The sequence below is a fragment of the Raphanus sativus genome, chromosome 7, assembly GCF_000801105.2.
Source record: "Raphanus sativus cultivar WK10039 chromosome 7, ASM80110v3, whole genome shotgun sequence".
NCBI classification, from domain to species: Eukaryota; Viridiplantae; Streptophyta; class Magnoliopsida; order Brassicales; family Brassicaceae; genus Raphanus; species Raphanus sativus.
In genome coordinates this window covers 10,435,871-10,580,049 of record NC_079517.1, presented here as the reverse complement: position 1 = coordinate 10,580,049, position 144,179 = coordinate 10,435,871, and the positions used below count along the sequence as shown (strand labels likewise).

The 144,179-nt window shown below is 30.8% G+C and overlaps 16 protein-coding genes and 4 long non-coding RNA genes across 24 annotated transcripts; 10 read left to right on the top strand and 10 right to left on the bottom strand.

Moving 5' to 3' along the window:
• The first annotated feature begins 6,290 nt into the window (after nt 1-6,290).
• Nucleotides 6,291-7,725, top strand: LOC108816322 (adenylate isopentenyltransferase 1, chloroplastic-like). Its single transcript, XM_018588901.2, has one exon. It carries the CDS (start codon nt 6,644-6,646, stop codon nt 7,673-7,675), a length of 1,032 nt encoding a protein of 343 aa, XP_018444403.2. The 5' UTR covers nt 6,291-6,643; the 3' UTR covers nt 7,676-7,725.
• Nucleotides 7,726-17,224: 9,499 nt separating this feature from the next.
• Nucleotides 17,225-18,504, top strand: LOC130497651 (uncharacterized). The gene is made up of 2 exons (XR_008936649.1): nt 17,225-17,759; nt 17,849-18,504. It is a non-coding gene; the product is annotated as an uncharacterized LOC130497651 (long non-coding RNA).
• An 847-nt stretch (nt 18,505-19,351) lies between these two features.
• LOC108816867 (uncharacterized) lies at nt 19,352-19,999 on the top strand. The gene has a single exon (XM_018589428.2). The coding sequence runs from the start codon at nt 19,473-19,475 to the stop codon at nt 19,896-19,898; it is 426 nt and encodes a 141-aa protein (XP_018444930.1). The 5' UTR covers nt 19,352-19,472; the 3' UTR covers nt 19,899-19,999.
• Nucleotides 20,000-33,496: 13,497 nt separating this feature from the next.
• LOC108816364 (zinc finger protein GIS3-like) lies at nt 33,497-34,638 on the top strand. Its single transcript, XM_018588936.2, has one exon. The coding sequence runs from the start codon at nt 33,515-33,517 to the stop codon at nt 34,238-34,240; it is 726 nt and encodes a 241-aa protein (XP_018444438.1). The 5' UTR covers nt 33,497-33,514; the 3' UTR covers nt 34,241-34,638.
• A 7,614-nt stretch (nt 34,639-42,252) lies between these two features.
• Nucleotides 42,253-42,897, bottom strand: LOC108816742 (uncharacterized). The gene has a single exon (XM_018589310.2). The coding sequence runs from the start codon at nt 42,867-42,869 to the stop codon at nt 42,372-42,374; it is 498 nt and encodes a 165-aa protein (XP_018444812.1). The 5' UTR covers nt 42,870-42,897; the 3' UTR covers nt 42,253-42,371.
• A 1,872-nt stretch (nt 42,898-44,769) lies between these two features.
• LOC108815352 (uncharacterized) lies at nt 44,770-45,912 on the top strand. The gene is made up of 3 exons (XM_018587983.2): nt 44,770-45,423; nt 45,510-45,590; nt 45,706-45,912. The coding sequence occupies exons 1-2, from the start codon at nt 44,881-44,883 to the stop codon at nt 45,561-45,563; spliced, it is 597 nt and encodes a 198-aa protein (XP_018443485.1). The 5' UTR covers nt 44,770-44,880; the 3' UTR covers nt 45,564-45,590; nt 45,706-45,912.
• Nucleotides 45,913-48,428: 2,516 nt separating this feature from the next.
• Nucleotides 48,429-57,226, bottom strand: LOC108816762 (uncharacterized). Of its 3 annotated transcripts, none has more exons than XR_008936641.1 (9): nt 57,034-57,226; nt 56,783-56,851; nt 52,641-52,834; nt 52,513-52,552; nt 52,337-52,429; nt 52,166-52,235; nt 49,060-49,888; nt 48,693-48,835; nt 48,429-48,602 (listed from the first exon to the last, which is right to left on the bottom strand). It is a non-coding gene; the product is annotated as an uncharacterized LOC108816762 (long non-coding RNA). The 3 variants fall into 3 exon arrangements; XR_008936642.1 differs by having other exon boundaries at nt 52,521-52,552; nt 57,034-57,225; XR_008936640.1 differs by lacking the exon at nt 52,513-52,552 and having other exon boundaries at nt 57,034-57,224.
• A 2,946-nt stretch (nt 57,227-60,172) lies between these two features.
• LOC130498006 (uncharacterized) lies at nt 60,173-60,586 on the bottom strand. The gene has a single exon (XM_056991334.1). It carries the CDS (start codon nt 60,584-60,586, stop codon nt 60,173-60,175), a length of 414 nt encoding a protein of 137 aa, XP_056847314.1.
• Nucleotides 60,587-63,245: 2,659 nt separating this feature from the next.
• Nucleotides 63,246-66,030, top strand: LOC130497972 (uncharacterized). The gene is made up of 4 exons (XR_008937011.1): nt 63,246-63,508; nt 63,586-63,677; nt 65,397-65,513; nt 65,588-66,030. It is a non-coding gene; the product is annotated as an uncharacterized LOC130497972 (long non-coding RNA).
• Nucleotides 66,031-66,045: 15 nt separating this feature from the next.
• On the bottom strand, nt 66,046-70,103 carry LOC108836793 (uncharacterized). The gene is made up of 3 exons (XM_056991260.1): nt 69,967-70,103; nt 66,472-68,338; nt 66,046-66,389 (listed from the first exon to the last, which is right to left on the bottom strand). The coding sequence occupies exon 2, from the start codon at nt 67,457-67,459 to the stop codon at nt 66,647-66,649; it is 813 nt and encodes a 270-aa protein (XP_056847240.1). The 5' UTR covers nt 67,460-68,338; nt 69,967-70,103; the 3' UTR covers nt 66,046-66,389; nt 66,472-66,646.
• On the bottom strand, nt 69,904-71,164 carry LOC108814849 (uncharacterized). The gene has a single exon (XM_018587480.2). It carries the CDS (start codon nt 70,971-70,973, stop codon nt 70,173-70,175), a length of 801 nt encoding a protein of 266 aa, XP_018442982.1. The 5' UTR covers nt 70,974-71,164; the 3' UTR covers nt 69,904-70,172.
• A 20,783-nt stretch (nt 71,165-91,947) lies between these two features.
• LOC108816402 (transcription factor MYB62-like) lies at nt 91,948-93,341 on the bottom strand. Its single transcript, XM_018588976.2, has 3 exons — nt 93,090-93,341; nt 92,860-92,989; nt 91,948-92,770 (listed from the first exon to the last, which is right to left on the bottom strand). The coding sequence occupies exons 1-3, from the start codon at nt 93,238-93,240 to the stop codon at nt 92,194-92,196; spliced, it is 858 nt and encodes a 285-aa protein (XP_018444478.1). The 5' UTR covers nt 93,241-93,341; the 3' UTR covers nt 91,948-92,193.
• Nucleotides 93,342-97,329: 3,988 nt separating this feature from the next.
• LOC108816760 (protein AE7-like) lies at nt 97,330-98,947 on the bottom strand. Its single transcript, XM_018589327.2, has 5 exons — nt 98,644-98,947; nt 98,443-98,548; nt 98,256-98,355; nt 97,942-97,987; nt 97,330-97,757 (listed from the first exon to the last, which is right to left on the bottom strand). The coding sequence occupies exons 1-5, from the start codon at nt 98,765-98,767 to the stop codon at nt 97,651-97,653; spliced, it is 483 nt and encodes a 160-aa protein (XP_018444829.1). The 5' UTR covers nt 98,768-98,947; the 3' UTR covers nt 97,330-97,650.
• Nucleotides 98,948-110,275: 11,328 nt separating this feature from the next.
• LOC130498005 (uncharacterized) lies at nt 110,276-111,211 on the top strand. The gene is made up of 2 exons (XM_056991333.1): nt 110,276-110,539; nt 111,125-111,211. The coding sequence occupies exons 1-2, from the start codon at nt 110,276-110,278 to the stop codon at nt 111,209-111,211; spliced, it is 351 nt and encodes a 116-aa protein (XP_056847313.1).
• A 931-nt stretch (nt 111,212-112,142) lies between these two features.
• Nucleotides 112,143-112,789, top strand: LOC130497669 (uncharacterized). Its single transcript, XR_008936678.1, has 2 exons — nt 112,143-112,480; nt 112,575-112,789. It is a non-coding gene; the product is annotated as an uncharacterized LOC130497669 (long non-coding RNA).
• Nucleotides 112,790-113,338: 549 nt separating this feature from the next.
• On the bottom strand, nt 113,339-115,676 carry LOC108816316 (zinc finger CCCH domain-containing protein 15). The gene is made up of 3 exons (XM_018588896.2): nt 115,176-115,676; nt 114,501-115,055; nt 113,339-113,881 (listed from the first exon to the last, which is right to left on the bottom strand). Exons 1-3 carry the CDS (start codon nt 115,326-115,328, stop codon nt 113,534-113,536), a joined length of 1,056 nt encoding a protein of 351 aa, XP_018444398.1. The 5' UTR covers nt 115,329-115,676; the 3' UTR covers nt 113,339-113,533.
• A 132-nt stretch (nt 115,677-115,808) lies between these two features.
• On the bottom strand, nt 115,809-117,674 carry LOC108816763 (putative zinc finger protein At1g68190). 2 transcript variants are annotated; one of them, XM_056991062.1, is made up of 6 exons: nt 117,535-117,674; nt 116,997-117,455; nt 116,662-116,922; nt 116,437-116,595; nt 116,152-116,351; nt 115,809-116,066 (listed from the first exon to the last, which is right to left on the bottom strand). In XM_056991062.1, the coding sequence occupies exons 2-6, from the start codon at nt 117,369-117,371 to the stop codon at nt 116,048-116,050; spliced, it is 1,014 nt and encodes a 337-aa protein (XP_056847042.1). In that variant the 5' UTR covers nt 117,372-117,455; nt 117,535-117,674; the 3' UTR covers nt 115,809-116,047. The 2 variants fall into 2 exon arrangements, with proteins under 2 accessions (XP_056847042.1, XP_018444832.1); XM_018589330.2 differs by having other exon boundaries at nt 116,152-116,357; nt 117,535-117,673.
• A 403-nt stretch (nt 117,675-118,077) lies between these two features.
• LOC108815889 (uncharacterized) lies at nt 118,078-119,877 on the bottom strand. 2 transcript variants are annotated; one of them, XM_018588420.2, is made up of 7 exons: nt 119,738-119,877; nt 119,572-119,647; nt 119,422-119,492; nt 119,193-119,323; nt 118,879-119,095; nt 118,357-118,547; nt 118,078-118,278 (listed from the first exon to the last, which is right to left on the bottom strand). In XM_018588420.2, the coding sequence occupies exons 1-6, from the start codon at nt 119,738-119,740 to the stop codon at nt 118,380-118,382; spliced, it is 666 nt and encodes a 221-aa protein (XP_018443922.1). In that variant the 5' UTR covers nt 119,741-119,877; the 3' UTR covers nt 118,078-118,278; nt 118,357-118,379. The 2 variants fall into 2 exon arrangements, with proteins under 2 accessions (XP_018443922.1, XP_018443921.1); XM_018588419.2 differs by having other exon boundaries at nt 118,372-118,547.
• Nucleotides 119,878-124,600: 4,723 nt separating this feature from the next.
• On the top strand, nt 124,601-125,804 carry LOC108816193 (cytosolic sulfotransferase 1-like). Its single transcript, XM_018588763.2, has one exon. The coding sequence runs from the start codon at nt 124,676-124,678 to the stop codon at nt 125,645-125,647; it is 972 nt and encodes a 323-aa protein (XP_018444265.1). The 5' UTR covers nt 124,601-124,675; the 3' UTR covers nt 125,648-125,804.
• A 15,143-nt stretch (nt 125,805-140,947) lies between these two features.
• Nucleotides 140,948-143,769, top strand: LOC108814368 (uncharacterized). Its single transcript, XM_018586923.2, has 8 exons — nt 140,948-141,760; nt 141,866-141,965; nt 142,251-142,307; nt 142,423-142,513; nt 142,622-142,704; nt 142,793-142,854; nt 142,930-143,026; nt 143,371-143,769. Exons 1-8 carry the CDS (start codon nt 141,474-141,476, stop codon nt 143,431-143,433), a joined length of 840 nt encoding a protein of 279 aa, XP_018442425.1. The 5' UTR covers nt 140,948-141,473; the 3' UTR covers nt 143,434-143,769.
• Nucleotides 143,770-144,179: the final 410 nt, after the last annotated feature.

Here is a 144,179-nt window from a genome sequence, read left to right as displayed (position 1 = left end):
TATTTTTTGCTGTAAGTTTTCTATTCTCCGTAGTTGATTTTTCTTGAATTCAAGAATAATCTATTGATTGATGAGTTGAGATGTATTCAATTCATGAAATATAATATGTATGTGTACTATTTTAGTTTTTAACATTCATGATAATTAGGAATTAGAAGTGTGTGAGAAAATTTGATCCAACAAAGCGAAGCTACTATTGATTTTACTTGTACTTGCGAATAGTTGAATAGTATAAACCGACTAATAGTATGCACAGTGTCGGTCCAGAAAAATGACACGCCTAAAGCAAATTTATAAAAATGATGCCCTTTAGTGGCGTCGAACCCAATACCTCTTAGTGTCATCCTATAATATTTGGCATCCCAAGTCCATACTTTACGGGCTTAACTTCATGGCCGGACCTGAGTATACATAGCTTCAATATGAAACATAATTAACATCTAGCCTAGACTTTTTCTCTTTGCTTAATTTGAAGTAAAATCAAATATTATAAAAGAAGGGATTGAACTAGACCAACTAAGAGCTAAAATCTCAATTCCAGATAAGAGGTTCAAACTAAAAGGCCCAGGCAATTAAAAACATATAAAAGAGGAAGGGACAAGTCTAGACTAGCTCATCTCCACCAGCCTCCTCCATCGATCAAAATCCCAATGCTAGAAAACTCGATACCGGATATCATCAAGCACTTTAGCGACTCGGAGAACCAAATCCAAAAACGGTTGAACCAAAACCAAACGATCGCCTTAGAGGTTGAAATCCAATTGCATCACGAGAAATTAACTTTATATTCATAGATACTACATGCGATGATATAATACATACTCCTTGCGTTTCACTTTACTTATCGTTTAGATTTATGTACATAGATTAAAAAATATTTAATTTTGTATATTTTTGAAATAAAATCATCATTATCTATATGCCTAACCGTATTTCAACTAATAGAAAAATAAATAGAAGAATTTTATTAATAAGTTTTGCATTGAAACCATAAAATGACATTTATTTTGAACAAAATTTTTTTTTCTACAACGATAAGTAATCTGAAACACAGATGGAGTATTTACCAGAAATTGGACTAAATAATATTTTCATGCACAACAATGAATGAGAACGCTATTTCTATTCACATCAGATATGCTTTTTCAATAGAATGAAATAAGGAAAAGAAGAGTGCTGAGAAAAAGAATAAGGCTGTGACTGAAAAGTACTTTTAGAATAACTTTTGTAGAGTAAAAAATAGCTTTCTTCAAGTTACGCCCAATGTAAACCCAAGAGTAAAAAATAGTTTTCTTCAAGTTACGCCAATGTAAACCCAATCAGGATGAAAAATGTTACGCTGACATAAAGTAAATGTTTTGTCTTTTTGTCGTTTTTATAGTTTTTTTTTGTCAACGTCGTTTTTATAGTTAAGTTTTCCTTCTTTTTTTTCCAGAGTAAATGTTTTACGTTGGATCTTTTTCTCTTATTTCTTATTCCACTCAGTTTCACCAATTATTATTTTACCTAGTTGCCCTACTTTTACCCAGTCACAGTTTAAGTGCTGAGATCAGTAGCAGTTCTGTTTTTGTCTGTCACACATGACAATGAAATTCAATGTTGGCTTCGTGTGTGTCTCTCGCACGTGACAATTAAGGATATAAAAGACTGACTATTGAACTGTTGAGTTTCTTTGATCGATACAAAAATGTGAACATTTAGAGAAGAAGAAAATACCATTGCAATGTACTATTCTATTTTATGAAAGCAATATTAAATGAAAAATCAATTTTTTTTCTTTTTTTCATAGCTTGATTTGTATAATATTCTAAAAAATATAATAGAAATATAAGTTTACAATAAATAATCATATGTCAACATTATTTTATATAGAACTCCTCGATAATTTTATTACCATAATTTTTTAATCCGAAAATTTTATATCCACCAAAAATAATATATTTTCGGTAAAGAATAGACAAAAACTTCTATAACAATTGTCTTATATACTAGAACATAATATTTTTCTGGTCACCATATAGAATGTTAAAAATGGTACTTAATTTTCCTTGTGTTTGTTGATATATTGTTGATATAAAGCAGTTATGATATATTATTTATTTAATAAATATGGTATATTGTATACATCTCTTACAAGCGCATTACTGCGCAAAAAAGAACTGTATTATCAAATTTAAGGAAAATTTGACATGCTTCCCAGAAAAATCTTTACTTGATTAGTTTTTTTTCAACTGGTAATGGTTATATAGATAATTCGTCCACAATAAAATCTAATAAGCGGTATAACAAACAAGAAAATAAAAACACAAGCAAATATTTATGGTGGTTTTATTTATTGACTATATTTGTTAATATAATTATGAATCTTTAATATACGATTTTTGTTTCCCCTCCCCAACAACAATATAACAAACTATATATAGTTTTAGAAAATATATCCAAAAATCTAAGAAAAATTAACCAAACGAAATACAATCAAAAGTTATAAATCTGACTTTACATATCTAGAACCAAATAAATTGTGATCTAATTAGTAAAATTAATAAATAAACAAAACCTAATGTAATATGCAAGCTAATAACTAAATCGATTTAAATGATTATCCATAAAATCAAATGTCCATTTAAAATAAAAATATTATTATTATTTATTTCATAAATAACGTCACTTTGTCATTTTCACATAAATTAAGAAAATGATTGATATCTGTTTTTTTGTTATCGATTGAAATTTGTTTATACTTTTAGTAATTACATCTAATTAATTAAATAATTTCGAGATAAATAAAATTATTTATAAAATCATTACATTTTTCAATTAATATTAAACTTAGGTAGAAATCACAATGAAATTATAAAGTGTTATTCTTTGTGTAACAAGCATGATACTTTTATGATACATAAGGACAATATTTAACCTATTTTATTTCATATATATATATATATAATAAGATAATTTACAACTTATTAACAAATAAAACTAAATATTTGTAAATGTTTATGTACTTGCATGAGGACACAAAAATCATCTAGTAATTACTAACTAGTAAACACGATATTTTCGTATAAAAATATTTTTTATATTATTAAAGAAAATTAAAAGAGTAAAAACCTAAAAAAACTATTTTACAGTTATTTTATTTTACATATAAGAATATAAAACTGGACAAACCAACACGAAGTGTCTGTCTTCTTTTCATATACTAAAGGGGATGTATTCAATTTAGCATTTGATGTGATTTGATTTTTAATGGAGTTTTAGATGATTTTAATAAGTTGCAGAGATTTAGGTGATTTTTATTAAACTACTCTAGAATATCACCTAAAACAATGGGATTTGAGTTTTATTTTTTTTAACTAAGAAACTCCACCCAAACACCCTAAAATCACCTCAAAACTTTAAAATCTCACAACTTAAAATATTTTCAATAACAGTGGATTTCAGAGTACTTTACGAAATGTCAAGTTCAATAACAGTGGATTTTAAATGAGTTTTTAAAATTCATTTTTGAATAACAGTGGATTTGTCATTTTAATGCAAATCACCTGAAATTCTCAGTTGAATACACCCCCTAACTGTATATATTAAGCATAGACCATTTAATAAAAAACGTTTGTAGAAATTAAAGTCGATCGTCTTTTCGTGCACTTAGAAATTAAAGTCAGCTACTCAATAAAATTTCCTAATACTTTTTACATTAATTTGCTTAATGGGGTGACTAACTGTTTAGTACAGTATGCAATTATTGGATGTATCTTGTGTCATTATCAAAATTCTTTATTTAAACGAAAGTACAGACAATATAATCTAGTTTTACATAAGAGACATGATCTACGGCACTTAATCATTGATTAGAGCCACTGGTTTAACATTAATTATATACAGGTACAATACAGTCCTGGATGATGAATGCTTAGTAGCGTTTGAGTTGTGCCGAAGCCAGGTGGAGGCTTTGTCCAACTTTTCTTTGTCATTGTCAAATTATTTCTGAAAGTTTTAGAATAATTAATGTTTCGCTGTACAATCACTAATTCATAGTCTGATGCTAAACACACATGTAAATAGGTTTCAAGAAAAAGTACACGTATATGAAACTAACGAAACCTACCCTAGAGCCTAGACATTGCCATTGTCACTGTAGTTTCTTTTTTCACATCCGTCGTGTGTCGTCATTTTAAACTTTAATAATTCACATATAAGACCGTATCAAAAAGAAGAAGATAAGACCGTACTATTTTAGACATCATGTGTGCAAGAGAATATAGACCTTATGTCAGTTCAACAATTGGTTGATCATATTTTTTTTTTTTTATAACCGTAGTGTGATCCCAAAAACTTTATAACCCCAATGACTAATCACCACGAGATCCGCAAGATCCGTGTTTTTTTACCATTTGAGACGCTCTAAGTGGCCAAAAAGAATCGAACACATAACGATACTCACAGATGTGAGTCTTTTACCACTAAGTTAAAAACGATCGGTTGATCATATTCACATTTAGATTTCGCAGAATATATTTTCATATTTAAAAACTATGGTTTTCAATGCTATATAAAAACCATATACAATTTATGTATATGTAAATTACGGATCCATTTGAATCAGTTGACATAAAAAGACCAGTTTGGTATTATTTCATATATACAATTTGTTAGCGATATGAATTTAAAATTTCAGTCTAGTTGGATTAAGGTCTGATAATATCATATAATAGTTGGTGATAATGTGGATTGTAGATGAAGAGGAAGGTTTTAGTTAAGAATATTAATAGAAAACTTGATCAGTGTTCATAAGTATTATTAGAACTTGATCCGTTTGCTTGTGTGGATATTGGTTTTAAAAATTTCATATACTAATATCATAATTAGTATTTTATACTTTAGATGTATCCACATATAATAATGTATTCAAAAAATTCGGACTGGATCAGGTAATATGTTTTTATATAAATATTTGACCTCGTTTCAGATACATTGTTATTTAGATATTTTAGGTTTTTATACATCAAAACCAAACTAATCTATATCCGAAGACAATAAATGGATATGATTAATTGATTCTGTAAACAAATAAAAAACTCTTTATTAACTGTTCTGAATTCTTGTTACGAAAAAATTTATTTAAATCGGTCGAATTATTATGGTTAACATGTAAAATAAATATTATCGAATTATTATGGTAAATATAATTAATGAAATAGTTAAAAAGAGTGAAAAAGAATGTAAAATATATAATTTCCATTTTGTACTTCTCTAACAAATGTTGTCGAATTAAATATTTGAAATAATTTAAAATTCTAAGAAACATTTAAATTAAAAAAAAAATATTTTGTACTAGTGTTCAAAATATATAATTTTCATATTTGATTGACTTTGTGAAAAACACTGGCATGCAGTTTATAAAATAATTAATCTATTTGAAATATTTTAAAACACTGGTATACCTTTTCTCTTTTTCTTTTTGGAATGCCAAGCACTGGTAATACCAAATTTATTATGTTGGTGTTGGATTTTATTTTCATCTTTAACTACAACACAAGTTCTACACCAAAATACAATTTTGTATTAATAATATCTTTTTCTTTTTAAAATAACATATTAATTTTTTGTAATTGGCTAATAATAATTCATGACATTTAGATTTTATTTTTATTTTTCTTAAGTTTGGTAATTTTATATTTTTACAGTTTATTTAATATTTTATTCTGCTACTTTAGTTAATTTATATATTAATTTATGTAGTTTATTAAAATATTAGTTGTAATTTCAGTTTTATATATTTAAACATGAAAAGTACATAATAAATAGTTTGTATTTTGTACAATTTGATGTAATCGATTACACTCATTTTTGTATTAATAATTAAACATATAAATAAAATATTATTTATATGTTTACTAAATTTCAAATCAAAATAAATAACTTGGGTTTTTGTATTAATAATTAAACATACTTTCACATTGTTTCTTCCCATTCTTACTGTAAATTTCACAGTCGCCGATACGTGATACAACGATTCATCCGCAAAAACCCAAGTTATTCCCTTTTGCTATTTGGATGATCTATCAATTTTTACCAAAAATTAAATAGGTTAAGCTTGTCCTTGTATAATAAATAGGTTAAAGCGTTGTTACGAAAAAAGGTTAAAGCTTGTCCATACACTGAAGTAGCCCAAAACAATAAACACAAAATTACTTTCAAATACATTTGTTATCAATACAAAATTAATTCGGTAGTAAAAAGTACCTGATTAAATTTGAATAGTGTAACACGTATATAATTTTTTTTGGGTCTACAGAAACAGAATACAAACTTAGATAGAAAAACTAAATTATAATAATCATGCAACTGTCTTTATTTTTTAAGAAATTTGTTGTAACAGAATTTCATGATATATTTCAAAACCCTCTTGAGGCCCAGAAAGCAGAAAAGAAGAATAACAGAAGTAGTGGTGACGCTTTAGATTTCGAGTCGACCACCTTCATTGAAGTGAAGCTCTCTCTGAGAAATCGAGAAACGTAAAGAGAGAGAGAGAGATTTTAGTGTGGTGCATCGTTACAAGAAAAAAGAAAAAAAAAACATAAAAAAACCGGTACACGAGAAAAACACACAGGTTTTTGTTTTTTGTCCCTTTCCGTGCTTAATGACAGAACTCAACTTCCTCCCAACAATCTCCGACAACTTCACGACGACATCAACGTCACCGTCTTTCTCCCCACATTCTCATCTCCCCTTCACCAAAAGAAGACAAAGAGCCCACCACCCCGTCTCCGTACGCATGGACGACCAATCACGTCCCCAAAACCTTAAAGACAAAATGGTCGTCATCTTAGGAGCAACCGGCGCCGGAAAATCACGCCTCTCCGTCGATCTCGCCACTCGTTTCCCTTCAGAGATCATAAACTCCGACAAAATCCAAGTCTACAAAGGACTAGAGATCACCACGAATCAGATTACGCTCCCCGACCGTCGCGGCGTCCCCCACCACCTCCTCGGTTACCTCCTCCCCGAACACGGCGAACTAACCGCCGGAGATTACCGCGTCGCCGCTTCAGACGCCGTTTCCGATATAACCTCCCGTAAGAAGCTGCCCATTATCGCCGGCGGATCTAACACATTCGTCCACGCGCTTCTCGCCGAGCGATACGATCCGAAGATCGACCCGTTCGGGTCAAGCTCAATCTGTCGGGAGTTACGTTACAACTGCTGTTTCATATGGGTAGACGTGTCGGAGACTGTGCTCTTCGAGTATCTCTTGAAACGGGTCGACGAGATGATGGGCTCGGGTATGTTGGAAGAGCTGTCCGGGTTTTACGACCCGGTGAAAGCGAGTGCGACCCGGTTTGGGATCCGGAAAGCTATTGGTGTACCGGAGTTTGACGGTTACTTCAAAATGTATCCACCGGGGGAGAAGAAGTGGGATCCGGTGAGGAGAGCGGCGTACGATAAGGTGGTGGAGGAGGTCAAAGAGAACACGTTGAGGTTAGCGAGGAGACAGATAGTGAAGATTGAGAAGCTGAGGGATGCTGGTTGGGATATTAAGAGGGTTGATGCAACGGCGTCGTTTAAAGCGGTTATGATGGGAAGTAGAAGAAGAGAGTGGAGAGAGATTTGGAGGGAGCAAGTTTTGGAGCCAAGTGTAAAGATTGTGAATCGGCTGTTGGTGGAAGATTAGGTTATTTTTCAGCTCATATTTTCCGAATCATGTAAAGGAGAAATTTTGTCATTTACGCGTAACTAAGGAAAAAAATTTACTGAATATACAAAAAAGTCCTTTCATTTTCCTGTGTTTTTTCCAAATGTTTTGATCGTTAGAATGTAAAATAGAAAGAAAAAGGTTTTGATCTTTAAAAATTTAGGAGCTTGTTTCTCTAGTGTGCACAAATATGTGTGTGTATGCCGTATGCGGAAGCAATGGCATGGACAGAGGAGCTGAATGTTAGCATCCGAACAAAAATAACCTTTTTGTTGTTTTCTTTTTTTTTCTTATTGCAAAACTCTTACTTTTTTTTTCTCTTCTTTTAAAAACTTCAGTACCAGGATCTATGCGTCATCATTTTCTTTTCTTGACAACAGGTAATATCGCAAAGGAAACTGAAAGAGCCCTTGTACGTGTACCCTGAAGCATTTACAATACCGATGAGTTGATAGTATTGGATGAACCAAAATGCTACTTCTTTTTTTCAACAACCAAAATGCTATTTTTTTTTGTCAACAACCAAAATGCTATTTGCCTATATTGTTAAGTGAAATAAGTCTTTTTAAGTATTAAATTGCAAAATGTTGTTTACTACTCATATCACTTGACCATGTGGATGCGCACAAGTGCTAAGCGACAGTGTCACACACGTATAGGCTGATACCTAGAGGCCCGAACAGCATGAAACGAAAGAGATGGAAAAGATACACTAAATGTTTTAGAGAATGCCATAGAAGTTCTTTGATGTGAATTTTCTGACTTGATTGCCTTGAAAGGGTTAGAGAATTCGATTGATTCAGACATCAAATTTGGTATAGTTACATCATCGATAAAATATCAAAACTGAAATCATTCTACTAAATCTGGTAAGGTAAATAGTGTTATACCAAATTTAGTATAACACTTATTCATCACATCAAATATTAAAAAATATATTTTATTAAGTAATATAGTTTGGTTACTATCTCCAAATCTTAAGACAATCTTAGATAGATCTTATACGACCAGTTTCTAATGATCTCTGTAATGATTTGTTTGGACTTTAAACCCCATTTTGGTCCTAGTCATTATAAAACTCATTTTTCATATTAAATGTCATTTTACAATTGTGCAGAAAAAATCATTTAATTTTATATATTTTTTATATAAAAACATCATTATCTATACATCGATATATATTTCAACAAATAAAAAAACACAATAATAAAAAATAAAATGAATAAATTCTGCTTACTAATGCTATAACGATATTTATTTTGGAACGAAATTTTTTCTCTACAAAAATACTTAATATGAAACGAAAGGAATACTATTTTAACTTCAATTTAATCTTCTTCATAATATACATAATGAGCTGATGGATTCTCACACATCTCGCTCACACGACTTTTTGTTCCACAACTACTTACCCGTGAATCTAAACCCTCGTGACAAGATATTCTTGAGTTTTATAAGTGCATGCACCACGTTACATTTACATATTGAAATAAAAATGATAATTATTCGTGATATTACTTTTTGGGTACTATTCGTGATATTACTTTTGAATAACATTTGCGTAATTGGTCGTAAGAAGAACATTGTGAATGTGTGACCACGTGTGTGGTACGGTTTTGAAACCAAAAACGTAAATTTGTTATATCTTTGGGGTTTGTTTCTAGTATCCTGCCATGTCTTATAACACTGGAATATTTGGTCACTTATTGCAATGTTTGGTACATTTACTCCACACTAAATATCAATATTTTGCTAGATCTCGATCACTCATTATTATTTTCCTTTGTCCACTATATTCTTTGCAGTATTGTAAAAACACCATCATTTGTTAATAGTACTTGATACCAAGAGTTAGTACTGCACATTAGGATATTCGGTTCGGTTTCGAATATATCATTTGTTAATATATCAGATAAATCATTTTATACCTAATATGTACTTTTGAAATTTCGGTTCGGTTCCAGATATACGTTTAATATTGTGAATCATATATATATATTAGTTAACATGTTAATTTCAGTGGTCTAGTGGTTACGCATATTCGTAAATCCAATCAAAATTCGACTCACTAAAGTGTTAATTTTATAAGTATTTATTATATGTTAAATTAAAATACTATATGTATTTATATTATAAGAGAGTAGATAGGAGAAAATGTTGTCTGGTGGTAACAATGTTCTTACTATTCTTGTTGAATCCGGATTCGAATGGATTTGATGATATTTTGCCTTATATCAGAAAACTGAATTTTTTTTGAATATGAAATATAGGAACCGTCGAGTATCTGAGAGTTTCGGTCTAGCTTTGCTTCCAGATATTTCGTTCCAGTTCGGATTTTTTTGCCCAAGGCTACCAAGAGCGATAGAGATCTAGCAAAATACTGGCACGTCACTGTAGACTGCACTGGTTGCTATCAAAACTTATTACCATTGATATAGGTTTGGTCAACAGCGATTTACATACAGTTATTTCTTTCATTCCAATCAAAGAAATGAACACATGTACCTTTCATAGATTCTTCTCCTCATGCGCAATAGATGTTTGATTGTATATTGCCCTAGTTAAAAGTAGAGTAAGTGGTCCATACTCCCATATGTATTGGATTATATATGTATTCATATTTTTTTTCAATTGGCTTATATTATATACGTACGCCAGTTACTTATATCTATATTTGGGATTCAGTGTTTGTCAAGCACAAACTGATGTATATGGTAGTTGAAGTTTGAATATTGTAGATCATGTAATTTATAGTTAATGAAACAAGACAAGTGGTTTTCCACGGGTTTTTTTTTGTCAACGAGATCTATAACACCATACTTAAGGTTTATTGATTATAAGGTCTAATGACACGGAGTGGTTTGCTTCATAACGCTTGATCCGATCTGCGTCTCGCCTTTGATTGGAAAGGAAGCTTCACTTCATCTCCATATTGTCTAAATGCATGTAAACGACAGCTTTACATAAAATGGAAATATAATTATTACCTTCTATCAGATTATTCGATCTTTGTCCATATACAATAAGGTCTACGATCAAAGTACGACTTCTTCGAACCTTATTTTTAATCCCAGTTTCGTGGCTTTCTATTATATATACACACATACGTTCTCTGTACATTTCGACATTATTTAATAATTTCGAACCACTTTGTCAAAAGAACAAAAATAACTTAAAGTCAAAGTTTTAACACATGAGAAACGAATAATTATGTTATGCATGCATAAGCGCTAGCGTATAGTTGCGACATGCGATTATGGTGGATATGTTTTGTATACAAGGGTGTAAATATTAATTTTAATATTAATTTTGTAGCTAAAAATTAATAAATCATTATAATGTATTTAGAAATCTATAATATTATAACAAAATATATTATTATAAGTAAAATAACTAATAACGTAAAACAAAAAAAATGATTTTAAATTCGTAATTACAATCAATAATAATTGTAAATTTGAAATTCCTAATTATAATTAATAACTAGATTCTAACCCGCGCTGGGCAGCGTGGATATTGTTTTATCTTATTTTAAATCAGTTATTAGTAGTACATGATATATTTGTATTGTATTTTTATGATTATTGATGGGTAAATAATAAGTTTTTAAAGATATATTGAATTGTGATGTTGTTACATAATATTTTTTTCTCGTATCCATAGATTTTTAATGTTGTAAATAGTGTTATTTTCCATATAATGTTAGATGTTTTGTTTCTAATATTTGATAAAAATGTGATTGTTAATTTAACTTTTTATAAATATATTTATATCTTATTAAATATATATTATCAACATATTCCATTCAAATATTTTATGGATATATTTTAAGATAATAATTTTTTAAATTAAAAGCTTTCATATATTTTAAGATATAGTTTCATATGTTTTTTAAATTAAAATCTTGCATATATTTTAAGATAATATAGATAACCCACTAATAATTTTTGAATTATTATTTCCATTTAATAATTTTGGTTGGAAATTCTGATAACGATATTTATGTTGGAGTTGGTATCAAACGCTAATATATGATAGATTATGAATGTAGATGGATTACTTAGTATTAGGGAGTTGCGAAAAATAAGGAGGATATTCATTTTGGAAAACAAAATAAACTTTTAAATATATATGAGATCTCGTCTATTTAATTATTATGATTTATTAAAAAAATTGCGCAAATTGTTATTGATTAATTGGTCGCAAGTCAAGTTAGTATAGATTTGATTTTGGAAAAAAATTAACTTTCAAATATATATATATATATAAGATTTCGTCTATCTAATTATGGTGATTTTAAATTAGATTTGCGCAAATTATGGTAATATCTTTTTAAAATTTCTTGTATTTAAGAATGATATATCGAAAATAATTGTTTTAATATTATTTAAATAAATGTAACATGTTCTTTCTAACTTCTACTCTACTTTTTAAAAGAAATTTAGAAATCAATATAAAACCTTGTGCCCAATTGATATTATATGATCTAAGTTTATAAAATGACATATTATGTTCATAATGGCAGGTAGGGGTGGGACGGACGGGGTATCCGAGGTATATCAGGATACTCGAATCCGTAAAACTGATATCCGGATCCGGATTCAAAATTCCAGATATCCGAGGTTCGGATATCCGGATTAAAATCCGAATACCTGCGGATACCCGGATCCGAACTTAAAAAAAATTAAAAACTAAAATTAGCTAATTAACCATTTATTTGGTCTATTTAAAATTATTTTTTTAAATTGAAAAGTTATTGAAATTTAATAAATTAATTTTTTTAGTTATTTTATATATAAACTATATATGATATGCATATATAAATATAATTATATTTTATATATTTTAAATATATAATAGGTCCGGATCCGGGTATCCGAACCTAAAATTTCACTACTGTGATCCGGATCTGGATCCACCAGATCTGTAGAAGCACTATCCAAATCTGGATACATGCTCTCTAGATATCCGTTTTTCAGACTGGATCAGAGCGGATACCGAATCGAGTCACGGATCCGGATTTTAATTCTGAGGCCTAATGACAGGTGTCTACTCTTGTATAACACATAATCAATCAAGGAAGAAACAAGTAAACATATATACAAAACTGGGGTTTATAAGAAAAAATAAGAAGAACCAAACTTATATAGTTTCTGTGTGTTAGATACGATGAAACAAAATTATTTATAAGTGTACGTATACAGTTGGTCTATTTCAATTGTAATAGACCTTAATTCAATACATATTGTGACGTTTTGGTTTAATTAGAGTAGAGTTCATTTCATTGGTTTAATATAAGTGAACCGATATAAATTGAAATGTAGTGTCTATAATATTTATTTGATATGGCCCATAAAATATGTAATACACTAATAAAAATGAAACATTCCAAACTTAAATAAAAACATTTATGGTAGATAAAAATTAGGACTCTATTTTAATAGATTAGATATATGCATAAAAGATATGAAACGTTTTCAATATGGTTCAACATATTACATCTTATTATATATGGTATTCATATGATAAAATACCGAAAATAATATATGTTTAGAACCTATCTAATAAAAAAATAGAGATTTTTATACAACAATTAAAATTGTTTTATATTAAGTAAGCACAAATAAAAATATGAAATCCATTAGAAATATGGTCAAAATAAAAAGTAGATGTTGAGATAGCATCTATTATTTTACGTGAATAGTGGAAGTCAGTTTGATTAGTTGTTTAAACAATTATCTTAATATCAGTTAAAAACAATAATTGAAATATATTTACTTTTAATAAAACATGATTTGAAAATAGCTAATAACTCTAGTAAGATGGAATAGGTCCAAAATTTAAATGAACACTTTTTAAGTAGATAAAAATTAGGACTTTATTTTAATAGATTAGATATGGGAGACACAAACTTTATAGCCAGCTAGAAGTTTTTATTGTCCAGTTTGACACAAACTCTATAGTCCAGCTAAAACTATGTCTCATTAGATCAATTTCTATTGTTTTTAGGCCAAAAAATGAAAATTATGTCTCACTAAATTAATTTTATATACTTTATGTTTCATTAGATTAATTATTTTCGAAATGACAATAACACCCATAAATTTTTAATTTTAAATTCGTAATTACAACTAATAAATCAAAATTTTAATATTAATTTTGTAGCTAAAATTAATAAATCATTACAGTGTATTTAGAAATATTTAATATTATAACAAACTATATTATTATAAGTAAAATAACTAATAATGTAAAACAAAAAAAATATTTTAAATTCGTAATTACAATTAATAATAATTGTAAACTTTAAATTCCTAATTATAATTAATGATATTTTTATTTTTCTGAAATGTCGATTAAAGTTAAAAAAAAAACTGATGCAGTTTCAATACTTGTTGTCAAAAAACTTCTAGCTGCCTATAGAGTTTGGGTCTCCCATAATAAATTTCACTATACTAACCCTTATGAAAGAATATTATGTCGCAAAATTAATGCTAGTACAAAATAATCCAGTCTAAGGGTATTTCCAATGGTGCATCAAAATGAGGAAAAACATAAAAAATGAAGAAAATTCATTTTTAATGGTGCATCATTTAGAGATAAAAATGAGTATATAAATAATAATCACTCAAATTTGAAGAAACACTATTCACAATCTCATTTTGATGTCAAGACTTTTTTTATTTACATAATGGCCATTTACTTTTGACAATCTTTATTTTACGCATAAACAAAACACTAACACTAAACATAACTTTTATAACTTTATATCCAATATGTATATATTGATTAAACTTCTTAAAATAGGATTACCAATAATTAGTTATTAAAATATAATTTATAATTTATGAATTATAATATATAATTAAAATAAAATAAAATAGAAAACAATACCATTGAGATACATAACTAATATAGTAATAGTACTGTTTAAGTAAAATTTTACTACTACTTTGTATGTTGTTATGTATTTTTATTAATGTAATAAATATCTACTTTTTATAATTTAAGGTTTGGTTAAATTGTAGAATTTAAAAATAAGTGAATATAATATAAAATTTTATAGAATAATAGGTTTTATTTGCAATAAATGAAAAATTAAAAAGTAAATATAATAATAATTGAGGAATAAAATAAGGGGAGCCATTTGAACAAATCACAAACTTATTTTGATTTTAGGGGTGGGCGTTCGAGTACCCGTTCGGGTTCTGGTCGGATATTTTGGATTTTGAATATTTTGGTACAGGGGTATAGAACCCGTTAGAGTATTTATGTACTTCGGGTCGGATTCAGGTATTTTTGGTTCGGGTTCAATTATTTCTGGTCGGTTTGGATATTTAGATTTTGAAAGATTTTTTTTAAAGTTTATTGTATTTAAAAATATTGATTTTACTTAACTGATTTTTTAATAGATTGAATGATTAATATATTTGGAGATAATATTTCAAAATAAATAAACATTAATTTGGTTATTATATTTGAATTTTGGATGTAATTTTTGTTAATAGATAAAACAAAAAGCTTTATATGCATTTTAAGTGAATGTGAAATTATTTTCTTCGTAATTATATGTATATTATATGATTTTAAAGTGTATAATATCAATATAAATATTTTAAACAAAATGAAAGATGTAAACTAAAAATATAAAGATAAATATATATATATATATATGTTCGGTTATCTTCAAATATCTAGTTGGATTCAGATATTACTCATTCAGATTCAGATATCCAATCTCTCTTAATCAATGCCCGTTCGGATATTTTGTTATTTCAGTTCGAATTTTGGTTTGGATTTTTCAGATTGGATTCGAATACGGGTTTGGATATCAGATAAAATACCCACTTTTATTTGAGTTTATTTCATTCTAAAAGAAAAAATGAAAGAAAATCTAATATGGTCTAACGAAACAAAATGGTTGACAAAAAGAATTCCAGTCGTATATTGATCACATATATCAGATATATGTATCGCAACTTTTGAAATCTGTTGCAGAATCTTCGTTATTTGAGATGGATTAAATATGAACAGTGATGACGTTTGGAGATGGAAATACGTCACGTTGATTTTTCTTTTTGACATCTACGACCAAGTTCAGTTGCAGCTGAACGGCAACAAAGGATCCAATCACAAAATTTAGCGTTTGATTGTAGATGAAAGAGATTCTGTCATGGAGATTCCATTACATTTCTTTGTGGAAATATTACTTTGTTTCCATTATAAATTAAACCAGCTTAAATAAACGTTTTTCATTAAAAATTGAAAATAAATAAAATGAATAAGGAAATATTCTTTTTGTTTCAAATTATAAAGTATTGGTTAAAGTTCTAAATATTAAGAAAACCATTTTTATCATTATAATTTAATTAAAAATGAACCTAATAATAAATAATATTTCAAAATTTTCTTTGACTTTTCAATCAAAATATTTCTTTGATCCGCGTTTTCAAAAGTGCAAATTTTTTTTTTAAATTTCTGTAATACAAATTATAATTCATAATTCATGTATTTGAAAAAAATATTTATATAATTTTATTTAAATTTGTGTACATTATTTCTTTTAATTATTATTTTAAAAATAATTGTTAGAAAAATTGTAATCACTATTCTATATAGATTCTACTAGTTTAAATATTTTAAAATTTGAAAAAAATAGATGAAAAAATTCATGTTTATTTTTATTATATGCATATAAGTTTAAATTTAAGTTTAAGATTTGTGAAATAAAATGAAAGTGTTAATTTGATATATTACTATATTCATATTTTAGATCTGTGAAGAATAATATTATTAAAAGTTAAAAATATTAATATTTATTTTATTAACTAATCCCAACTCTAACACAATACCATAATTTTAAAAATAATATCTTAGTTTTAGTAGAACAATCATTATAATCTAATATGTTTTTATTGATTTATCGTATTTTATTTTGTGGAATAGCATATGTTTATACAAAAATTTCTTTGTGTTTCAAATATTCTATGGTCGAACTAAAATTTTATATAAATAATATATAAATAATCAAAGATTCAAATAGAATAAATTTTTATTTGATGTGTCTCACATTTATTTTAGTTTATTTTTAACAAATACACAAACTCTCCAGCGAAGCTAATAAGACTAATTCTTAGTATATACTAAAAGTAGATTGAATGCAAGAAGATCTGTGCTCAAGAGAGCTTAATAAGATAGAGAATAAGAGATGAAATGAAATAATTCATAGAAATTTGTTATGCTAGAAATGGAAAATAATACTTTATAATAATATTTAAAGAACAAAATATATTGATTATATAATTCAAAAATTTTTGATGCTGATTTATTATGATATTATAAACTATGAAAAATATTATATATACGACTTTACAAATTTTACAATTGATAATTTAACCAGTATTGTGAGAATTCACGTGTTGCTGCACTACTTTGAATAGCTTTATGAAATTCATCGTAAACTGCCTTATGAGGTCCACCTTGATGGTTATATTTACACTATATTGACGATCTTGTATAAATTGTCGGTTAATATGTATAATTTGTTTTCTACGAAATTGGAAAGCCAAACCTCTAGTGAAAGAAATGATGGACACATATGTCAAGACCAACAAGAATCTACCACTTGCTTCCTAGCAAACTATATGATATTAATTGCATGATAAGACTAGAAACTATTAGAGGCTCTTCTCTCTCTGACTCATCTCTCTCTCAACTCTCTCTAAAAGTCTCTTAACTCAAGTTTTTGTTTCGGCTCCGACGACCCGAGGTGACGCACGTGGTCGCTGGCGTTATCCTACTCTTACTTTCCTCTTTTGATATGCTACGTTTCTCTTTTTTCCTGCTCGCCGTAAAGATGGTTGAATCTGTAGATTGAACTCCGTTATGGGTTTCTCTAGTTTAACTCCGGGATGGACTATATCCGTGTTTGGAATCTTCCTTTCTGGAGATACAATGGGGCAGTGGTAGTCGTAGGTGTGTGGAGTTGAATTTTTAGAGTTTCGTCCGGTGAAATCTGATTTTCCCTTTTCGCTCTTGCTTGTTGAGACGACGGCGCATGGTGGTGAGTGTTTGGTCCTTGTCTGCAGATCTGGTGAGTGGTTGTTCTACTCTCGCTTTGAATTAATGGGTAGAGAGGCTTTTCGGGTTCAGGTTATGTGGCTTCCTTGGCGTCTTGGCGAGTCATCCCTCTCCTCTGAAGCAACTAGGAGTGCTCTGGAGGTTCCCTTTCTCCTCGGGCATGCGCCAGTCAGCGGTTTAACTACTGTGGGGTGGTGCTTCTGGCGTAAGCGTGTGGAACGTGGCGGAGATATGGTTGACGTGGTCGTCTATGGCCTTTAAGCAGTAGCTTTGGTGACTTCCCTCTCTCTCGATGTATCTCTCTGCCAGCTCTTTTCCAGATCCTTTTTTGAAGTTGTATGCTTCAAAGGATGTTTGTTCATATTCTTAAAGGTGGTTGTTCTATTAGTCACCGGCTCAACTTATGAATTTTCGAAGAAATTGTTGTCTGGTTCTCAGACGCGGTGTAAGGCGTGGTTATGGTTGTATCGGGTGATCTTCGATCGCCATTTTGTTTCCACTGTGACTGTTTGCAATGGACTAGCACATCCCAGTGCTGTTGGATGCTCATAGTCTTTGCGGCAGTGTTAGTCGAGTCTATGATTAGTGGTTCTGGTTTGTAGTGTTTGTCCATAATTAGTTTAGTTCGAGTTTTTGTTTCTGTTTAGGATTTTATTTTTTTCTCTACTTCTGGTTATCCACTGTCATCTGTGAAAAAATCTAAAATTTGGTAATAATATCTTTACATTTTTACCAAAAAAAGCTAGAAACAATTCAGACCTAGTTATGTATAGAGTTTATAGAGTGAAAACATTTCAAAAAAAAAATGCTTCTGTAATCAAAGCCAATATGTACACACGGATCTATTTGGAAATTATTGGATGGAGTTCTCAAGATTTTGAGTATCCAATATAAAAGTATTAAGTCTTGGTTTTAATCTTTAGAGAACTCATCTTAAAATACTATGGATGGAAGTGCTGTGTTTGTTTGCTAGTTATTTCTACTAGTCACGGTACTATTGTCTCACTCTAGAAATTTAGAACATCATTAACCCATAATTTTTTTTTAAATCTGAATTAAAAAAAAAATTGAAAAAGAAATTAATCGCAAACCGCTACGTATTAGTGGAACCCGCAAACAATTCAAGCAAAAAACCTATAAAACTGCTTAATTAAGCTTTTTTTTCTTCTTTCTTCTTCTTCTTATTCTTCTTCTTATTCTTCTTTTTTTAATCAAGAAAATGATAAGCACCCATTAAACCACTAGGGTTAATGGTGCTCTTAGTACCAAGACAAGCATTTTAAAAGCTAGGAAGATGAATCTAAGACTAGTACACGTGGCTCCCATTAGCTCTCACATTATTTCTTTTTATTTCTTTTTCTACCAGAATGTGTAAAAACGAGAGAAAACGATTCCTTCTAAGCACATTGAAGAAAGTAAAAGTGCAAACAACATGAGAAAGATAAAAGAACAGAACAAACAAAACCCTTTTTCTTTTTTCAAAATTTCTGCAAAGACCATCAATAATTACACATTTGGAATTTTATTGGAGACTACGTCCTTAAGGTCCACAAAATATCCATTCAATGCACGCACTTTTGAGAAGAGTGACTGCTTCAAAAGAATAAAAAGGACGGTTTGATTCTCACTTGGAAACAGCTACAACAACGAGGCAACATTATTATTAACTCAAAAGTTTTTCAAATTCCATAGTTCCATGGCGACGTTGGAGAGATTCAAGTTCCTACCGACGCAGTGTGAAGTTCAACAGAGCCCGACACGAAGTCCAAGCCCTAGGACAAGTCCTTTGGTACAGTTTCGTCGTAAGAAGACAACCTTAAAGATGCTTCTGAGTCTTATACCGCCGAGCCGTCGAGAGCAGCCGCTGATTCATCAGGCTCGTTCACTAGCAGCTGATAAAGACGTAGCTGGACGCAAACTGAGAGACTTATTCGTTTCTTCGTCTCCTGTAGAGGAAGAAGAAGTGAAGGAGAGGCCGAAGGGGAAAACAAAAGAAGAAGTTCTTGCTGCCAATGCAGCTAAGTTGAACGCAGCTGCTACTTCACAACCCCTTTGGTTGGGAATCAGCAAGCGGCATCTCCAGCGAGCTTGGCGTCCTAAGCTTGGCACTGTTCCTGAGTAATGTATAACCCAATTTTCTCGTCTTTCTTATGTGACGTTGAAAACCAATTTGGAAACCATTAGTTTCCTATATGAACAAAAATTAGTTATGCTTTTATCAAATCTCGTATCTTGGGAACAAATCATTGACAAAGAAAGGTGGAGCTTTTGTGATCTATTTGCTTCCAAAAGGATTTTGAAGCAAATAGATTAAAAAGTCTGAGTTCTTCACGTTTAACGAAACTCTCTGTTTTCTTGGCTTTGGCTTTCCTGGTGCAAACCATAAACCTCAACGTTGATGTTTTTGGCTTTTGTCACTAGATATTTTATCGATCATCATTCATCCATTATAAGCGAATTCTTTCAAAACGTCGAAAGTCACTCATGTCTGTAGTTTCTCAAATTAATTTGAGTCATAACAAACACATCTTATTACAGTCATAACAAGAACAAGTAAATGCTCGTGAAATTTTATTTGAAGTTTCTTAAAGTACAACCAATTAGTTACATTACGAATTTGAATTTATGAAACACGTTAAAGAAAATTACAAGAAGCAAAACTAATGTAAAAATAAATTTGCGTATCGTTTGGTTTGAGATTATTATTTTGAATTTCTGTGTGATATTTGTGTGTTCTCTGTATTTTTTGAGTTTATGTTTTCGTTGCTTTGCTACGCTTGTGTAAAATGTTGGTGCAGTATTTAGTTCGAGATACTATATGTTTCTTATGTTCTACGTTCGTGGAATGTTTTGCAATTTTTTTCCTAAACGTATTTGTGAATCTTTGATACTTGTGATAAAGCACAAAATAACAAAAGAGAAGACTTAGCTCTTTCTAAGATGAAACCAATAGTCTTTTTTATGTAGTAGAAGTTCCAAAATCCCAACTGAAATGGCTTTCTTAATGGGACTGCAAGCTTCAGAGACGATCAACCTAAAGCAACAAGAGACAACATCATATTGAGTAAGACACGGTTGCATAGAAATCGACTGAAAGCAACTTTTTTCACAATCAAAAATCACAACAAACCTAAAAAGCGTGAGATTCACTAACCATCGCTTTACTAAGCTTAACGCAATTATGCTATTCTAATCCTAAAATATACTAATGTCAAGAGAGAATTGATCACCACCATCTCTAGCATTACTACCATATGAAAACATTCACACTAGTCACACCATGTACTAACAGAGCAAATGTATTTTGCGGCATCACAGAGACGTGACATTCCACAATTACACAGTCTCTTCGGGTCAAAGTTCAAGCCGACCACCTAACCACAATCTAGTGAGAAGATAAACATCAAAATCAAGATCAAACCTAGAATCATTGAAATTAAGCAAGAAGAAACAAATCTATAGCACATCGTAGGAGCTAATTTATTATTCCATGATTCAATTGTGAATCTCTTCGCCACACCAACCCTAAACCAAACATCTATTCCATATACCCGATGGTTTTACACGAACGAACCACAAGTAAAACAAAACTCTCCGATCACAATTCCACTACGGTGATTTTAATGGTTTTACATATATTCTTTCAAATTCAAAATGAAGTACAGTTATTTTTATTATAAACTATTTTTAGTCAATTAAACATATATTAGTTTATGTTACTTAATTATTTTATATAATCATCTCAGAAAATAGATAGATATTTTCAAAAACATTTTTATTACTTTGAAAAATATATCTTTTGTACTGTTTAAAATTATGTTTTAAAAGAAATAATATTTATTTTTCAAATATTAAGATTATATGTGTGAAATTTTGTTTTATGAAATCACATTAAATAAAAACGTATATATTTACCTAAGAATATAAATATATATATATAAAGAGATATTTTATTACTTCAAAAGTATATTTTATGTTGCTTAATAATACTTTTAAATGGAATATTTATATTTTGTAAAAAAAATTTAATGAAATCATATTATATAAACATATATTTTCGTTTTCATTTTTTATTAAACTTTATAAATGTTTCTTTTTTATTATATACGTTATTTGGAAATTTTTTAAAGCAAACTAAATAAAAATTCAGTAATAATATTTAAATATCAAATTTTAATTCACTAAATGTATCAGTGTAATCAACTATCGTGAAAACTATCGTGAAAGTTAACGTGAGCGCGACACATAGCAAACCGATTTCTCAAATAATATATAGATATTTAGTCATGCAATAGATGGATATTTATTTATGATATATATTTCATTTTGTTTAACAAGTAATACTTAACATCTATAACTTTAATACTTTGCGAAATTTTATCAGCACTACAAGAAAACAGCATTTTGGCGAGGAAAGTTAACGAGGAAATATAATCCTCGTAAATGTACGAGGAACTTACGAGGAATTTACAACGAAAGAAATAAACCTCGTTATTTTCTCGTAAACTAACGAAGATAACATTTCGTCGTAAAGCCCACGTAACTTTACGTGGTCTTTACGAGGAAATACATTTTCCTCGTCAAAACCACGTAAAGCTTGCATTATCTTTACGAGGAAAACTGGAAATATAATTTCCTCGTTAAATCAACGTAAATTTACGTCACCTTTACGAGGAAATGATATACGTGAACTTAACGAAGAATTTTAAAGCACGTTTTTTTTTGCTACCTACCTTTTCCTCGCAAATTCATCGCAAAACTTCAACTACCAGATTCGAAAATTTTCTATAAATATGGAAGTTTCAACATCATTTTAAACACACCAACAAGAAAAAAAAAGAAAAACGTGAAAGGAAAAAAATGTCAGGCTCTGGGAATGTCTACGAGTTGCGGAGGTGGATGTATATGCATAGAGATGCTAACGGGAGAGTGACGAAAGAATACATTGCGGGACTGGAGACATTTATGCATCAAGCAGATTCCACACCGCTCGCCCTAGAAAGCGGTAAGATGTTCTGTCCATGTCGGAAATGCAACAATTCGAAATTGGCAAATCGTGAAAATGTTTGGAAGCATTTAATAAATAGAGGTTTCACGCCAAATTACTATATCTGGTTTCAACATGGAGAAGGTTATAATAATTATGATCAGAATGAAGCTAGTAGTAGTAATAGCAATTTTCAGGAAGAACCGGTTGCTCTTCATTTGCATAATGAACCTAGTTACCATCAGGAGGAGCAGATGGTAGATTTTGATAGGGTTCATGATATGGTAACTGATGCATTTGTAGCTCATGATGAAGATGAAGAACCTAACATAGATGCAAAAAAGTTTTATGAAATGTTAAATGCGGCGAATCAACCACTTTACAGTGGTTGTAGAGAAGGTCTCCCTAAATTGTCGTTGGCTGCTAGAATGATGAATATTAAAACTGATCACAATCTACCGGAAAGTTGCATGAATGAATGGGCAGACTTGTTCAAAGAGTATTTGCCGGAAGACAATGTGTCTGCTGATTCTTATTATGAGATTCAGAAACTGGTGTATAGTCTTGGGTTGCCTTCGGAGATGATAGATGTTTGCATCGACAACTGCATGATCTACTGGGGAAATGATGAGAAGTTAGAAGAATGTCGATTCTGCAAGAAGCCACGATTCAAGCCGCAAGGACGGGGACGTAATAGGGTACCGTACCAAAGGATGTGGTACCTACCAATTACAGACAGATTGAAAAGATTGTACCAATCAGAGCAGACTGCTGGAAAGATGAGATGGCATGCCGAGCATACTCAGACGGATGGTGAGATGACACATCCATCAGATGCAAGAGCCTGGAAACATTTTAACAAAGTATATCCGGAATTCGCTAGCAATATCCGGAATGTGTATCTCGGATTATGCACAGATGGATTTAGTCCATTCGGAATGTCAGGGAGACAATATTCATTGTGGCCAGTCTTTCTTACGCCATACAACCTGCCACCGGAGATGTGCATGCAACGGGAGTTGCTATTCTTGACCATATTAATACCTGGTCCGAAACATCCTAAAAGGTCGCTGGATGTTTTCCTGCAACCACTGATAAAAGAGTTGAAGGATTTGTGGTCAACAGGGGAGAGGACGTATGACTGCTCAACGAAGACGAATTTCACGATGCGAGCGATGCTTTTGTGGACCATAAGTGACTTTCCTGCCTATGGGATGTTGTCGGGATGGACTACACATGGGAGATTAGCTTGTCCATATTGTAATGGAGCGACAGATGCGTTTCAACTGAAGAATGGGAGGAAGACAAGTTGGTTCGATTGTCATCGTAGATTTCTTCCCATTGGCCATCCGTACCGAAGAAACAAGACATTGTTTAGGCACAAAAGGGTTGTGAGAGACACTCCTCCTCCATATTTAACTGGAGAAGAAACTGAAAAGCAACTCGATTACTATGGAGTTTTGGAAACAGTTCCTCGTGGTGGTAATTGGCATGTTCCCCCTAATATGCCTGATTCTTACGGTGTTCATCACAACTGGCACAAGAAGAGTATATTTTGGGAGTTGCCATATTGGAAGGATCTTCTTCTGCGCCACAACCTCGATGTGATGCATATAGAGAAGAATTTCTTTGAGAACATCATGAATACAATATTGAATGTCCCGGGGAAGACAAAAGACAACATAAAATCAAGGTTAGACTTGCCGGATATTTGCTCAAGAAGCGAGTTACATATAAACAGCAATGGGCAAGTTCCTGTTCCGATATTCAGATTGTCTTCAGAAAAAAAGTCGGTGTTGTTCAACTGGGTAGCATCAGAAGTGAAATTCCCCGATGGGTATGTTTCAAATCTGTCTAGATGCGTTGAAAAGGGTCAAAAGTTCTCTGGGATGAAGAGTCATGACTGTCATGTCTTTATGCAACGACTACTTCCCTTTGCTTTTGCGGAGCTACTTCCTACAAACGTACATGAAGCACTTGCAGGTACTATATTTATTATTGCAGTTATTTTATATATAATGATTTAGTTTGAAATATATATGACTAATATGTGTATAATTGTTTTTGGAATATACAAGGCATTGGAGCATTTTTCAGGGATCTGAGCACCCGCACCCTTAAAGTAGAAGTCGTGGAACAGCTTCAAGAGAACATTCCCATCTTATTGTGCAACTTGGAGAAGATATTTCCTCCTGGGTTTTTTGACGTAATGGAGCATCTAGCTGTCCACCTTCCATATGAGGCATTGCTTCGTGGACCTGTACATTACGGATGGATGTATCAGTATGAGCGAGCCATGAAATATTTGAAGGGAAAAGCAAAGAACCTTGCAAAGGTTGAAGGTTCTATAATTGCTGGAAGTTTGACGGAAGAAACTTCTCACTTCACATCGTACTACTTTGCGTCAAAAGTACGTACTCGGAAAAGAGCTCCAAGGAGATATGATGATGGTGGTGTCGCGCCAACATACGCAGTTGCTGGTGTTCCAGACATCTTTAGCCAGATTGGGCGACTGGGTGGAAAATCAAAAGAGGTTTGGGCGCAAGTTCGCTTGTCGGACACGGTTTGCAACTGGAAGGGTGCCTGGATCGTCAAGGGGTACACCCGTGGCAAACCCGCTGAGCTTACCACGGATGTTTGGGACGGCCTCATCCGTTACTGGAAGGATCCTAACTCCATTAGGATCGCAAACATTTGTGCTGCCGCCCGTAACACGGTAGACGAGCACGGTAACGGCCCGATGCTACACTCTACGGGCCAAAAACCACATGCCGGTGTCCGTTTGAAAATGGTACGTAATTAAATATTTAATTATTATTTTTAATATAATTAAATATATTTCTAACAATTTTCTTAAATGTTTTTAGGCCAAAGAGTTGGGACGTCTCCCGACTCTTCCGGAACTTTACGAGCGGACCCACAAAAACAAGGCGGGCCAGTTTTTAGATGGCAAGTCCGAGCAAATCTACAACAACGTAATTGCTCGGGTTGAGGAGCGCCAGACTCAGCTGACCCAGCAGTCCGGCGACGGATTACCAGTTACCTTATCCACAACTGAAGTGGATAAGATTTACGAGGAGGTAAATTTTTTAACATTATATCTTTTTAATTATTAATTGATTAAATTTCCCTTTTAAATTTAACTAACAAATATAATTTTTTTGTTTTTAAGGTTGTCCCTAAGAAAAAGGGACGTACGTTGGGGATCGGTTCCGTCAATGATGTCCCGAGAGCGACATCATCTTATGCTCAGAGACAGACCGAAGAAGTCACTCAGTTGCGTTCCGAGCTGGGCGCGACCAAAAGCCGTGTGAGTGGACTCGAAGCCTTCATCGACGTTATAGCGTCCACAAATCCGGAATGGGAAGCTTTGTTGAGGAACATGAAACAACAAAATCCCATTCCAGGCGAGTCATCGGGCACACATAACGAGGAGGATGTTACGAGGAGGAGCGAGGAATTCTACGAGGCGATGAACGAGCCTTAGTTTTTTTAGTTTTTTTTCGGTTTATGTATTATAAAATCCAAAACTTAATTATATATAAAATATTTTGTTGCTTGTGAATTTTATTTAAAATTTATTTATAAATCCAATATTTAAATATTTTTATTTTGTTAAATTAATAATTATTATATTTATCAAATAATATTTTATTAATTCGAAAAATGGAAGTCTACGAGTTATTTACGACGAAAATGTTTCCGAGAAATTTACGAAGAAATAGTTTCGAGGTTTTTACGAGGAAAGTCTTTCGAGGTCTTTACGAGGAAAGGCTTTCGAGGTTTTTACGAGGAAAACCTTTCAACGATTCTACATCGATTTTACGAGGAAATCCTTTCAAGGATATTACATCGAATTTACGAGGATATGATTTCAAGGATCTTACGTGTAAGTAACGACGCGAGGTTCACGTGGTTTGTACGAGGAAATTAGGCGAGTGATTTACGAGGAAATGGGGCGTGGAACTTACGACGAAATATTAACTTCGTCTTTACGAGGAAAGAGAAACCTCGCTATACTACGAGGAAATGGCGACGAATCCTTTTTTACGACGGACGAAAAACGACGAAAGGCTTTTCCTCGTTAATTCCTCGTAAACCTCCTTTTACGAGGAATTAACGAGGAAAATGGCCCTCGTTAATTATTTGTTTTCTTGTAGTGCAGTAAAACATTGTTATGTTTAATAATGTTATTTAAATAAATTGTATACATAGTATTTTCATATTATTTCAGTAAATTTTATCAAATATGATATTTTGGATGTTAGGATATTAATTTTCTCTACTGCTGTTTTCTTGATCTACCCAATTAGTCAAGGAAGTTTTTCTGATGGTATGCCTCTAGGAATCTCTGGTACTTTCAACTGATTTTTATTATTAAATCAAGATTTCAAAATATTATATTACTTTTGATTTTTACAATATAATTTGTTTTTTTTTGTGTTACACTGCAAAAATTATATTTTAACATCTATGATTTTAACTTTTATGAAATTTAGAATATAATCATTTTGAATTTTTAATATTAAATTTTAAAAATATATACTTGGTCAATATAAATTTATAAATTTAGAAAATTACATAATTAATTTTTTAGTTTGGAAGATTATATGATATTTTTTTAATTTTTGTTACTAAATTAAATACCATTTTATAAAAATATTTTTGATTTTTGGTAAGATTTTTTATATTTTTCTCAATAGGCTTTGTTATAATTAAAATAAAAAATTATTTATAAGTAAAATTAATTTTTCATTAATATTTTAAATTAATTATTAAAAATTAAATTAATAGTAATTTTTAAAAATAAATATAACTAAACTAAAGTTTTATATACCATTATATTTTGTATATAATTATTTATAGATAATGTATGTTTGTGAGTCTTAAAATAAATAAAATGATAATATATAGTTGTAGATATAATAGTTTAACATATGTTAATAATTTTAGTCTTTTATAAAATATTACATAGTTTACGACTTTTACCTATTTTTTATGATAAATAATAATTTATTCAAATGAAACTAATTTTCAAAAATCAGTCAATCTACCAATTTAATATAATTTTGTAATATTTAATTATAGAGCACATCTATTTTAATATAATATAGATTATAATTACAAAATATATAAAATAGCATATAATTTTTATTTTCTTTTGTTTTATGATAAAATTTAATTATTATTAATTCATCATAAGATTACATTACTAATTATGAAATTATTATGCGTTTTTTTGAAAAAAATGAAATTTTAGTAGGATTTTGCTACATTTTTCTCAATATATTTTGTTATAACTAAAATAAAATTAAAATTCCTAATTAAATTGATTTATTAATAATATTTTTATGATTATTAAGATTTAATGTAAATAATAATATATGTTATATTAATTATTTAATTAAATAGTCGTACGATGACTTGTCAATAGATAAATATAAGAGTCTTAGACTAATAGGTTAGATTATAACCCTATTAGTTGAATTTCGCTGCTAACCAGATTTTGGTGGACCATAATTTTGATCTTGGAGATCTAATGAATAATGATTATAAGTTATAAACATCATTATGTCAAAAATTGATAGACTTTATTTTTTTTTTTGTCACTTAAAGTGATAGACTTGATAAGGATATCTTATGGGTGCTAGACGTGTTGTAAATAAATTGTCAAATAAAATACTTTTGCCGGGACATGCTGTAAATAAATTGAAAGAAGAGACTAAATGCATCATTCCTAAATTAGTGATTGTTAACTTCAGGAGATTAAACATCAATCACTATTATCAGATTGTGAAACTTTTTGGTTATTGTTTGTCATCAATTTTTGGTCAATAACCAGTCAGTAGTTTTGTTAATGCTCATTACTCTTTGATTATAACATGCGGTAAGAGAGATGTATGTCATACTTATATAGGTTTTTACTGATGTTCTATAATCGCATAACTGTGAGTTGTGGAAATTAAAATCGTGGAATGAAATAATACAACCACCAGACATTTTTAAACTTATTTATATGATTTGAAGAATGTTATTTTTTTTTTGTTTTTCCATTAAATTTTATTGTGAAATAGTGGAAGTACATAATGACAACATAAATCACAATTTAAAAATATTATTGATAAAATGCCAGTGATATATTATTTGAATTCTACGTGTTTAAAATGAAAATACGAATTTGATGGTAAATTATTTGAAAGAATTTATTAAATGATCAATGGTCGATTACAAGAAAAAAAGGTAATGAAATCATTTAAGAACAGCGAACTCGACACTAATAGAGTAAATCTATCAAAACTCTAGTTCTTTTGCCAGATTCTTTGTGTTTATGAATGCACTTTTCTTTGTAAATTTTTCTGTATCTATAATCAAATTCACCTGACTTTTTTTCTCTCTCTTAAATCGGCGTAGTTATTACAAAAAAAAAGAAAAATCTGCGTAGCTTTCTTTGGTCACCTCTCTTCTTAATTGGACCGAGTTCAATAACATTGGTAGGTTATGTCAAGGGACTCAGTCGATATCAAACAACACTAAATAACAACAAACTCTCCAACACATTCTGCACTAAAAAGTAAATAATTCCACACATTCTGTATTATGACTAGAAACACTTGGGGACAAGAATCAAGATTCAATGAATATCAGAGAACCTAAGCTAGTTTTCGTCTCAAGAAACGAAAGAGATAAAAAGGTACGATGAAACCAATTATGAAAACTAAATGACTATGTCAAGTGGCCATCAAGCAGATATGGTCCCCCCTCAAGAAAAATACTATGACTTATTTAAACTCTTAGATTAGATTTTGAAATTAATTTTGAGATAGACCAAATCCTTGTTTCTTTAGTCATATGATAAGGGTATCTTTGGACGTTTAGTCATAGAATAGGCTAATCTTTGTTTTACTAGTCATAGGATTGGCCAATCTATGTAGGCTTATGTGTTTTTAAACGATACACACAACATTAGAGTGCTTGAGTTCCATTAAGAAACAAGGAAGGGACATCTTACTCGATGCACAAAATAATATTAACAAAAAGTCAAAAACAGAGTTTCATTGGATCCACAAAAGAAAAGAAACAGAAAGTTAACTGCATGTTGGCTGGCTATTATTTACTGGTTTCAGATCTGTCTAACTTCCTCTAGAGTGGAGTACTTAATGGTAAATTGCAGATTTTTAGCTAGATTGAAAGATTACTCAACAGATGATTAGATGATTCGATCTGTGTACTATTCAAAGCCTCAGCATCTTGGTGTCACATTGCCTCTGCTATCCCTAGTGTTGTCGAGATACGAGGACGTCTTTGCAATGTGGATGCAGCTTGGGACGCCAAGTCTAGGCATTGCGACATTGGAGGCATCTTCTCGGGTGGAATACCATCACACTAACAAATCTTTGTGAGTCTCGCAATCGTGTATCATCAGCATTTATGACTGAAGCCATTGCTGTCTATTTTGCGGTAGTTACTACCGTCTACTCAAACATCCGATCCTTAGAAGTTATCTTTGTTTCTCTATCACTCATCAAGCTATTGAAAAATGGTGGATTTCAGCCGAAATTTTTCAGTATCATATTTGATATCTATCACTACTTGTCTTATTTTGATGTTATATCTTCTATTTTTATTTTTCAAAACTTTAATGCAAAGGCTGACACTGTGGCAAAATCAGCTCTCTCTTTGGTTGTAACCATACCTTTAATTGGGATGTAAACTCTTCTTAACTAATGCATGTTGTTTGATCCCAAGAAAAACTGCATGTTGGACATCATTTTGCTTTTAGTTTTTTCTGATAAGAGATATTTGATGTATAACATGATTATCGCAGAGAAAAAAGCCAACATAGTCTACCTTCATAAATTAATTGTACGCATAAGTAAGTACTGTACATCCATATGACATGTCTATTGCATATGGAGGAGCGTAAAGTTAGGATTCTTAGTAATCAAGCTCTTCTTCACAAAATATTTAACTATCTATGTTTTCAGTCTTAATACTTTTTTCAAAAAATAAGGTATATAATTTACAAAAATCGGAGTATGTAATGCTAATCGATCTAGTGTGAGTTCCGAGTTAAAATCCTTTACTAATTTGGGGTTAATGTGCTAAGCAAAATCAAAGCTTGACAACCTAGACCATATAGCAAAACCAATCAAACTCTGCAAGTTAAGTTAGCTAGGCCGAATTTTCTGATCATGCTCTCATAAAACAAAAGATATCTAATGAATTTCAAAGGAAATGAACACTTAATTTGAATTAGTTTCATAATATAATGTCACCATATGAATCCAAAATCAATTCGACTACGGAGTTATCGTGATTGTGAGTTATTGTTGGTGTGGGGAGAAATTAGAAGAAGATATATGGAAGCAACCAGCGAAAATGAATAATGCAGATTCGCATGGAACTATATAACTAAAAGGGAGACAAGATGGGACCTTTCTCCAGCCCCTAACAAAGACTTTAGATTATAAGGGTTTACATAATTATTACTTTTGTACAAAGAAAAGCCTTAATCAAATCTGAAACCACACAATTAGCTTTTGATTGAATTAGTAAGATTCGCAGATCTGTGAGCCATCTTTATATATGTATATTTATGTAACTATATATGTATATAAGTATGGGTATTCAACTAGAAAGTAAGTGGGGGTGTGTGTCAATATAAACGAAAATCACGAAAACGAATTCGTGAAACAAGGATTCGTCATTTGGCACGTAATTTGTGGGGAACATGTAACATCTGAGACTTTATTCTGGTCGTTCAAACCCAAATTTTAAAGATTGTAAATTGACTTATAAGCATTCACATTACTTACACTTTATCTTCAGATGCCCTTTCCAAAGCCATATTACGTAATCAGATGAATTACGAATCATTTTACCATATGGTTACAAAATCGTCTACTCTACTAAACCAGAACTATATTATAGAATAATTATATTTTACGCGTTATTTACAAAATACGCTATTAAATTTTATAATTTTATTTAAAACAATGTCAAATTAATTCTGATTAACTAATTAAAAAAATAATTCATAAAAGATTTTTATATATTTTAATTTGATGATAAATATTTTATTTTTTTAGTTCCAACAAAGTTTTATTGTATAAAATATTTTTATTCTATGTTTTGTAAACTATAAATACATAAAAAATTTAAATAGAATTTAAATAAATTTTATTTAAATTTAAAATTTGAAATGAATAAGTTAATATAATAATTATTTTTAAAATTATGCATATAAATAACATACAGTTTTGTCTTCAAATAAAATTATTTTTAAAAGTTAAATAGTTGAAAATAAAATATTCAACTAGAATTAATAAATGAGTGAATTGGCTAGATATACAAAAGAAATATAGATATTAAGTAACTGTCCAAAACAGTAAAACTTTGAGGCAAATTGTGATGATGGAGTGAGCAAAACTTTAAGGGAAAGGCACTGTCAATAGTGTACTTAGGTAGATCACTAAATATGGTAAATTGTGTGAGTATGGAGTGCAAATTCTCTTAATATATTAGGGTTTAGAGAAAAGAAAACACTATGATTTGTTGTGTTAGGTTGCTAAACATATAGGACAACCAATTGAAATATATATTTTAATTATTAAGTGGTTAATGAAAATAAGTTTTGACTTTTGAGATTTATATATAACATCGCCATCCCATGATATATTACAATCATGGTGTAGCCACTTCCATAACCAGCCCAAAGATATACTACGTATACGTATAGTGACACTTATATTAGCCATATACAAACATTAAAAAACAAACCCGTCAGTTCCGATTTGTCTTATAAAATTCACGCTGACAGACGCTTAACATCAAATCGTTTATCATGATCCGTCTTAATACCATGATCCTTGAGAGGGATTAAATGATAATAAACAGCCTTTTAGGAAAAACACGAATATGACTGAACTTCAAATCCACAAAGTAACAATTAGTTCAAGATATCCATAAACGATAGAAAAGAATAAAAGCGTTCTGAAAAGACGGTGAATTTTACTACAGCCATGTTTGTTCCTTCTCCAACCATTAAGCTCAATAAGTGCAAGAACTGATGTCGACCTCAGAAAGTCATGAGCATTGAACTTTTTTCTGAAACATGATGAACTGATATGACCAACAGCATACAACGTGCTCGTGAATTATGATTATCTTCCATCTCTTATTCACTGTGTTCAAGCTATATGGTTTTGGAATTAGGGTTTAATCTTTAATGATATGGTTTTTAAAATTATGTTCGTATTCCGAATGAACAATAGAAAGCACTATTTCGGAAAATGTGTAAAGTAACTGAAAATCTGAGAAAACCTGAACCAAAATAAGAGATTGGAATCAAATAAAATAAAAAGTAGGTGGAAACATATGATTTTACTCGAAGAGAACTAGAAATAATAACACACAACGAAGTCTAGCCGAAACTTGAAAACTCCTAAAACTACTCCAAGTGGGTCCTATAATCCAAGTCGTCTTGGTTCGTGTGTTCCTCAAACTCCCAGTTTCGCTGTTCTTTTTCTTTCTTCTTGGGATGTTCGATAGCAAAAACATGCAATTTATACAATAAAGTTTTAACCATAAAAAAAACAATTATATCTTTCACACACTTGCAGTCTTGCACAGTGTCTCCCATGTTACTGTACAAAGTCTACATCTCAGCTTCGCCGACATTTCTTATATATATTTGCATTCACTCATTCAACTCGTCTTATTAAAAACACAACATAATTCTTACGTATTTAATGGAAGATCTTGATTTTAGTTCAAAGACATCTTCTTCTCGTCTAAAGCTATTTGGATTTAGCGTTGAGGGAGAAGAAGATTTCTCCGACCAGTCGGTGAAAGCTAACCAATCATCCTTATCGCCGGAGCCTGGCGAAGTTCCGGCGGCGGGATCCTCCGGAAGAAGTGGTGGTAATGTACAACGCCGAGGAGGAGAAGGAGGAGGAGAACGTAAGTATGAGTGTCAATATTGTTGCAGGGAGTTTGGTAGTTCTCAAGCGTTAGGTGGTCACCAAAACGCTCACAAGAAAGAGCGTCAGCAACTCAAACGCGCTCAGCTTCAAGCTACACGAAACGCTGCCGCTACTTTCTCTAACGTTGGATCTGCATCTCCGTTTATACGGAATCCAATAGTCTCTGCCTTCGGTCATCCACCTCATCTCCTATCATCCGCCATGTCTCCGCCGGGAGGAGGAGGAGGTTCTTGGATGTATCTTCCACGTGTATCACCGTCTCAGCTCCATGTGTCGCATGGTTGCGTGATCCAGGATGGCGCGGGTGGCGGTGTTGGTCCGGTTGACTTCTCCTATGATTCTGGATATAGATATGATGGGTCTCCGTTGAGGCATGTTCAGGCCCATGGGCCAAGACCATCAGTGAATGGGTTTTCAAGAGAAGTGGAACCCACTTTTAATGATGGCTTAGGGTTGGATTTGCATCTGAGTCTTGCGCCAGCTGGTCAATAACGTTGTTTTTTAACTCATAAACAACATTCATTTCACCGGATACAAAGTGCTTGACCACAAGTGTTTACACCACTAATACAATGAAGCAATCTAGTATCTAATTCAGTCACTAACTTGGACGTAATCCTACCTAATTGAAACCCCATTGTATCTTAGACTACTATGAGAATGAAATCACCTCAAGAACCGAAGTGATCCATCTCTTATTCAAACCTCCTAAAATCGATCTTGAAACACGCTAATATTTACTATAACCGAGAATACATGATTAGGCACAATTCTTAAACAAGCAAGTGGTACCAAAAGATTGGCATGATGACCGTGACTCAAATGCAATTTTTTTTGTCACTGTTCAAATGCAATTTTATCAAAGGCGCTTTTTCGAGATAACTGCATACACCCCAGTTGTTCCATGTTTGGTCCTCAGCCATAAACCGGACGTAAAGATATAGCAGGAGGTTAGCTCGTGTACATACTTTCAATGTTTTAATTGATTTTATTTATTTTTAGTGATCATAAGTTTTTTTTTTTTTTTTTTTTTTTTTTTTTTTTTTTTTGTTAAGTATGTGAATTTCATTAACTTAATAACGAGACAAAGAGATACAAAGGACTTCGACTAATCTAATCCTATTGAATCTAAGTCGCTAAGTCAAAAAGACAGAGCAATGGAGCCATAGCAAGCCACAAAAAAAAGTAAAAAGACTCACTAAGACTAATAAGATTCAAACACAGCCATGAGGATGCGAGAAGCTTAGCTAGTTTTTAACAGGTCCTAAGACAACCATTCAGCAAACAGGAGACCAGATAAAAGATCTTGAAGCCGGAACCTGCATCAAAATCACACGGGTCAATAGAGAATTGCAACCGGAGAACGATCTGAGGCACCGCAGACCATCCCGAAGGCGACATCGAAAGAAGGACAGGCGAAGCAGGGTCGGCAAGCCCTGGTCCGGCAATCGCAAGCAATGAAGTCCACTCCAGACGTTGCTATCTCAAGAAACTGTCACGCCATACTCTGAGAATCCTAACTGATATAAAGAACTGGTATATGAAGCAAAGGTGGAGTACTGGCAGGTGCAAGCAGAGGTTTAATGGCTGGACTCTGGTCCCACCATGCCAGCAGAGCACGAAGGATTCCAGTAACAGAACACCAAGAGAGGCAGAGGACAACGACCAACTTCCTTCTGAAGCTTGAAGAACGGAGGAGCCAAAGCTCCTTACAGCAGGTGAAACAGGATGAGAGACCCGTCTGAGAAAGCTAGACAAACAGAGTAACTGCACGAAACTCCAATCTAACCCAAACCGAACAGATCGAAACCCAAGAAACACCAGGTGGTTGTCGAAGAAACCATTACCGAGAAGAAGTCCCCGACGATGAGCCTCAAATCGCCTTTTCAACTTGGAACAAGAAGGGGAAGTTCTTACCAAAGCAACCGCAAGAGGAGACAGAGGAGAGACGGTGGAGGCAGAATACTGACCAGAACGGCAAAGGCAGCGACGCAGAGCCACTCCGGCGAACCCTCCGGGAGAGATCTGACCCAGATCTACTCCAGGCGAAACCCTAGATCTACCAGCTTGACGGCGCCTCCAGTTCAGATCCGGCTCACCACGACCTCGCCATCTCTCCAGGGAAGTTGAAGACACCCACAACTACCGGTTTGAATCGCCTAGTCCGGCCGCAACCCGACGATAAACAGAGGAGATGAAGCAAGGAGGAAGTGGAGGAGGCCGGAGCGTGAAAGGGCAGAGACTAGGAACGGTGACAAAAGGGGTGGCGACCGACGGGTAGAGACTCTCCGTCGGCCACCGGAACTAGAGGCAGTTAAGAGATGTCGAGGCGGAGAGATCTGTGGGGAGAGAAGATAGAGAGAAAAGACTCAAATCTATCATTCCTTGTGCTCCATAGTTTTATGATCATAAGTTCCAGTACGAATCAAAATGCTTAATTAATTCATGAACAAAATTATATAGAGGTGAATGTTTATTGAGACTCCAAGAAGTCAATCCCTCCATATACTTCAGTTTACATAAGTATTCAACGACTATAGTATGTCATACAATCTTTTAGCAAATCTCTTTTGGGGAAAACTCGCGAGTATAATGCGAATGGAAGTATTAAGTTATGCATTAACGTATGTGATATGCGCATATGTAAAACTAACACGGGCGGGAAGATACCAATTTGTAATACTTTTCTGCGACTTTAAATATTAGAAAGTTAAAAAAATATATATTAGAAAGTTCTAACTTCTTATATGACATAAAATAAAGGCTTATGATACAAAATACAAGCACTTATATAGTGGAGTAATCTTATACGCTCAGCTGACATTTAGAAACAAACGGACTATATTTTCATGTGAATATTGATGTGTAACAGTGCTTATATAGTGGAGTAATACCAAAAGAATAACACTTTAAAAAATAATAATAATAATAATAATAACACTTTTTATTACAAAAGGTATGGCGTATTGGCGTTACATTTACATATCACAAGCTAAGGAGAGTCCGCTGATACGGGAATTTAAGCCAATAATAGTATACCATAATGAAATATTAAAATGTAGGAAGGTTTTTTAACATTTACACCAAAAAAAAAATGTAGAAAGGTTGGCTAGCACATTTCGTATTTAAAGATGAAATGGGATCCTAGTCACCATGACCCAATAATTTATATACAGGACAAAGTATCTTGTTGTAGGAGATTTAATAATGCAATAGGCACATATATATTGTATATATGACATGGCTAATGGGAACTGGGGCAGCTGGGCAGTACGTTTTTGTGCTCAAACTTAAAACAAAAATAAGAGTACTTTAGAAGATTGATTAGTTAGAAAATTACTGGACAGAGTTGTTTCATTTTTTAGTTTGGTATCCAAACGTTCCACGTAGATAACACTTTTCTATCACTTGGAAAAAAACCAGGACAGGCTTTAGGGGTGTGCGAGGAGTGCTTAAGCACAAGGTCCTAAATTTTTTTTCTTTAATTTCCTTAAGATTTAGGGTCCAAAAACTTATAAAAATATCATTATATAGCACATGAACTATGGAAGTCTTGAGCTGGGCATGAAAAAATCATTGGCGTTTCCATAGTTTTTCTCACCATGGCGATTCAATACTCTACGTGAATGCAAAAATGAGCTAATGGCCTGATAACTACATGCATGTGCGTATCTGAAAAAGGTGCCATTTTGGAGGGGAAACTTTTTCAGAGTCCCAAAACGTGATCTTTTGCTGCATCATGTGTCCTCTTTAAGGAACCATCAAAGTATTCATCTGCTATCATGCAATGTATATACCCTAATCTACAAGACACGGACACCCTGCTCTTGAGTGTGCGTCTTATTTTGCTTTTGGTTTACCACTCTGACAATTACGCATTGTGCATTGCATATACTCTCATATTCATACAATATTAAGCCTCAACATTGTTTCTTCAGTAATGTATCATGAATGCATATGTGCTTCCCCATTTCCCACTGAACACCAAAATTAAAGTAAAAGAAAACATTGATTTCTACTTTTTTCTACACCAAGGACAGCAGTCTAGGCTTTAAACATAGCAATCCCAAAATCTCAAACAAAAGTGTGTAAAATATTATACATACACAAGAAAGAAAAAAAATATGTATATATATAGCGTTTGGTATAATAGTTTTCATCACACTTGGGCTCCCTAATTTTGTATCGATGGAAGTATTGCGTTTACTAGTTAAACATATCACATTGTAGTATGTTTTTATCATGCATCTTTCAGAAATTAGAAACACAAACACGGAAAGAATTTCAATTCTTTTATTCTTGTTTTTGTTTTGTGTTTCATATATGTTATTTGAAAAACAAATACAGAAAACTTATGTCCTCTTTCATAGATAAACATAAGGGAGAATTAGCTGTATCAACATAGTGATTAAACATAATAGTTAAACATATAATCGTCAAAATAAACTCAAACTAAAAAGTTTATACGTATAATAGTCGATATTAACGATTATATGCATATGATAATAATAATTTTTGTGGTTGATGGCCCTTTGTGTGTGGGTACACGTTCTTTAAATAAGTTTTGTTTTTCCATTCTCTTAGACGCGACTAAAATAGTTAGACTTTAAAAGATGACTTAAGAGCATTTCCAATGCTTATCATTTTTGAAGTTCTTCACATTATTACATTAATAGTTAAGATATATAGTTATATTTTAATATTTTCTTCAAAGTAGATCACTAGTACTTTCTATGTTTCATAAAGAATATCAATTTGATATTTTTTACACAAGAGTAAAAAATTGATTGAAATGCATTTAGTTCTTATTAATTATATATATTTAATCAATAGTATTTGAGATAAATGAAAATATTTATAAAATTTATGTATTTGTAATTAATATTAAGATGAAAGTTATTGTGAAATTCTAAAATGGCTCTTTTTGTAATAAGAAAAAATATTAAAATGATATTTAATATGAAATAGAAGAATTAAAAAGCCAAGTGTCTCTATTGTTTCAGAAGAATTTCTTATAACTAAAAGAAATATTTTTTCCTTTTCTAATATGTTTTTCTTTTGGCTGCTTATCAACCTCTTAGGGCATGTTCATCAATGAAGCTTTGGGTGGGATTCACATCTCTAATTTTTTTCTTTTGACTTTTTTTTTCTTTAAAAAAACTGATCAATAGCAGACCGCTACGTATCATGAGGTCCGCCAAACAGTGATGACACGGATTCATCCCGATGGACCTCTGCGACACGGGTTCAGCATGATCTATTATTATAATAAATTTTTTTTTTTGAAACGTGAGAACTTCTCCTACAAACCTTTGATGCACATGGCCTTAGTAACTAAAATACTCAGAACCTCTTTGGGAAGTGGTCTAATAAGGATATACTAGATCATGACCCGCTCGACCGAGCGGGAGTAAATTTTTTTTATCTTTGTTTTTACTAAATGTTATACATGATCGCAATGTGTATTAATATAAAATTTTGATAAATAACAATGTGTACTAATGTGTTTAAATAAGCAATGTGTTTAATTACTAAATTGATTTTTAAATTTTATGATAACGTAAAGTAATTTTTTCTATATTATTTTAAATATATAGTCCTATATATTTTGTATTTCCAACATTTATCATATAAAACTTACATTGGGATATTATTTATATGAAAATATGTATAACATAATATATTTATATATTATATAAACATATGCACACCCGCACGGGTTTTATTTTTAAAATGTATTCTATATTATTTAGTTTTATGTAGTATCGAGTTTGTATATTCAATTTTGTGTTTAAAGAACAATATCAAAACTGTCTTTCGTATGTAAAAATAACATTTTGCAATCGCGAGTTGTGTCTTTTTATTGTAACACAAAATTTTATATAAAACTTATGTTTTTTTGTACATTACGAAATTTAATTTTTTTTAAATAATTATTACGTAATTTCAAAATGAATTTGATCTCTGAGGTCTAATATATTTTGTGTGTAATGGTTCAAAGCATTTTTGATATATATTATATTTCAGTTTGGTTTGTTTTTAGTATTACTGTATAAATATAATACTATACAATATTACTATATTCTATACAATATATGAAGCTATGTGTTATTTGTTTTAGAAAGTAGATTAGTCCCAACATAGTTATAAGAATAGTCATATCTTTATGTATGTGTCTATGACTTATCTACCTAATGTTATTCGTACTAATAAAATTAATATGGCCAATGAAAATATACTGATCAATTTAAAATAAATTGTATAGGGTAATTATATAACGATTAATATTTTTGGTATTCTTAGTATATATCTTATTTAAATCAACATGTAATAAATGTAAAAATCATATATGGAATATGGACATAAAGAAGAACTATATTTAAGGAAATACATCAATATAAAGTTAGAGTATGGTACGTATTATATATAAAGAATGAGACATTTAATTTAAATATATGAGGTTCATCTTTAAAAATCCACCTAGAACAAGTTGTAATGTTCCTGTTTTAATAAGATAGATACTTAGATGTTATATATGGTTGTTTACTTCGATAAGGTGCAAATTTCTGAACTTGGTATTTTAAAATACTTTCCAGATTTTGACCCCCAAAAAAATACTTTCTTGCAGTTACAATTTGTATTTTATTTTCGTGCATTTAGATGTAAGACAGAGAATTAAACAGAAATTAACGACAACTACGGCATTGTCTTTACATTGTATTATCGTCCTATTGTTACGTTTGAGTTCTTTACAAGTATGCACAATTATAGCTGTGATCACTTCTAATATTTTAGAAGAATATTTGAGATTGCTTCTTTCGTTACATCAACAATAACGTCACCAATATGATCATAATAACGATTATTAGCTCCTATTATTCGAATAAACATCAATTTTTGAGCCATATTATCGTCTGCTACATTCAAATAAGTTTGTGGTTGAATCATTTTGAACTTCTTCTTTTATTGCAAAGAACAATGTAAAAATAAAAAAGAAAAAAGAAAAACTTATAATTTTTTATCCTTAGATGTTATTTTGGTACCCCAGTATAAATATAAGTAATTTTGAAAGTGCGTTGGAGCCTGGAGGTTTTTGTAGGTTAGGGACTAGCACTAAGAAACATGATAGGGAAATGAAAAGGTTACTGTGGAGGTTTGTCGAAGTCCCATTGGTTCTCAGTGAGTTTATAGCTTGCATACTCCGAAGAAAGTTCCTTTCTTTATAATCCTTTTGTAATAAATATATCGATCGATGAGGAATTCAAAGTAGGATAAGAATAAAGTACTAGATCTTGTCGGGATAAGCCTTATTCCCCTTTTATTCAAGATTCTTTATAATTGGAAAACTAGATTAACAGACGAGGAAGTCACATGTACTGTCTTTGAAATCAACCAAAATGGCAGACTTGTTAACTTGTAAACCATGATGTTTGGGCCCTGGGACCCCTAATCAATCTAGGCTTAGGCCTTAAACCGCTATCTCTCTTTGCTTTGTTTTTCTAAACTCTATGACCTTCCGTAGTCAGGGCTTATATCATTTTCATGGATCTAGAAATAATACCCTTTACCACCAAAAAGAGCTTTCTGTTTGAAAAAAAGTTGAAACTTGGATCAGAAGTCACAGTCGGCATTTGCCGTTACAGATCTCTATCCATGGACAATGGGATACCACTAACTTGATAAACGCTTAGCGCAATTGAAGTATATGGATTTGAATAGAGCATTTAATTAAAACTTTAAAAGTGGAAATACTATGGAAATTACCACTTACCTATTGGAATCTAAATATCATATATTTAGAGTAAGACATGAATTGGTTCTAATGCGTCTTGGATTACATTTTGAATGAAAAATGATAAAAACAGAAATATTATCGACCAAAACATGCCCCTTTTTCCGTTCGAGTTTACAATATTGATTGCTTGTATTTAGACACAACCCAAGAAATATATCTATGATTTTCACTCAAATTGGGCGTAAAGTGTTTTAGTTCATTTTTAAGTCGTCGGCCCACAAGAAGACTTGCAATTGAAGTGGCCTGATGAGTGATGACCCAAGAAAACGTAAAACAGAAGTTAGATAACTAGTGCAAGTACGTCTTCGCTGGAAGACACTGAAAGTGAGCTAGCGCACAAGACTGTCCTACCATTTTCAGAACACAATACAACGCAAAAGTGGTTAATAAATATGTAGGATTCTCGTCGATCTCTCATTTGTTGCTTCATCGGCTCTTCCTTTATGTTTACCAACGTCGGCATACGTGTATTACATATCATGTATATATATGGACTATGTGCGAATATGCCACGACTAGAAGTCTACAAGGCCCAATAAAATAGGTAAGAGTAAATTAGCAAAGGGCCATAAAATTTTTGAATTACTCACTAAAGGGCAACACTTAGATAGTCTACAAGGACTATGTGCTAAACCAATTCAGTTTGAGCCATAACTTAGATAGTGAATACCCGAATAGAGCAAAACAAATATTGGTCACATCTGGTTGACAAAAAAAATTGGTGACATCTCAAATATGACGCGGAGAAAATTAATCACACAAATGACGTGGAAAATCAAAATGGCACAAAAATAAGAATTACAAAATTCAAAAAAGTATCTATAGCACTTAACAATTAAATTCCCGCTCTTGCAACCTCATCTCATCGTAGAACTTTTTGATGAATCTCTCTGCTTTCAAGTCAATCGAATCATCTTCACTGGAGTAATCGAATGGTTGCGAAATTTCCCTTGATGGAGAAGAAACTCCGTCTACAAAATGCAGAGACTCCATCTCCATCAAATTGTGTGTTATTGTATCAACAATATGCTCATCACTAGACCGACCGATGCACCGAGAAAGAAACAATAAACTGTAAATTTTTTTAAGACCCAACCTAGATATGGGATTTCGCTTCCTACGGTATGAAATAACAGATGTGCGTAAAGGTGAGAACTGAGACTCTTGAAGAAACTTGTAGTTGTATTGTTGAAGGAGCTTGACCCGCTTGGCTGATCTTCTTTGTTTTATAGGAAGCTTGAGTCTTGGGATGGTTGGTTTTCTCAGGATCGAGACTTTTAGTATATTTGAGACTCTCTGAAAAATGGGCCTTCTTCTTTGGAACATTTTGATTGAAACTTTAAAGATTTTCTTGGTCAATAAAAGGTTTCTTAGAAGGAGCATAAATGTTCAAGATTTATAACAGATGAAAAGTTTTCAGTTCTTAGATCTATTCAAGAGCGCCAATCCAACACGTGAAAAAGTCATGGTCGGTTGTCCTTTTTACAACCTACTTTTTCAGTTATATGTGTTATGTATTAAGTAGCCGTTGGATGAACTTTTGCTATATAGTTTATGTTGTAATTTAAAAATAAATGGTAAACTAATACCTACTTCATATATAAAGTCCCTTTTGCCTTTGCTATAAATATTCTCTTCTCAAGATATGTCTCTGTTGACAAAATTGGTAAACTCATGTCGTTCACAAACACAAAGTTTTCAATTTGGTTTACAAATTTTTGATTGAATCTGTTTTATTGATGACAAAAATTGTGATATCAGAACAATAAAACGTTGACATGTTTTTTGAGTTACATAGAACTCTTTTGGTTAAAGAATAAGAAAAAAAAAAACAGATTACAAGGTTATTAGTCGTTGATGATACAGTGATAAACAAGATATTAGTATTTGCCTCAACTATAAAACTAACCTGCTCATTACCGTATGTACAAAGTTAAGTTTGAACGCGATAATCTATCATCTAATCAATACCATTAAAACATGACCATTCCTAAATTATACCCTTAATGAATATTTTAAATTTTCCCAAAATGTTTTTAATGATATAAACAAACTAAAAAATTCATTAATGGCATTATGGTCTTTCGATTTTGTGGGCATATTTCAACATTTAGATGGACTTGCTAACTAATTAAATGAGTTATGTTTTTATATAATCAAATTCAAATTCCATAAACTCTTTAATATCAATACCACAAATTAAAGTCTGCAATAATTTTAATAAGTTGATATTAGAGATTGAAATTCTACATGAGGATGAGACTTAGTCAAAAATATTATTGGCCAGTTTATATGTTTAGCAATATTTTATATAAATTATAAATCTTTAAAATTATATAATAGCCCAAGTAAATATTTCAGATAAAACCAATGTTTTGAAAACCGACCCGGACACTGAACCGGACGATTTACCGGTTACTGGGTCATTGAGTCGACCGCAGGTAAACCGCGGGTGAACCGCAGATTAATAAATAAATTAGTTTTATATATAATAATATATTAGCTAATAAAATAAAATAAAAATAAAAAATATAAAACTAAAAATTACTACTTTCTAAATATCTTTAAAACATAAAATAATAATTTGGATATGTATATATTTTATGTTTAATAAACATTTAGAATACTTAACTTAACTTTTTATATTTTAATTTTCATTTGATATACAACTAAAAAAAAATTATCTACTGGTTCAACCGGTGGTTCAACCGGTACCGGGTTTTGGGTTTTAGTTGGTTTGAGCGGGTTTTTGCGGGTTTTAAAATTTTGGGTTTTTTACAAAACCCAACCCGAATTTTTTTTCGGTCACCGGGTTTTCCGGTTCAACCGCGGGTCCGGGTCGGATTTCAAAACACTGGATAAAACCATTATTTAATTTATTTACAAACATAAAATGGTTGTGACGCATTTTAAATTTCGTCATACTTTACACACTGTAACAACCCCGCATAATTGAGACTCGATCATGTCACAGTTTATATAATTAAAACGAAGAATTATCAATCTTTATATTGAAAAAACAACAAAAAAAATTCCCGCCCTTTTAAAGGCGGGTCAGAATCTAGTTAACCTTAAAAACCCTAATAAAAAATTAAAATACCACAGTAATAATGCAAGTAAACCCAGAATTAAGTGTAAACGGTGAGGCCCAAGATAAACCCTTCCTTCTCCGTGAGATTATAAGATCTACGGTTCTAATGAAAGTGTCAAACAATCGGACGGTTGATACGCTTTATCACTCGTATATTTATAAAAACTTCCTTCTCCGTTCTCTCTTTGCAGCATCCAAAACAAAAAAAAACATCGAAAGCAAGAGAGAGATATAGAGAGACGATCAATGGTGTTACCTGGTGAGGGAGACAGCACGGCAACGGGACATGAGAGACCGACGAAGAAGAAGGCTCTCCACAATTTCAGGCTCCCTAACTTGAATTGGGGGGTTCAGCAAACTCTGAGGTGCGTGAAGGTCGAACCTCACGGTGGCTCCGGCGACGAGGAAGGGATCGAAGAGTTTAGGGAGAGGATGATGTTGGATATTAGAACGGTGAAGGAGTCCATCTTTAGAGAACATGTGCTTGGTTACGAGGAAGATGATCACACGAACGAGAGAGATGAATCAGAGCAGCCGAGGGAGAGGGAGAGGGAGGTTTCTCCGACAGTGGAGGTTAAGCGGTGGAATTTTAGAAAGAGAAGAGGAGAGTGTGAGGCTATGGAATTAGGGTTTGTGGAGGAGAAAGTGAATACGTCGTCGTTGATGAGGTCCAGGTTCATCTCGACGCTGTCGAAGAAAGAGGTGGAAGATGATATGATGAAGATGACGGGTCAGTTACCACCGCGACGGCCCAAGAAACGTCCCAGAGCCGTTCAGAAAAAGATCAATGTATGTCGAACTCTCTTCTTCTTCTTTGATGCTTTTGTTCGAATTCTGCTTTTTTTTTTAGTTTGGTCTTGTTTGCATGGCTACAGTTTCTGCATCCAGCTTTTTATTTTAGTGAAGAAGTTACTGAAGATATCTACTAGGTCTATTGATGCCGCTGAGATGGGAAGGTTATCATCTTTCACAATCCCGTTATTTGATTTTTTTTTCTTTTGACCTATTTCATATCATCTTTGACGATTTTTCCCTCGGGAATTTCGTTGGATACTTCGTGTTTTCTTGTAGTGATGATGACGATGGATGGTTCTACTTGAGTTTTTTTTTTTTTTGCCAACATGTGGAGTCTAGTTGGAGTGTGATCAGAAAGTTGAAGCCTAAGATGCTTTTCTCAATTTTGTTTCTTTAGCTTTTTTATTTCCTTTAGTTTGGTTTTGGCTGAAATAATCTGCACAAAGATACGGGAGAAGTATGTAAGTTCTGATGTAGTTAGAACATTCTCTTTCTTTCAGTAAATCAGCAACGAACAGCCTAAATCAATAATCAATGAGAGGATTTAACATTTTACCAAATCTTGCCTTTTGTGACTATCTAAGCTCCATAGATTTACACCTTATGTGTGTGTGTTATTTAGACCATTCCTCTATTGTCTGATTATTGATTAATGCTTTCCCTTGAATTACTGTAACCACGCTTGCCTACAACCATGATCGATTCAATTACTTACGTACCTTATTTTTGAATCTTTTCAATGTTTTAAAGCCATTTGAATATTTTTGGATAGTTTACACTTCTTCTTTTATTTCATCCCAAAATATTAGCTTTTTATTTCAAAATTTATAAAATTATTAAAATTACTTAAGTTCATGATTCTTGGTCAAAAACTAGTGAATAACTTTCATTATAAAGTGATAGGTACTTGGAGAAACTAAACATGAACTTCATTGAATCTAACAATGATTTTTGAATTTTTTTTCCAGATCTGTTCGTTAGAAGACTATCTTCAAAAATGAAAAAACTTATACAGAAGTATTCTCGTCAATGCAGAGGTTAATTTTGCAATTGATTTTATGTCTGTTTTTTAGAGACTACTTTTTTCGAAAGTCTTCCAACTTTTCTTTGTTAACAAAAAATATCTTGAAAATATGAGTTAAGACTTACACATAAGTCTTCTAGGATAAACATGTTAGTTTTGCAATTGACCTAATTGTGTCATAAATTTGACTTTTTAGAAGACTTATATAGAAGTCTTCCAACAGAAGACTTCTAGAGAAGTCTTCTCAATTGTCGGTGAAAGTTGTCTCATGTTACTTTTGCAACTGAAAATAAAACTTAAATATTTAATTTTATTTAGACGACTTCAATGTAAGTCTTCCAAGAGAAAAATTACACGGAAGTCTTCTAGAGTTTTATTCCTAGACTATGGTCAAACCTTTCATTATTACATAAGACTTCCGTGTAAGTCTTATGTCGGAAGACTTACATTGAAATCGTCTAGTTAAAATTAAATATTTAAGTTTTTTTTTTCTGGTGGAAGACTTCCATGTACGTCTTCTAGAAAAATTCATTTTTTACACAATTCGGTCAATTAGAAAACTATCATGTTTATCCTAGAAGACTTATCGAAGTGTTCTCTAGTATTTTTTAAAAAAACAAAAAATTAAACTAATAAAACATGTTAGTTTTGCAATTGACCTAATTGTGTCAGAAATTTGACTTTTTAGAAGACATACATAGAAGTCTTCCAACTGTCGACTTCGAAAGAAGTTTTCTCAACTGTCGGTGAAAGTTGTCTCAAGTTATTTTTGCAATTGAAAATAAAACTTAAATATTTAATTTTATTTAGACGACTTCAATGTAAATCTTCCAAGAGAAAAATTACACGGAAGTCTTCCAGAGTTTTATTCCTAGATTATGGTCAAACCTTTCATTATTATATAAGACTTCCGTGTAAGTCTTCTGTCATGGAAGACTTACATGGAAATCGTCTAGTTAAAATTAAATATTTAAGTTTTCTTTTTCTGGTGGAAGACTTCCATGTAAGTCTTCTAGAAAAATTCAAAATTTTGACACAATTCGGTCAATTAGAAAACTATCATGTTTATCCTAGAAGACTTATCGGGAAGTGTTCTCTAGTATTTTAAAAAAAATCAAAAAAATAAGCCAATATTCACAAAGGAAGACTTTCAAAGAAGTCTATTGTTGAGTAGACTTCTCTTGAAGTCTTTATTTGTAAATTTTCAATTGCAAAAATGACTTAAATGGAAGACTCCCTAGAAATCTTTTCGAGGACTTCCGTAGAAGTCTTCTACGTCAAAGTTTATTAAACTTTCATTTTCACGAGAACTATAAAAACTTTTAACATTTTCTTATTAATTCATGTATATTAGTCGGTATTGACTGCTGAATGAAATTCATAATTTAATTGGTTTTAATTGTGAGGTATTAACATTCATGTTTATTAATGTTTCTAGCTAGTTCGAGAAGACTTCTATGGAAGTCTTGTATTTTATTTTTTGTAAACTTGTTAAGTAACTTTAAGATATGTTTTTAACTTTCAAAGTGTTAACTAACTTCAAGAATACAAACTCATATAGTTTAATGTATCTTCTTAGATAATAAGATATACTTTTTTAACTTTTTTGAAATTTGAAATTTCTATTTTCACTTAAAATTTGAGTTTCACGTTTAAATTTTAATTTTTCGCTTACATTTCAATTTCCCGCTTTAAATTATACGTTCGAAATTAAAGTTTTCCGAGAAGTATTCTATGAAATATTCCGATAGGACTTCCCATGAGACTTCTAGTGAAAATGTTATATGTCTGAACTTATGTAATTTTGGTTTGGTTCAGTTCGGATGTCAGTTATGTTCGGTTTTTTATTTAATTTCCGAAAATAACCGAGTTTTTACATTATTCCCCATATAACCGAAGTTTTCGGTTACAATCGGTTATTTTCGGGTTTTCAGGATAATTTTTATTTTTTCGGTTATGAGCTTAAAAATCCATATTTGTCAGCAAAACAAACATATATATTGTTCTTCCTTTCTAAATCATCGAAAAGATAACATTCTAAAATTATGAATCTATGTCAGAACTCATAATGTCCAACAAAGCACAAAGAGTAACCAAATAAAACAATAGAAAAGAAAATTAAAGATCACAGGGACGCTTCAACTCCAACCTGCAACTTATTGAACTCAGAAAATTAGTGAAAGAACAGAACACCAATACACAAAAGAACACAAAGAAGTTAGAGACAGAAGAACATTACCTCTAATTCTAATGATGAAATTCTCATGGAATTTGGAATTTACAGATTCTCTACACATGAAAAATAAAATCGATCTTTTATTTTTAACAGCACTGTTTGTCCTGATTCAATGCAATATTCAAGTAGGACATCATTTTCAGAACCTGATAAGAAGATGGAATAATCAAGTTAGAGAAAGACATAGAGTATTTGACAGACAAACGCAAGACCTAATAATCAACTACACCTTCGACCTGAGCCACCCTAAACGTTTAACCCAAATCGATTTCGACAAAACCCCTAAATCTCAAATCCATCCAAACTCATATTCAACCCAAATTAAACACTAAAAAATAGACAGAACTAGAGAAGAGAGTGAACAATCTACCTCGTGCTCTGAAGGATGTAAGAAACAGACAAAGAAGACGAGATTGATAGGGTTGAGAATCCGACGAAGAAACGGCTCCAGTTTGAGGAAGACGAAGAGAAACTGATTAGGGTTGTTTAGGTTTAAGAGATATATATAGGTAGGTTAAATTTCGATTAACCGATCGGATATAGTGAACCGAACCGAACCGAGGCACTAACAGAATATTTTTTAACAGCTTCCGATCGGTTTTCTCCTGATAACCGAACTTGAACCGAATGTCATAATGCTCGGTTCGGTTCGGACGGGTCGGTTTGGGTCAGAATTCCAGGCCTACTTTTGACGTACTTTTCAGACAGCTTATAAAAGAAGCAAAGAGAAAAATTATAATATGAACTTAATGATTAAAGTAAAAAGGATGTGTTGTTTTGTTTGAGTGAGGAATATTGGGGTCTGGGTGAGTCGGTGAATATTGTCCAGGTAGTCCCAGCGAGAGACAGCTAGAACTGTTAATATGTTCATGCGCGCGAGCGTCCATTTTAAGACCTTTGGTGGTTAAAGGGGTTCAAATCATGTCAAAGGAGAGATGTATGTGTAAGAATCTATACACAAGCAAGTGGTCACCATTTACAATCGCCTTTTTAATGTGGAAACTGTAATTTGACAAGGAACTTGGCTAACTGATATATATTGAGTATCCACTCATGCAAAAAAAAATTCTCCTCAGTCCATTTCAAATTCTCCATAGCAAACTTGAGAGACGGATCGGCTCTGTTCGGGTCCAAACTATTGCTCGAAGAAACAAACATCCTTTTACTGATCAAGGAAGATTTTATCCGCTTGAACTTAACTGCCATGTAACGGTACACAAGCTGACCTAAAGTGGGGTTATTGAAATGGTGACGACTGCCACGATTCTAGGTTCTGGAACTTAAAATGATAATAGGAAAATGACAAATAACTTGAAGAAGGAATAAAATTGGGAAGCTTAGCCAAGGAACTATAGGGTCTCTCTCAGACTTTAGGGTTCCAATTACGATGCCTTGAAATATGCATAGATTATGTGCATCTAGATTGTGAACACATCAAAAGCTTACAGTTTACAATGTGATTTCAAAACCATCATAGTCAAAGCCAGAGGCGGAGGTACCTATGACATATGGGGTCAAGTGACCCTACTAAAATTGGGGAAATTTTTTTTAGTGTAATTTTTTAAAATTTATTATAATATTTAGTTAAAAACTTGGTATTTGACCACACTAATTTATATGAAAATATTAAATGCCCCATTAATTTGAAAAAATAGATTTTTGTTGTTATAATATATAAATTTTTTAATTTAAATATTAAATTTATATATTATAACTCCGGTCAAAAATATTTTGTGCTCCGCCACTGGTCAAAGCCCAATAACTTTCTAAGCAAATACTTTTTTCCAAATATTGGTCCCTTGCTCCGTTTTCGGCCATGTCATTTTTCTTCAGAGCTATGGATTTTACGGTGCTTTAAGTTGAAAGTCTTACAACTTTATACAACTCCTATTATAACGTACATAATTTAAGCTGAGAAGTTTCACCAACCCATCAAGACTGATTACGGTAAATAAATTGAGAACTAGATTCTGACCCGCACGCCCGTGCGGGTGTATATTTTTATAAAATATGTGTGTGTTTTATGTCAATATTAGAGTTGAGAAAAAATCCAAATCTAAAAAATCAAACCGTTCTCAACCCAAAAAGAAGTACAAAATCCGAACCAAAATTAATTAAATATCAAAATTTTGGTATTTACAGAACTGAAACCGAATCCGATCCGAACCAAAGTATTTCAGATACTTGAATGTATTCTAAATAGATTTATATATTTATATATATTATTTTTTAGACTTAATGTATATAAAAACATTCAAAATATATATGGTACTTATAAGTTGGTTTAAATAATTGAAAATATGTATAGAAAGTCAAATGTAAATATCTAAAATAGTTAAAGTATAGTCAAATTACGAAAAATATTTAATATAATTATTGATTCTCTATCCAAATATTTATATCAAACCAATTTATATGTTAAGTTTAGGTATTCTGATATATGTTATTCAAATTTATATGTAATATATTATTTTGTTTATATATTTTGAGAAATTTAAAGTATATAATGAATTTAAATGGGTTATCCGAACATGACCAAACCCACAAAGATATGAATCGAATCCGAACCAAAATTTAGAAATATCCGAATATGACTGAAATCATTGACCAAAATTTAGAAATATCCGAATCCGAACCAATAAAATGTTTTTAAACTGATATTTATGTTTCCAAACAAACCTATTTTTTTAATTACTATCCAAGTTTCTAAACAAACATTTTTTAAAAAATTGTTATCTAAGTCTCCAAATAAACCTAATTTATATTTCGGTTTTAATAATATAGATTTAGTAATCTTATAATTTCATCATTTTACAAATTATACTTTATACTACATTTACAAATTTATATTTTATTTAAACGATTTAACATATTTTACTAAATTCAAACTTTAAATGTATATAGTGTTTAAAAGTTAGTTTGAAAATATGTTGTCCTAAAATAAATTTAAATACCTTTTTTTACTTATTAATCTTATTTTGAAAACTCTGAGTCTTATAGAAACTTTAAACCAATAATAAAATATAAATAAATATAAAAATGGTTATTTTTTAAGATCCTGATGATATCGGTTTGAAAAACTATATATGAGCTACAACACTTATTTTATAAAGTACAAATTTATAAAAATATTATAAACAAAAGTATGGAGTGCTCACGTGAATAAGTGAAAAGACACATATTTGATATCAGTTAAATTTAATTAAAAAAACAGATATGTAGTTAAACCAAAATTTTGCAACAAACAACTCAGACTGAACTAACTAAAATCCTTGCACACAGAAATAAAAAAAATACTTTCATTTGTCCTTGAAATTGCTTCAACCGTTCAACAATGTCAAATTTGTTCATTCTAAATTACTTCATCAAAACAACGACAAAATTCACATTTTATTTAGAAACCATGCAGAAATCGAATATCAGCAAAAGATTTTTTTTTTTTAAGTCAATCAGCATAAGCAAACATAGAGACTGACCTTTTTCCACCCATAACGCAGACACGGTAAGTTCTTGTAGGTGTTTTGACACTTCTGCGTAGTAGCGGAACTGGATATAGAACAGAAGCATATAAACCGTCTATTTCCTCATTATTTGTACTTAGCAGAAGCATAATACCAGCATTTTTACAAAGTTTAAAGCATACTCACATTGACATATAAGCTCTTGGGGCATCCTTCTTCATATTTTTCCTTTTAAATAGAACCAATGTAACTGGTTGCCCCAGGGATTTGAGCCATACACTATATGCATTAAGCAAATATATCATTCGTTTGCAAAAGAAACAGTATCCTTTAAATAAGTAGTTGGTTGAATAAGGCACAACTTTTATACATGGGACACTTTGCTTAAATTCTGAGTAGCAACTGCGAATGAAAACAAATCAAAAGCTTTGGAGAATCTTGCTAATGCACATAATCACAAATGTATAATAGGAAAATATGAGTTGATTACCTCCAGTAATGATCTTAACGTTGAACTTGGGCTCTAAGATAGAGGTGGGTTCATCTTCAGAGTAATGTGTTGCAGTCTAATCGAAGCTAAAGGCCATATATTAGAGAATCTTAAAGCGTCGGTGAGAAACAATGTCTAGAGATAAAAACAAAAGAAGCAATCTCCATGTTCATCGTCCCCATGAGTACCCATCTCTGTTTGATAACCACAGAAAGGAATTGATAAGAAAAAAAAAAGAAAACAACTTTGGTTAACCACATAAGTGTTAAGCTTTAGAGAGACTCGCCGTCAGGGAGGTTTCCTATGCGCATGAGGCTATCATGTTGTCATTTTCCTCCCAGTCGAGACAATGTTTCTCAGAGTAAAAATAATTGTCTATGAAACTGAGAGTACAGAAAACCCAGTTCCAGATTCAAAACCCTAATATGAATAAAGAAATTAATTTTAAGATGAATCTATCTCCATATGGTTGCTCTTCATGTTCACTGGTCATGGAGTTTTGGGTTAAGGTTACGGAGACGGCTACAGCTTTGTGAAAAAAATTGTTTAACCAAAAATGTTTAATACGATAATTAGGTTAAAGTGTGTTAAATGAAATCCCAATGACATTTAAAATTGTCGATTGTAGTTAGTTTAATGATTAGATAAAACTACAGTGTTTAGATCAGTGGCATTAGATTGTAATTATTTAAGAAAAATTAGGTTAATTCTTTTTGTACTTCAGTTTTAATAGATTACTAGATTTTGACCCGCGCTTATTTCACTTTTATGAAAAATATTATTTGTTTGTAATTATTGAATATATTTATCTTATTAAAACTTTTTAATAATAAATTCAACATATTAGAGTGTCTCTGGTAAACTGTGTTTCTCTAACTTTATTTTATTCTCTCTTCAATCAATATATTTATTTGGCTTGTTGTTAAAATAAATGATTTTAGAACATAACTGTACAATAATTTTACATTGATATTTTGTTTAAACAATGTGACATATTCCTATATTAATTAAATATTTACATTGTAATTTGTATACAAATCAACATATTTGTCTAATTTGTTGTTAAAAGAAATGATTTTGAATTACATTATTTTTATATTGTTTTTCTTCAGTTCATATAATTTTTTAAAATATATTTCTTTCAATAGAAGCTATATCAAAAATTACTCAACTAAAGAATCTATAAACAATTATTTACATAGCAATATAACATATTTATATATTAATTCAGTTTACATTTTGACGTGCACGCTTGCACGAGTTTGTATTTTTTTGTATATAAGTTATTTATTACTGCCATATTTAAAATGAAAGTTTATTGATATATTTTTAGGTTTCTACAAACCAATCCAGACCGAAAATGATCCAACTCGAACCTCCTACGACATTTATAATATTCGAATGATATTTATTTAATTTAAAAATCTAGGAAAAAAATATTGTGTATCACGAAAACATATATGATCAATTAGTGGTTTCCTAAAATGTCGGAAGTTTAAATGAATTTGCTGATTTTATTTGGATAGAGATATTTTTTAAATAAAAATACAATCCAAGTTTCCAAACAATTTTTTTAACTACAATCCAAGTTTCCAAACAAATTTATTTTTTATAAATGCTATTCAAGTAACCAAACACTCCAATTTTGTACTTGAGTCTTAGTAATATAGATATACTAGACCTTGACCCGCCCAATCGGGCGGGTATTTACTTTATGATGATTTTAGATTTTGTTTATATTAAATTATATTTGTAATATTTAAATATAATTTTAGATTGAAATTAATCTTTACAGTTATAATAAAAATCTATCTTATTAAAATAGAAGTACACTTTAAAATTAACCCTAAGATTTGCAAAATATTTACAACCTAATGCCACTGAAGTAATTAATAAACCTAATTTTAAGGATTTTGTCTTTTTCTAATTTAATGTATAATTTCCTAGATTGATTCTACAACAAATTCATGATAAATTTGAAATTTAATGCACATTAATACTATAAACAAGTAAATAATTTCTTTCCATAATTATTTCCTATACATGTACAGTATATGTTATACCATTAGTATAAAAGAAAAGTTTAAAATGAAAGCAAATATTATACGGGAAAAAAATATTTATATGGTCACGGGTCAAGCTATAGAAATAAACAACAACAGTATAAAATTATTTTTCTTTAACAAATTTATTTTAATAGAAATTATATTTCAAAATATGTTATATATTTTATGTATTTATAAAATTATTTTTTTTGTTTTAAAAGATGGTAAAATTTTTTAGAATTGGAAAAAATTATGACCCACCCCTATATTATTTTAGTTAGAAAATTTAAAAATTTATATCAGAATATACTATTAAACTTTTAATTTTAATTTTTATTATAACTGTAAAGATTAATTTCAATCTAAAATAATATTTAAATATTACAAATTCAAAAATTTGTACTTGAGTTTTAATAATATAGATATACTAGACCTTGATCCGCCCAATCGGGCGAGTATTTACTTTATGATGATTTTAGATTTTGTTTATATTAAATTATGTATTTGTAATATTTAAATATAATTTTAGATTGAAATTAATCTTTACAGTTATAATAAAAATTAAAATTAAAAGTTTAATAGGATATTCTGATATAAATTTTTAAATTTTCTAACTAAAATAATATAGGGGTGGGTCATAATTTTTTCCAATTCTAAATTTTTTTACCATCTTTTAAAACAAAAAAAATAATTTTATAAATACATAAAATATATAACATATTTTGAAATATAATTTCTATTAAAATAAATTTGTTAAAGAAAAATAATTTTATACTGTTGTTGTTTATTTCTATAGCTTGATCCGTGACCATATAAATATTTTTTCCCCATATAATATTTGCTTTCATTTTAAACTTTTCTTTTATACTAATGGTATAACATATACTGTTCATATATAAGAAATAATTATGGAAAGAAATTATTTACTTGTTTATAGTATTAATGTGCATTAAATTTCAAATTTATCATGAATTTGTTGTAGAATCAATCTAGGAAATTATACATTAAATTAGAAAAAGACAAAATCCTTAAAATTAGGTTTATTAATTACTTCAGTGGCATTAGGTTGTAAATATTTTGCAAATCTTAGGGTTAATTTTAAAGTGTACTTCTATTTTAATAAGATAGATTAAAAGTTTAATAGGATATTCTGATATAAATTTTTAAATTTTCTAACTAAAATAATATAGGGGTGGGTCATAATTTTTTCCAATTCTAAAAAATTTTACCATCTTTTAAAACAAAAAAAATAATTTGATAAATACATAAAATATATAACATATTTTGAAATATAATTTCTATTAAAATAAATTTGTTAAAGAAAAATAATTTTATACTGTTGTTGTTTATTTCTATAGCTTGACCCGTGACCATATAAATATTTTTTTCCGTATAATATTTGCTTTCATTTTAAACTTTTCTTTTATACTAATGGTATAACATATACTGTATATATATAGGAAATAATTATGGAAAGAAATTATTTACTTGTTTATAATATTAATGTGCATTAAATTTCAAATTTATCATGAATTTGTTGTAGAATCAATCTAGGAAATTATACATTAAATTAGAAAAAGACAAAATCTTTAAAATTAGGTTTATTAATTACTTCAGTGGCATTAGGTTGTAAATATTTTGCAAATCTTAGGGTTAATTTTAAAGTGTACTTCTATTTTAACAAGATAGATAGATGGAGGAACACTAAAAAAAGGAAATATTGGAAATATGACATATCCATATTCCTTTTTGTATGTCTACTGCTCCTGTATCGGGTCATATGGTGGCTTACGCAGATGAAGCTGACCCGAATACATATGAGAAAAAAAAACTGATAATATGACACCGACGAGCAGGTATACGGTAAACAATAAAATACGATTTTTATATTAGTATATGTAAATTTCATTAAGTATTTGGAAAAACTGATAATATGACAGCAACAATAACCGTATACCTGAAAGTATATATCCTAGGCTCCTTAAGACACCAAAGAGCACAATGAAGTGCTTATAAAGCGTCCGAAGTATATTCGAAAAATCTGAACTGTAGTCTAAGGCTTAACTGTAACACTCATTGGATAAATCTACTTATTACCTTGCTCTTGGGGTAAACCATAGTGATTCAGAAAAAGCCAGCAGTGAGCATGCGCCACATGATCATCATCTGTAACAAAACGTTAGAGGATTCAGACGAAAAATTAGTTTCAGATTATATATGCACGAATCAATTAGGATGAACACGTGATTTGCAAGTTTGTCAGTTTCCAATGCTGTAAGGTTCATGGTACTTTCACAATCAACAAATACTTTAAACGCAAAAAGAAGATTTAAAGCAAAAAAATTTACCTTTGAGCAAGCATACTTCCTACATTTTATGCAGTCGATGTAGACAATCTGCTTTGAGATGAGCTTTAGAGTATGATGGGTTTCAGCAATGAGAGCATAAAAAAACATATCCATAATATAAATTTTAAAGGTGGGGGGAGTTGGAAAGTATATTAGCTTTAGTTTTCTGCAAAAATATGGTTTTATATGAGTGGTAGTGGTGAGAATGTGAATCGACAGAGACAATAAGAAAATGGTTTTCTCATGAGAAGGAAGAAGAAAAAGTTTTTCTTTTTGCAATAAAATCTGATATAGATTTTAAGATGACATGGCAACTTAGCAACATATGATTGGCTGAATTTATTAGATGATGTGGATGGCCTAGTATTAGAAGATTTTATATATAATGTACTAGGACCGGCCCGCCCTACGGGCGGAATCATAATTTGAAAATAATTTAAATAATTAGAGTAAATAATTTTTTATTTTTCTTTAATAATTTTTATTTTAAAATGTTATATTAATATAAATTAATTTGTTATTAAATGAATTATGATTACTTTCTTTGATTTTATGATAAAAATGACAAAGACATTTTGTAATCAATTATTGATATATATAATACTTTACTTTTATTAATAAAATCAAGAGTTGGCATAATCTTCTTGTTGAAGATTTGTTATAATCAGTGAAATGAAATTATATAGTATTTATAAAGAGTTGAAGGAATTATTATAGCCTTTTCTAGGAAGATGTGTTCCTAACCAATAACCTGATTTAACTGAATAACTATCATTCATATATAGTTTTAAGAAAAATAGGCAGGTAGCATAAAATTTGATATTAGTTTTTTATTGTTTAATATTTACAAATATATGTTAGGTTATATATTTATGTATTATTATCTTTGAGAAAAATATATTCATGCTGTTTTTTTATGTTTCTTCAAACCCACATTAACAAAAATTTGAAAACAATGAATTCTGCAAATTTTTTTACTACCAAAGTTTTGGCTATATAATGTATTGTTGGCTATAAAATTATTTATGGAGCATTCGCTGTATTGTTAATATATGTGGTTCAATATTCAAATGTTAAAAATGTGAATTTTATTATAAATTTTGAGAATTTACACTGATATATCATGTTTTCTTTTCTCTGTTGAGATGGCAGAAAAAAAGTTATTCGAACTTATAGTAGTAACTATTTTATCATGATTAATGATGTAATTAAGTTTTGACTTATCCAATAAATTATTTTCGTATTATATTATTCTTACTACCTTTTCTTACAATTTTTACTATCTATTATATTATCGTTGTTAGAAATTATTTAGTTAGCTTACCACCAATATATAATTATTTTATATTGTCATCAATATTTTTATTTTTGACCTTTTAAAAATGCTAGTCATTGTACTTTTTCATACATTTTTCTGAGTTTTAGATTCATATTTTAGTTTATAATAATTATATTAGGCATTTAGATGTATATATTGTATTTGCATGCATAATTGCATATCACATGGTTTAAAGTGCACGGTTCGAAGTTTTGGGTGGCATTGCAAAGTTATTTCTGCAAATCAGAAACATCTGGGGTCTAAACGAAATAAGATGAAACCACAGGGACCAGTGTTACAAATTCTGGATACTCATTGGGTCTAGATTCACGATCAGAAATGTTTGGGGGCTGCATCAATAGGATGTTTCTGCACAAGTTGAAAGTTCAGGGGCCTAACTGAAAGAAGCAAGAAGACGAAGAGTCAGATGTCAAAAGAGGAAGAAATAGCCATTAACGTTGCTCGATCTTCTTCTCACCGGATCTGTTGACGACGACGGAGCAGAGCACGACTTCGGAACTTCAAGACGCCTTATCCATGGGATCGAGATGAGGATTGGTGACGGCTCGGTCCGTGTTATCACAATGGCGTGAAGCTTTGATTCCGGTGGATTGCGTGGAGGAGATGCTTGAGGAGGAGAGGACCTTCAAACGCGAACTGAGATCGACGCGGAGGAATATGGGGGCAGACACAGCCCAAACCCAGCACAACACATAAGTAAAACCCAATAGAAATAAAAATGATGCGCAGCGTTTAAATAAATCAGGACACGTGTCACCCTGTTGTCGAACGACTTAGTGATGTGGCACAACAGGAAAGAAGCAACATTTTTTTATATATATAGATTGTCATCTGAAAAATATTAATTTATTCATAAAAAGCTTAAAAATAGAAAAATGCATAATTAAATACTAATCAAGTAAAAGTCAATCTGTAATTAAAAATTATCCAGTTACTTTGAAGATTTAATTATCTAATTAATAAATTTTGTTTATAAAACTATGTCATATATAAATAATTTGATGTTTGATTAAATATTTGAGAGCATAATTTAATATGTTCATCTTTGAAGAATAATGCATGTATAGAATATATATTAATATGATGATTATTACTGTGTGTGTACGGGACACACCACATATTCTAAAACTCGGCCGCCTAGCTGATTTAGTAGCCGAAAAATTGCTACACAGTGAACAACCATGGCGAATTAAAGGTGTGCGCTAAAAAAATCAGATTAAAAAGTTACAATTTTATGTATTTGAACTTGAAAATCTAATAATATCTGTTTTTTTTTATCAACTAAGGATTTTATAGAAAATGAGAAATCTAGGCCTATGCCCAGGTGGAGTTCATATTACATAGAGAGGCTTTTGTAATAGAGTCTGCAGGCCCATTTGACTCCCTTGGAGTGAAAGAGAAAAAACAGAAAACAAGAGAGGACGATAATGCTTCGATGTCCAGAAGAATTCCATGGAGATTCTTTGGCTTTGTAACCGAAGTGATGGCTCTGATGAGCTCCAATGAGTCTGAACGAATCCAGATTGATGTTATGCCAAGATGAATGGCATGAGATAGTGCTGCTCGCACTGCTAAAGCTTCCGCTGCAAGCGCCGATTGAACGTGGGTCTGAAATTGAGATCCCTGGGAAGGCAGAAAAGGCATCGATTCCTGAGGCGTGAAGATCCATCCCAGACCTGCTTGCTGTGAGGTCGGGTTCCATGCAGCATCCGTGTTGCAGTTGATTGTCCCTTGGGGCATAGAAGGTATTAGAGGTAAAGATCGCTCCTTTTGGCTCTCAGATGGATTATCTGGTTTCAATTAAGTTAGCGCCCATTCTCTTGCTCCCGCTAGAGCTTTGGTAATAGTCTCTGATACTGAGATGTGTCTTGATTCAAACAGGAGCTGATTTCGTGTTATCCAAAGAGACCATACGATCCAGAAGAAGATGTTAACTCTACATCCCGTTGGTGGAAGGCAGATATCAAGTGTCGACGCTTCAAGGGCGGAGTAGAAGGATCCAAAGCTGGTTGATACAAAGGGGTTCTTCAGAGGGGTTAAGTCCCAAGCTTGCGAGGCAAAGGGGCAATGCAGGAAGAGATGTTCAGTTGTCTCCGGTGCTCCGCAATGAACGCATGTGGAGTTGTTTGCAACTCCCCTTTTCTCGAGGTTCACTCCCGTTGGTAAGGCATCATGTAGTGCTCTCCAGATTAGTAGCTTTAACTTTGGGGGCATTCTACATTCCAAACATGTTTCTTCCAATTAACAGGGACTAAAGCAGCAGGCTGATCCAGCGTTTGCAGGCTTAAGGCGGAGGCTGCTGCATATCCTGATTTAGCCGAATACGAACCAGAAGCCATAGGGTACCAAACATAGGAGTCTGGTGCACCCGTCACGCTAGCTCTGATCGTCAAAATTTCCTCTACTACCTCATGTAAGAGCTCTTGAATTCTCTGGAGGTTCCACTTTCCCGTTCCCCTCAAAATGAGGTCTGATACATAGAGGTCACTTTCATCTTCTCTGACAGGTCCAAAGGGGAGTAAGGCGGTGGACGTTGAGATCCAAGGTTCACCCCAAGTATATTTCAAAAATATATTGATATTTATTTTTATGTCAATATCAAAGCTGGATAAAAAAAATTCAAATCTTGAGAACCAAACCGATCACGATTCGAAAGAGTACTACCAAACCAAAATTGATTAAATATCCAAATTATTCAAAACTTTGATCTTTAGACAACCGAAACCATAACCAATTCGAACCGAAGTATTTTGGATATCAAAATATATCCGAAAAAGATTTGTATACTTATATATATTAATTATTTTTAGTTTTAATGTATATAAAAATATCCAGAATATTTATGATACTTTTAGGTTGGTTTAAATATTTTAAAATATATAAAAATATTCAAATATAAATACCTAACATAGTGGAAATGCAGTCAAAACACCAAAAATATTTAAAATAATTTTTGATTTTTGATCTAAAATTTAAACCAAACCAATTTATATGTTAAGTTTAAGTATTCTAACATATGTTAATCAGATTTATATACAATATATTATTTTATTTATAGATTTTAAGAAATTCAAAATATATAATGAATTTTATAAAATAATTTAAATGAGTTATCCGAACCCGAACTGAACCCGCAAAGATCCGAATATAATTCGAACTGAAATTTAGAAATATCTAAATGGGGGCTGAAATCTTTAACCCCGGAAATCCAAAACCCAAACAGATTCAAAACGAACCTAAATGGATACCTGAACACTTAGCCCTAGTCATAATTCGAACTGGAATTTAGAAATATATGAATGAGGCTGAAATCTTTGACCCCAGAAACCCGAAACCCAAACAGATCCGAAACGAACCGGAATGGATACCTCGACGCCCAACCCTAGTCATTATTATGTATCACACATATATATATATATATATATATATATATATCATATAATTAATTGTATTGGTACATCATATAAATAATCATATAATTAATATTATTTTATATGTATCATCTTATAAATAATCACATATATTATATTCTGAAAGTTTAATGTGAAATATATAAACCATAATTTAAGTTGGTATATGAAATTAGTCTTTTTATTGTATTTTCCTAATATATATTGAAAATATTTTTTAGTAATGGTTATTGGAAATTTTTTTAGTAAAAATAAAATTATGAATATATGCATAATTTAAATCAATTTTTGATATGAACCAACTTTAAATTATTATTTTGATTTAAAATATGTATATAAATTTTAAATTTTATTTTATAATATTTTAGACAAAAAAATAGTTTTAGGTAATTAGATTAGTCCATTTATTATATTTTAAAATTGATATAATGGATTTCCAATTTTTATTAATAACATAAACAATTACTTTTTTCTTCTTGACTTACTTTTATCCATGTTTCAAAATTTTAATTTTTGCATTAATTTTCTATGAATTTTCTATGAATTATTATTAATTTTATGATATTTTATTGAAAATTTAACTCTTGAATTTTTTATATTTGACTAAACTAAATAAGGTAATAATATTATTTTTAAAAATTGTTTTATATAATGTACTATTTATATTTCAGTTTACGTTTTTATTTTCACCATTAGGAATTGTAAATAAAAAGAATTGTAAATATAGTGACAAAATTGTAAATAAAAAGAAATATAGAAAGAATGTTGTTTAATTTATTTTAAAAACAACGGCTAAATATTTAAATTAAAAAGTATTAAATATGTTATTATTATTTCTAAACAATTCTCATTTGTTATTAATTTATTGAAAATACAATGGCTAAATGTGTAAATAAAAGAAAGTACACATCTCTACTATCCATGTTTCCAAAGATATCTCATTTATTCTACTATTCTTATTTCCATGTGTACTTCAACTTTAATAATATAGATAATAATAAATAAGTTACAAATTTGTAGGGTGAAATTTATCACTATTTATATATTGATTTTTACTATAATTTAAAAAGTTTATAGATAATTTTATTTACTTTTAAATAATTTTATAAATGTTATTTGGATAATATATTAAATAATATTAAACCTTGATAATTTAAATATTTATGACTATAAATTATTATAACTGATAAAAGAATTATTTTATATATACATCATATATTTTCATATTTTAAATTTATATTTTATTTTAAAATATCTACAGTTGACATTTTGTATCTACACCCAATCAAACTACAATAAAATCTAGACAAACAATATAAAAACATTTTTTTCAATATAAAACATTAAATGAGCTTATTTTCCAAAAACATTAAATGAGCTTATTTTCCAAAATGACCTTAACTTTTTTACTAAACAAAAATTAAGTTTTTTTTTCTTATATTTCACCCTAACATATCAATTATTCATGAAAATGCCTTCATATTTTTCCGAAATACATCTAGCTCCAAATGCGTTTTAATTCGATTTTACATCTTCATCTTATTTCTAACACAGAAACTCATTATCTTGGATTTCATCTTTCATCCCATCCCAAAAGCTCCTAACCTTTTTTTTCTTTTTAAAATCACATTTTATTGAATTTTCTCAAGCTTAAGGATTTTTAGTTGTTAACGACTGTGTGTATCTTTCACTCAGCCTAAGTTGGATTTCTTAGTGATTGGAGAAGGTAAACACGAATTCTCAACGAATTAATCTAAATAATTGTTCGCTTAAGTTATGAATTTTTAAATATATTTTGCAAAGGAGATTTCGAGTGAAGTCTACTTTCTCAAATAGACTTCTGGTGAAGTATCCTCATCATCATCATCATCATCATCTTTTTCTTCTTCTTCTTGGTGAGTTTTTCTTATCTGGCTTCATGTGATATCTGGTAATTTTCTATTGTAAAAGTTCGAACAGACTTTATGAGAAGTCTTGCAGAAATGAATTTAGTTTTGTACAGTATTTGACCAAATTTTACAGCTAACTTCATGCGAAGTCTGTTTTCAAGACACTTTGCATTAATGCTTCGAGGTGTCACAAAAGTCTGCTCAGATTAATTCTATAAATTAGTTAAAAGGCTAAATTCATAAGGACATGCATTTCTCCAAAAGTAAGTTCAAAAACTTCATTATTTGGGAAAACGACGTATTTCCCCACCATAACTATGACATATTAATAAATGTACACAAAGTTTCGAGGTCGTCCTAATTGCACACCATCAAAGTTTGACAACCATTTTCCACATAATAGGAAAGTTCGAACATCGTTTTCACACAGACCAAGATTTGGCTTAGTTTTATCGGAAAGTTCGGGTATAAATCGATCCATAGCCGGATCTTATTCTGGGTCGAGGCGTACCAATATAACTGGTTTACTATCGGTTTATTACATAAACCGATAGTAAACCAGTTATATTGGTACGCCTCGACCCAGAATAAGATCCGGCTATGGATCGATTTATACCCGAACCGAAACACTTTTAAAACCCCCAAATCGAGTTCATTGCCTTTAGAACCCTAAAATCTTAAAAATTGAGAGAGAGATTTCGTTACAGACCCAGAAAGTATGAGTCATGGATCTGGAAATTCGAATGGAGTCTCTAGCGGTCGATCAAGAGGTCGTGTTGTTGGTGTTCCGAAGAGATGTTGGTGTGGAGAATTAGTTATCCCCTTGACCAGTGGCGGAGCGAGAACTTTTTTTTCACTGAAGTCGATAATATATAATAAATAAAAAAAATATATATATATATATATATAAATTATAAAAATATTTGAAAGTATTTATTCATGAAATTTATATATTATATTTTCAAAATATATTTTTGAATATAATTAAAATCGTTAAAATTGATCACAAATGTAAGTTATGATCAAATTGTATATATTTTTAAGAGTTATATTTATTTTAGTTACCTATATGTCAATAAAAATATAATGATTTAATGAATTTATTACAAAAAAGTGTTCAAAATTATAGTCACAAAAGGTTGAAAAATTTTCTACGACGACATTTAGTATTTTTATATTTATTGTGATCATATTAAGAAATTTATCCATATCAATACTATTTGTTTTTAGATATTTTATTTTAAAATTTGATTTATTAGTTTTAGTCTGGTTATCAACATAAACCCTTAAATTATATGATTTTACGTCATATAGTCTATAATTTAGGGGAAAATAGAGTATAGTTAAACAAATTAAACTAAAATAAAAGTTGGTTTGAATTTGATTCAAATTGTTGCTTTAGTTAGTAACATGGATTGAAAAGTGAAATGAGATTATATCCTCCTTCTCAGTCACGAAAGAGGAATTTAGTGTTTTTTATATTTTTATGAAAGAGATATAACTAAAACCAACAAAGTTACAGATTATTATTATATTTAAAATGAGTTTAAAATGAACTAAATAAAAGTCCACATTTTAGTTAGAAAACGTGAGTCCATTTACCAAAACAATAAGATAAAGCTTTTGATTTTAATGTCTTTTGTAATTTTATGGGGTCAAAACAATTAATCTGGTGGGGTCATTAAGTTTTTACTTAAGAAAATGCATATATTTTTTAAAAATTAGGTGGGATCAGCTGACCCCCCTCCTTGCTTAATACCTCCACCCCTGTCTTTGACGTCGCATTCGAAGCCAAATCCTTAGCAGAGATACTTTCGTTGTGCTTTTGCGGCAGAGAAAAGGGTTAGTGGTTAGTTTGTTTATATAAATAGCTTTGTTCAAAATGTGTGGGTGATTCGATTTTTCTATATTTGTAGTGATAATCACAGTTAAAAATGGGTCGATGAAGCTTTGTTGGATGAGGTTGAAGGATTGTCGTTTAGGATAGGAGACTTGAACAGAGCATGGTTTCTGGTCGTGTGGAAGAAGAGAGGAATGCCCAAGAAGAGAAGAAGAAGTTTGATGAGTTTGGATTGAAGTTAGAGACTGAGATTTCTGCAAGAATGGAAGATGTTGTGAATGAAGCCAAAGCATCTCACAAGAAGGCGATGGTGCTGGTTGTTTTAGGATGTTTGACGATGGTTGTGTTGGCTAAGGTGTTTTAATTTGTCTCAGTTTGAATTGTCTCAGTTTGTTATGTCTAAGAAAATGGTGGTGTCAAGTGTCTGTTGTTGTTTATGTTTGTTTGTTTTTGTTGTTGGAAATTAGATGTTTTAAGACTCATAAGTATGCTATTTTATAAGATATTTATCCTTTTCAATGGTGAGAATCAAGATGATTTCAAATCAAAAATAAAAACAATGACCAAAGCCATTAAAATATCATACATTGCCTCTAAAGCATATCTTGAACACATCAAAATAGAGTTTAAATCCATTAAACTAAACCTGATATCCGAGAAACAAGGTCATGGAACGTGCAAAAAGAATCTAAAACCGAGAAACAAGGTCCTAGAACCTAAAAAAAACACCTAAAACCGAGATAAAAAGCACCTAGAACACCATAAAAAACCACTTCTTCACATCCATCTTCTCTTCTTTCCATGGGTCACTTCCTTGGTTGTGTAACTTGAGAGCCACTAGCACCTTGGGAGGCTTCAGGCTGAGAAGATTCACCACTCTGCCAAAATATATCATCAAAAGATATCATCAAAACACATCATCAAACACATCAACAAAACCGAGATAAAAATGAAACAAACCTGTTTCGGATCATTCTTATGGAACCTGGAGTTATGATTAGCTTGCCCACATACCCCACAGTGCATGGTTCGCTTCAAGCCCTTATCTTTTTTCTTCGTTGGTGATTCATTGACTCGTCTCTTCCTCTTTTTATCAGCTTTCGTCACCTTCTTACGGCCTGGTTGATCTGGGATCTTAGGTTCCATGATAGATGGTTCTGGTCCTGCAACTACAAGTTCTACTTTCCAAGCTCACCCTATGTGCACAACCATAACTAGTAGTAACCTCATACATCTGGTTGGTGGAAGGTCTAACCGTCGATTCTGAGGCAAGCTTATGCAAACTCTCGAGCTTCTCAATGACATACGGTCCTTCGTGACTGCTGCAAATGACATCCCTTTTTGCTATACGAACCATTGCCAAGCGAGCTATTGTCTCCAACATAGGTACAAATGGCTTGTATCGGGCTTTACCTATGGAGTTGTTGAATGATTCAGTTGAATTGTTCTCCACGTCTTCACAATAAGGTCCAAGCTTGTAGAACGCCCTGCACCACTTCTCTGGCTTTGACTTCATCAAGTCGTCATAAACACCTTGATCGTACTGCTCAATGTCTCTAAGCTTTGCTTTGTAATCAGCCTCATTGTAGCTCCAAGCAAGGTTCCAAATCTTCAGCTTCATATCAGGTTTCTTCCCATGGTTCTTCTTCAAGTTACCATAGATAAGTCTAACACACATCCTATGCTCAATCCACGGCAGTGCTCTCTTAACAGCAGCAATCAATCCTTTCTGACGATCTGAAACCATAACATAACCCTCTCCTTCTTCTAGGCCTAGATCAACCTTGATCTTTTTCACAAACCACAACCAATTGTCTTTGTTCTCTACTCCTACCACAGCCCATGCGACAGGGTAAATTGCGTTGTCGCCATCTCGACCCAAAGCCACTAACAGCTGTCCTTTCATCCTAGACTTCAAGAAACATCCATCTACTCCAATTAGTGGCATGCACGATTCTTTCCAGCTTCTCCTCAGAACATCAAAACAGACATAAAACCTGTTGAAAACGTCATCCCCATCATCATTTTTCACACAGTCAAGCTCAACAGATGAATTTTAATTCGAGCTTCTTATCTCATCGCAGTAATCCCTCAGGCGTCCAAACTGCTCATCATACTCTCTTTCAATCCATCTGAGAGCTTTGTTCCTAGCATGTTGGCATTGCGGCCTACTAACATTGATCTTCCATTTCTCCATAACAAGCTGCTCAATCTTCATTGGCATGAAGTATTCTGGTTCTTCTCTGATCTTGTCGACAAACAAACGAGCTATTTGTGGCACTTTAAGCATCTCACTAGTACCCGTAGGAACACAGGTATGATCCTTCTTCATGATTTTCACCACCCATTTGTTAGGATACTTTGCTGCAGCTGAGGAGTAGACACGCCAAGAGCAACCTTTGCCTTGACATACAAATCCAATCTTTGTCTTGTCATATCGATTCTGTCTAATGTTCCTGCCAGTTTTCAGAGCATTGTCGAGAACTACTTTCTTAAACGCAATTCCATTGATGAACACTTGCCCAACAAACAACTCCCCACTGCCTCTCCTAAACTCATCGCGCCTGTAGATAGTTCTCTGCTTCTCTTTTCTCTGATTCACTTCAACCTCCTCCATCTCTTCATCTCATTATGTCTCTGGATACACGTTATGCTTCACTTGAGGTTCATCAACAAAGCTCATGGCTTCCTTTTCGATGTTGTAATCGTTACGCTCTCTTCGATCTTCACCATCAGAGTCGACATCATCATCAGTTGTTCCTGGGTTGAATTCAGGTACATCATTCCACTCTACATTCACATCAGTGAATGACTCCATTGTTGATTCCTGCAAAGAGACAACGAGAGTGAGACACACAGAGAGATCAAAACAAAGAGACAGGGACAAAGAAACAACGAGAGAGAGAGAGAGAGAGAGAGAGAGAGAGAGAGAGAGAGAGAGAGAGAGAGAGAGAGAGAGGAGAGAGAGAGAGAGAGAGAGAGAGAGAGAGAGAGAGATGTCGAAATTACCTAGACTAAACACAATCAGAGACAATCAGAGGAGCACAATCGAAAGAGAGAGAGAGGAAGACGACATATGTTCTTCAGGACAGATTGGTGATTTAGGGTTTCTAATCGGGTTCTAGGTTGGTTGGTTTAGTTGTTTAATCTGGTTTTTATTTTTTAATCGGGTTATAATTGGGTAGTTTTTGGTTTAGTTAAGTAAGCGATTGGTTAAGCTTAGGTTTAGGGAACTTTAACCAATTTTAAACCGACATTTGTTGATATTAGTTTGATTTAGAAAGATTAGGTGGAAACGAGGTTCGAACTTTCCTATTATGTGGAAAATGGTTGTCAAACTTTGATGGTGTGCAATTAGGACGACCTCGAAACTTTGTGTACATTTATTACTATGCCATAGTTATGGTGGGGAAATACGTCGTCTTCCCTCATTATTTCGTACATAGTTTTTTTTTTTGCTAAAGAGAGAGAGATGTCGAAATTACCTAGACTAAACACAATCAGAGACAATCAGAGGAACACAATCGAAAGAGAGAGAGAGGAAGACGACGTATGTTCTTCAGGACAGATTGGTGATTTAGGGTTTCTAATCGGGTTCTGGGTTGGTTGGTTTAGTTGTTTAATCGAGTTTTTATTTTCTAATCGGGTTATAATTGGGTAGTTTTTGGTTTAGTTAAGTAAGCGATTGGTTAAGCTTAGGTTTAGGGAACTTTAACCAATTTTAAACCGACATTTGTTGATATTAGTTTGATTTAGAAAGATTAGGTGGAAACGAGGTTCGAACTTTCCTATTATGTGGAAAATGGTTGTCAAACTTTGATGGTGTGCAATTAGGGCGACCTCGAAACTTTGTGTAGATTTTTTACTATGCCATAGTTATGGTGGGGAAATACATCGTCTTCCCTCATTATTTCGTACATAGTTTTTTTTTTGCTAAAGAAAAGAGTTAAACCAGGGTCTATTAAAGACACAGACCTAACCCCCAGGTGAAAGTACATCCCACGGATAGACCTTCTCCTGGGCATTCAAATGAATCGAAAGCAATAATTCATATCCATGTGGTCGGTGAGGTTTGAACCCGAATTCGCCGTATTGGATTTGTTAATTCCCTCAAGTGCCACTAGGTCACCACCACCGGTTTATTTCGTACATAGTTTTCAATGTTATAATAGTAAACATACATTCATGTTTTTTGTTAAGTCATAAGAAAAGTTGTAATTTCGCTATTCATGTATATTGGTTTTGCAAAATTGATTGAATATTTATATATATATTTGTAATAAAAAATAACAAATTATAAGTTATTTTTAGTAAATCCTCCCTAATAAATTTATATTTATAACAGTTAACTTACCTATAACAGAAATTTTACAACTAAATATATGTCCATCATTCAACAATCATCTATAATTTATCTTATTTCTTGATAAATTTATTTACACGTTTTAATCTTACCCGAAAGATCCAATCAAACGAGGCGTTCCTACTCTCATGGTACGTCTAGCTCGTCAATTATTCTTAGTGGTTACAGACAAAACTCACATGATGTCTAATCTTCACATGAGCTGTCGATATTCCATCATTGTACAACAAACAGTTAAAGAAATAAAAATAAAGACATGTTCTGTAACTCTTGTCCGGCCACAAAAGACCAAAGATGTTCATAGTCTTGTCTTCCTGTTCGTCTTACCATTACAGAATGATCCAATGCTGAAAAGTCCGTCAGCTACGTTCGAGATGAACGCCGGCGGTGGGAAATTTAAGACTGGACTAACTCGAACTCCACCGTTTCCATTACCGAAACTGTTTCTAGCGAATGTTTTTTTATAAGGGACTGAAGCTGAGAGGGAAGATGATCTTCTAAGAGACGTTTGCTTTGGAAGATTGTGGGTCTTATTATTAGGGTGAAGAGTTTCCTTGCGAAGCAAGTTAGGTTTAGGGCTTAGAGCAGAGCCTGTGGAGTTGCTTCGTGAGAGGAAATGAAGCGATCTGATTAGTCCGTTGCTGTTACGGCTCTTGTCGTAGTTGAGACTTATGCTTCTCTTGAACTGCAAGAACAAGCCCTTTGGCTTGTCTTCGAAATCAGATTCAGGATTCAACAGAAGGTCTTTGAGTTTCATGATCTTCTTTTCTGGTGATGGCCTCTTGTTGCAGAACGATGATGAGGAAGAGGAAGAGGAATATGATGCTGATGTTGAGAGCGAAGTTGATCTTTGAACCCGGAAGGTTACCTTCTTGATCTGGACGGGAAGAATCTTGCCATCGGAGAAGAGTTCATCAGCAGGAGAAACTTCTTGAACAGAACAACTCGAGCCAAAGCAGAAATCTAAATCCGAACCTGAGTCAAGAAGCGTCGAGTCTAATCTGACTTCACCATCCGTTGAGTCAAGATCATAGGAGAAAGAGTTTCTTGGGCTGATTACAGAATCAGGAGCCTCTGAACAGCAAACTTCAATAGCCATAACCCCTCTCTCCCTGGTGATTTGAAAAGAGCGTTAAAGAATGCAGAGTGAAGAAGATTTCAAGTCAAGGTATAGAGGAAGAAAAATGAAGATTCTTAAGTCAAAAATGGCAGCTTCAACTTTTCTTTTGTAGATTATCTTATGATGAGAAGAATAATGAGGAGACAATATGAGATGGAAGGTTTAATCAGGTGTTGTTTACTTTACACTATTGGTTTTCACAATAAAACAAAAAGAAGAAAACCAGTTAAAGAAAAGATTGAGGAGGTAAAAACTAAAGAGCAAACTTAAAAAAAAAAAAGTAATGTCGAGATTTTGATCTATTTGCACAAACCAATAGAAAAAAAGATACGCACATTATGTTTGTCATCATTCGTAAAAGATGCTCAAATCATAGCTTATGGGACATGAATTATTGTTGATGTGTTCAGCATAATAATACATATAAAACAAAAGATATATGTAATCAAACTGTTAATGATGACTCGAATCTAACCGACTTTGGTTAATTTTGTATAACTGTTTGAACGATGAAAAATATACTTTTTTGATTGATTATATTTAGGTTTTAAAAATTAAGAATGTGTCCCACACTTACGCTGTAATTCGTACGAATACACTGAACGTCGATCACTTTGAGGTCCTCGAGTTGCAAATTTATACAATAAACAAGAAAAGAGCATTCATTTTTCCTTTTATAAAATTGTTCTTGTAAACAACTGTTAAATTTTTCGGTAGTAGAATTTCGAGAAAAGTAATACTGTGTCACCAAATGATTCCTTATGTTTATCTTTTAACTTTTTGTTGGAAATGACATCTGATCATATTGTATACTAATATTTGAATCTATGTAGTTCCACTACTATTAATAGCCGAAGGTATCATTTCAATAAATTGTTCTGGATCATTGCCATATCACTATATCACAGATATTTTAGTATTTTTTCATATGTTACAGAGATATCTGTAAAGGACAGTAATAAATCCAAGAAGAAATAACTACACACATTTTAAGAGAGTTTAATCAGCAATGCATGAATTCTAGTTTGAATCATCTTGTGTATATATGACTTGAAGACCTACAATTTGATTTAAAGGTAGACGTACTCAATGATTTAGATCAATCGTACAATAGCATCTAAGTATAAATTAATACATATTGCAGGCGACACCAAAATTGATGATAAATGAAAGTCAGAAGATGCTTCTGTGGATCAATTGAAGTCATTTGCTCTAATTATGTGAAGAGAGCATACATCATGTAACTAGACTATATTCTAAATTTCTAATAATCGTTAGATTTTAATTATGTAGATAAGACTACAGAGCATGTGTTTTGGGGTTTGATCAGATCTCTAATAAAATGTTTTGAGAACATCGCACTAGATCTAGAGAATGCATGCATTTATTAGAAAAAAATGATTTTGGTTTTCAGTGGTAATCAATCATGGTAGTATCAGGTAGTGCTCGTGTTCATGTGTCTTTTATTTTAATTTTTTAAGGCAAAAGCTCCATATTTTATTAAGAAATTTCCATGTCGTTGGTATGAGCCATCCAATTTTTGAGTATAGAGTTTACATGGAAAAAGATAAGACCACGAAATCGAGCATCTTTTGCAAGGCTGCCGGCTCGGACATGTGTCTGATTGCATGCATTTCAAACAAAAAAAATAAACGAGACCAATTTATATGTGAATCAAGCCAATCATTGTCTGTAGATTTTTCTTTTTTGGGTCAACTTTTCCATTTCCATAAGCACTCAAAACAGAATAACGGAAGAACAAAGTTTAACTAAAGCATTCTTTGCAAATGCAACAAATTAACGGAAAAACGTTAACTTTAATTATTTTTTTTTTAAAGTAAAAAGTTAAAGAAAAAGTTTTATACGTGGAAAAATGATGGCGTACAAACCATCAACCCAGTTACCCAAACATATGTTTTGAGGTAGAATAGAAGAAGTCTTCTGTTGTTCAAAGAAAAAAAAAGTCTTTTTTTCTTAAGCAGATCCAAAACCTCAAATTTCAAAGAACCGAAAATCTTAAAAACAACTCAAACAATCACCAAGCAACGTACAGCCGCTAATGTTTAGAAGTGAACCGAAGATTAAACCAAGACAAAGCTAAACTGAACTCGCTTCTTACTCAAGTATCATTTGCATGACCTCTCTCCTATGCAGGCAGAACCCAGGTACCCAACTCATATCATCAGTTTTATGGGACTTATCAACTTCTGGACATCATCATTTATACTTTCTAAAGGTTGTCTTAAGAAGATTCAGAGTTTCTAGTTGCGGCGTACTGGGATTCTATCTTATGTCAGGCTGAATTCGCTTATAACCATGCTCATAATGGCAGTCTTGGTTATAGTCCGTTTAAAGGTGTATGGCATTGTTCCTCACGGACTTTTGGCATTATCAACCACACCAAAGCCTGGCGAGTTTCATGGACGAGCATTGGAGCTTGTTGAGGAAATTGCTGATATTCATACTCGTGCACAAGACAACTTGCCGGTACTGCGATCAAGTACAAAAGGACAGCTGATAAAAGGCGTCGAGAAGTTCACTTTCAGGTTGGTGATCACATTTGGGCCGTTTTAACTAAAGAACGCTTTCCAACTGGTCAGTACAATAAACTTCAGCCATGCAAAATTTGTCCCGTTGAAGTCATTGAGAAAGTTAATGTAAATGCTTACCGGCTTCGCCTACCTTCTCATGTTCACACGGCCGATGTGTTCAAAGTCAAGCATCTCTTCAAGTTTGAACCTGACGATGCCTTACTATCCGGATTCATGTACGAATCTCTCGTGCGGGAGGGGATTTGATATAGCATACATCGTTAACCTAGTCTGTTTTGGTTTTCTTATTTTCTTATTTTATTTTTCTATTTATCTTTGCATTCCTTTTCTAAGTAAGTTTAAGTTTTCTTTTCTATGTCGGTTTGAGGCTTTTACATACCTATATAAAGTGATCTCTTGATTTGTAAGAGACACAACTTTTGATTATTGATTAATATAAACTTAGAGTTCTTGTTTTTTTTTTAAAAAAAAAACTCAATTTCTTAGATCCTTAATTATGGGTATTCTTTAAGAATTCAACAGATTTAAAAAAAGCTTAGCTAATGGGTATTTTCAGAATTCAAATTACTTTCGCATTATCAGTTACTACGGACGTCCGTCAATCAGATCCAGTCTTAAGAATAGTGAGATATATTCGCGTATGCCCCCAAGTATAAATGGCTAATCGTATGCATCTTTCAGTCCTAAAGTATTAAAAAATGCATTGATTATTTAATAATTATTTCAAGCTTTAAAAGTCTTAATTAGGATTAACGACCCGATAACATCACAAAAAGGGGTTGCAAAGATGACCCTTTTGCAGTGGAAGCCCACTTGGTCCAGTGATTTGACCAAGGGTTCATTAATGCTTCTACATTAGGAGGTCTGAATTTCAATTCTAGGAAAAGACGAAATTATACGAATTAAATAAAAAAATGCTTACAAGAGATCTGCAGCATGACGCAACGAATACCGTCAAGCTTGGATTCCATAAGGCGGCTCAGGTGATTCAGTCATGCGTGAATTCTTATACGACATATAGAATTGTCGACTGTAGAATCGTCTGTAATATTTCTCATAGTTGTAATACCATAGTTATCCAGAGTTAAAAATTGATCCTTTTGTCTCCCCCAAACAAGAGTGGGAATTAGGTCTCAGACACTTTGTCACCTTCTGGAACTTTTTGAGAAAATAATATTTTGGAACTTAGATGTGAACAAATCTATTAAGACAACCTTTAGAAAGTATAAATGATGATGTCCAGAAGTGGATAAGTCTGAATCTAGGATCCATTCTAGCAAAACTAGGCAATGGCAGGTGCGTTAGCTTTTGGTTCGATCACTGGCTGCCTATGGGCCGCCTATTCGACCAATTCAGTGAAACAGGACCACGTGAATTGACACTCCATACAGAAGCATCCATAGCGGACGCTTGTAACACTACAAGCTGGTGTCTAAGAGGAGCTAGATCCCTGCGGCTGAATGTCTGCAGATGAATTCTACTTGCTAGTCAACGAGGAAGAACATCAAAAATTCTCAACCAGTAAGAGACAAGACCCCTATAAGGGTTTGGACATCCATTTTATGGTTTAATGAAGCTACTACTAAACAGCTCATTGAGGGACATGCCCATTGACGAATATCTGAAACAGTTTGGAAAAATGAAACGAGAAATGCCGAAGAGAAATAACGGAATACTTACAAAGTTACAACGAAACAGAACATATACAGAATGGCTCATATTGCCTATCATATTAAGACAAGTGAAAATATTTAATCTCTTGTTGCATAATCCAAGTTCCCTATTCATGTTTCGGTTTTCTTTTGATCTATATATTCGTTATTTTTTGCTGATTAGGCATCATCCACATACTGGCGACAAATGACGCATCTACCAAGCTATAATCATGCACACTGCATTTATCAATTCTCATGAGAACATAACACATTCGGTTTTCTTATATTTTCTTTTTCTGTAAAACGTTTTTATTCCTTTGCAATAATCTGTTTTTTTTTTCAGCTTTCAAAAAAAAAAATCTGTTTTTTTTTTTAAGTTCCAATCTCGAAATGCTTCATGAACAGCTCGCCTATTTGCTTACAAGACCAGTAACTGACATTCCTATGTGTATATGTTTTGTAGCTCTGTACACTCAAATTTAATACTCTGAGTTCTTGATAATACATTCTTGGGACTCTTCAGGGAGTCTTCATGCCTTATGTGTGGGAATATTAACGGTTGAATATAAGTACAAACACTGTGATGTCAAAGCGTAAGGTTGGTCAAAACAGAAACATGATACTTGAACGTCTATGAAGTTTTTATCTAGAGAATTATCCTGGTAGTATTACTCTGTTTCTCTTGCTGCAGTTGAGTGACATTGTGACAAACAATCATGTGATACTTACTGGTTTGAGGCCGAATGGCGTGACTCCAACTACGATCAATGCTTTTGTACCAGGAATTGCATTACCAGAAGATAGATTTCTATGTCCAGCTTCTTTGGTTCATTAGAAATTCTTAATACTCTTAAAATGTAGATATAGGTTATTTTCTCTTAAAATCCGCATGAATAATTCAAAAGATTAATATGGGCTTGCCCCTAGTAAATCTGTCTTGCTAACTAGACAGATGCAGTGCACACAAAGACAAACAAAGGCACAGCTCTATTTGGTGACTAATGTTGGTCTTGTGTTTTCATATATGCTTACCCTATTAAATTCATCGTGGCTGTTCTTGCTGATGACAATGTAAGTATGTAACTATCGCTGAGGTCCAAATTGAGTATGATCCAAAGAAGAAGACGAATACCAAATTTTCTTCTAACATCAACACTAGATCTTTTCCCTTTCACAACTCCTTTTTGGTAATATAGCATAAGAATGTTTCACCCAAATATCACTGAAAATTTTGATGATTCTTAACAGGTTAGTGCTATATTGCGGTTGACAAAAATCTGGTGTTCAACGGGACAGTCACACTGAGAGACAGCTATGGTAAAGCTCAGAAATAATAAATGTGAAAAAAATCTATTAAATGAGTTCAAAAGGGACACAGAAGAGCTTGTCTTGATACGCACGTAGCACAAATGTAGCTGGAAAATCTAACCGAAAATTTTATAATATAAAGGATTTTAAAGAAATAGATGAAGAGAAAAATATAAGAAAACAGTTTTGTAAACCGCAAGAAGAACTAGTCTTTCCTTTAGCCCAGACTAGGCTGAAGGACTAGTCTGGGCTACGAAGACAATTCAGCATAGAGGTTACCGTACGATGCACTTCGAAACTGACTGCTTACAACTGATAAAGCTTATCAAAAATGAAGAGGAATGGCCGTCTATGGTACACGTAATGGAAGATATCAGTATAGCTTCAAAGATGTATGATCATTTTTCTATTTCTTATACTCCTCGTGGAAGATATCAGTATAGCTTCAAGCCTTTTATCCAGTATCGATCCAATATTTTCGATTTTTTTTATGCCCTATGCTTACTTAAATTTTGTGTCCTTGTTATTCATGTAAGTTTTTTTCGTGCCTTATATAAGTATATAACTAAATTTTTTGTTTAGAATTGTGATTCCGTAAGTGGTCCGTTCCTTTGCCTATGCTCCGGACCCGCTTTGGATTTACCCGTTGTGTGCCAAAGCAACTTAGTCTGATTTTTGTATTTTGTTCACGCTAAATTACCAACTTTGTTGCATCATTTCTCATTTAATTTAACTTTTTTCTAACATTTTAATATACTAAACTGTAGTGCTCGTTGGGAGCTTTTCAAAGAGCTGTTAATCCGGCCATGACTACCATGGTTTGGGAGTCAAAGCCATCGGAAAAGTAAAAAATAAAACAACAGCCTTCTGTGTTTTTCTTGTCAAAAACACAGTTCCAACAACTTTTTGCCTCTCTTTTGGTTCATCATCTTGAACTGAAGTATGTTAAAAAAGTCTTTGGTCAAAACTGTAACCTCGTCAACATATTAGAACCATAACCATTGGTTCTATCTTTCTCTATCTGCAATAGTGTGATGTTGATACTTACTGTCCTACAAAGTGGGTTGAAAGCTGTATGGAAGAGAGACCAAAGAGTGTTTAGTCTTTTCACGCATGTGATTTTGATTGACTCGAAAACTGAAAGAGATTTTGTATATTGAGTTATCTAGCTTTTTCGAATGCTTTGCTTCCTCTATACATTGCTGGAAAGTTTAATAATTGGTTCGACGAATGTGGAATTTATTGTATATGATTATGCTATAGAGAATAAAAAGAGCACATGAAAATATTACTGATTTTGGAAGGAATAAGGTGCCCTTTGCCTTTGGGATTTAAGGATAAATGCACTGCTCACATTACCATCGTACTTTTTTTCACTAGACTTCGATTCGATGCTCTCTCTACATGTGTGTTAGTGGATATGGCATCAGTATATCACATATCCTTTTACATTTTTTATTTTATTTTATTTTAGTATTGTTGTACGTTAACTCGGTTCGTAGAATTTATCAAAAAAAAAAAAACTCGGTTCGTAGATCAGTTCCATCCTATGGCCGATGTGTTATTTTCTAAAACTTTAAAAAATTATATATTAATCTTATAGTCACCACATGTTTTTCCTTCATATTTTCTTCATTTACACTTTATTTCAAATCACTTTCTCATATGTCATCCATATTTCTATATTCCATATTAGACATATTTAATTTTAAAATATTTTTACACGAGTAACCGAAAAATTAAGCCCATATTGATGATTGAGAAAATCAAACTATTTTTAATCATTTCCATATTCATTATTATATATCATTAATCACAGCACTACAATTACTCATCTATTCACATAACTCAACAACATCTAACCGTCTTTAGGATCAAAACCGGAATGGTTAATCAGCTCTAATACATTTTGTAATATGTATGATCAACAATTAATGAGTCTCCACTCTGCATGAAGGCTGATGCGTTATTAATTAGAAAGTTCAAAACAATTTTTTTAATTAACTTTACAATCACCATGATCCTTTTTCATGTTTTATCTTCATTCACATAAAAATTCGAAAACTTTTTAATTAATCTTGAAATCATCTTGCCACTATTGTAACTAAAATTACTTAAACTTTGATATTCTTTCTGAATTTTTCATAGAAAAGATAAATACATTTTAGCTACCATATAATTAAATCAACTTTACTAATCAGTTTTATAAATACGACGACATACCCGAAATCAGAATACTACAATATTTTTAGGGTCAATTTGCTCTATATTCATAACAAGCAGAAAAATCAAAGAAGTAACCATGTATGACTTTTATGGGGAAGTGTGTCTGTTTAGCACAAAAGTGAACAAAAAACTCCTTTTACGCGCGTGACCGTTTGGTTGCTGCATTGTGTGCACAATTAACTAACTATACTATACTATACTATTTTAAAAATAGTATAGAAAACAAATCGATACCAATATCATAAAAATTAATTATATATTTGGTTAGTTTACACATATTTCTATTATTCGATTTTACAATAGAATGGAACACATTAACATAATACATAACAATGTTACTTATTTCTATGTTTGGAAATGGTTTGGGAGATCACAAAGTTAAAGTTCTCGGTAACAAGAGAAACAAGATGATAAATAAGAGAAGGAGGGAGGAAGGGAGAGAGAGAGAGACTAAATACTAAATATCATATAGTATAGGCAAAAACAAATACACAAACAAAAATCCACATACTTTAAATCCTAAATCCTAAACCCTAAACCCAAACTCTAAATCCAAATCCTAAACTCTAAACCCTAAACCCAAACCATATACCCTAAACACAAAGCATAAACCATAAACCCAAAGGAGGAGGATTTCCGATTTGTGAAGAAGCTAGTGGCATTGTCAATAAATTTGAGGGATTAGTAAAAAAACACCATAAGAAGTAGAGGAAAAGATGAGACATACTATACTACAATCATTAAATAGTAAAGTCGTCAAGTGTAAGAGGATACACCATTAGCAAAGGATGATAGAAGTGATGAAGTAGGAGAAAAAATACCCACAAAAATTGGAGAAAAAAGAAGAGACAGTGGGAATAGGTGATGAAACAATGATTGACGACATTGCTAGAAGACAAGACATAGAGATGATGTAACAGTACACAACGTTGTGTACTATTCTATGTTAGTTCGACAAAGTGTATACAGTTCATCTTCTACACTAGCTCTAAACCCAAACCCTAAACCCTAAACCCAAACCATATACCCTAAACCAAAACCCTAAACCTAAACCCAAACCATATATGCAAACCATATACCCTAAACCCAAACCATATACCCTAAACCCAAACCATATACCTTAAACTCAAATCCTAAACCCAACCATGTATCCAAACCATATACCCTAAACCCTAAACCCAAACTCTAAACCATAAATCCTAAACCCAAAAGAGAAGGATTTCCGTTTTGTGAAGAAACTAGTAAAAAACCACCATAAGAAGTAGAGGAGAAGCGGAGACATACTATACTATAATCATTAAATAGTAGAGTCGTGCAGTGTAAGAAGATACACCATTTAGCAAAGGGATGATGGAGGTGATGAAGTAGGAGAAAAAAAATACCCACAAGAAAAAAAAATAAAAAAATACCCACAAGAATTGGAGAAAATGAAGAGGCGGTGGAAATAGGTGATGAAACAGTGATTGGCGACATTGCTGGAAGACAAGACACAGAGATGATGTAACAGTACACTTCGTTGTGTACTATTCTATGTTTATCAAATAGTATAGTTCGACGAAGTGTATACAACTCATCTTCTACAATAGCTCTAAACCCAAACCCTAAACCCAAACCATATATCCAAACCATAAACCCTAAATCCTAAACCCAAACCATATACCCTAAACTCAAACGCTAAACCAAAACCATATATCCAAACCAATTACCCTAAGCCTAAACCCTAAACCCTAAACCCAAACCATAAACCCTAAACCCTAAACCCAAACCATATATCCAAACCATAAACCCTAAATCCTAAACCCAAACCATATACCCTAAACCCAAACCCTAAACCCAAACCATATATCCAAATCAATTACCCTAAACCTAAACCCTAAACCATAAACCCTAAACCTAAAGGAGAAGGATTTCCGATTTGTGAAGAAACTAGTGGCATTGTCAATAAATTTGAGGGATTAGTAAAAAACCACCATAAGAAGTAGAGGAGAAGATGAGACATACTATACTATAATCATTAAATAGTAGAGTCGTGCAGTGTAAGAGGATACACCATTAGCAAAGGGATGATGGAGGTGTAGTCGGAGTTGATGAAGTAGGAGAAAAAATACCCACAAGAATTAGAGAAAAAGAAGAGACAGTGGGAATATGTGAGGAAACAATGATTGGCGACATTGCTAGAAGACAATATATAGAGATGATGTAACAGTACACATCGTGGTGTACTATTCTATGTTTATCAAATAGTATAGTTCGACGAAGTGTATACTGTTCATCTTCTCCACTAGCTCTACGCATCTTCTGCTTCTTAATCCATATATATTGGAAAGTAGCAAAATTGTAAACCCAAACAAAGATATGAGAAAAAAATCAGACATTTGGTGGATATGATTGAGAATGAACAGAAACTTGTAAATATAATTGAATAATCACTTGGTGAAAAAATTCAGAAACTTGTAAATAGTTATTGAATAAAAGAAAAAAACAAAAATCAAGTGAGAGTGAGAATGAACAGGAATAAAAGGGTAGTTTTGTCATTATATATATTATATAAAAAATATCGTAGCACTCCGTTTACTATGGTTACCGTCTCAATTCTAATTGTACTATAGTCATGCGTCTAAATTTCCCATATTTTTAACATGGTTATATCAAAAGATTCAAAACAACTATTCATCTTTAGATTTGACTAAATTTGATTTTGAATAAAACCAGTTATGGAAATGAGGATATTTTTTCGAAGAATGTGAAAAATGAACTTGGAAACACGGAGAAAGAAATGTATATAACGTGTGCTTCAATTATGGTGCCAAAATAACACTGTTTGATTTAACAGATGATCATAACTTTTTGTTATAACTTGTAAATATGTCTTGTTTCATGAACTGTCTTTACGTTGGTGTCTCTTCTTCAACCAGTTGGTGTCTTTACGTAGGTGTCTCTTCTTCAAACATTTATTTTGACTTCTGACTTCAATATGAACATTTTACTCATTTCTTTACTTTAAACCAAAGACTAGAAAGTGTTAGATTAATCATTTTTGTTCTTGATGTGCGAGCTTAAAATCCAGACTTCTTTCCCTAAAATATCCTTAGTATACAACACGTTGAACTATATCGATTTTGGTAGCCTGGATCCTTTATATATAGATTTAATCTAACCTATCTTGATAAACATATGACCCATGTACAGTATTGTTTCTGTCTAATTAAATTGGCACCACCTTAATTACTCATGTCTTTTCTAAAATTTAACCTTTGCCGAATTTTATAATTGAGGTTAGTCCACTAGTTTTGATATTAATCTTCGAGCCGACATTATATTGCAATTATATGTATCTACGTTTCTTGATTCTATAATAATAATAACTTTTTATAAATACTTAATGTATATGCAAGTATATCGTGTATTATTCCCAAAACACATGAAATAGTAAAAAAAAATCATACATGTTTGATGTTTCTTTCTTGACCTCTCAAATCATTGTGGAGATTCCATGTAAAATGGAAAGCTTTAGAAGTGACATCCAATAATTCGATATATTTAACAAGACTTCTCCAAAGCCACCTTTCTCTATCGTTTTGGTTGAAGCTTTTTGGGATAAAAGAAATAAAAGAAATAGTTTCAAAAAAAAAAATAATAATAATAATAATCAATGGGTCATTTGTATTTATTGTCCTATGTTGGTTATTGCTGGTGCACAAAAGTACGTGGCATTGCCAAAGTATGACAAGAGATTACAAAATATCTGTAAATTTTGTAACCGATTTTCCGTTTTTGTTTGATTCCAAAATCTAGATATATGTAATTTTGTATAGCAAAAAAGTATAAATATTACCTATAAATATGCAATATCTGTTAATAAAATCTAATCATAATTTTAAAAGACAGATAATTGGTCAGTTCAATTCAGATGAGTAAAATAAGGGAAGTTTTGGTAATATTAATTAATAACAGTTCTTTATCTATACAAGTTGATACTACTTTTAACAATTTTATAATTATTCTTTATTTATACATGTTTAAAAATATTTTATAATTAGTAGAATTCTTGGTAATATATACTACACAATTATTATTTTTATATATACAGGCTTTACAATATTTTGTTCACTAAATTTATTATTTAGTTATTAAATTTTTTTATAAAAATATGTGAAATATTGATGTTTTAACAAATTTTAGTTTATTTTTCTTAAATTGAATTTGAATTTATTTTTTACGAATCAAATATAAAATTAAGAAAATATATATTATCAAATATACGTACTTTGAATACTTGGATGATGCTGGAATAAATTGATTCATAAAAATTTAAATCCGAACAAATAAATCAGATTACGAATATTCTTCAAAACTTCGGATATCTGATCTTCAAGTTATACACTGTTTTGTTTAATTTAATCAACCCTGATGGCCAGCTTTTGCTACATATTTGGAGGAATTTCAATGCAGTAAGACTTTCTTCCCTACTTTCACAATCCGACATATTCCGAAGGCGCAAAATCAAGTGGCGGACAGGCTGGCACGAGGTGCTAGACGTTCCCCTTCAGCTGTGTTTTATGTTGACACTATGCCTCCGGCTTGGTTCTCTGAGTCCAGTGCGCATACTTCGTAGTTGTTAATTTTTCAGTTGTTGTGAAAAAAAAAGAAAAATTTAATCAACCCTATAAAAAAAATTATCCCTACAAATTATAGACTGCAATACAAATCCATCATATAATTAATGGGAAATCGGCCAAAAAAACACTGAACTTTTCAAGAATTACCAAAAGAAACATGTACACTTGTCTGGCCAATAAAACCCTGAACTTTTATCGACTTATTTAGATTATTAAGAAACTTCCGATTGACTGATCAAATTAACACACCGTTAAACGAGAGATAAGACAGCGTTAACCCAACGTTAACTGTTGGCGTTAAGTGAAACGACGTCGTTTCACTTAACACGATTTGAAAATAAAAATTGGTAGACACCGGGGTTCAAACCCAGGTTTGTTTCGATCAAACAGCAAGGTATTTTACCACTAGACTAGTGGCTCATTCAATGTAGGAACAAACATGTTTATATTATTTGGTATTGATTTTGAATATAAAAAATTCTCTAAAAATTTAAAAGATCTTTAAAATTCCAAAAATTTGAAAAATAAAGAATTCTTTAATAAAATTAAATTTGAAACAGAAATTAAAAATAAAATTTATTTTCCTTTTAAAAATCAAAAATCTTTCAAAATTTTCATTTTCAAAAACAAATTCAAAAAAAAAAATCATTTTAGGATTAAAATTTTTGAAAAAAATAAAAAAAATTCGAAAATACCAAAAAAAAGTTATAAAATAAATTCGAATCTGAAAATAATCCGAATCTATAAAAAATAACCTTTTTATTTTTTATTTTAAAATGCCCAAAAAGAAAATTTTCATTTTTCAAATTATTAAAAGAAAAATTGAAAAAATAAAATAATTCGAAAACAAAATTAAAAAGGTATAAAAATTTCAAATATGAAAACATATAATCAGAAACTATAAAAAATAAATAATAATAATATTTATAACTTTTTGGAATTTTTTTCGATTTTGTTTCGATTTTTTTTTCAATTTTTTTTATAATCCGAAAAATAAAATTTTTCTTTTTTTGGAATTAATTTTTCAGTTTTTAGAAATTTTAAAAATCTTTTTTAGTTTTTAGATAATTTTTTTATATTCAATCAGTACCAAATATAATTAAATGTGTTAGTAATTTCATTGATTGAGCCACTAGCCCAGTGGTAAAGTACGACGTCGTTTCACATAACACCAACATTTAACGATGTCATTTTTTCCTGTTAAATTTGATAACGGCGTGCTAAATTGATAAGTCAACGAAAACATTGTTAATTAATTCTAAAATCAACGACAAGTTTGTGTTTTGTTTGACTAGTCTATATATCCAGATTTCTTTTGGCAATTCCTGAAAAGTTCAGTGTTTTTTTGGCCGATTTCCCTATAATTAATGTATAGCAACAAGGATCTGTTTAGAAATGTGTAAACTCTTATCAAATGTAAGAACCACTACTATTAACTTTTCCTATCATTCCACGGAAACGATATTTATCAATCAACCTCTCCTGTAATATCGTCAACTTTGCACCTATATATACTCCAAAAGAAGACATCAATTTTGGTGAAGAGACCGATTATTATGTCCTATATGAACAGTACTTAGGTTCATCCCTAGGGTGAACTTATGAATTCACCTCTTTCCTTATTCTAATGAAGTTACCATATATAAATTAATGACACATAAATGAATAAATAAATAAATAACAAACTTTTAAAATACTAAAATAGCTAAAAAAAATAATAACGAAAATTTTAACCAAATCTTAAATCATAAATTTTAAATCCTAAATCTAAACACAAATCCTAAACCCAAATTTTAAACTCAAACCCTAAACCCTAAACCATAAACCCAAACCTATACCCTAAATTTAAATTATATACCCTAAATCCTAAACCCTAAACCCAAACCTATACCCTAAACCTAAATCTAGTCTCTGAACCCAAACTTTTAGGGTATAGAGTTTGGATTTGTGGTTCACAGTTTGAGATTAAAGTTTAGGGTTTAGGTTTAGAGTTTGGGTTTAGGGTTTACGGTTTGGGTTTAGGGTTTACGGTTTGGGTTTAGGGTTTAGAATTTGAGTTTAGATTTAGGATTTAGGGTATATAATTTAGGTTTATAGTTTAGAGTTTAGGGTTTTAGTTTAAAATTTAGGATTTAAAATTTAGGTTTAGGGTTTGTGTTTAGATTTAGGGTTTAAAATTTATGATTTAAAGTTTAAAGTTAAAATTTTCATTATTATTTTCTTTAGCTATTTTAGTATTTTAAATTTTTATTATTTATTTATTTATGTGTTATTAATCAATATATGGTAACTTGATTAGAATAAAGAAAGAGGTGAATTCTTAAGTTCACCACAGGGGTGAACCTAAGTATTGTTCTAAAATTATCATCTATCCGGCCCCATAATCATTGTTTATTGGATAGTCTCTTCTAGCTTTTGGTTCTTCCACCTTTTTATGCAAGATTAATATTCTCCAACTAAAATTCACATAAGCAACACAAAATCAAGACTAGAGACTACCTTTGCCCTAAACTTAGTAACTAAACATGATGAGTAGTTTAGTACATATATTCTGAGCAAACAGACTTATAAATAAGGAAAAATCATTGCTAGCTACGTGAAGTATTAGCTATCACATGACTAACCATGCAGAGTATACTAATGTATATATAGCTACACGAAGTATATGTTATGCATAACTACATCCCTCAACTTAATGATGTTATGCAATTAACATCACGAGTTTAATTTTATTAATTCAAAAAAGTTATATAGATGTCAGAATCCGTTTAAATCTACCGTTTCATCAATTAAAATATGGTGTATTTGACGGTAATTTAACAAAATTTAGATTTTGATCCTCATTTTAAAAGCGTTAAAATATTTTTAACAAAATCTAATTTATAAAAGCAACATGTTTTATAAAATTTTGATAAGTAGTGTTTTGACATTTTTTTATTTTAGTGTATTTGAAAACTATACAATTATATCATTTTATTTATATTAAATATAAAAGTTATATAAGATATTATTTAATTTTTTAATTAGTTTAGTCTGTTTTGTTATTAAATTTCAATAAAATATATGCAATTCTTTTGATTAATTGTGTGATATATATATAATTATTTCTTTATTTGATCTTTTTTTATTATAAAAATCATTTGATGTCGATTTACTAACTCTAATATCTTATTTGTTTAATATAAAAATAATTAAATTACTTAAAATCAATGATTTTTTTATTTATATTTTCATAAAAATTGCATTCATTTAACTTAATAAACCATATTATATTCTTATATTATTTTATTCTTGAAATTCAATAATTAATAATTATACACTAGAGATTATTTTTTGTTTAAATGACATCAAATAAGTTTTAAACAAATAAAATGTTAGAGTCAATGAATTGACGTCAAATAAGTTTTGTAATTAAAGTTTATCAAATAAGTATATATCATACAATTCATCAAACAAATTATAGAAAATTATTAAAATTTCATAAAAAATATTAAGATAATTAAAAACTAAATTACACAATATCTTATATTACTTTCATATCTAATATAAATAAAATAATATAAATATATAGTTTTCAAATACACTAAAAGAAATGTTAAAACACTACATATCAAAAATGTTAAAATATATTGATTTTGTATATTGGATATGTATTAAAAAATTCTTACGCTTTTAATACATTGTGTTAAAGTCTAATTTTAGTTAAACTATTGTCGGATTGGTCGTATTTTAATTAATGAAACGAGATATTTAAACGGTCTCTGCCATCTACATTAGTTTTTCGATGAATAAAATTAAACTTGTGATGTTAGCTACATAACATCATTAAGTTGAGGGATGTTATCATAGATAACATATACTTCGTGTAGATAGGTATACATTAATATACTTTGCATGGTTAGCCATGTGATGGCTAATACTTCACGTAGCTAGCAATCATTTTTCCTATAAATAACTAAATTTTGATTCGTGCGAGTGATCTTTAACTTATAAATATAACTTTTTATATTATTTATATATAATTATTTTTAGATCTTATATAATAAAGTTGAGTTTTTTTCTCCTTGGGGGGAAAAATGCCATGTGGCATTCTCCTTTTAATAATTAAAATATTTTCTCAACTTTATTTAATGTGTTTTAGTGTTAATTGTTATTAACTGTGAGTTTATTTTTGTTATTGACAAATTACAATGATGTTTTAATTTTGGATTAAAAGTTTAATTTATTATTAATTTTATGTTTTGATTTTCTTTAGATTTCACAACTCTTATATTACATATTTTTCAAATACTTTAAACTATTTCTTAATATTTTGTATGTCAGATAAAATACAAAAATGGAAACTAAAATGAAGTATTTCAAAAAAATTTAAACATAAAATAGATACATATCCAAACTATTACTTTATGTTTGAAAACATTTTAAATATTAACTTTAGTTTTTATATATTTATTTTCATAGCTAATATATTATCTTATAATAAAACTAATTCATTTACTAAACCGCGGTTCATCCACGGTTGATCCAGAGACCCGATAAATCGTCCAGTTCAGTGTCCGGGTCGGGTGGATTTCTTTATATTTGATGTTGACGATGGAAAATGGAGCCTCTACGATTCTCCTTCTTTAAAGCAATCGACGTAACCGTCATATAATCAATCTAAAAATTCCACTCATCCCACTCTAATAATGTTTAGTAATTGATGGCGATTCATGTCCAAAAAACTAACATTTGATCTATTGGTATTGGCACATAAACTCTATGGTATCTTCCCATGTTACACTATGCAAGGAAACCAATAACTTCCCTGATGCATGCTATCCGTGTTTACATTTTAAAAACCGTGAACATGATTAATATACTCTTAAAACTTAACTAAACAAAAAAAATAAACATTACTTCCAATCTGAGAGAAATTTTTAAACGTTGCCTGGTTTCTAAAGTTATTTAAAATTGATGTAAACCACACACCACCCTCACCATTAATCATTTGCACCACACTAACCATTTATTGTCAAAACCATTACTAAATGCAGCAAGTCAGCAAGCCCGAATGTCACAGATAGTTAGAAATTGTCTTTCTCATGATCGTTATAGATGCTAACATTTCATTTACTAATTAACAAATTGATTTTTTTACCAGGAAAATTTGGTGAAATTGTTCCATTCCGGTAAAAATAGAAGTTGTCCATTAAATAGAGGAGTTTAAGAACCATTTATACTTTTTAGCTAAAAAATATATTTAAATTCATATTAAAATTTGTTGATATTTCTAAATAACGGTGGACAAACAAGAATTTTGTTATGAACACACACAAAATCTTCCATTATAACAAAGCTAATATAGAAAATAATTTTATGTTTCTTATTTTAAGATACATATTTTTGAGAGACCTTGAAACTAAAGTAACACATACAACTCGCACTCTATATTTTAAAAGTAAACATGGTAATTTAAAAAATATATATTAGATACTCACCAATTATTTTATCAAAAATTGATACTTCACCCTTATTTTTTATAAAATTTATAAAATTTGAAACGTATTCCATCTTTCTATTATTTGAACTAAATATATTAGTAAAAGTTTTATAGTTCATATATAGTTATTTTAATAATTAATAATATAAGTATGTTCTCTATATAAAACATCAACTTTGTTTTATGTTTAAATTCCAACTAAATTAATTTTGTTATGAATATCGGCTTTTTATTCTATTTTTATTAAATCGATTAGTAACAACCACTTATACTATTCCACTTTGAACTAAACAACTTCAAACAAGTAATGCACTACGGTCATTAACCACTATAAAAAAATCAGAAAATATCATTTTAATATATTTTTATTTCATATTTAACATATTTTATTTGTTAAAACCATATAATAATTTATAAATTTATGTAAAAGTATAACATACGAACCCGGCGTGTAGCGCCGGAATATCACTAGTATTATAGATAAATAGGTAATATATAATTTATTCACTATCGTTTAGACAAATCGAGTTCGTCCTAGCTGGCCTCTCTCTCGGACACGGAGTCCAAGACAGCCGCATAGCAAATTCCTCCACCAAAATGAAGGCTTCTCTCCGGAGTAGCTCTTCCTTCTCCTAGCCAAGAGCCTCTCTGCGTATCTGCCGCTCCGACGACATCCTGCTCACCGTCTTGCTCACCATCTCGAAGCTTTCCCTCCTTTCCAACCATGGAGTCTTCAGCAATTGTTTCATCTGGGTTTCCAATGGATTCGCCAGTCCCCCCTGACCCTCCACCGGATCTCCGTCTCAAACTCACGCTCTATCCTCGGAGGGCTCTGTCGATTAGGGATCTGAACCCTCTACCCCCGCCTGAACCTCCAGACCCACCGGATCGAGCCACCCCTTCACAATCTAAAACCTTCACCATCTTCACCGAACGCTTCTTCCCTCATATCAAGCTCACTTTGGTAGATTCAAATTACCTTCTGGTTCTTTCGGTCTCCCACTTCTCGAGGGCTCCTTCGTGCAACTTCATCAACCTCTTCGTTTCAACTATACTCAAGCCAAGGACTCTTGAAGTTTTTGTTGTCTCGTTTGATGTTTTCTGTCTCACCGGAGCCGGGTCTAGTGTCATCTCTCTTCCATGCTCCATCCTTTCCATCCTCCATGTCTGGTCTCTTTCGCCCTCCAGATCGTTTAAACTCGGTTTAAAACGATCTCCTGAAGATCCATGCCATCAATCACCACAAACATACCTTTTCTCACAACTAGTTGTAAATTTGGCGCCCGATGTAGGTGGGAATCCACTCCGGCGTCCATCTTTCAGCTGTTTATTTGTGAAGCTGGCGTCCGATGTAGGTGGGAATCCACTCCGGCGTCCAACTTTGAGCTATCTATTTGTGAATCGGGTGTCCGATGTAGGTGGAAATCCACTCTGGCGTCCAGTTCTGAGCCATCAAAAGCTAGTAAGGTCATGTTCTTGGCGTACACCTCTCACCTCCTCCTTGATTGGGGAGAGTACTTCACTACAATGTCTCTTTTCTATGAATGGAGAGAACTTCTCGGATTCTTTTCCGAGCTTTAGTTTCAGTTTACTCACCGGTTTGTTACCTTGTGGAGCGGTCTGTACGGGGCCTGAAGGTGCAATCGAGATCACTCCGGTTTTTCTCGTTGGTGAGGAATGTCTTTCAACGTCGCTTGTGACTATATCTCGGCTGTCCGACTTTGTCGTAGAAGCTTTATCGACGCATTCAAACCTGGTGTTGAATTCGCTATCAACTTCATATGAAGATTTATCATGCTTGTTTCTATTGACTTTTGTAGTTTATGAATTGTTTTTAAGAGGATGTTTAATTCCTTCATGTAGTCCTTGAATTTGAAGTAATGGAAGTTTGTGTTTCAAAAAGAAAAAGGTAATATATAATTCTAGATATAAAAATATATGTTAACAGTTTTATTTTTTTGTAAAAAATTATTACACACTTTACGAATTTTAATCATCTTTAAAGGTGAATGATATTTTAGTCACTTTAAACGGCGAATGATATTTTATTTATTTATCTAAATGAGAGTATTTTTCGAAATATATTGGCTTGCCAATTTAATATAAGTTTAATATGTATTTCATTTATTACATCTATTTTAATATAATATAGACTATACTTATAAAATTTATAAAATTAGCATGTAAGTTTATTATTTTGTTTATAATAAATTTTTTATTTAAAATTAATTTACAATAATACTATACTACTAATTACAAAATTAATCAGTGCATTAACTAAAAATATTTATTTTTTAAAAAAGATTTTAGTAGATTTTTTCTCAACAGATTTTGTTATTACAAAAACTAAAATTTAAATTTGTAGTTAAAATATTTTTATTAATATCCTTATAATTATTTAGAAATTTTATATATTAAATAAACTAGTGTAAATAATCAAAGATGACAAAAAATATAAATAATCAAAAATGTAACTGAATATATGAATTTAGTATGACTATTTTGTAGTAGATAGAAATAATACTTCTATTTTAATATAGAAGTAGATCTGGATCCGCACAACCGTGCGGATATATATTTTATATAATTAGTATATATTTTTAAGGTTACTTACTTATTTAAATGTATATATCTTTTTTATACAATAATTTTATATTTTTCATACTGTAAATTAATTAATTATTTCAAATCATCATCTATATATTGCTTTTAGAATATATTTGTCCAATTGACAAAAAAAAAGAATATATTTGTCCTATTGAATTTGCGTTTAATAATACATCAACTTGAGCACTAGCACTAATCTATCTAAGCGTATATGCTTCTTAATATGAGAAAATAAAACTATGCCTTTACGAAATATATTAAAAAATTAAATTATTAAAAAATTTATACTCTTTGGATTCTAAAATAATTCTTTATTTTTTATTTTATGAATGCTTTACTTTTACTTTATTTGATTTTCACGGTTTTATGCAAAAACTATATTCATTCAGTTTTTGTATAATAAAAACCGTTGCACAATATTTTGTGGCCAATGAATTATTTTTAGTTAAATAATTGATTTATGCATAAAATATATAATTTTGTACTTTCTTAAATTTCGCATTATAAAATTACATAAAGAAACATATGAAATACAAAATCATGAATTCAAAGACCTATACAAACTATCATTATAAATATATATATATATATATATATATGCAAACTAAAAGCATAGAATAAAACTCTTAGGAGAGGCTAAAGTGCCTCATTGTATATATGATTTAGCCACCTAACTTTGGATCATGAACTTAATTAGCGTGGGTCCCCTCCACCCTAATTAAGCATACTCTTATCTCTTGATTGACTTAATTACTCCCTAAACTGCCAAATGTTATCCATGTTCCACATGGGATCTTGTGTGACATCCTCGTACGCTTCTGCCACGTGGTATTCCGTTCCTATGTCTGAATTTCCCATGTAAAAATATTCTTCCATCCGAGGAATATATCCGCCGAGTTCTTGATAATTGCCTTCCTGGTAACACATAGAACCATCAATGATGGTGTTGGGATCTATAAAGTGTGGACCTGTCATGAGGTCAGGCATGAAAGTGGAACTCGAACTAGAACCATCCATGTTGCTCAAACCCGGGTTCTGACCCGAGGTATCTGTATATGTTTGTGTACTCATGGAGTCGTATGATTGAGGAGGAAGAAGAGAGTTATTGTTGTTGTTGTTGTTGTTTTGGGGACAGCAATTAGTGGATGAGTTTTGCTCCATCTTCTCGATCAATCTTGGGGCCCAGAAACTACGAACAGCGTCAAAGAACTTGTCGCTATTAGATTCGATGTTGAGCTGTCGAGCTTGCTTCTGAACTCTCGTTCTCCAATAGTTCTTGATCTCGTTGTCCGTTCTTCCTGGTAAGTACTGTGCAATCTTGGACCACCTAAAACATACACAATATTAATCGAATATGGTCAAACTCTTAGGTGTATACAATAAAAAAATATGATGATGAGACTAAGAGTGGCTCACCTATTACCCCATTTAGAGTGCAGCTCAAGAATCAAAAGCTGTTCTTGGGGAGTTAGATTCCCTCGTCTGGTATCGGGTTTCAAGTAATTCAACCATCTCAGTCTACAACTTTTTCCGTTTCTCTTTAGCCCTGTTTCATTTATTTTATTTTTTAAAAAGAAAATAAAGATAGCGAATATAGTAAAGTGAGACAATCTAATGAGTTAAGATCATGTTTTTTAATTAATTACCAGCACATTTGGCGACGAGATTCCATCGGCCTTCACCGTTTTGGAGGATGTAATTTGTGAGAAGAGTGTCTTCCTCCAAAGTCCAAGGCCCTCTTCTTAGCTCTACCTCTTCACTCTCTTCGAAGCTCTTAGTCTTCATCGGATTTTCCATCCTTCTAATAATCTAATTAATTTGTTTTGTACTATCTCTTAAGCTCTATGCATGCATGCCTGTATATAGAGCGAAAGATAAAAGATACTAAAAGATAAAGAAGCTTTAAGTGCTTTGAGAAGTGAAATTGAATCCACAGGTTCTTGGGAATTTATAGACTCGTGGTATTGGAAAATGTTGTTACTTTAGCTATCAGCTTGTTTTTTCACAATGAAAATTAACTCACGTTTTCAACTTAGATTAAAAGCATTCTTCAGTTAGCTCTCTCAGTTTAACTCAAAGGATATTGTTACTTATCGATGTACGGATTAGTCTAAAACTATACAATGAACCAGACATCTATTTTTAGAATAAAGTCAATAGTCACATATTTCATTAACGTTTTGTGATAATGGTTATTCAGTTGGAAAATATTTCCCGGGATACTATATATTAAAACAATTTTCTTTTATTAATCATCTAAATACAACATTTTAATAGCATTTTTTTAAAGGAAATATATCTATATTTGAGATTAGTCTGATCCTGAAATGAACAGGGGTAACCTGGATGGCTGTATCCATATATGCGATTGATAAGAAGTGTAGAATGTATCGAGATACAATTTCTTTTAACTCTTTTTGTGTGATGATGAAATGGAATGAAATGGAATATATGGTGACTTAAATATATGGATTAGATATTCAGATGGAAAGAATATGGAATATAGAAAAAAAATATATATATATATATATATATATATATATATATATATATATATATGGAATATAGTTTTGGAAGAAGAAGTACAATCTTTTTTCTTTTTTGGTCTAGAATTTTTTTTTTTCTTCTAAAACCTACAATTCTATCTACCGTATGAAGATTCACACCTAATTGTATCACTTGAGTCGTCTTATGGACTCAAAGTTTGACGGTATTCCTTGCTGCAGATCTCTTCTAAGCTTTTTTCCTTTAATTCATATAATTCCGCATTTTTCTAGAATTGAAACCCAGACAAGGGAACTTCCACGATCAAGAAGTACAATCTATATTCTTAAATAAATTAACATTATTGGTAAAACAATTTCTTCACAATATGCCAATATAATTGATTTAACTTTGCCTTATCATATAGGAGTAATAGCAAGAAACCGGTTTTTATATCACACGAATGCATTTCCTGAATAATGAGATTTAGCCTTGTCTCCAGGCCACCTCGCCATATTTAATGATGTTTTAGAAGCATTTTAAGTCGTATAGAAGCCAGATGCGACCAAAAGAATTTAGGGGTAGACACTTCGATTATTTTATCGGTTCGGTTTGGATTCAGTTCGGTTTGGTTGATTCGGTTACAGAATTTTTCAACCGCAGTAAACCGTAGTTAGTTTGGTCTGTGGATTGGTTGCGGTTCAGTTTGTATTTCGGTTCGGTTTAATTGGATTCCATTAGTTTAATTATTTTAAGAGAAATTATGTTTTAAAACATGAATATATGATCATGAAATCATTATGTTGGAGACTATAAAAAATAAACTATGTAGACTAAAATAAAAACTTAAAAAAAAAACAAAAATTTATAAGAACATAATCATATCAAAGTTAACTAAAATAAATAGAAAATTTTTAAAACATCGTGAACAATACTTCTTGAAAATAAACTATTTAAATTAAATATAATATAAACAAAAAGAAAAATTTTAAAAACCACAAAATTATATAAAAATACAATCAAACCAAAATTAACTAAAGAAAATAGAAAACTAAAAAACCCAACATCGTTAATAAAGTTAATAGTGACTTTAATGTTAGGATTTTAGTATATTGTATATTGTTAGTATGTTTAATTCAAATAATAACAAAAAGACATTGGTTTCTCGGTTCGGATTAATTTGGTTCAGTTCGGATCGACTTCGGTTCGATTTATTCGGGGTGAAAAATCTTAAACCAAACTATTTGATGATAGATTTTGGTTTGGTTTGGATCGATTTCGGTTTGATTGGTTCGGTTTTAGTTTTTTCGTCCACCCCGAAAAAAAAAAATACTGTCATAAAATATGGTGATTTGGCATAAACTATTGCTTGATGTAATGAAAAACAAACAAAAATAGTTGACAAAAATCTGAAGGCGATTTAAAATATGGTAAGAGATCAAAATTCACACTTAAAATACACCGAATGCAATTTCACCAATCAAAGATCAGTATGAGTCTGATCCGTATACAATATATTCGAGATTGTTATTGTAAGATAGCCATACCTTTAACATGCATAGGTGTGGACATATGAATAATCAGTTTGGTTCAAATTAGTGTCTTTTTGAGTTTTGAGTAGCTTACATATGAATTTTTGCGGATTTATATTGAAATGGAATAAAATTCAGTTTAGTTTTTTTTTTGCCATCGATATAAATAGATTCAATTATGTAAACCAATTGCTGCCAACACCGCATCCATATAAACAACAAAAACAATTGTTTTCTTGCATGCATTAAGATTATTCTCATTTGTATTATGTGTCCAAGATATATGAATGAGTTCATTTTAGTTTAACTGGGGTTTTTTAGTTTGTTTGGATAATAAAAATCGTAACTAATTTAAAATTCTAGTGTTTTTAGTTTTGTTTGGATAATTTGAATATTTTATTTAAAATACTCAAATTTAAATTAAAACAAACCAAAATAACAAAGAAAAATGCAAAAAAGTGAATCATATATCTAAATTAAAATTCAAAACAAAATAGCAAAATGTCTACAACTAGTGTTCTGCTTTATTTATTCAATTCTTTCGATTTCATAAAGTATGTCTAACCTAGACGAAAAAGGGAACTAACAATGGGTTAAAGTAAATTATTCTATGATCTTCTTTTTGGATGTTTAATACCTGAATAGCATTCGATAATAGCTGAAACAAAAATTAGATATGTAATTCAATCCAATATTTTTGATTATATGAAACTGAAAAATACTTTTTTAGTTAAGCTTCATTTTCCAGCATATATATATGGTTTACACAAATTTGAGAACATCTTTGACGTAAATGGTAAATCCGTAAAGGTAGAAGACAACTGTTTAAACGCCAATTTCTAGATGCCAGCTAATTATCCCGACTTCGAATAGCACATATCCTCCAAACTTTGAATATTCCAAGAGTACTCTAAGTTTTCATTCGTCAGTAACATTATGTCAATAACAATTTTGTGAAAATAAGGAAGGGGTCCGTCTCGCTTTAAACCGTGAAGTCAAAAACTGTCCAAGTGCATGTATTTAAACATATGGTATTGATAATAAGACCTCTCACTTACTGTTCAAAACCAATCTTTTGGAGATGATAACTCACCAGAAAAAAAATGTAAATTAAAGCCTAAAGACCAGGAATAAAGAAAGTAAAGTCGATTTGACATGTGTTCTCCCTAATACTATCATTTTGCTATTATGTGATCAGCAATGACAGTTTGATAAACTATCAATTTTAGTTTGATGCATTTTTGTTTATTGAATAGATATAAACCATAAACTTCATCAAGATATTATCAATAGGATTGGAGTAACCTAATTAATTTTAACTCTTTCTATGTTGTCTACAACTTACAAATTTTTATATTTTTAGATTTGAATACGAACTAATAATACATCAACAAAAGTAAATTAAAGGATTGGAATTGCATTAGACTGTTTTTTTCTGAAGAAGCATTAGACTAACTTAAGCATAGTTTGCCACTTGGAAGAGACAGTAAAGGATAATTGACACTTGCCGACTCACAAGTCTATAAAGATTTTAAAGGACGAGGGTCTTATCAAACGAAAACATAATTCATCAGACCTACCCGTAAAACATTTATATCGCTTCTAATGGACTGTTAAAAATCATGTACTTAGGTTGATCTTGAGACCCACGTTGCTATACAAAATTCATGTTAGAAGCAAGATTCGAGTCCAGGCATTATATAACGATTTTGGATATCAAATAGCTATATATGTATTACAGACTGTTAGTTTTAAGATGGAAAGTACTATCATTCATGTTTTTTTCTTTTTTAAAGTACTATCATTCAAGGCAAGAAAAACTGTTATTCAGTAGTGAAAAGGATTGTCACTGAAGATACAGAACAATGGAACAATAAGAGAACAGGGTCATATCAGTTATCATTCCATGGATAACAGAGCTTTCAAAGAGAAGGAGAGTTTCCCTTGCTGGAGAGACTCAAGAATGACAGTTTCTCGGCTTGTTTTTATGTAAATGGATCCACCAATGTTACAACACAAACTTCATGCTATTAATAATTTCTATCTTTTAACATTAAGTTTTCTGTCTGAGAAATTTTGTTGAGTCCCTCAACGCCAATGTTGCTTAAGTTCCACGTCTAGATCGAAACAATAAACGGAACACAAGATAAGGCCTAATTGATCAAAATCTTTGCAGAGGTAAGAGAGGGCATCAAGCAACATTTAAATAATGGGAAAGACATTCATCGACGATCTCCACGATGTATGGATTCTCTAGAGCAGCGGAGACACGTTCTTTGTCGTTTAGTTGTTTATTGACTGCATTTTCAGAGAAAGAAAAAAGAAAATTCTATAAACAAGCGTGCTGTACAAGTAGTTCAAATCTTTTGGCTATAGAGTGGATTTTAATGTTTCATTTGCTCTGTCACTCTACTATTTTACTGGGGACAAGGACGATCAAAAACCAAACACGCATAAGCAAGGATATTGAAAAATGACATACCTGCAGCCTCTGTTGCATGAGTACCGGGTGCTACTCTTATATCAACCTGCCAAAAAACAGAGTCTTTTCAAAGGATGGAGGCAATAGGAAAATTTATTGCAGTCTGTGGTTATAAGGCATAGTAGGAACATATAGTAGAGGCTCAAGCTACACTCAGTTAGCAATCATCACAACAATATATAATTTTAAACATTAGAAAAAAAAACACTTGCCAAAAATATCACAAGTACATGTGTTGGTGATAACTTTTATTTAGTGCAACACTTATGAATACAATTCTAAAAATACAAAAATATGAGAGAAGGAGGCTCTACTTTGTATCTCGCAGGAAGGCTTCGCATAAGTTTCACGCGCACACAAAGACCGATTATGGTTGTCATGTCACAATGTTTCATAGTTGGAGTGAATGTAACCCTTGAAAAACGAAAAAGGCAGACCTCAGCACAAAGTGAAAACTTTATATTAATACAAAGAATCTCAAAACGTTCATTCTCAACGTACCTAACATAACTCTTGTCATTATCCACTTCAACCGAGTCTTGTGTAAGTACGTTGAGGTGTTCCAAAGAAGAAGGAAGCTCTGGATCTTTGATATATCTTATATGATGTAGTTGAACGTCAAGGAGAACTATAATGATCCGCAGTTATCAACTAATAAAAACTTGATGACACAGCTCAAGTGCAATCGAATTAAAAAGATATCAAAAATCTTGAGATGGTCGATTGGTTCTAGTGAAAGCTCATCTGTATTGCTCGAATCAGTACGAACATGATGCTCTTCACTCTCGTACACGATTGGCTTCTCATTACTTAACCTAGAAACCATGCTTCTCTGCCAAAATATTTAAACAAAGAACGACACAAGAAAAGAGCAAAAAAAAACAAGTGAGAATCGAAAACCCTAGTTTACAAAAAAAAAAAAGAATCGAAAACCCTAACGAGCCAACTCAGAACAACGATGATGGTGTTGTTCCGATTATTTTTTTTCTTTCGAGAAAAAATAAGAAGAAAATTATTATATATAATAAATAGAAAAACTTGACAAAAAAAAGGAAAACCGAAGTTGGGTCAGGCCCATATAACTGAGAAGCTTGGTGTTAGTTTGCTTATATTTGGGAGCCATGTTAAATGGACACTAGAAAGGTGAGTTAACCAGACTAACATTGCTTAAGTTCGTCTTAACAGGATGTAGTTCTAACTCAAAGGAAAGCTGATGATGGTTCCGTAACTACCCCATTCTTACCAACCGCTTTTTTTCTTGTACATCCTTTGGACTAAAGGCCGACACGAGTTTCAGGAGACTAATAATGGTATCAACTGTGATGAAGCAGCCTGCGCTGGTGAAGCCTTGGCGATTCCCAATTGACAATGACGTTCCTTGCACCTTTACCTGTTGTATTGTCATGTCACCTCTTCTCCTTTTAACATTTCTCGCATTATATTTATATCATCTCAACATGTGTTATATTTGTATATTCATTTCATTGCTTTTGAGAAGAGTGGTGACATGTTTGGGGTGAAAGCCAAGATATCAGGAACATCTGCGACACACATTTACTTCGATTGTTTCATCTTTAAACTTCAAATCAAGAGGCTAAGTAAGCCTTTTGTGTCGGTTGATTTGTTTTTCTTTTCTAAATTTGTCTACCGATTTGGATCCTTTAGTGTGTATATATAGTCAGCCAATTTTAGTGGCAAAAAGGAACAATTGTGTGGCTTGACAACAAGTACAGAGTCTAGTTTGTAATCCCATCTCACATACGCTCTCTCAATTTGTTCGGCTCCAACGGCCAAGCGACACCGTTTGTCTTGCCCACATTCTCAAGATTTACTGTGTATTTTAATAAACTTTATCAACAATGTGTCTGTTTAAAGTCCTTATATATATTCGGATAATGCAACTTTGGATGTAGACAAAAAAGAAAAGAAAATGCCAAGTGCCAGTCTTGAATTTCTCCCGCCGTTACAGGCCAACGTACCGCGCGTGAGCAACTGTAGAATCGGCACACGAGAAAGAAAATGATTTAAAAAAAAATTATAAAAAGACTTCAAATAAATAAACATAAATATACACAATGCGATACATCAAATTTAAAATAAATAATATAGCAAAAACCGGTTATAAAATTTAAAGTGAAAAATATTTTAAAATGAAATTTAATAAAAGAATATTTTAACTTGTTCTTTGACATGAAATATTTTATAATTTAAAATCACTAAATCCGTGTATACTATCTTTCTAAAATCCGTGTATAACGCTTTGCCTAAAACATACTCTACAAGTATTTTTATATACATCTGGCTAGACAGTAAGAAACGTATTAGATTTTTTCAAATATTACTTCAAATTTAAAGTCAAATATAAAAATGATATAGATTTTTTTGAAACTGTCATTTGTCATATTCATCCTAGAAGTTCGAATTATTCATTGAAATGTCATTATTTTTTTCTCGAAAATGAGTATTTGTACTTTACTCATTCATTCTCATATTTCTCATTTATTTACAACATTGTTGTCATCAAAACACTAATTATCATAAACAACCAATTTAAAACTCTAAATGCACCTAAATTCAACATATACATATCTTCAAATCCTTATTTTTACACACATAAACCATTTTCTTTACATTTTATCTCTTATTTCATCCAACTATCATAGCTTTTTATTTCAAAAACTATAAATTTATTAGAGTTACTCAAGTCCATGACTCATGGTTAAGAACAAGTGAGTAACTTCTATTAAAAAATTATGTGCTCTTGTAAAATCTAAACATGAATTTCACCATATCTAGAAATGATATTTGAATTTTTCATATCTGTTTCGCAAAGAGGACTTCTAAAAAACTCTTATGGTCAATGCATAAGTTGCTTTTGCAATTTAATTTTTGTGTGTTTTCAGAAAAGACTTCTCTAGAAGTCTACAAACTTTTCGTTGTTAACAAAAAAAATGAGAAGGCTTCTTAAGAAGTTTTATTGATTAAACAAATTGGTTTGCAATTGACTGAATTTTTTTTAGAAATTTGACTTTTTATAGAAGACTTCTTGAGAAGTCTTTTTGGAGAAGAATTCCCAAGAAGTCTTATTTACTATTAAAGTCAATTGTAAAAATAACCTACGCAGATTTCTTGTGACACTAAAAAGACTTCATGTAAACGTAAGAAGACTTCTCTAAATCTTCTCCAAGAAAACTTTATTTGTAAAAACTTCTAAATAAGTCTTTTAAGAAAAAGTCAAATATCTGCAGAACTTTAGTCAATTGTAAAACTACAGTGAAACCTCTATAAATTAATAATGTTGGGATTACACCAAAACTATAATTTTTTATTAATTTATAGAGATTATTAATTTATCGATGTACTAACTAAATGAAAAACTCAATTTGGGACTATAAATTTTTATTAATTTATAAAAAAAATTAGTGTATATTAATTTATCGAGTATTAATTTAAAGAGATTATACTGTAACATGTTTACCAGAGAAGTACAGAAGTCTTCTCTTGTATTTTTGAAGTTTTTTCCAAATTCAAAAGTAAACCATTATTTACAAAGGAAGACTTCTCAAGATGTCTGCTGTAGAATAGTTTTCTCTCGAAGTTTTCTTTTGTATTTTGCAATTGCAAAAATTACCTAAATTGAAGACTACCTAAGAAGTCTTCTTGACCTAGAAGTTTTCTCTGAGAAGATTTTTATGTCAATGTTTAATAAATTTTCATTTACTCTACAATTAAAATGATTTTTTAATATTTTCTTATTAATTCATTTATCTTAGTCAATATTGGGGTTCTTGGATGAAATTCATAACTTATTTAGTGATAATTGTGAAATTTCAAATATTCATGTTTAGTAATGTTTCTAGCTAATCCGAGAAAACTTCTTAATGTAAGTTTTTTTAAAATTCATGGTATGTTTTCTTAAGGTATGTTTTCTCTAGAAGTCTACTCTTAGACTTCTAGAGAAGTTTTCTACGGTAGATTTTTAAGAGTGTTAAGTAATTTTAAGGTATGTTTTTTTCAAAAGTGTTAATTAACTTCAAGAATATCAAGTCATGTGGTTTAATTTGTCGTTTAGATCATAAAATATAATTTTTAACTTCTATGAGATTTAAAATTTCAACTTTCACTTAAAATTAAATTTTGATCTTTTGCGAATTTGACTATGTTCTCTTGAGAAGTCCTCTCTCTTAATTTTAGTAAATTTGACTAAGTTTTTTTCTTGTTGTATTTTGTTATGATTGGGTAGAATGATTAAAAAAAAATTCTTGGTATGTTATATCAATAACTTTAATAGTGTCAAGTACTTTTGGCAAAACATGAACATGTTTACCAAATTCTTTTGATTAACATCTTTTAAATTTTACAAAAAAAAAATCCCAATTAAAATAGTACACATACAAATTATAAAACATACATACACATAATTATTACAGATTAAACTAGATATCATTCCTCAACATAGATAAGCTTAAACTCCATTGACATCATCCCTTTGTACAATTTTGGGCAGAAGACTTCGGAAGACTTCCTGGACACTTCGTGGGAAGTCTTCTAGCATAAAATACATTAGTCTTCTAATGTATTTTTATGCTAAAAAACTTCATCTTTGGAGAGTCTTCTCAGAAGTTTTCCAAAATCTGTCTCAAATATGAAAAATATGCATATTCAAAAGCATTCAAATGGCTTCAAAATAAAGAAGACTTCAAAAATAACTTTTTATACTTAAATAATAAACAAAACAGTCACATTAGGTTAGATCTACAACCCTTTAAAATCTAATATATAAAACACACAAAATTTGTATCACTTTGGACATAAGACTTCAGAATACTTCCTAAAGACTTTGGAAGACTTTTTGAAGTCTGTATATGAAGTTTCTAGCATAAAATGCATTATAAGAATTCCCAAAAAAATCTTTCGAGAGTCTTCCAAAAATCATCTAAGAAATCTTCCAAATTCTGACCCAAATCAGAAAAAATCTGCATATTCAACAACATACAAATGACTTCAAAACAGAGAAAACTTCAAAAATATTTTTTATGATTAAATAATAACAAAACAGTCACATTAGAATCTAACATATAAAAACACATATCTAAATTTTGTACCACTTTGGATAGAAAACTTCGAAAGACTTTGTGAGAAGTCTTCTAGCATAAATGCTTAGAAGACTTCCCAAGAAATCTTCCGAAAGTCTTCTAAAACATCTTTCAAAGTGTGTCTCAGATCTGAAAAACCATGCCGATTAAAAAACATTCAAATGGCTTCAAAATAGAGAAAACTTTAAAAATGAACTATTATATTTAGAAATAAACAAAACAGTCACATTAAGTTGAATCTATAGCTATTTAGAAACTAACATGTAAAACACATAAAAATACATATCTGAAATCATAGATCTAATGGAAAACCTGCAAAAAGAAAATAAATTAGTGAGAACTATAAGAAAAAAAAAGAAATGGATATAGATTTTGGTGTTTTGATGTTCAAAGAGATTAAAGAGAAGTTTTTTTTTTCTGATTAGAGAGAAGTTGAAGAGTTTTATAGTGAAAAAGATTACTTTTTGTTGCAGCTATTTGAGAAGAAGAAAGAGAAAGTTTAAATTTTATTTAAACAGAGACAAAAATTCATTTGGCTAAACATTTCAATACATAAGAGACAAAAATTCCAATTAGATTAAGGGAAGACTTCCCAAAAAGTCTTCTTGACCCTAGAATCAAATAACTAACTAAGTAGCAAAAAAAAACATTTCCTTAAACTTAAAATTAACTTTAAAAGTGTCTAAATCAAGTTATTAGATAGTTACTAAACACATAGAGACCAAAATATAGAATAAAAATAAAAAGATAAGATTTAAAAATCTAACCCTAAAAATACCTCTAACACTATAACATATGATACAAAACCATAAACCAAATACTATCATGACTCAATCTACATTCACCCATCTATGTTAAAAATAATTTAATTTTATTAGAATTAAATTTCCATCATTTAGAAATGTTTATTAATACATGATTTCAATTTTTTCCTTTTCAATTTTTTTTATAAAATTTATTAATTACTTTTGAGATCTAATACATGAAAAGACTTCTCTTAGCGGATTTTCAGAAGACTTCGATTTAGGCGGAAAACCTAAATTCTTCTAAATTTTAGGCTGAAATTCTAAATTCTACTAAAATATAGACAGAATATGTTGGGAAATATTCTCTAGGTATTCCAGATTATATAATCAAATAACTAAACAAACAACACTTCCTTGAACTTAAAAGATACTTAGAAAATGTTTAAATAAAAGTTATTAGATAGTCAATAAATACATATAGGTTAAATTAAAAAAAGAAACGATTTTAAAATCTAACCCTAAACCAAAGATTATTATGACTCAATTCACATTCACTTATCTATGTTGAAAATAATTCAATTTTAACAAAACTAAACTTACATCATTTAAAAATATTTATTATTACATGATTTCAATTTTTTCTCCATCAATATATTTTTAATAAAACTTTTAAATTATTTTAAATATCTACCGTGTGAGAAGACTTACAAAGAAATCTTATCTAAAAAGACTTCTTTGTAATTTTTCTCACGCGGAGAGTTATAATAGTAAAACTCAATACAAGTTTTTATGTTTGATGATAAAGAGGTTGTTGTAATTTCACTAAATTTTTAGGTTGTTTTTATATTTCATTGAATTTGGATATATTTTTATATTCAAAATCAAGTTTTGAGTCATTTTTGACAATTCATTCAAAACTTATTATGCCTCCAATTTGAAAAACTTTAGGGTGCTATAGCTGCAAAAATAAACTTAACAAATCTGAACAGAAAAAAATTACAAAAGATCTCCAACTTTTAACTAAAAAAGAAAAATACAGATATACATCATAAATATATATCTCTCTCTTAAAGATGTACATTACTGAAAGCCATTTACAAAATTAAAAAGAAATTATTTTGGTGATTAGTTGAGCTTTATCTCATTTCCTTAACTTGATTTATTTTTCAATTATTAAATCTTAAGATTTTGATGTAAGTTTAGATTTAAAAGAAAATCTTAGATCAAAATCTTAATAATATTAACCATGCATTATTTATTTTTATTTCTAATGGTACAAGGAAAAAACATTTCTTATGTATATCAGAAAAATTCTAACATATTTTTTATTTAGGTTGTAGAATCAGTAAAATAAAAATTATTATCTAAAATATTAAATAAATTATATACTTGTAAGTATTTATCAATATTTAATTTTAAAATTTACTATAATTTTAAAATTCGTAGATAATTTTTCTTTTTTAAATATTTTATAAATTTTAATATTTTATAAAATTCAAATTTTAATAACATAACTGGCAATTATATATTACATTAAATTTTGAAAATTTATTTTTGGTATAAAATAATTTAATTACATAATATTATTATTCTACAGCTAATGTTTACAGCTACATCTATACTATTAAAGCAGGATCCTATTGTGCTTTTTACCTAAACATGTCCTTTCTTTAACTAACATTGATTATTTCATTAAGGGCAATCAAGTAATATTAATAACAATTTTTTATTAGGTCATTTTTTTGGATCCAGCCCACTGCCCACATCATCTCTCTTGGGCCATTTGGGCCGATTAAGAAATTAGATCTAATTCTTATTTTTTTCTCCAAATTCAAATAATTTATTTTCAACAATTCTTAATATTTTGTGTAGTGAACAAAAATTAATAACTTAATTATTATGTCTTTTCTTTTTAATATAATTTAAGCATTCATAAAAAAATTTGAATTTTTTCATTGAAAAGTATAAATCTTTATTAAAGGTATATAATTTTTTATTAAAAAATTAACCACATAATAAAATTAATATACCAGAGTTATACCAATTTAATTCATTAAAAATAAAGTTTAATTTTCTAAACATAAATACTCATTAGACCTGGACGTTCGGATATCCATTCAGTACGGATCGGTTCTTTCGGATATCGAGTTTTTCGGGTTTTGTAATTAAACCCCATTCGGGTATTATAAAATTTCGGGTCGGGTTCGAGTCGGGTCTTTCTGGGTCCGGATGGGTTCGGTTCTCATGCATAAGAACCTGCAAAATAACCAAAGTATCTAACGGGTTCGGTTATTTGTACTCAAAGTAACCAAATTATCTGATTCGGTTCAAATATTTTTGTATCCAAATTATTGAAAGTAACCAAAAATATATATTTTATACAGTTTTTTGGGTAAACTTTTATCCAAACTATCATATTTTATCCAAAAATACTCAAAAGTACCGAAAATAACTACTATAGTTAACTTATAATATTAATTTAAAATTTAAAATAATTATAAATATAATTATAACATATATTTTTAGATATATTTCGGATATCTTGAGGTACTCATTTGGTTCTCGGTTCGGGTCGCATTCGGGACCGGTTCTTCGGATATAGCAATTTAGAACTCATTCGGATATTTATCCCAGGTCTGATCGGGTTCGGGACCCTGATTTTCGAGTCGGTTTCGGGTTGGTTCTTCGGATCCGGATATTGTGCTCTGGGCTATACTTTTTTAAAATAAAGAACGATAAAGAAAAATAAAAAAGTTTAAGTCTTTTATAAAAAAACAAATATATAAAAATATGATATTTAGTAAATATTTGTCAATTTTTTTAAAAAAATAAAGGAAAATAAATCTGCGCTTTGAAAGCGCAGATCAAAATCTAGTTTCTGAACTTAAATTTACTTAATTCTTGTGGCTAATGGTGCGGTGAGTCATAAAGCTATAATATTTTAAGAATTTTCGGTTTAAAAAAAAATATTCTAAGAAATTTATAGCCACAAGAAAATTTAAACAACCACTTAAACAAAATACGAAAAAGTAGACCAAAACCTTTCTTTTAGGAAAAGAAACAGAAAGACACGTAACGGTTCAGGGTTAACCCTAAAATCCTAGATGTCGAACACTGACACCTTTCACAGAACATTATATTTTTCTTTTATGTCGAAACCAAAATAATAGATTCCGTGATTCTTTAAGAAAAGACATAATGCGTCAGTGTAACTATATATATGTGGCGTCATCATTAGGTGTTTGGAAAAATAATAGAAAAAATATGGGAACTTGGAACATTTCAGGTTTATGGTTTCATGCGAATTTCAGCTGCTATTCGTGATTTGTCTTTATACAGTTTCATCATCGAATGATTAGAAAAGTCCATTCCTTCCATATTTGAAAAAATAATGTTTTAGATTATTCACATATACTAAAAAAATACTTATTTTTATCCTACTACTTCTACTTTTAGTTAAGTTTAAAATTTATTTATTTCTCAATAAATTTTACTTATATTTTTACATTTAAATTTACGTTTTAGTTTTAATGTGAAAAAATATCTAAAACATCAATCTTTCGAATATAAAAATATAGAACATCAATATTTTATATTCTTAAATTTAAATTTATGTTTTAGTTTTCATATAAACATCAATCTTTAAAATGAAAATATATAAAACATAAATCTTTTAAAGTATATAAAGAGTATTATCTACCTTTTTTTAAAGTGTATCTACATATTTTCAAATTTTGACATAAATATAAAGGTATAGTCAGATTTGAGATTGTGGGGGTCTGAAACATTTCTTAAAAATTCTAAAAATTTTGGGCGCCAAGATCAATGTTCAGAAATTTATTCTTATACAAAAAGCCTTTAAAAATATTTAGAAGTCAAGACCAATGTTTCATTCGTCAGGACTTAGATCCGACCGTGTATAAAGAAAACGAAAAATGGAGAAAATAAAATACAATTAAACATAAACTCTTTTTAGGGTCATGGGCTAATCAATAGAAATTTTGATATATACAAAAGAAAAACAAGACATGATTCTATTTTTAAGCAAAATGAAAAAAAAAGACATTGTTCTATTTATCTCGACTAAACAAAACATGATAATTAAAACAATGGATGATAACTAGGTATATAAATAATTATCAGTTATTTTTTTGTCAAGACCAAGAAAGCTATTTTCCTAACAAGTTTTGGTGTTTAAATGTAAAATATGAATAAAAATCTCTATATGGTAGAAAACAAAAAGGAATTAGTAGAGCAAAAGTGGATGGAATAAGATCACTTTTTATTTCATATTTAAATGTATTACAGGGTCAATCCAAATTCTATTATATTATTAAAATTTACATTACAAATTTGTAAATAGCAACTGAAATCTTATTATTTTATGTCAAATATATTTAGCCTTTGAACATATAAAGAGTAATTTCTAATCCAAATTGTTTGAATATATTCACATGTTAGGTTTTAAATTTAATATGTATTATGACACGTGATCATATTTATATAAATAAATAAAAATTTGTTAAAATATCTATGTGACCTACGTTTACTATGTGCTCCATTATTCAAAAATACTAGAAAATATGTTTAAATTTATTTATGATTTTATAATTAAGTTTAAATTTTTTATATAAATATGATTATGTGCAATTTAAAATTTAAAATTAAAAAATCTTTCTATTTAATCAGTCTCATATTTGTTTACTATTATTTTTAGTAACTAAAATGCGCTAGTCCATTTAAATCCGCTTTGTGATAGTTTAAATATATTTATATTTAATAAAAATAACTCCAAAAACTGTAATCATAAAATTATAACAATAATTGAAGACATAATATAGTAAAACAAAATAACTATTAATTAATTTTAGTCAGTTATTTTTATCAAGTTAAATTGTATCAATATAGTTTTCATATTCTAATGTTAAAAATCTTCATTTTATAAATGAAGAATAATTAAAATTGTTTTCTATATTATTTATGTATTATTCATTTATTTTATATTTTATGTTGAAAGACATTAAAGGTATATTGATTTTCATTTTGTATGTATTGTTTTGACAAACGGTTTCATAAATAATAATTTCATATTAGAAAATTGATATGTAAATCTTCCAAAAAATATTATATTTAATATTTATGTTTTTGTCTATATTCAATCAGGATTATTTTATTAAAAAATTTAAGTATTAAATTATTTAATTATATTTATAATAAGACGATATGGAGAAAAGAGTTCAAACTTTGTATTTGGGAACATGTAGAATTTAAACTTTCATTTTATATGAAAATAGAACGAGGTCAAAATTCTTTACGTATGTAGTGATCTATGATATTTTTTGAGGAAATATATCGTCACCCCATCGAGATTTCAGTGTTGATCATGTTCTAACACTTAGAGGAAAAATGTCTAACATCTTAAAAAAGAAAGATAATAATTAATGGAAGAATATCCTTATTTAGGAGTTCTTAAAAATATAATTTTAAGATTTTCTCAAATATTCAGCTTTCATATAAATCTATTTTATAAATATAATATATTAGATAATTTTTTCTAAGGTATTTTATGTTGTTAACATTCATATGATATATATGCACGAGCGCACATATAAGTTATTAAATTTAAGTTGGATCTTTCATAAATTATATTAATATTTAGTTTGAAAAACATTTGAAAAGTCCATATCAATATATCTCAATGAGAAATTTTAACATGAATTTCTCAAATTCTATAAAGATTATTTAATTATAAAATTAATATAATTTGTATTCACACTTTAAAAAATTGAACTTTAGAAACCCTGAATAGTAATAATTAACAGTGGTTCAACACTCGACCATATTAGTTATTTATATTATTAAAATAGTAGTAAAAATATAAATTAACTCTAAGATTTATTACTTATTCACAAATCTATCTTACTGAAGTATTTAATAACTCTACATTTAGTAATATAGATTTTGTAATACCAAATGGTTAAATTTAGAAAAATTCTTATTTACTAAATAATATCCATTGCAATAATATATTTATATAGATCTGATATTATTAATATAGTTAATTCCAAACTGGTGTAGTAATGGTTTGACGAGTAAATAACTGTGGAAAAGCTTCATATATCGGAGATTGCCTGAATCTGTGATTTCAATTCCTGATTTCAATTATGTTTTCGATTAAATTTTAGACAATGTTTTGTGTGATAGTTTACAAAAAAAAAAAAAGCTTCATATAACGAACACGCTAGAACTGCAACATGAGATTGATGAGGACATTTAAAGAAAAAAATAAGAAGAAAAAAACAAGAAGATGGATAAAAATATCCTTAAGCGGCAATATAGAATGGTATATCCGACAGAACTTTGAGTTAAGCAGCCGTTCTTTCCCGCTCTTATTCCTTATAAAGCACCTCTTGAACATCTCTTCCTATAAATATATCTTCCTTACACAAACTCTTCATCAGTCTTTATAGTTAGTTCACTCTCACGAGTAATATGAACAACGACCAAGAAAGCGTTCAGTTTTGGTCCTCACTTCTCCACTCTGTTGCTTCTTCCGACCCTAAGGATGATCACTTACCCGAGATCAGTAGCCCGTTAATGGTGATGTCTACATCCATGGCTATAGATGTTTCACTTAAACCTCTTAATGCTCCTGGAGATGGACAAAAGGCTGGACCGCAAAAAGCTAAAGCCGAAACTGGAGATAAAAGCATTGATAAGGGTGGTCAGAGATCTGCTAAAAAGCAGATTCAGGTGGTAAGTTCGATTTCTTGGATATAAGCATGTGTATATGAGTTATGTCCTAACATGAACTTTATCTTATTAAATTTAAGAAAAAGAAAGAAGGTGAAAAAGAAGAAATGAAGAATCTTAGAGCATCTTTATTGCAATATTTCATCACATCTTATGAGAATATAATAAAAGAAAAAAAGAAAAAACTAATGAGAGATGTGTTTTTGGTTACTATGCAAGAAGTGTTTTGGTGAATTTTGTATTCATTAAATAAAATGTTTGTGTACTTTAATTAATATGTTTGTTTCTTTTTATGTTTTTCATTTCTATGTTTCATTTTTTTCATAATAAGTTAAAATTGTATATTGGGTATCTTTTTATTTTCAAATAAAAATTTAGTATTACTTTTTTATGTTTTCAATTTAAAAATTATTTTTAATGTTTTAAAAATTATTATATGTTTTAACATTATTAAATTATATAACTATTAAGATACAAGTTTTATATCCTCCCACTTATCCCACTACTAATTATTACTAAACTTCATCTTTTATATTACTTTATTAATTTTTCACATCTAAGCTATATCCCTTCATTTATTCCATTAAGGATGCTACTGAGAGTAAGAGATCACGTACTAATGAAGCTCGTAATGTTGCTGAGAAGGTGAGGACACTCTTTTGTTTGTCTATTTAAGGAAACAAGTTGCTCAACTTTTTACTTCTCAACAAGTTCTCAGTTACTTTCCTTGTCGTTGACAAGTACTTTTTGAATGAAGTATTCTTTGACAAAAAAAAAAATGCAGAGGAGACGCACCGATATAAAAACTAAAATTGAAAATCTGAAGCAGTTGACACCTAATTGCAAAAAGGTGCACACCATTTGCTTACCTCCTTTAGTTTCATCTCTGATTCTGTCGTTTTGAATACAAAGATTTGCGTTTTTCGTCAAAACATGTTGCTTGCAGAGTTGCAGGTAAAAAAAAAGCCAATAATTTTTACCAAAAAAAAAAAGCCAATATTTTTTTCTCTCATTTACGTTTAAATTTTTCAGTATACTTCTAATTGCTCTTTTTGGTGAAAATATTGTGTTCTTTTTTTCTCGTAATACGATAATTTTTTTTTTGACGAATCTTGTTAATACACTAAATTAACATGTAAAGTAAAAACATAATATAACTTAAAATAGAAAAAAGGTTGAGTTGATGTTACTTACGGTATTTGTTTTTAATTTGTTTTTTTATATATATAAATTTGTTTTTAATTTGTTATCCATATGAATCTGCAGAGAGACATAGCATCGACACTTGATTGTATCATAGATAATATACGCTGGATGAAGCATTATGTAGAAGTAAGTACCTCAATCATACTTTATATATATAGATATAGAGACATGTATACATCACGTTTAATCTTAGATCTTATAGTTAAGCAAAATAATAATAATAATAATAATAATAATAATAATAATAATAATAATAATAATAATAATAATAATAATAATAACAGAATTTAGTAATGTATACACATATATATATAGTTTTGTTTTTAAATTAGTTTTACAAAAAGTATGTTTCAGTTTCAGTTGGAATTAGTTTTGATCAATTTGTGCATAGTTGGTTTTGTTTTGGATCAATTTTTATCGTTTAATGGTTTGGTTGAGTTTCCTGTATCATTTTCCAATTTTTTTATAAAATTAAAGACAAATGAATGTCATATTTTTATACGTCGCATGAGACACAAGACACAGGTGACGAAACTTGCCATGACCAAACTACAAAATGTAACGATACAGAGTCAGAGCATGGGTCCCATGTTACCACTCGGAATGAAGATGGATTTTCCGGCACCATGGTTCCCTTTTATCCCTCCCAACTTGATCATGCCGCCCTTCAATGGTTTTACCCCAGGAGAAACTAGCTATGCCGGTGGTAATCGAAATATTGAACCTGCTGCCATCAAGGTTTAATATGTTTCCTTATTCATATGTTTTCTATATTTTATCGTTGGTGTTTTTTATTTATTACTTTTTTTTGTTCAAAATGGACAATTTATAGGGATTCAACAATCTGTTGAATTAACCACACTCGTCAAGATCTATGTGAGCTAGTGGTGTTTTTATACTTTGGACGTCTGGTTCTCAAGTTCGTTTATTCTATGTGTATGTTTATTGTCTAGTAGTTTAAAGTTGTTCTCCCACGTTTATAAGACTGTGGCGTTCTCTTTTGTTCGTCCGTCACAGTGTATTTATGTTGTGATAGTTCAATGTAAACATATGCCAAGTTTTATATTAAGTTGTTTACATGCAAAGTTTTTTGTTTGGCCTAATTGGAAGAACACAATCAAATTCCTCAATGATGATGAATCGCTTAGGATACCCAAGAATCACTATACTAGCAAGGAACTGTTAAAGATAAAACAGAATTTATTTATCTTTTGTTGTCTCTTTTCTTTGCTTGCACTCTCCAATAATCTGATTCAAGTTTCCTATATTGCTGATCTTCCTTTTGTTTCTCGTAACAACAGAGAAAAATACCTCCTAGAGCATACACACCTCACAATCGGATTGGGCTGGACTAATCACATGCGGCCTATGTATAAAATGTAACAAATTTTAACAAAATATTTTGTGTGGTCGACTCTCTACCTTCATTCTACTGTTCAGTCTAAGAGGCAGAATTTAATTATCGACATGAACGACTAGTTTTGTGTAGTCCTCTATTGAATTCCTCGTTCAATTTTTTTTTAACCAACTAACCACTGTTTTGTAAAGATTGGTGCAAGCTATTTCAATATTACGTACATAACCAAAAAGGCTATCTTCTACAACAATGTATTAACAAAACAATCATCTGATAACCAACAAATGTTAAAGTCTCAAGAAATAACCGACCACTTGCACATTATTCACTTTTTTACCAATACGCTATTTGGCAAATCCTTTGAATAGCTGTATCGATCTCTCTCTATGTATTATGTATTAGTACTGTTGAATTATATGTGTACGATTCTTTGGTCATTTAACCAGCTTGGAGGAAGACTTGTTGTTGGGTTTGCAGGCAGCAGACATGAGCTTCTCTTGGTCAGATAGTGAGTGGCGGAAGTGGCAACGGTGGCCGTAAGGACAGATATCACCAGCGAGAACCATTCTGCAAACCTCAGTCTTGTAACGAGGGTGGCGGATCACCGGGCGGAGTTCTTTAATACCGTGAGCGAACTGGCAGTGGTCACCATATGGGCATGTCCCTGTCTCTTGCCATTTGTTGCAAAGCTCTGTCTTTGTCATCCCTTGATTGTACACCTCCACTTCTATCTCCTCCTCCTCGTCTTCTTCTTTCTTCCCTCCTCGCACATATACCTTTCGCTGCATTTACATTCACCATTAATAAATCTTTAGTTCACATAAAGCAGAGGAATAGTGAACAGAGGATAGTGTAATTAAATATCATATATATGTAGCTCAGATTCGACATCTCTAAAGTGTCTCAGTGATTACCCCTATAGCCGAATTCGTTCCTGTATCGACTCTAACTAAAGCCTCCTCTTTACTCGTATAGTTCAAAGTTCAAACAAAGCAGAGTAGTAGGAGGACTCTGGTATCATCATATACGCAGCTCAGATCCAAGAGTTATGCAAAGTCTATAGTGTCTCAATACTTATTTCCCAAAACACAGACTCTAATGAAAGACTCTTCTCAGGTCATTCATCACTGTTACTCTTTAAATCGATCGGTAGTTCATACTTGAGAGAAAACAGAATGAATAAGTTGTTGTTTTGTTTCTTTCTCCTGCTCAAGAATCTAAACCTACAGTTGTTTAAACCAGAGATTCTTAAAACAACATCTTTAGTTCTTTACCAACACCAACATCTTTAGTTCTTAATCATATAGTAGTCTTTAATTGATTCCTATAATTAAACTCTCTCTCTCTCTCTCTCAAGATCATAGTAATCAAGAAAACAAAAAAAAGAAGAGAGATAGTTACCGTGGTAGTGATACGTTGTTGAGCACAAGTCCCAGGCTTAGGTATGGCTCCACGAGATTGAACAACGAAACCACCACCACCACCTCCTACGCTCGCCTTAGAGTAACCGCTTGATCTCACGGAGATGCTCTTGGGCAGAGAAGACCGGTTCACATCCTCATTCGTCGGACTCTCATCGCTGACGTCATCATCATCTCGTCGGTTCCGATCCCCCGCCGCGGCCGCCGGGGGGCTCCGATTCTCGTTATTCCCTCCGAGCGTCCGAAGCGGAGCCCTGTTGTAACGGTTGCGGAGGGAGGATCGGATGAGCTGGTCGATCTCTTTCTTGAGGAGGAGATTCAGCGAACGGAGCTCGGTGTTCTCCAGACGGAGAGCTTCCGCTTCGAGAGTCGCCTCGTGGAGGCGCGTGCAGCACAGTGCCTCTCGGTTCACCATGTCTTGGCGGCGCTGCTGCATAACGCTGCGAGTAGAGTAGTAGAGTTGGTCACGGGAGCGAGCGACGGCGCCATCGGCGGAGTTGTTTTCCATAGTTCGGCGGTGAGAATCGCGGCGGTTCTGTTACACAATCGAACCGGTAAAGAAAAAAGGAAATCAGATCTAGCTTACGAGGAGGATTATCAGATTCATAGGAAGAGAATCAAGATATCGAAAAGAAAATCTGAGAAATTTTTTTACCTGCAGAAGAGAAGAACCGAGAAAATGGAGAGAAACTGCCGAGAAAATGGAGAGGAAACTTTCTTGCTTGAGAGTTGAGAGAGAGAGAGAGATCAAGTTTCTTATATACACTGCGATAGGTTGGAGGGAAACTATGTGCAAGGATTTTCGCATTTATATTTATTGAATTAATTAAAGAAAAAAATGTATTGGTTGTTACAAGTAACTAACAGAAAGAATCTTACTAATCTATATTTACAGTTATACCAGAGGAAGTGATTTTAGTCAATGATTGGTTATGTAGTTGATTCAATTCAACTGATGATTAAAAGGACAATTGGATGTAAATAATAAGAGCAATGATAGTAGCTTCAATTACTAATAACCAGGTCCATTTATAGTTAGAGATTTATTTGTTTTCAACTAATTGCTTCATTTTGAAGATTATTTGGGGGATAAGATTTTGTTTTATACACAAAACTTGCAGAATAGTGGATTATTCATTATTATTTTCACATTTTAATTCGCTAATATATCAAACAAACGAACAAAAAAAAACTTAAAAAGGATTTTGCTTATTTATCACAACTATTTAGTAGTCTTGTCAACTTTCATCAAAACAACAATTATATGGTTTTGATTTAACATTACGGATAAAGTTAATTTCTGGTGAATTTGGTGTAAACCAGTGATTACAAATTGGATTGTGAAAGCAAAGGATTAACAAGATCTTAGCTTAACTTACAGTTGCATGCAAGAACTGAATCATGTAAAGTAGATGAGCAGCTAGATTAGTGTCTTATTATGTACAAAAGTATAGCGATGAATAAAGAGATGCAATCCAGTAGCTCTACACGTTTATCTTCTGTTTTTTTTAAGACCATACATACGTACTAAGCTTGTTTCTCCTCTCTGAATTCAGAAATAAATGCAACTTACATTATGACAAGATATGTTCTATACCATTAAAGGGAAGATAGTCTTCGTAAATACTTACGTTCTTGCTCTCTTCTTCTCCTTGAGCCTTGTTATGGCATTTTGACGTGCATTGTTAGAGAGAGGGGAGCAAAAGGAGATTACTTCCTCTGAGTGGTTGTGAGAGTAATGCGTTTTGCTGCTTCCTCCACCGTTGGATCTTGAGAATGAAAGAGGTGGGGAAGCTGGTTTGGGTGCAAATATGGAAGGTGAAGAAGAGACCTTAGGCTATAACAAGAAAACATAAGTTATATAATGAATGTTAATCAAAATAATACTCTAATAGTATATGAAAATTTTTTCAAACCTCACACGATTTGTAATTGTCTACTATTGGGTCTGGATCAGCTCCAAAAAGTTCTTCAAAGTTTCGGAAAGTGAGATCAATGTCAGGTATATGGAAGTCATCGTCATCACAAGCTGTATCTTCACAAACTCCAATGTCTTGTAGGTTTTGATACCACAACTGCAAAAAACAGAGCTAAATCATGTAACACAAAACTTGTGTATGGTTACTATTTTGAACCAAAACCTGATTGCTCTTATTAAATGGGCTTTTGCATTCCCATAAGGAATCACCAAGTGTGGAAGAGGAAGACAAGTGTGAAAAGTCAACAATCAGCTCTTTCCCGGTTTGCTGAAGATCGACTAAACGTTCTTCAGATTGCCTTGGAATCTCGAATGGAGATGGATCAGCATGTTCTGTCAAGGACAAGCCCTTATTCTCTTCCCTGAGTTGAAGCTTCTCCAATTCAAGAATCTGTTCCAAGACAAAACCACCTTCTCTTTGCACCTAAAAAAACATTAAAATCATCGGTACATCCCTTTAAAAAGCCTCAAAAATATGTGCAATAACAAGCATCAAACCTTAGGTTTAGCCATCGCAAAAGACTTCTCTAGCGAAACATCATTATCCATAACTCGAAAGCCCCACATAACCGCGAAATCTTTAGCAGAAGGACAGCCCGTATAACACCTCATATCGTGTCTAACATGCTTAGAGGAGACAACACCATGGATCTTGTCATTGCATCCATTACAAAGAAACATCTTGTGATCCAAACATCGAACAACACAAGGCTGAACCTTACAGAAACCGCATAAAAGCGTGCGTAAATGTCTCCCTGAGAGTGCATTAGCTGAATGAACCTTTGCATCACATGTCAGACACAGACTCGCAGCATCTGCTATACAATAAACCACGGCTCTATACGCTTTGCAAACCTCACATAATCGTTCCATCTCTCAACAATTATTTTTCTTTTTTTTTTACAGAAAAGCCTTTGGTTTCATGAAAATATCCATAAGTTATGACAAGATTCGTCCCTGTTTCATCAAAACATCAAATTTAATGCAAAACGTTAGATCAAAGATCGAACAAAGTTAAAAGGCGGAACAAACTTACCGGTAAGAGAAGAAGCGTAGAGTTATGTGAGAGATTCGTGACACAGCTTTTCTCTGTTTTAGAAACTTCCTATCTGATAAAAATCCGTGGGTTCGTTTTTTTTTCTTATTTGATTGTTATGATGACGTGGATAAGACACGTAGGTTTATGGTGGGACATACGAATTGGTGATTACGTTATCCATATGCACGTGAGAGATATGGGGAAGCCACGGACGTATGTTCCACTGTGACAGCCTCGACCCATCATCAATCTCTAAGCTTACCTTTTCCTAACCACTAACTGGATGCCATGTGTCAAAAAGACCAAACAGAATATTTACTTCATTACCGGATCAGCAGTTGACTCCGTCATCTGTTCTTAAAGGATTTTAAAAAGTGAATACACCAAATCTGAATTACTTTTTGGTTTTGATTTGGCATTGACACCATATGGATAAATCAATTTTTTTAATCCAGCTCGGTTTGATTCAATTCGGTTGAGATTGGGTTTCTTCGGTTTGGTTAGGATAATAATGGTTTGGTTTAGCTATATACAGAACACTTGTAAGAAACAAAATATGCCGAATCTAACCGATGAAAAAGAAGAATTCAGAAAACAAATGAGAAAAGGTCACAGATACAAGACCAATGTCTTTAGCAGAAATCCCTTCCACGTCCCATGTTGATGTACAAGCTCTGGTGAAGATGACCGGATTGACATTCCAGATTTGGCAGCAGACAAGCGTTCACTTCCGCTAAAAACCTTGAATACAGAGTCCACAATTAGATCCTGACTTGAGCTTCACCAAAAACATGATCACAACAAAAGATGAGGACATACTTGTGTATCATTTACCTGTTCTGTCATCTCTTTTTGGTGTGTACTTCAATCATATCACCGTCCTCCATCTCGAGGTTAGAAGGAGTGGTCGATGGATCAATCTTGTCACCGTCAAAAGTAAATACAAGATTTTGCGGGTCGAGCTTTACTTTGTCAGTATACATTTTGAAAACCCGTTCAAACTTCTCGTCCTACATGAATATGGTAACATACCCTATCAATATACCTTACAAGCTAAACTAAATCGAGAGAACAAAAGAGAGCATAGCATGTGTCTGTTGTGATGACTCATCGACAAGAACATGAAACTACTCTCTCTGTTCTTAGATGTAATAATCAAAGGCAAATAAGGTTTTGTTGATCCATAAACTAAGCATATAAGACCCTGAGACACTTCATGCTTTCCTAGAAGGATGATGTAACACCCAACACTTATGTCTACTTATTCACATACAAAGTTTAGATAGTAACCTTTTAACAGGTTGGCTAATAAGATGCAAGCGGAGAGAAAGTTAAACATACCGCAAACACCCGGAACTGCTTCTGTCCAGCTTTGTCCTGTATTGTAATAACAATCTTGGGCCTGTCATTAACAGGCGGACCTGGTGGTTCCTGAGCAGCAGCAGCTTCTGAAGATGGTTTGAGTGATACTTGAGCTTCTTTTTTAGCAGACTCCTCTGCTTCCTGCATCACATCTACTACATTCTTTGTGAATGACATGAGCTCCATCTTCTTCGATCTACATTATTTCATTCATTCAATTTTCACAACATAAGAACCAAAGTGGGGTTAACAAAGGGACTCTAGCTTTGGGGGAAGAAGAAAAAAAAAACAACCTTAAAGCTTTAATGGTGGAATCTTCACCAGACGCTTTGGTTTTATGGAAGACAACCTTTGGCGGTGGAAGCAACCAATCTTCATCACCCGCCACTTCAATCACTTTCACTTCTTCATCCTTCTTTACTACCTATTTTATATATTAAAGCAAATCAAACAAATCAAAAGAAGGAGTTACAGCTGAGTAAGAAAGTAAATAAATAAAATCATAAAAAGATGAATCATTACTGTGTGGGAAACTTTTGCTCTCTTCTTGACCGGAACCACCTCGGAGACATCAGAATCATCATCATCATCGTCTGCAAATATTTTTCAAAACAACAAGGAATCAGAAGGATTCAATCACTAATATAGGCAAAATCAATAAGTGAAACTCACCGTCAATGCAAACGAAATTCGACGGCTGAACACGATGGTAATCGAAGAGCGGCTCTAGATCTTCTCCTTCACCTCCCTGATCACACAGTAATCCGATTCATAAACAACAACACAAAAGCACCAGAAAAAGAGTGGATTAGGGTATCGTGAACCCAGAAAGTCTCACCATTGTAGCGGATTCTGTCTTTTTCTTCTTCTTTCTTACTCGCCTGTCTAATCAGAAACCCTAGATCGATGTGGAGCTTGTTGAGGAACGGGGACTCGAGTGATTTTGAATTTTTGAGAGATTGTTAAGAGGAATTGAAGAGGCGTCGGCCGATTAGATATACGCGCGTGTGGTTTACTCATTATACTTCTGGGCCTGTAGTTTTGGTCCATTAGTTTTAGCCTAGAATCAAATTGTGTACATTTTCAACCCAACCATATTTGCCACCATTATTTAGGCCCATTCGTTTTAGATTTGTCCTATCTATATCTCCTTTTTTTTTTTCTGTAACACGTCCCATGTATATCTCCGTTAGAGCATCTCCAAGAGCAACCTTATAACCTCAAATATAAGGTTTTGTATGCTCTAAGAGAAACCTCAAAACCTCAAATTATAAGGTTTTGTACAGTTAAACCTTATATTTGAGATTTCACTGTACAAAACCTTATATTTGAGGTTTCATATTTTTTTAGTCCTTATACTTGTATATCTTTTAATCATTTTAGTCCATACAGTTTTGTATCTTTATATATTTTTTATATATGTTCTTATAAATTTAATTTATACATATAAATTTAACTAAATATACAAATGTTTAAATAAAAAACAAAGCATAATATTTTATAATATTAAACAAATATTATACAATACAATATTACATCAAACAACTTAATACAAAATACAACTGAATAAAAATGCATAAAATAAAAGTACATAAACCAAATAAATATTACAATTATACTAATAATCTCGTAATCTACAAATAAAAAATAAAGAAGCTCATTTATCGCTTAGAAATGCGCTAATTGACCATATATGGGAACATTATGGAAATAATAACAATAATGAATAATAATGTATTTTAAGTCTTTTATTTATATGTAATTTGCTGTTAGAATGTTATATTTATTAATAAATATTGTTTATAATATTTTTGTTGTATGATTTTAGTTGTTATAAAAGTTTTATGCTTCTTTTTGATTCTTATCTAAAATAAGGACTACAATGTAAAAATATAAAACTTTTAAGGTTTTTTTTAAGGTTCACCATTGGAGAAGATCACCCACAAACCTCAAATATAAGGTTGCTTTTGGAGATGCTCTAAAGGCATGAGCACCGGTTTCGGTCAAGTTGATTCAGATTTTCGGATTTTTAATATAATATTCACAAGTCTCATTCAGGTTTTACTATATATCAGATCGGGTTCGGTTCGATCTTTTTCGGATTCGGTTCAGATCAGATGTAACCAATATTTAAAATCGTTCAAAAATATATTTTAAAATTTCAAAAATTAACAAATTGTTTTTTAAAATATAAAAATTATTCATAAATCTAATTAAAAATATTTAAATTATCTAAATTAACTAAAAGATAGTCAAAATAACAAATAAAACAAATTATAAAAATATTTTGAATACTATAAAATATCTTAATCACCTTAACATATATACAAAATTAACATATTTAACTAATTTCGAATTTCTTCGGATCCTAGTTCGGATTTCTGTTCGAATTATAACCAAATTCCAAAGTACTAATTAAGCTTATAAGTCTCGTTCAAATATTTTTGTATAATAGTTCGGATCCGGTCTCGGTTTTTAGGTAGGTGTTTCGGGTTGGGGTAAAAACACCCATGCTAATCTCCATAATAGAATTTTTCCATTAGTAAAGGAAATTGTAGAAGACTACATTTTGCTCTAAAAATAGAGGCAAAAATAATATTTCTCTACATTTTATTTTACTATAGAAGTGTAAATTATGAATATGAATGAGAAGTGGTTCAAAAGACAGCTCCTACACCAGGATAGGGCGTCCATTTTTCTTTCCATTCACGTATATATGAGACAATAGTGGATCAAGCAGATCGAGTGGTACAAGACGGATCTAACGGATTTAACGGTCTAAAATATATGTGTGAATGGTGAAAGTGGATAAAAAGCAGTCGAAACTACTGTACACATTTAAATTAATTTACATAAGGTTTATATTAATATTTATTTTCATAAATAATATCACATATTAGTAAATAATTTATGAGTGCAATAATCAAAATTATTTATAAAATGTTATATAAATTACTATATATAATTATCTTGAGATTTAAAAGTAAATATATTTTATAAGTTTTAAATAATTTATATGGATTTGTTACATTACTATTTATTTTTCATAAATCATAAATAAATATTATTTTCTAAAGTTTAGAAAGAAAGAAGTAAAAATAGGAGAGGGTCTATCCGGGTCTCTGGGTTCAAACCCCACCGGCCACACGGATATGAGTTATTGCTTTCGACTCATTTGAATGCCCAGGAGAGAGTCTATCCGTGGGTTGTACCTCCATCCGGGGGTTATGCTTGTGTCATCATTGATCCGGGTTTAACCTTTTTTTAGCAAAAAAAAAAAAAAGTAAAAACAGTAGTTCTACACAGTAGAAACACTCTAAATTTGCTGTATATTACTGTAGAAAGTGGTTCTGTCATTTTTGTTCATATAATTGAACTGCTATTGGTTCACTATTATTTTATTATTTAAAAAGACAGTTCTACATCAGCGTAAATTAATTTTTGAATGGAAACAAAGAAGTAGTTCTTCCACTTTTTGATTCACTCTGCCCACTCCCTAAATCACGTATATCAACTGTTCATAGCAGAACTTGATTTTCATTTGTAAAATTGAACCACTAGTGGTTCATTTATTTTTTATTATTAAAAAGATGGAACAGATTTTATAAAACTAAAGTTGGTGAATGGCAAATACACATGCGGTACATCCGCCAGATGGTAGAACCATCTTTTTACCGCTTTCCATTCATAGCCTCAATATTAAGGCTAACTAGATTTTGGATCCGCGCGTCCGCGCGGATGTATGTTTGGAAAGATTAAATGGTAAATAAAAATTTAGCGGCTTTCATATTTGTTGAATTTTGATATTGGTGTATTTTGTTTGGTTTGTTGAGTGTCTGATTATAAAGTATGATGTTATATAAATATCTACTTTTTAGTATGAAAATATTATTGTGTTTTTTTTTTAAATTCAAATTTATTATAACTTGTGTATGTAAGCTTAAATATTTTAAACTTTTAACTACAGGATTTTTTAAAAATTAAAAATTAATGTAAATGTACAAAAATAAAATTGTTTTAAAACTTATATTATGATAGCCCAAAATCCTAAAATAGGCCTGATTTCCTAATATTTTGAAAGGATTTTTTAATATGCCAAGCCCATTAAATTTTTTTGTCGGCGAAACTAACAGAAAAAAAATGGTTAAGAGTTGTTTTCCATAAACAATTAATTTTCTTCTTTCTTTTTTTTTTTGTTTCTGTCGGTCAACTAACCTATCTATCTCTCTCTTTCTTATCTCTTGTCGATGTTCTTGTAGAGAATTTTCAAAATCGTGAATCAAGAATCAAACTATACAATTCTTTTGTTTAATTTTCAACCGGGTGAAGAACGGCTGTTAATCTAAGGTTCTGTTGCTGTTAATATTTTAGTTTTAACTTATTTGAAAAAGAACAATATTTTTGTTTTAACGTGCGGGTCAAACCAAATATATTTTTAATTAACTTTTATATATTCCCTTAAAATTACCATGATTGAAATTATAAAGATCATATGTTTTTCTAAACTTGTGATCAATCATTTGGTTTGTAATGGGTTAGCTAGTTTATAAATCATAATCAACAATTCATCTATTTATATATTTACGATTTGTCATACATTTATTTGAATGGTTTTGAATAATAAAAGGTACGTGTGCTGCTGGTTTTAACATTAATTAGTTAGATTCTCCACCGAAGTGAATTTGTTGGTATAGGTTAATTATATTATCTTACCGTAGGAGTGGTATAACGATTTTTTTGTTATAGGAAATTAAAAAAAATGCAAAACTACTGTGTTTTAATAAATGACATAGGTTGGTAATTATTGTGAAAAATCTGGGTTACGTACAAATGTACTTCCCCTTTAATAGTTTAAGATAGTGGGAAATGTATAGTAGATGGTTCTCATACCTAGTGGAGGAACCACGTGAACATTCTCCATTCAATAAAATTGTTAATCTTGATACACTAAGTGGATGAGACAAAACGAACAGCAAAGCAATTTTTTTTATTGTGAACAAAATTGAAGAACGACTAGTGGAGCAAATTTTATTTGGTTATTGGAGTGTTTTAAGAGCAGTCTTTATATTATATATTACTTATTTTAAATTCTATAAAAACTAATATGTACTATAAATTCAACTAAGACCTAAATTCGTCTAATACCTGTTTTATTATTTAAACTAGATTCATTATCTAATTTTTTTTGGTCATTCATTAAACTAATAAAGAAAATAGATGACATATTTTATACTTCTCTAAAACCATTTTATATATTTTAATTTGATTTATAAATTTAATGATCTCTTATAATTTATTTTTAAACTTATAGTTTTACAATTTATGTGTTATTTAATATTAAAACTTCAAAATACTAAATTATTGTACCAGAAAATAAAAATATTTTAAATCATCCAAAGTTAGATATATTTTAATTTTAGAACTTAAAATATTAATATATATATAGAAAATAAGAAAATAATTTTTCTAAGAAGACTATTTTTTCACGTGGGTGATTCATTTAATAATAATATTAGAAAAAAATAGTCTTCTTAAAAAAATTATTTTCTTAACGTTTTGGTGTAGATTGTGGGTCTGCAGTTTCTCTTGCTGTCGTTGTCTCTTCTCCTCAATGATAGACTCAGATCATAAAATTCACGTTGAAACATGTTACATCAGAAAGAGATATAATAAAATAGGCAGTGAACCACCGGGCAAGGCATCCATCTATAAAAATTGTGATATTCGCATTTGGAGAAATCAGATTCTTGATACCTCATATAACTCACAAAAAATAATGAATGAGAAGGAAATCCCCCCGCAATTCAGGGAAGACAACTTAAGCGAAGAAACCAAGACTTTAATCTCTTCACTTCCTTCGTATAAAGATTCTTTAGGGAATCTGTACAACTACAGAGAATGTTGGTACTATCCAAACACTCTCCAAGGAGTCCTGAATTTCGAGAGAGGTTTCGAGCCTCAGAAAACAGACATAATCCTCGCTTCTTACCCTAAATCCGGCACCACTTGGCTCAAAGCTCTCACCATCGCTCTCTTTGAGAGACTGAAGAACCGTTCCTCTGATGATCTTCATCCTCTCCAATCCCATAATCCTCATGGCATAGTACCCGTCTTGGAGATCGGTCTGTATCTCAAAACCTCAACACCTGACCTGACCAGATTCTCAACTCCGAGGGTGTTCTCGACTCACATGCCATTTCATACGCTTCAGTTACCCCTCAAGGACACTCCTTGCAAGATCGTGTACGTGTGCAGGAACGTGAAGGACGTGTTGGTATCGCTATGGTATTTCAAGTGCGTTCAGCTTCAAAAAAAAGTTGACATGGAGCCTTTGTTTGAGTCATTATGCGAGGGAGTTGGCTCTTGTGGACCCATTTGGGAACATGTATTGAGCTATTGGAGAGGCTGCTTGGAAGATCCTAAGCAGGTTCTCTTCATGAGGTACGAGGAAATGAAGTCAGAGCCATGTGCTCAGGTTAAGAGACTTGCAGAGTTTTTGGGTTGTCCATTCACTGAGGAAGAAGAAGAAGAGGGTTCTGTGGACAAGATCTTGGAACTTTGTTCTCTGCGTAATCTGAGCGGTTTGGAGATCAACAAATCAGGAAAAAATTTAAACAATTTGCCTTACTCTGCTTTTTTCCGCAAAGGAGAAGTCGGTGACTTCAAGAATCATCTGACTCCTGAGATGGAAAACAAAATCGACATGATCATCCAGGAAAAATACAAAGGCTCCGGTTTGAAATTCTGAGTGTTGTGTCGATTTGTACTTTCCTGTAATGGATTCTGAGTGATTTGTGATTTATGCTTTCCTTTAATACATATGTACTATAAAAACAGCAATTTCATTACCGATGTGTGATTCGTTTTTTTTTTTTTGGTAATAAAAGTCGAAGAAGTCATGTCTTGCTCCTTCTTTTGATAATCAAGGTAGGAACCCGTTGTTAAAGTTACTCATAGTACTTCCCTCAGCAGGGCTGCTCAAATGGGAGGATAACGGTGCAATCGCTCTGGATCTATTCGGATGCTTCCCCATTGCGTAATACATACTTAAGGTTAAGGAGCTTGTTTTTATTAAGATACTAGATATGGACCCGGGCGATGCACGGATTTTATTTGATGTTTTAATTTCATGAAAAAATAAAAAGAATGAAAATATTTTTTCACATTAGTTCATTGATTTTCAGTATATATTGGTGACTTATTTTACTAACAATAATATATTTTCTTATAAAAATTTTAATTGGTATTTTTAGTTCAATAACCATGGTATTGTAAATAGTATATTGATATTTTTATTTTTATAAATACTTTGCTTTTAGTTATTTTAAAAAAAATAATTCTCTCTCACGAACATCTGACGATCTCAGATGTGTCGATATCAACAATGACTCATTATTTCGCTGAATCATTTCTTCTCTTTTAAATGACGCTTTAGAGCATTTCACACAAATTTAGGCTACTTATACAATACATACGTTAACCTTTTGTATATATACTTAATTTACTCTAGCCATTATTGGGACAAATCATGTTAGAGGTTAAAAGAAGTCAAATTTGGTAATTTGTTTCCTAGATTTTCGGAAACGTCTACTATATTGGAACAAAATAAAAATGCTAAAAAGACTTTTAAAAAAGAACGGAGGGAGTATTAATTGTAGTTAATGAAATATATAGAACTATGAACTCTCTATATTGTATATATTGTGTAAGACAAATTAATTAAAAAAATACAATTCAAAATATTAATGTTACACAACAAAGTTCAATATGTATTATCGATAGCCAGCTAAATATCAAATATATTGTTAAATAAAACATCAAATTTGTTTCTTTAACATTCATGGTATAACTTTAACCTATTTTCTGTATATCATATATTATTGAAAAAATTATAATTGTCATGCTACCGTACCGTACTTTGAAAAAAATCAACATCAATTTAATATGAAGATAAAGATATCTAGTTATTTCCTCAACATATGACACCTTAAAAGATATAACACACGAAGATGTAAAAGAACAGGCAAAAAAACTTGCATAAAATATTTTTCTAGTATTTCTTATTATGTTTGGTGTTAAAGTATGAGAAGAGACAAAATATGAAACAATTTAACCACATATATGGATGTAAATAATTATAGTTCCTTTTAGTTTATGATTTTTAAAATAAAAATTAGAGAGCTTAATTATGGATGTGAATAATTATAGTTGCTTTTGGGTTATGTTTTCTTAAAAAGAAAATTAACTATTTAAATAGGAAAATTGGTTATTCATAAAAATATTTGAAATAATTATTCTACAAATCTTTTTTGATTATGATTTGAAGAAAGACAAATTACTATTAAACACTCTTTTACAATTTTTTATGTTTACTATTTTAGAAAAGGACAATTAATATCAAATAATTACTATCAATTTTTTTTTAATTATAGTTTCTTTAGAAATTTAGAAAATGAAATTAGTATTAAAAAAATTTCTGACAAAATTATTTTGTTTTAAAAAATTAAAATAAAAGTACAGAAAAATATTATCAAATTATTTTAAAATTATTATTTTTAAAAACAATTTTTATTATCTTTTATATATTTTATTAATCATTTATATTTTAACACATGTCAAACTTTTATAAGGAAAATTATAATCAAATAACCTTTTACCGTCATCTTTTCTTTTAGATTTTAGAAAAGGAAAGTAAGTATTAAATAAGTTATTTTACAAATATTTTTTTCTTTAGGATTTTAAAAAGAAAATTTTCTAAAAAAGTTACTATCAAATAATTTTTTAAATTAATTTTTATTATTGAACAGTTTTGAAATTATTTTTTCAAAATTCATCTTTTTATATCTTTAGTATATATATTTTAATAATGGGATATTGTAACACATATCACAATATTTAAAAAGAAAATTACTATAAAAATAATAAAATTAGAGAGCTTAATCACGGATATGAATAATTATAGTTTCTTTTTGGTTGTGATTTTAAAAATAAAATTAACTATTTAAATAGGAATATTAGTTATTCATAAACAATATTTGAAATAATTATTCTAGAATTCCTTTTTTGATTAGGATTTGAAAAAAGGAAAATTACTATTAAACACTCTTTTACTACTTTTATGTTTAATATTTTAGAAAAGGACAATTACTATCAAATAATTACTCTCATTTTTTTATAATTATAGTTCCTTTAGAAATTTAGAAAACGAAATTAGTATTCAAAAATTATTTTGAAAAATATTATTTGTTTAAAAGTTTTGAAATAAAAAGTATATAAAATATTATCAATTAGAGAGCTTAATACGGATATGAATAATTATATATAGTTTCTTTTGGGTTATGATTTTAAAAATAAAATTAACTATTTAAATAGGAAAATTAGTTATTCATATACAATATTTGAAATAGTTATTCTACAAATCTTTTTTTCATTAGGATTTGAAAAAAAAGGAAATTACTATTAAACACTTGTTTACAACTTTTTATGTTTATTATTTTATAAAATTACAATTACTATCAAATAATTACTCTCAATTTTGTTTACAATTATAGTTTCTTTAGAAATTAGAAAACTAAATTAATTCAAAAATTATTTTGTTTAAAAGTTTTGAAATAAAAAGTATAGAAAATATCATCAAATAATTTTAAAAATCAATATTGTGACATGATATTTAAAAGTATCTCAAATAATTTATATTCAAATAGTAAAATTTAATTAATATTCGAATAGTCCGTTGTAGTTATCTTTTGTTTAGGATTTTAAAAATATAAAATTAATATTAGACAATATATATAATTATCTTTTCACAAAATTTGTTTTTGTTATTATATATATATATATATAGTTATGAGATAGATTAACACATGTCATAATTTTAAAGTTTCGATTGACACATGTTACAATCATGTTAATTAGTAACTTTGAGAAACCAAGCTTTACATAATAAAATTATTATTATCAAATATTTCTTGACAGTTTTTTTAATTCTATGCAGTTATCTTTTCTTCATGATTTCAATAAAGGAAATTAACATTAATCAATATTTTTTTACAATTTTTTTGGTTTAAGATTTTTTTAAAACATGTTACAATCTTACTTATATGTATTTTAACACATGTCGCAATCTTAAAAAATTTACTGACACGTGTCGCGATCGTGTTAATTAGTAACTTTGAAAACCAAGCTTTATATAATAAGATATGTAATTTTATGTTAAAACATATATATGATTTGAAAGGCCTAAATTTTTTTACATATATATCTATATTTGTTCTAAAGAATTATTAAAAATTTGAACAATTATTAGTTTTAATGGTCCAAAACTTTTTTTGCTATCCCTCAGTTTACTGTTTCGTTAATGGGTTTATTAGTCATAGAAATTTTCAAGTCAATCTTTCTTTTCTATATACTAGATTTTTAATTCGCGCCCAAATTTATTTAATAATTCATTTCAAATAATAATTTAATTAGGTTAAATATTTTGATATTAATTATCTATTTATTTGATGTATATGCTATTTGTATGTTTCGACATACTTTATGATATAATTTTTATCAATATTTTTTATTTACTTTTTTAGAGTTAGCATATATATCAAGATATCCTTTTTAGTTTTTTTTTTGTTTATCTTAGTTAAAGTTTACTCTATTATAATTTTGTAGAAATTTTAATATTTCAAACCATATTAAACTATGATTCTAGTTTGGCATATTTTTTATTTTTAAAATATTTTAATAGCATATAGTTCTTCTCGTAGAAAAAGATTGTAGATATAACTTGTTTTTAACTCTTTTATATTAAGTTTTCAATAAGAAAGTACAAATACCAATCTAACTTTTAAGATAATTTAACATTTTAAAATTTTATCTTTTTGTATTATTGTATTGATTTTTATTTTTAAATACATGAATATTTGAAAGTTTTTTTTAACAGAGACTTGATTTATTTTTAAACGTTGTTCTTTTTGGTTAGTTAAAGTTTTATGTTGGATTTCAAGTTTTTGGTTTATATATCAATTTAATTATTTTAACAAAATTATTTTTAATTTATTCATTTTCATTTTATTTTGAGAGAAATAAGTTTTTGATTTTTTTATTCAAAATATTAAATTAAGATGCTGATTTGGTATATTATCAATGTTATTTTTAAATTCTATATGAATACATTAAAACTTTAATAGATTCTTTATTATTTGAAATTCTTGTTAGTTTAAATTAATTTTTATTAATTAATTTATGGTATCTTTCGAAGATTTAGTTTATATATCATATAATATGTTGACATTCTATGAAATGAACTTATATATAGTATATTTTATTTGTTAATATTTTCAATAGCATATAACATAATCTTAAAAAATTGCGTCAGCGTATGTATAGTAAATTTTATTTATTATTTTCAATAACATATAACCTGAAATTTTAAAATTATATGGTTATAACTATTTGAAAGTCTTCCCATTTCTATGAAAGAGTATCCAGCTGCTGGTGATTTCACTATTAAAATGGTTCTGCTAGATTCAAACTTAAGTTATTTGTAAAATCGTATTCTATTTATTGTGTTCGTCATAGTTTATGGTTATGTGTTGCCATAAATTCATGTACAGCATCTATTGATTTAATATATAGGGTGAAATACAGGGTGCCAGAAGTCCGACGCCTATCTGATCAAACATTTTTGACGTGGTTAGAGCATCCTTATTGGGAGTTTTTAAAAAAAGTTCACAAAATTTCCCAGACAAAAAATATTAAAATAACCTCACCAACTTGAACTTGTGTCCGAAGAGTTCTTTCCGGTGAACTCGATTCATAACTATTTTGCGGGCCCCACAACACGTGGTAACCCGCATTTAGTTCGATTATTATTTTTTTTTTTTAAAGAAATACCAAACGAAAAAATACATTTTCTGAACCTCCATACAAGTTCACTAATGGGCATGTTTTTAGACCCTTTTCCGTTCAAGTTACTTTTCGTGAAACACGTAAGTTAACTTCAAAACGACAAATGGGACAAGTATTATGAATATTAAACAAAAACTCAATGCAGCTTAGATGGTACAAATTCAAACATTTCAGCTCTTATCCCTCCTCTCCAACTTCAGACTCGTCCTTGCATATCTTGCACAAAATCTTCTCTTTAGCCCAATTTTCTTCCGTGATTGTCACCAGTCTTTACAGCCTCCCTGGCGGATAAAAAGGCCCGTGGTGGACCGACCCGTTCGTTAGACATGACATCAATAAATTAGGCCTGGACATTTTATCCGGACCCGAAAATTCGAACCGGAACTGACCCGAAAATATGGGTTCGGATCCGGATTCGGGTCCGGGTTCGGATCCATGTTAAATACATATTCGGTTCCTTTTCTTCTGGATCCGTGGATCTCAGTCGGGTCCTGTTTCTCCTGAGACCCGATCGGGTACTCGAAGTATCCTAAAGTTATTGTATATATTAGGTATATTTAGGTAATTGGGTGTATTTTTGGTATTCAGATATCTTTTAAAATATTTCGGGTTCAGGTATTTGGGTATAATTTCAGATTTTGAGTAAAATTTTGGATTTCCAGAAAATATAATCCGGGTAAAATTTCGGGTATCTTTTGTGTGTTTCGGGTCTGATTTTGGGTAAATTTTCAAGTATTTTTGGGTATATGAATATTTTCTCAGGTATTTTTGCGGTTCTTCGGGTATTTTTTGGGTTTTCAGATATTTTCGAGTTTTTGGGTCTAACTTGGGTACTTCGGGTTCTTTTCGGATTCTAAATACTCGAATCCGAACAGACCCGGAAATTACGGATACTTTACGGGTATTAAAATTATAGATCCGAATTTATCCGGACCGGATAAGACCCAACCCAAACCCGACCTGGAAATTTTTAAATACCTATATGGGTCTAAATATTTAGAACCCGAAAGATCCAAACCCGACAAGACCCGACCCGAACTTGACCCGAAGAACCGGATGCCAAAGCCTACAATAAATTCTTCGGTATTAACCAGTTCATGATCGGTGTCAGTATCGGTATTGATTTCCCAATAAGGCCTCATAATGTCAAGATCGTGAATATTGATCTCTCTAGAACATAAAGGGCCATATAGACCATTGTTTCGGGGCTGACTGTACAGCTACAATTACGGTAATAGAAGTAAGAGCACCCGCAATGGTGGGTCTCAAGAGGAGTCCTTAAAATTAGTATTTTTGAATTTTTAATTATTATTCTTTTTTCAAATTAAAAAAAATATATATATATATATATCAATCGCGGAACGACACGTGTTAAGGATTTCCTAAGGACTGATCTTTATTTAAGAATTTTAAAGATCGAATACTTAACTTTTGATGGGACCTACCGATTATTTAATTATTTTGTTCTTAAAGACTTTCCCTTAAAGACTTCCGTTGCGGGTGCTCTAATGGAACGTTCTTGTTTCATTCACAATAACTCTTGGACGATACTCAGATGTCATGTCTAAAGTTTAGTCTGCTTGTGGATTAGAGTATAACAAATGTAATTTATACCTACATACGTGTAATGTTTTAAACACGAGGCAAGATGAAGCTTGTGCGAGTGAGTTATGCATTTATGTCTGTAGGAGGAATGGTGTCGTACGGCCTCTGCTTTTATTAACTAGCGAAACTTTGGTTATTTGTCTTGTACGAATCACATTAAAAAGATGCTTGGAGAATCAATTATTATGATAATAAAGGTGTAGGTTTAGCAAAGAGGGGAGTTAGTGGAGTGGCCCATTATTTAACATAATTTAGTCTTTTGTTGACCTTTAATAAACTATGCATGAGCATTTCATACAAAAGCTTGTAGTGTTACATATTGTTGAGCGTCAATTATTTCATGCATGAATTAGTATGGAAGGTACATGATTGCTTTAACCTTCGCCGTTGATTTCTTATCCAGCTTTAAAGAATCTCATCTTTATTTCTACTCACGAACACAATTCTAATAACAAACATCAATCTGTGTTATGCCTTCAAATACACTGTATACACCGTTTAAGTATGAGTTATCACTTTTGTTCTCTGACACTTTTACACTGAAGTATATTCTGGATTTTCTGAGCAGATGATCATAAACCAAAATTCAAACTAATTTTCGAAGTATTTTGAAAATCGAATGTCATTTAAACACTTACAATAAATCAAACAAAATCTTCAATTATTTATAGTCATGGCTGGTGAAATTCGATATTTAACATTGATCCACAGGGGGAATCTTCACTAAACACCACTTGGTTACTTTGAGGTTTTTTATGTATATGTAAGCTATACATAACCATGAGTAATTACAGAAAATTAGCTAAAGGCTCGGTTGAGGATCGATATAGAGATGACAGTTATGATGCAATAGTTTTGTAGATATGGCAATTAGATTATTATAATATTATTCTTCAAATCAAATAAGATTACCAACCAAAACTTTGGATCTTTCGAGTTAAAAAATTGGACAAATAATTAGGAACAAGTTAAGGTCTTCGGGGTGGGACGGAAGAAACGAAAACAATTAAAAAAAAAATCAAAACGATGACAATAATATATGTTCATTACCAAGATGCTGACTTGCTGAGCAGCTTTTGTTGAGGGTGATAACAACTAACAATTTTTTTTTCATTTTTGGTTGTTAATTAATAACATGAAATTTTAAATCAGTCTTCAACCTGTCGAAGCTTCAAGTTCGTAAAACTCCCAAAAATGTAAAAGGCATGGATTTTTAATTATAAAAGCACAATATACCTTCTTGACACGTCTTTCACTTGACCAAAATTTATCTCTTTACGTGTGGTGTTTTTCTTTCTTTAATTAGTTGAGAGTCATAGCATATAAATGCTGTGAACAGAGCAGGTGCAATATGCAGGCCCGGTTCTTGGCTCATTGTGTTTTAATATAACTAACATCTTTTAGAGCCCAAAGTTTAACAAAAGTTGAAAATTTAATATTATATATGCATATGAAATTAGTGTATTTTCAATAGATACTGCGCAGGACCCAATATTGCAAGTGAATCGGGCCTGAATATGTTTTACCATCCCCATTTAAAAAATTTGTTAATAAACTATATATATATATGTATATATTTATTCTCACATTCTATATAGTTACTAAAAACATCTCCAACTCATTGTTATCTATCCTATTAAAAGTGAAGTACAAATGGAAAAGTACCCTTGCTTCATCTAATTATTTACAAGCTTTGCCACTGCTATTAACTCTATAACTTTTCTAATTATATTGTAAAATTTTCAGGCCACATTAGAAACCCAAAAGTTACAAGCCCATTAAAATTTCATTAATAATTTCAATTATCTACCACAAACCATAATATGGGTTTAATATTCTGTCGGACCACAATCACGATCCCTACATAAATTTGATATTATATATTATTAAATTAATTAGATTTAATCAAATGCCAATATCTAATTGAGTTATCATTAGAAATATTGCAACCCTTGAATTTTAGTTGACGAGAACATCACTAAACCCAAATGTCGACCAATGCAAGTATAACACTGATATAAATCTCTGCATAAATTAGGTTATATATACTTATATATATTAGTAAACTGTTAGGAGTGAACTCAATCACCCATTTGATATCTTAGAACACAAGTTTGCTTTGATGCCAATTAAGGCCCCTCCTCAAAGTTAAGAGAGTTTGTAAAAGAACAAACTAAATAGAACAAACAAATTACCACAATTTTCTCTTCTTCCTTTCATTTAACGTAAACTGATCTTAAATACAAAATAGATTAACTAACCCACACGTGAACGTGGTCTAACACATCCACAAACTAAGGAAACACAAATCCCACTAAACATAAAATAAATAGAGATAAATGTTTGAAACATTATTTTGATCTAAGGCCACGTCATCTTCTTCTCCACGTTGCATCTCATCAATACTCCCATCCTCCAAACAACCTTGTCCTCAAGGTTGGACACAAAAAATGGAAAGCTTGTGTGAACCTTCAATTCCTTTGCTGAATACACGAGACTGTGAACTTTTTATCACGTAATGGCGGTGGTTTAAGAGGAAATGGTTCGTTTTCACACACCGTTACGTTGAGCAAAGACACGTTCAAGTGAACCAGTGAGTATTTTGGCATCAGGCGAATGTACACAACTCGATCCACCCATGTTTCCACTTTGACTGGTGCATGTAACATGTATGAAGACTTCAACGGTGTGCAATGAACATATTCTACACAGTGATCCTCTTGCGTACTTTGGTGGACAAGAAACTGTTGGAAGTTACTTGACCAGACTGTTGAGTCTCTTTTGGAGGGCTGTTTTGTGTTTGTTGTATGGTTGGTGTTGCCGCCATCATGCCTTCTTCCTTGAGATTCAATGGAACCTTCATGATCGAAGCCTAAGACATCATCTTCATACTTGTCATATATGGGATCACCATACATCTCGATCTTATGGTTCTCATTTCTTTCAACAAACGGACTCTTGAATTGGTGCTCCTCCGGTGCTTTGTTTCCTCCTGAGATGTTGGACGCATCCACATGACCGTTAGTCACCGTCTCCATCATACACTTCATGGTTGCCTCGTGACTCCTAAAATGTTCCCTCATACAAATCTTCATCTTTTGGAACTCGTCATGAACTTTACGGAGCATCTCAGATTGCACTTCATGGAAGCCCACCACAACATCTTCTTTGTATTCGTCATACACAGGCTCGCGAAATGAGACGTGATCATAATAATAATCACAATCATGAACTTGCTGAAACATTTTTTTTTTGTTTTTTTTTTGTGGGTGAAAATGATTTGATACCACAATTAAGTGGTCCGGATCAAATCGGTGAAGAAATCGCAGGATAGAAATGCTCTGATACCAATTGTTAGGAGTGAACTCAATCACCCATTTGATATCTTAGAACACAAGTTTGCTTTGATGCCAATTAAGGCCCCTCCTCAAAGTTAAGAGAGTTTGTAAAAGAACAAACTAAATAGAACAAACAAATTACCACAATTTTCTCTTCTTCCTTTCATTTAACGTAAACTGATCTTAAATACAAAATAGATTAACTAACCCACACGTGAACGTGGTCTAACACATCCACAAACTAAGGAAACACAAATCCCACTAAACATAAAATAAATAGAGATAAATGTTTGAAACATTATTTTGATCTAAGGCCACGTCATCTTCTTCTCCACGTTGCATCTCATCATAAACCAATAATGTTGAATCAATTGTCAGCATCTAATTGATTCAATGATAAACGTCCATCTTTTTCTTTCTGCTTAAAGTAGTTAGATACCTAATTGGTTTTTATGTTAATTATACATTTTATAAATTTATACCCCAACAAATCAAAGTCCATTTAGTGGATTAAAATTTTCTTATTTATATATACCTATCACAAAACTATTATTTAAATATGTCATTATAATTTATTTTTACTAAAATATTTTCCAATAACCATTATTAAAAAATGTTTTCAATATATATAAAAAAATACAACAAAAAGATTAATTTCATATACCAACTTAAATTATGGTTTTTATATTTCACATTAAACTTTAAGAATATAATATATGTGATTATTTATAAGATGATACATATAAAATACTATTAATTATATAATTATTTATATGATGAACCAATAAAATTAATTATATGATGACATATATATGATACATAATAGTGATTAGGGCTGAGCGTTCAGGTATCCATTCTGGTTCATTTCAGATCTGTTTGGGTTTCGGGTTTTCGGGGTCAAAGATTTTAGCCCCATTCATATATTTTTAAATTTCAGTTCAAATTATGACTAGGGCTGGGCGTTCAGGTATCCATTCGGGTTCGTTTCAGATCTGTTTGGGTTTTGGGTTTCGGGTTTCCAGAGTCAAAGATTTCAGCCTCATTCAGATATTTCTAAATTTCAATTTGAATTATATTTGGATCTTTGCGGGTTCAGTTCAGGTTCGGATAACCCATTTAAATTATTTTTAAAAATTCATTATATATTTTGAATTTCTTAAAATCTATAAATAAAATAATATATTGTATATAAATCTGAATAATATATGTTATAATATCTAAACTTAACATATAAACGGGTTTGGTTTAAATTTTGGATCAAAACTCAATAATTATTTTAAATATTTTGATGTTTTGAGTGTACTTCCACTATGTTAGATATTTATATTTGACTATTTATATATTTTCAAGTATTTAAACCAACCTAAAGTATCATATATATTATGTATGTTTTTATATACAATAAAACTAATCTATCCTATTAAAAGTGAAGTACAAATGGAAAAGTACCCTTACTTCATCTAATTATTTACAAGCTTTGCCACTGCTATTAACTCTATAACTTTTCTAATTATATTGTAAAATTTTCAGGCCACATTAGAAACCCAAAAGTTACAAGCCCATTAAAATTTCATTAATAATTTCAATTATCTACCACAAACCATAATATGGGTTTAATATTCTGTCGGACCACAATCACGATCCCTACATAAATTTGATTATATATATTATTAAATTAATTAGATTTAATCAAATGCCAATATCTAATTGAGTTATCATTAGAAATATTGCAACCCTTGAATTTTAGTTGACGAGAACATCACTAAATCCAAATGTCGACCAATGCAAGTATAACACTGATATAAATCTCTGCATAAATTAGGTTATATATACTTATATATATTAGTAAACCAATAATGTTGAATCAATTGTCAGCATCTAATTGATTCAATGATAAACGTCCATCTTTTTCTTTCTGCTTAAAGTAGTTAGATACCTAATTGGTTTTTATGTTAATTATACATTTTATAAATTTATACCCCAACAAATCAAAGTCCATTTAGTGGATTAAAATTTTCTTATTTATATATACCTATCACAAAACTATTATTTAAATATGTCATTATAATTTATTTTTACTAAAATATTTTCCAATAACCATTATTAAAAATGTTTTCAATATATATAAAAAAATACAACAAAAAGATTAATTTCATATACCAACTTAAATTATGGTTTTTATATTTCACATTAAACTTTAAGAATATAATATATGTGATTATTTATAAGATGATACATATAAAATACTATTAATTATATAATTATTTATATGATGAACCAATAAAATTAATTATATGATGACATATATATGATACATAATAGTGATTAGGGCTGAGCGTTCAGGTATCCATTCTGGTTCATTTCAGATCTGTTTGGGTTTCGGGTTTTCGGGGTCAAAGATTTTAGCCCCATTCATATATTTTTAAATTTCAGTTCAAATTATGACTAGGGCTGGGCGTTCAGGTATCCATTCGGGTTCGTTTCAGATCTGTTTGGGTTTTGGGTTTCGGGTTTCCAGAGTCAAAGATTTCAGCCTCATTCAGATATTTCTAAATTTCAATTTGAATTATATTTGGATCTTTGCGGGTTCAGTTCAGGTTCGGATAACCCATTTAAATTATTTTTAAAAATTCATTATATATTTTGAATTTCTTAAAATCTATAAATAAAATAATATATTGTATATAAATCTGAATAATATATGTTATAATATCTAAACTTAACATATAAACGGGTTTGGTTTAAATTTTGGATCAAAACTCAATAATTATTTTAAATATTTTGATGTTTTGAGTGTACTTCCACTATGTTAGATATTTATATTTGACTATTTTATATATTTTCAAGTATTTAAACCAACCTAAAGTATCATATATATTATGTATGTTTTTATATACAATAAAACTAAAAATAATTAATATGTATATAAGTATATAAATCTTTTTGGATACATTTTGATATTCAAAATACTTTGGTTCGAACTGGTTATGATTTCAGTTGTTTAAATATCAAAATTTTGAATAATTTATATATTTAATCAATTTTGGTTCGGGTTTGATATTATTCTTTCGGATCGTGACCGGTTTGGTTCTTCATATTTGAATTTTTTATCTAATTTTGATATTGACATGAAAATTAAATAGCAATATATTTTTGAAATATACACTCGCACGGGCGTGCGGGTCAAAATCTAGTTTATGTTATAATAAAGTCAAAAGCTAGTGATCCATTTGACCACTATTTCCACTTTTAAAATAGAGATTACTATTTTTCCTCTATTTACAGAGTTACATTTTTTATTTTCAAAATAGTTTTTTAACTTTCAAAATTTTATAGTTATAACCAAACTAATTATTTTTATAGAGAAATACAGTTTTTGTAGGAATATAATTACATTTTTTATTTACATAATAATACTTTTAATAAAACTTTTGTTTAAATAAATTCATAATTTTATGAAAAATATTTTAAAATTTAAAAGTAAATAGGATTAGTTATCAACTTTATAAAAAGTTACTTCTTGTAAAACTAAAATATTTTTTTTGAAAGATATTCCTTTATAGAATCAAAAAATAGAGGAATATATTGTAGATAAATTCATATATATTATGAAGAATATCTTGAATAAATTCATATATATTTTAGAGGTTCTTTATTTTAGAAGTAAAAATAGGAGAATACATTGGAGATGGTATGACAACAATAATATTATGAAGAATATCATGAATAACCATTTCTGAATGACCAATTTTCAAAAAATACCATCAATAAAGTAAAAATAACTACAGTCACTTTTAGTCAAGAGCATTATCATAAATTTTGTATTGGTAAACACTTTCATAAATATTTTGAACTAATTATTATTTTAAATAAAAGTTTTAATTAACAATTTTCAAATATAAGAATTTAGTTGGGTACCGTATATGTGATCCATCCGTGTAGTATAGCTACGCAAATGATTACAATACCATAACATTAATTAAACGTAAGTTTTTTTTTTCCTAAAAAGCTTCTTCATTTTCACCCCTTTCAAAATGGATGAAGGTTGATGAGAGTCTGTTGTTTTAAGAAAATTAGTTACGTTAACTAGTAGGTTTAGAATTGAACATACAGTAATTGTTTTTTGCGGTTGCAAAACCCTATATCGCATATAATTTGAAGCATTGTACGGACATATGAGTTTATCCCACAATTATGTGGATGCTAAGATTAATTTGGATATAAACAAAAAGATACCGTGAATCTAATCAAATAGTTTAAACTTTTGACAACGAGGAGACATATCGTTAAAAGAAAATAAAAATCGTGTCTTTGGGAAAGCTTTTTTGGGAATAAAAAAAGTGTGGTAGAAGAAAGGCATCAAATGCTTTGTTATTGGGATTCGCACTGTTGGTGAATTCCACGATCTGCCAACCATCTATTTATTTACAATTCTTTTTTTTATAATAAGTTAAATGTCATAGTATATAATAAAATAAAAATAAACAAACCACAAATGAATATATGTTGTTCTTGGTCTACCTCCCTTCAATTAGGGAGGGAATCCACTTTTTATTCTATTCTTTGATTACAGTCAAAATTCTTTTTCTTTTTCCATTTACCTCTATATAAGAATAGATGAATCTATTTCTAAAAGATAAATATCTTGAAAAATTATTTCAAAAATAGAATTTGTAATTTTAATGCATTTCATTAATTATTATTAATAGATTGTTAAACAACTTTAAATTAATGAATTTACTTACTTATAATTGATTTAAACATTAAAATCATTAGTCAGAAATATAATATTATATTTATAATTAAATTTAGTTTTTTTTCTGAAAGCCTGAAAAATCTATTAGTTTTATACTAATTTCTGGTAAAAATATACTGATTTATATTTTGGTAAAATATATTTATTTATTAATTTATTATTGGTCTAAATTTTTTAAATCTATTAACTAGAATAATGCATTTTAATTACATTTCAATTAATTTCTTAACACTGAAGAAAACAGAAAGAAATCTATTGAATTTTTGAGAATTATTAAATTTATATACATTTTTCAAAATTCATATACCATTATTTAAGTAAGAAATCTAGTGATTTGAAAGAGAGAGTATTAATCTTAGATTTCTTTTTATTTTTGAGTTCATCTTCTCCTTCTATTGGCGCAGATTTGAGTTTATCTCTTCCCAAGAAGCTGGTGGAAGGTTGACGTTGTTTTTCATCGAGTATATAATTAAAACACAACAAGCATGCAATAGACACATACTTTTCTCCATTTTCTACCTTTTTCTATTTTTATCCCTCTTAAAATTCACCATAGATATAGAAAGCTCTGCTCTCTCAATACACAGAGAGAGAGAGAGAGAGAGAGAAAGAGAGAGAGAGGGAGGAACAAAAAAACAAAAAAGCAATTCCACAATCTAAAAGAGAGACAGAAGACTCAAATAATTGGTGTGGTTTTATAAGCTTAACCAAAGTTTAAGTCTTTTACTTGTTCCATGGCTTAACATGATCCACTTTCTCAAGGTCTGTCTTTTTCATATCTAATCAAAAGGGCTTCGAGTTTGGACTTGGATCTCCGGGAATCCAAAGGAAAGTTCGGATTTTTAGATTAGTTTTAGGGATTTGATTTCGATTCCAAAGTGCTAAAGTTTGCTCCTTTTTAGTTGATTTGTAGGGAGAGGGGGGGGGGATGGTGAGGGTTTAGAGGTAGTTTTTGGGGTTTGTTTTGTTGGATTATGTGGATGGCTACTCGATCTAGTTCTGGGTTCGGTCATGAAGGTTCTTTGAGTTCTATAAATTTTCAGACGAATACTTCTTCTTCAGAGATGGGTCCTTACTTTGGTCGGAGTGGTGCCTTGTTGGGGATGAATATGATGAGCAGTAATGCTAATTCTGGGCTTGTTCAAAATGGGTATTCGTCAAATTCTTCTCTTGATTCGGTTTCTGGGCTCAAGCCAGATACTCCCTTGGCTACTGAATGGTCAACTGAAGAACAGCTCAGACTGGAGGTTGGCCTTGAGAAGTGAGTCTTTGTTATGTTATGTTCTTTCTTTCTTTATATCAATGGTGTCTTTTGTTTTGAAGTTGGTATGACTTTAAGGAGTTGTTTGTTGATTGTGTTTTGCAGTTATAAGGATAAGCCAAGTATCATGAAGTATATTAAAATTGCAGCCACTTTACCTGACAAAACTGTTCGAGATGTTGCTTTAAGGTGTAGATGGATGACGGTAAACCTCTCTCTTTCACCTAATCTATATGGAGTTTTGTAACCATTTTGCAGTCGTATAGTTATAGGTGTATCAAAGAAACAGTGCTGAATTTGCATTGCCTCTTTGCTTGTCCTACTAACTAGTTTTGGTTTACCACTCCTGTTAAGTTTTAATGAAAGAACCTTTAGGGAAATTAATATACTGACTCTGTGCAGAATCTTCTCTTATTTGCAGAATGCTTTCTTAATTTTTTTGCCTTCTGTCTTTGTCCAATTAATATATAACTGACTCTGTTTTAAACAGAGAAAGAGAAGGAAAGCAGAAGAAATAAACTGTGGAAAAAGAATAAGTTATAGCAAGGTATGTTGTTGATTCTTGCCATTTGATGATGAGTTGACACACTTCTGAATAAAAGCAACCTTAAGGTCCTTGTTTTATAAGGCAACTTTCTAAAAGATTTTAATATTTTCTTCAGGACAAGCAGGTGGAATTGACTTCGAGCATACCTTCTGTTTCGCCTTCTAGCATGGCTTCGTACCCTTTCTTAATGCCCTCTACAACCTCAGGTAAAACATATTACATTGAAGTCTTTTCTCTGATCATTACCTTGTTTAGTTGCAGTAATCTTTTGCCTTCATTTTTTTTACTGATTATTTTTTGGTTCTCTGTCGCAGATTTAAGCGGCAATGCAATCAGTCTCTTAGACCAGAATGTAAGAGCATTTAGTCAAATTAGAGCCAATCTCTCCTCATACAAGGTAAGTTCTAGATTGTCTGTTTTAATAGAATTCAATATGCGTTTTTTTTTTTCCTAAAGTTGGTATCTCTCCTGATGACTATGAACAGGCACATGATAACATAGATCTCTTCTATCAGGCAAGGAACAACCTTATCTCCATCCAAAACGAGTAAGTTGATCGCTTTTTTTTCAAGATTTCCTCTAAATTAGGTAGAGCTGATTAACTGATATCTTAATTTGGCAGCATGAATAATATGCCTGGCTTGATGAGCCAGATGCCCCCATTGCCGGTTGCAATGGATGATGATCTTTCAGCTACCTTAATGAGTTATTCAACTTTGGTAAGTTCATAGGCTGCTCATTTTTGCATCAAAAGTCTATTATTATGTTAACTTGTTACTTGTGACTCCTACTCTAGTTTGAACATTGAGTTTTTGGTTTAAATGGCTCAAAAATAGAATTTGCATGCTGCTAAATAGCTGAGTGTCTACACTAGCTTTATTACATTAGAATGTTTTGGTCTGATTGGAAGTTTATAAGAATCACTGCTTCCCAAAAGTTGAGAACTAAGAGTTAGTTTGCTCCATCTTTTAGACTTTTTGGTATAGACATACACATGTGTTAGTTTTTCACTTGTTCTCTTTGGCGATAGCAATGAAGTTGGTTTTGCTCCCCTTTGTACCAGGCGCTGCCTTTCAACACAATGCAAAATGGCGGTTTCCATATGAAGCAAGAGCCTTTTGGGTGACTTGTGAAGTCAATCGGTTTCCCTTAATTACCTGTAAATTATCTTAAAAGAAGCTGGAGAGCTCACTATATATATATATATATAGTTTTTTTTCTTTCTTTTCATCTTTATCTCAAGTTTGTAGAAATGTGATTCTTTCGTGTCACCAAAGATCTTTGAAGCAGTGCCATAATCTTGAGGAAAGGAGTAGTCTTGGTCCTGGCTCCAGACCCAAAACCCTCTTGACAAGGTCTATAGATTGATCACCTTAGTTAAATGTTGTTGTCGACTTCTAAGCGATTTGTGTAATATGATATATGATTCTATGGGAAATAGAAGAGCGTGTTTAGATTTGTATATGTCATCTTTTGATCACTGGGTGTGTTATTTTGGTTGGTACCCATTTCTTCTTAACATGTTAATGTTAATATAAAAACCAATAACATAAATATACAAGAATACATGATGGCGACATAAGTGTCTATAAAAAGAAAGAAAATGATGAGAAATAGAAATTATACATCATCCAATTTAATCGGCTTGTAATGGAATGATTTGATTATGGCTGCCACTTTGTTGAAAATAAGAAGGATGAGAAAGGTTGTCTGTAGAATCCCGTAACAAGAATAGAGAAGTGGAAGCAGTAGAAGCCATTGCTGTTGCTCTGACCGGAAGTGGGTGGTTATGTGTTCCTTCATAGGTTGTTTTCATAATCGACATGTCGTCATGTCCTATAAGGCTATAAACACCTTTGCGTATTCACAAAT

What these genes read in the sequence shown, in the direction of transcription:
- LOC108816322 (XM_018588901.2), top strand. Translation starts at nt 6,644, where the DNA reads ATGACAGAACTCAACTTCCTCCCAACAATCTCCGACAACTTCACGACG.
- LOC108816867 (XM_018589428.2), top strand. Translation starts at nt 19,473, where the DNA reads ATGGCGACGTTGGAGAGATTCAAGTTCCTACCGACGCAGTGTGAAGTT.
- LOC108816364 (XM_018588936.2), top strand. Translation starts at nt 33,515, where the DNA reads ATGGAAGATCTTGATTTTAGTTCAAAGACATCTTCTTCTCGTCTAAAG.
- LOC108816742 (XM_018589310.2), bottom strand. Translation starts at nt 42,869, where the DNA reads ATGTTCCAAAGAAGAAGGCCCATTTTTCAGAGAGTCTCAAATATACTA.
- LOC108815352 (XM_018587983.2), top strand. Translation starts at nt 44,881, where the DNA reads ATGGTGTTACCTGGTGAGGGAGACAGCACGGCAACGGGACATGAGAGA. An exon ending in CCGTTCAGAAAAAGATCAAT is followed by an intron (nt 45,424 to 45,509) that starts GTATGTCGAACT and finishes GCATGGCTACAG; the next exon opens with TTTCTGCATCCAGCTTTTTA.
- LOC130498006 (XM_056991334.1), bottom strand. Translation starts at nt 60,586, where the DNA reads ATGCCCCCAAAGTTAAAGCTACTAATCTGGAGAGCACTACATGATGCC.
- LOC108836793 (XM_056991260.1), bottom strand. Translation starts at nt 67,459, where the DNA reads ATGCCACTAATTGGAGTAGATGGATGTTTCTTGAAGTCTAGGATGAAA.
- LOC108814849 (XM_018587480.2), bottom strand. Translation starts at nt 70,973, where the DNA reads ATGGCTATTGAAGTTTGCTGTTCAGAGGCTCCTGATTCTGTAATCAGC.
- LOC108816402 (XM_018588976.2), bottom strand. Translation starts at nt 93,240, where the DNA reads ATGGAAAATCCGATGAAGACTAAGAGCTTCGAAGAGAGTGAAGAGGTA. An exon ending in TCTCGTCGCCAAATGTGCTG is followed by an intron (nt 92,990 to 93,089) that starts GTAATTAATTAA and finishes TAAATGAAACAG; the next exon opens with GGCTAAAGAGAAACGGAAAA. An exon ending in CACTCTAAATGGGGTAATAG is followed by an intron (nt 92,771 to 92,859) that starts GTGAGCCACTCT and finishes TGTATGTTTTAG; the next exon opens with GTGGTCCAAGATTGCACAGT.
- LOC108816760 (XM_018589327.2), bottom strand. Translation starts at nt 98,767, where the DNA reads ATGGTTTCTAGGTTAAGTAATGAGAAGCCAATCGTGTACGAGAGTGAA. An exon ending in CGACCATCTCAAGATTTTTG is followed by an intron (nt 98,549 to 98,643) that starts ATATCTTTTTAA and finishes ACGTTCAACTAC; the next exon opens with ATCATATAAGATATATCAAA. An exon ending in GCCTTCCTGCGAGATACAAA is followed by an intron (nt 97,988 to 98,255) that starts GTAGAGCCTCCT and finishes GTTTTTTGGCAG; the next exon opens with GTTGATATAAGAGTAGCACC.
- LOC130498005 (XM_056991333.1), top strand. Translation starts at nt 110,276, where the DNA reads ATGAACAACGACCAAGAAAGCGTTCAGTTTTGGTCCTCACTTCTCCAC. An exon ending in CTAAAAAGCAGATTCAGGTG is followed by an intron (nt 110,540 to 111,124) that starts GTAAGTTCGATT and finishes TATTCCATTAAG; the next exon opens with GATGCTACTGAGAGTAAGAG.
- LOC108816316 (XM_018588896.2), bottom strand. Translation starts at nt 115,328, where the DNA reads ATGCGAAAATCCTTGCACATAGTTTCCCTCCAACCTATCGCAGTGTAT. An exon ending in TCGGTTCTTCTCTTCTGCAG is followed by an intron (nt 115,056 to 115,175) that starts GTAAAAAAATTT and finishes ATTGTGTAACAG; the next exon opens with AACCGCCGCGATTCTCACCG. An exon ending in AACAACGTATCACTACCACG is followed by an intron (nt 113,882 to 114,500) that starts GTAACTATCTCT and finishes ATGTAAATGCAG; the next exon opens with CGAAAGGTATATGTGCGAGG.
- LOC108816763 (XM_018589330.2), bottom strand. Translation starts at nt 117,371, where the DNA reads ATGGAACGATTATGTGAGGTTTGCAAAGCGTATAGAGCCGTGGTTTAT. An exon ending in TTGCGATGGCTAAACCTAAG is followed by an intron (nt 116,923 to 116,996) that starts GTTTGATGCTTG and finishes ATGTTTTTTTAG; the next exon opens with GTGCAAAGAGAAGGTGGTTT. An exon ending in CATTTAATAAGAGCAATCAG is followed by an intron (nt 116,596 to 116,661) that starts GTTTTGGTTCAA and finishes TGTTTTTTGCAG; the next exon opens with TTGTGGTATCAAAACCTACA.
- LOC108815889 (XM_018588420.2), bottom strand. An exon ending in TCCACCATTAAAGCTTTAAG is followed by an intron (nt 119,096 to 119,192) that starts GTTGTTTTTTTT and finishes GAAATAATGTAG; the next exon opens with ATCGAAGAAGATGGAGCTCA. An exon ending in AGCAGTTCCGGGTGTTTGCG is followed by an intron (nt 118,548 to 118,878) that starts GTATGTTTAACT and finishes ATATTCATGTAG; the next exon opens with GACGAGAAGTTTGAACGGGT.
- LOC108816193 (XM_018588763.2), top strand. Translation starts at nt 124,676, where the DNA reads ATGAATGAGAAGGAAATCCCCCCGCAATTCAGGGAAGACAACTTAAGC.
- LOC108814368 (XM_018586923.2), top strand. Translation starts at nt 141,474, where the DNA reads ATGTGGATGGCTACTCGATCTAGTTCTGGGTTCGGTCATGAAGGTTCT. An exon ending in CTGGAGGTTGGCCTTGAGAA is followed by an intron (nt 141,761 to 141,865) that starts GTGAGTCTTTGT and finishes TGTGTTTTGCAG; the next exon opens with TTATAAGGATAAGCCAAGTA. An exon ending in CCAATCTCTCCTCATACAAG is followed by an intron (nt 142,705 to 142,792) that starts GTAAGTTCTAGA and finishes GACTATGAACAG; the next exon opens with GCACATGATAACATAGATCT.